Source organism: Castor canadensis, chromosome 6 (assembly GCF_047511655.1).
Source record: "Castor canadensis chromosome 6, mCasCan1.hap1v2, whole genome shotgun sequence".
Classification (NCBI taxonomy): domain Eukaryota; kingdom Metazoa; phylum Chordata; class Mammalia; order Rodentia; family Castoridae; genus Castor; species Castor canadensis.
The window spans coordinates 66,588,712-66,732,890 of record NC_133391.1 but is presented as its reverse complement, the minus strand read 5'-3'; the positions used below and the strand labels follow the sequence as shown (position 1 = coordinate 66,732,890).

Genomic DNA, 144,179 nt, shown 5'->3' with positions numbered 1-144,179 from the left:
CAAGAAAAGAAGAAAGAAGGTGAAAAATAAGGGCAAAGGACTGTGAGATGAAACAGAGAACCAGAAAAAAAGCAATAAATATCTCTGAAATCACTAATACAGAATTTTAGAGGAAATAGTGCTTAAAGATGTCAAAGTCTGTAATTCTAAATAGAAAGTACCATAGGGTTTAACAATATGTTGATCATTAAGATTTTCTAGTGAGCAATTTTAACATGATGGCATCAAAAATAAAATTTCAGTATATTAAGATGTAAACGCAGTAAAGAAATGGAAGCAGTATCATGTAGACATTCAAGAACCTTAGCTGCCATGAGATGGGGTGGTAGCTAAAAAGAGATGACACACAGAGGTAGAGTCTGTTGGTCTTTTTGCTTCTTTCCTTTTTCAGAAAATGCTCTAAGACTGAGAAAGACCAAGGGGGAGTAGCAGAATAAATACATGAGAAAAACTTCATAATTGCTTGAGAAGGAGAAACTTTTGATTAAAAGTGATAGAAGTCATTGGCCACAAAACTCCAGGACATTTTTAACAACAGAAAGTAGTCATAAGTTGCTTAATGGAGGTACACATGTGAACATGTTTGCAGAAGCTTAGCTGTATAGATAAGGCACTGTCAGACCCTAAACAATGCAAGACAGATTGCTTCAGCTGCACTCTGAAAACTCAAGGTTGATTTTGAATACAAACATAACTAAGAAGATAATTTTTTGTAGTGATTGACAATGTAGACTTTGAATTAAGGTAAATTATTTTGTTAACAAATCCAGCAAGATCTTAAAAAGAATCTTGCTCACAAGACTGAGTTTGAATTACTATGGATGGGGGAGTTGATTCTCCACACAGACTATCTTCTAATCAGTGTCACTGCCCTTACACTTAAAAGACATCAAGTCTTTCAACTAATATAAATGCCAGGGAGGACATTCACAAAAGTATGATACAAACTGACAGATGAGGGAAGGGGTTTTGTGGCATTCACCACAATTCACTGCACCTGGTAATCTCTATCCCTACTGTTCACCTGTGCCCATCTTCCTGAATCCATTTAGTTCTTAGGTGAGCTTTGATTTAGGCATATCTGGTTAGATTTTAAATCTAAGAAAGCTCATGCTGGAGTTGAGTATGTTGAGTTAGAATAGCTAATAAATAAGTCAGAGAACTATGTCTAGTGGTGTTTGACTTAAGTTCCCTTAAGGCAATGCATTTTGCTTTAATCTAATTTGACTTTGGCAATTATGCTTGGTCTGATAAAGCAGCTGTCAGACTACAATAAATTAGTGAAGGCTGAACCATTGACCCGATGGTAAAAAACTAATCACTGGGAAAATGCATAAGAGGTTCTTCATAACTTCCCAGAAGCTCTCTTACAGATTCCTAACTGGTCTCTATGTTAACAGCTTGTTTTCTAGAAAGAAACATTTGCAGCCACAAGGGAACAGGAAAGGACCATACAGCATCTTTTTTCCTGTTAATTTGTTTTGACTTCCTTCTTTTCTCCATCTCTTTCCCACTTTTGAAAAACTATTGATTTGTATATTTGAATATCAACAAAATGCTCTCCAGGAAGATAAGAGATCAGTGGTTGTACTCTCTGGCATCAGAAACACTTGAGGAACTTGTTAAAACACAGACTGCTGAAGCTGCGCCCCCCGCCCCGAGTTTCTGATTCCGTACATCTGGAATGAGGCCTGAGAAATGCACTTCTAACAAGTTCCCAGGTGATGCTGATGCTTCAGGTTCAAGACTACACCAGAGAACCAATGCCTAGCCATAAGTAGCTACTTAAAATACCTTCTCCCCTGTGTGTGACTTCAGAAACATGATTTCCCACAGTGCAAAAGCAGGCCTTCCTGCATTGAAATCCCAGTCACTGGGTGTTAGTCATGGACCCCAGGAGACTATGACTATGGGGTAATCTTGTGAAAATAAATGGCTACTAAATTGCCTGACAACAAATCTGAAAAGTTACCAACGCAATGCCCATTTGAGTCGGACATCTACAATTTGGAAGTCAATAGTCTCCACTGTTTATATGCCTGGACATGCCAGCTCACTCCTATTTACTTATAATTGTTAAATATCAATTTTTTCATTTTGTTATATCATTACAATTTTAATGATAATCTTCAACATTATAAATCACTTAATATAATTAAGTAGTAAACCATTGTTCTAATTTTGTAGTTTTTAACCTTCCTCTTTCCTTTTGGCCCTGAACTTATTTTGAGAAATTGAAAAAAGCTATGGACATGGATACTTTTCCCAGGTAAATGTGTACAATTTGTAGGGAAATATGGGTTCCCAGAGGGATCTGGTTTCCAGGGTAAGACCCTCTTGCTCTATGTACACTGATCAATCAGTGTCACACTGATTGCTCCCTGTTGAATGAGCCAATTCATAGTCCTATGATGCGAAAGGTTACCTTTGAGAGGATTTCAGAACAGAATGGACAAAATTTTCCTTACCTTTTACCTCAATCTTCTTTTGCCATAGAACTTGTCATCTATATTAATTTTAGCTGTTATGACAAATGGTCATAAACTTCATTGCTTAAGATAACAAAAGTATATTATCTGATAACTCTGGATGTCAGAAATCCTAAAATCAGGAAGTCCACAAATCTGCATTTCTCTGGAGGTTCTAGTCTGTTCTTGCCTTTTTCTTGCATTCCTGGATCTCTAACATGTGCCTCTGTTTTTAAATGTGATAGCCTAACATCTTCATAGTTTTCATCGTCATATCTCAAACTTTGAATCCTTCTTTCCCTTATACAGTCCCCAGTGAACAGTCCAGCATAATTGTACTATCTCAGCACAGTCCAGCATAATTGCCTGGTCTCAAGTTCTTTTAACATCACCACATACACCAAGTCTCCTTCATAAGTCCTAAGAATTAAGACACAGACATCTCAGAGGTATGGGGTACATTATTCTATCACACACCAGCTCTAGGGTGATTAGCATTACTTTTGACATCACTCCAGTGAAATTAATAACTATTAATGTCAGTCGCAGCATCTTTAACTTATTTCTGATATTTGATAGGATGTAGTCACTCCACGAGATGTGAAAAAAATTTTAAATTTACATGGCATAATCAATCAAAAGTTCTTGTACATACTGTAAAAAAAAATCCACTATGAATATAAGGAGAAATACATGATTCCAAAAAAATAGTGTCTAAAGGAAAGTTGTACCTTTTTATTCCATGCTCAACATGAGCTTTTACAGATTGCACAATCTTCAATTGCATGAATAGTAGCTTATTTAGAAAAAGAGATAACGCAGTCAGAAGATGCACACAGTCCTTGGTCACTGTGGTCATCTGTTGGCATCTGAATTGTACATCTTCCCATTTTCCATCTGGTCTGCAGGCCATGACACTTGCAGATGATTCTCCAATCTTAAGGTTTTTGTTTCTGATCTTTCGTTACTTCTGTGCACTTGTAGAGGACTTGGGAAATACTTGGCTGTATTCCCAAACCATGCTAGCACAAGAACTCTCTCTAGTGAGCTCAGAACCTTTCTGCCTAGACCTGCCAAAGGCAACTCCTCCCACACTCCATACACAGCACCATGCTGGATGCAGGGCCCTTGGACTCTTGTTACCTCCGTCGAATGTATTTGAACCTCTCTCTAATTAAACTTCCTATTATTATTCTCTTCCCTGGTATTAAACATCAGCCAGGGCACAGAGCCCTTTCTCAGGGAACCAAATAAAAATCCAACCCTGTTCTATCTACCCCCTTCCAGTCTAGCAAACTTAACTATTTTTTCCAGAGACAGAAAACATTGGCTGTGACCAAGTTTGCTAAGAAAGCTTCCGAAGCTCAGAAGCTAAGAATACTGACTTTTTTGTTCCATGATTTACTATAATAAACAAACCTCCTTGAAACAATGAATGCACTTGTCCTAGCTAGTGAAAGCGGTGATGAGGAGGAAAGAAAGCTGAGTAAATGGGTTGTTCCTGAGATAACTGAGAGAGAGAGAGACCCATGTGTGGAGCCTTAGACTAAAACTCATAGACAAGGAAAGGACAAATGTGAGAGTGAGTATCTGGGGGGACGGTCTTTAAACTATGTGGAATTCTTTAATTTAGGTGAGTTTTGAAGATGACTGCTTAGGAGAGAAGAGTACTAGAGAGCAAGGTCTTGGTTGAAGCAGAAATTTATCTACACAGAGAAAAGAGAGAAAATTGCCAGTCAATTAACTCCTGTTTTTGTGTATGTGTGGTTTTATGAATAAATAAATTTTTCTTATTGTAAGTTAAATTTTAGATTTTGTAATTGTTACTGAAGCACCAGCCATAAGATTCTGTTCTGGATCCAAACTCTTGTCTGCAATGAGAAAATGACATAATATATAAAGAAATGGAATGACAAATTTATTTACCATTTTGGTCAAAACTGGGAAGAAAGAAATTCTCAGTCTGTTTCAGTTTTCCTTATAGCTGTCACAACTTAGAGAAAGAGGAAAAAGACAGGAAATATGCATATGGAGATAGACGTTCCCCTGGGAGAGGAGTCTTTCTTCTGGGGCCAGGGCTTCTGCAGGTGGCCCATCTTCACTCCCAGCATGGAATTTCCTACAGGAACCCTAGTTTTTTACCCCTCCCCAAAATGCATTATGAGAAATACTTTTACTGTTTATTCTTCTCTAGTCACACAATAGTTGAAAATTTGTACATTTGGAAAAAGTGGAATAAAAATAACAGTGAACGCATCCTATCACCCTCTCTACTTATAGAATATTTTCAGTCCTAATCTGTAGATTCTGTGAGATACTATGAGAGTTCTCTTTCTGTGTCTTCTCCTGAGATTTATATTTTTGTACTATATTAAAGTAATGTCAGTTTTTTCCTAGATAGTTGTAGTTCTTAAAGCACAATGCAAATACTATTTTATATGACAACAGGAAAAAAATCTAGGCAGCAGCCCATAAAAATGTTATGTTCTTGTGGTGTAAGTAATGATCTGCTCAATCCTGTGCAGAACAGAACTCTCTAATTCTATAAGGCTATACTCGTGAGGCAGAACGCTTGTTGGGTTTAGGTGGCCACAGCTACCAGCAGAGGAGAATGCTCTGAAACTGGCCACCTAGTCACACTACCTTGGGCCTTGCAGGCTGGCCCCAGCAGATGCTGAGCACTTGAGAACTTGAACGCCACCTCCTGACAAGTGGAGAGCAACAAGGCAATCCAGAGATATCCTTACCGTATAATCTGTTCTCATATTTGAAAGTTCATTTTATTTATCTTAAAGTCCCATTTACACAATGTAGTGTTTGACATAATTTGTTCTTACAAATGATTTCTCTTTAGCAATAGCAGTTTATGTTATTCTATTTCACCTTCTGGTTATGTCTTAGTAGTGTTGCTTGCACTGTCAGGCTTTGTGCTTGATTTATAATATGAACCCAATTTAGCTGTCCTCCTGACAGACTCTCATGTGTTTCCTAGCAGACCATAAGCACATGGAAACCCTTTTAGTGACTGGTAGCAAGAACCCTAATCAAACTAAAGGGACTTTGTGACATCTCACCACTAGAAGTCCAGATGAAAACTTACTTGAAGGAAAGGTCCAATTAGGGATTTTATTCCATTTCTCTGCCATGGTTTCAATTTTGCAATTCACTATGAGTTGTTCTCTAATAAGTACAAGGAAAAACCTTCCCAGGAAACATATGCTTGTCACTCATTAACCAGACTATGAGGCTCATTTTCATTTTCAACAAGTCACTTGTAAAAGAATACAGTTATACCTTTGAGCTGAGGTCAATTACACAAACTATATCTTTCCCTATGAAAGGAGAGAGTAAAATCAACATCACCATCACTTAAGGAAGATCAGGGAATTAAGCATATTTGCCTTCGTTTATGGAGCTGCTTCTTTTGTTAGAGACTTCTACTACCCCTTCTTGCCAGTTACCTGTTCCCTCAGGTAACTGGATTTTTAAGTGGTCTTTTTCTGAACTTCTTATACCAGTTCTCCTTCTCATGCCCTTCCTCCAAACTTCCCAACCAAGCACATTCCCTCTCCTTAAAATCTGCAAAATAAATGTAAATAAATGCAATATATGCTATTCATTTCTGTACTAACTTGCTGATTGATATACACTTTAAATACTTTTGTGGCAAGTAATATGTATGAATATAATTTGCTTTGTTAATTATGATAGTTATGTTTTGATTAATAAAATGTGTCAATCCATTTCTTTAGGAATATTAGTCTCCACTAAATGTCGCATTTCTATGGGAAATAAATTTCATCATTTCCATTGCCATAAATTCAGTTATCATGTAAATTAGCAAATGCCTATATACCTAAATACCAAGTTTTCTTGTTAAAGTGTTGGTTCAATAGAAATGATATTACACAATATTATCCTGAGGTTAGAAAAGTGGGTATTGTGTTACACTTTCTTTGCTGTGACAAATACCCAAGACAAGCAATTTAAAGGAAGAAAGACTTATTTTGGCTCACATTTTCAAAGGTTACAGTCCATGGTTAGCTGGATGCATTGTTTCTGGGCAGAAAATCATGGTGGAAGGATATGGAACAGCAGAACTGTTCACCTCATGGTAGTGAGGAAACAGAAAAAGGTAACATAAAGGTTAGGGCAAAAATATACTCTTCAAAACCATTCTCCAAGAGCCCTTCCTCCAGTGTGGCCCCATCATCCACAGTTCTCAGTAGTCTATTCAAATTTTGAATCCATCACTGAATTAAGCCATCAATCAGATCAGAGTCCCCATGATCTAATTGTCTTTGGAAACACACTCACAGACATACCCAGAGGTGTGCTTTACTAACCTTCTAGGTGTCTCTGAAACCAGTTAAGTTGACAATCAAGACTAACAATCACAAACATCTCTGATTTTGCAAAATGAATGCTGCATAAGGGTTTTGTATATTCTGTAGACAGATGTAACAAAAATTTTATTGAGTATACACAAGACCTTCATATTTGCTGTTTATTTCATCCTTATAATACTTTTGCAAGGTATACTTATTATCTCTGTTTTACATATGAAATAAACAAGGCTTAGAGAGTTGATTTGCCAAAGGTCAGCCAGCTAATTAAATGGCAAAGCTGTGATGAAACAGAGCGCAGAAATTCTGACTCCAGTTTCACCTCACTTGTGAAATTTATGAGTTGAATAACTTATGAGTTGAAATAGGATGCCATAGTGCTAAATGCCAGATAGAGTGAATTCATAATTTCAGAAACCATTTATTAAAGAAAATGTTTTGTTCCATCTGCAGTGTGGGATAGTAGACAAATGTCACTGTATGACCAATAAACTTTTAAAGATATTACAGATTAATAGGCAGGAGTAATTACTATTCTCTATTCTATAGAATTTATAGAATGTTAAAATAAGATCTGTACTACAGAAAGACAATAATTTTCTTCAAATTGTACAATATTTAGGTGGTATAAAATTAAGCTTCCAGTTATAAATACAAGCTTATTCAATAAACACATGTTTTAAAAGCTGTTAGTAACTATAAAAAATTTTTTTGGCAGTACTGGGGTTTGAACTCAGGGCCTTATGTTTGATAATCATGTACTCTACCACTTGAGCCACACACCCATCCATTTTTTGTTTTAGTTATTTTTCATGTAGAGTCTCATGTTTTTGTTAAGGACTGACCTTAGACTTTGATTCTCCCACTTATACCTCCTGAATAGATGGGATTACATGCATAAGCCATGATGCCCAGACTTATAACCATAATAATTTTGATTACTACTTAAGCCTCAGCCTTCATTTGATGTTGATAACTTTAAATCAAAATCACACACTATGAATAAATACTTGAATATTAATATGCTAAGCATCTCTACAGAATTACTAAATCCTTATTATACCCTTGAAATAGTCAGTTATGAAGGAAGGATAGCCAAATAAAAAAACATCTTGAGGAGTGGAAGGTTGCAGGAAAAGGCTAGAATGAGCTACATGGTAGTGATTTAGAGATGGTGTTCGAACGTAAGGTGTCATATTCCAAGGCAAAAACAACAACATATGCTGGTGAGGATGTGGTGAAACAGGAGCCCTTATAAGCTGGTGGTGGGAATGCAAGTTAGTATAACTATTATGGAAAGCAGTATGGAGATTCCTCAAAAAGCAAAAGATAGAACTTCCATATGATCCAGTGATGCCACTGCTGGGCATATACCCACAGAAACATAAGTCAGAATATAGTAGAGATATCTGTACATCAATGTCCATCATAGCACTATCACAATAGCCAAGCTATGGAAACAACCCAGATGCCCTACAACTGATGAATGGATCAAGAAAATGTGGTATATATACACAATGGAATTTTACTCAGCCATAAGGAATAATGACAGACTGTAGTTTGAAGGTAAATGGATGCAACTGGAGGACATCATGTTAAGTGAAGTAAGCTAGGATCAGAAAGACAAAGGCCACATATTTTCTCTCATATGTAGAAGATAGATCCAAAAGATAAACATATGCACAAAAGCAAACATGATCATACACAAATTTATATGTAGAACATATTTGTAACAGTGGAACTACTCTATGGAACTCAGGGAAGGAGGGAAAGGAAAAGAGACTTGATAGAGCATCAACAATATCGTAAAACATAACATCTGTGAAGGTAGAAATGGGGCTATGTATGTATTGGAAGCTGTTGAAAAACAAGGGGTGGGAGTTAAAGGGATAAGGGAGAGTAATGGAAGGGATTGAATGGAGCAAAGTAAAGTATACTCACAGCAGGGATACATTGAGAAACCCCTTTGAACATCTACTTAGATATTAATAACAAAAGACAGGACTATAAAATAGGTACAGCATGCATGCGGGATGGGTACTTGTGGGAGATGGAGGGTGAACAAAGGAGATTTAGATGAGGGAATATGGTTGATGGACTTAAAATACACAAAACAGAACAAAGAAACCTCTTGCAATAGTTTTAAGTAGAGCAGCAAGGGGTAGAGACAGTGGAGGTGATCTAATCAATGTACAATATAAGCCTATTTAAAATTGTCACAATGAATACCCCATGTACAACAAATATATCTTAATAAAAAATTAATGGAAAAAAGTATGGATTCATATTTAGCTTAATATGGATATAGGTCATTATATCTAGAAATAGTCATGCATATGTATTTGTATATGGGTTAATCTATGCACTTGCAATTTCCTTGCTCTGTCTGTTGGCAAGTCCTATAAGCAACAATATGCAAGTTACAACCCATACCTTGGATACTTCCATTCTCCAACAGAAGGATATAAGAATGATTGATTGTGGCAATTAATACGGGATAGGACAAATAATAAGCAAGATGAGAATGGATAATCTTGTACTGCCAAAAAAGTGTACCAAGAGCCCCAAAGATAATGTTTGATTTGTTGAAATGTTATATGGACAACATTTATTAAATGTTCCCTCTAAAATAATGTTCATACTGCAGTAGGCTAAATAGATTCACAAGATTTTTTTAAATAATCTTTTTACTTTAAAACAGAGTTAGATTTATAGAAAAATTGGGTCATACAGAGCTTTCATATACCTTACATCCAGTTGCCTCTATTATTAACATCTTAATTTAGTGTGGTATAAGTTGTTACAATTAATGAGCCAATATTGATATAGCATCAATAATGAAAGTTCCTACTTTTATTCATATTTCTTTAGCTTTTATCTAATATCATTTTCTTTTCTGGGATCCTATCTAGGATATCATATTACATTTAATTGTCATGCCTTGTTTTTATGGCCTTAATAATTTACAGCAATGCTGGTATGTTGTAAGAATGTTCTCAGTTGGGGTTTCTCTGGTGTTTTTCTCATGGTAAGACTGGGGTTATCTATGAGTTTTGCCCTGAATTTTTTATCAGTCCAATGTCAAAAGAGTCTTAAAAAAGTATTTGAAACTTGTACTATATTGTTTTATTTTTCTTATAGAAAATTATGTAGAGGGTGGGGGGGAGAGGGAGGGGGCAGAGTGGGTGGTAAGGGAGGGGGTGGGGGCAGGGGGGAGAAATGACCCAAGCCTTGTATGCACATATGAATAATAAAAGAAAAAAAAGAAAATTATGTAGAATGTTTTCTCATTGGGTAAATGGGTAATGGGTAAAGAGTTAACCCATTTTATAACCAACTCCATTTTATCTAAATGTCTCTTAATGTTTTTGTATTGCCCACAGTTAGACCATAATAACTTCAAGCAATGTTTTCTTTTAGGATTTAAACAGGCTATTAAACTGACAGAGGCCACTATGGAAAGGGGACTAGGAAGTAGTGAAGAGGTCTGGTAGAGATGAACCAATCTGGATTATAATATGCATGTCCATGGAAACAATACAACTAATCTCCCTGTATAGATATTCTTATCTCAAGCTAGCAAAAATGCCATGGTTTTCTCATCTTTTATGTCTTTTCTTTAACAAAATCAGAGAACAAGAGAGCAGAACAAATTCTGCCCAGAGGCTGGTTGGTGGGGGGGGGGGAAGTGGCCCAAATAATATATACACGTGTAAGTAAATGTAAAAATGATAAAATGAAATTAAAATAAATAAGTAAATAGGCTATGAAAGTAAGGAAATGGCCAATCAGGTATTTTGACCACTGATAGACTTCCTTTATAAGGTTGATTGTTTGGCTTGCTTATTAATCACTTTTGACTAATGCTGAATTTATAGAAGGATGTATGATCATTATTTGTATTATAATTAATGAGTTCGTAGGTTTCCATGGTAATATCAAAAAGAATTGCCTTTTCATTTGTTAAATTCAGTGTGACAGGAAGTTTTTCATTACATTATTGCTTTTTTGGCATGAGCTTTGATATATCATCTTCAATATCTTTAGAATGTATGGAAATATAATATCTGGGCTGAATAGTCTAGCTCTTACTATATTGAGCATTTGCTTTAATTTTCCATTATGTCATTGATGATATATAAAAACTATATCTATAAAAAATGGTACTTTTTGTCTCAGACATCTACTTATAAGTCCAAGTTACTACTCATTCAAGCTGCTACTACTTGGGAGACAGAAGGATATTCGTGAGTTTGGGTCCAGCCCAGGCAAAATTATTGAGACCCTATGTCAACAAAACAGTATAAAGAAGAAAAGGCTGGGATACAACTCAAGTGATAGAGTACTTAACAATCAATCCTCAGTGTCACAATTTTTTAAAAAAGAATGGAAAGGAAAAGAAATAATATAAAGAAGAGCTGTAGTAATAAATAGCAAATGAGTTACCTCATGATTAGTTTCGTTTCCAGTTTGGCAACACTGTGTCAGGATAATTCTGTCATCTGACTGCCCTCCCCTAGCATTGTCTTTACCCACATGCACATTGAAGCTGATGCAATCTATGGTTCTTATTTCAGCTCTGATTCACAGACATAGGAAAGGACAAAGTATCTGTCAATCCTAAACGATCTGCTTGAGCATCATATTAAAAAACTCTTAAGATGCATAGTCAGTAAATAGTCCCTCAAGTTTCTGCCTATAAGGACTTAATTTTACAATTTTTCTTGTATGTTAAGAATTTAAGGTTTTCCTGCAAGGAATTTAAATTTCAGTTCTGATCACAATAAGTCTAATTTCAAGTCTAATTTCAGGATTGCAGAATTTAAGTTCGGATAATTTTGACTACTCTTTTTCCTACATTTCCCTGGGCATTTGTTCTAAAGGTCTTGAAAGTGTGCTAAATATATTTGGGATTGGATTACCAACCATGCAACTGTTCCAAAACAGTCATTAGTTTATTTTGTTCCCAGTCAAAGATCCACAGCCAATAAAATGCCCCCTTGTTCGCAGTCACTATGCCTCTTGAAGCTCAATCCCTTTCTCACCAATGTTTTGCCAAACTGCAGTCATAAAAACCATCATTTCTGAAATATTCTCATCCCTTCTCATATATCTCTTTCTCTAAAGCAAAAGATACTCATCTCTGGGTGTAAGGCTCATTCTTCTTGAAATTTCTTACATTGTTGTTAGGATTTTTTAAAAATTGAAATTGAGTAGTCTTTCTTCCCCCTGCTTTTTGTCCTGCCAGATTGGATACTGGTCGGAATCCCATTATTTATATTCTCCTCTTTACCCTCATTACTCTTTCCTCCCACATTGCCCAGAGAAGCATTTAGGAAATGCCAATCAGCATTTCTTCCTCATGATTCCCCCTTCCCAGAAGAATTCCACAACAACCCCTTTTTGCTCAGAAAAAGAGGTTGAGTCCTGTTGAAGAAGAATCCGGCAATACTTGGGCAATTATATACAGTAATAATTTTTCATTCTCCTAGTCATAGACTCAGATAATGATACACTAAGAAAAGGAAATACCTGACTATTTTAGGGCTATTGAATGGGAAATTATTTTAATGTACTAAGGATCTACAGTTAAAATATGACCTACCCTCTAGAATATAAATAAATAAGAATCAAGAACTAAAGCAATTATTGGCCCAAGTTCAACTCACTGTGGCTAAAAATGGCTTCAAAGACACAGCCTGTGGTCATTTCCTCAATTCTGGGCTATACAATAGAAATGGATATACTGAGTAAGTGGTAGAACATACATTAATTTCTCCATCTACAGAGTAAGATCAACAATAGTAAAAAAATACAAATAGAAGCCTTTAAATTCTGCTAACTCAGGCTAAGGTAGACATCGAAATAAAATTTATGTGAAATCCTATGCAAAATAGCAGAAATGTATGCCACCTTTACAGTCTTGTAGGGTATAGGGGTTGTGGTTTCCGTTGTATCTCCAATTTACCAGTTTGGTCCCTAGCTTAATCCACCATGAATATAAAAAATGGAAAATGTGTTTGGAGCCTTACTTCCATAATGTTACATGCCCTTCAGAAGGTAGCAGGTAAATACTATTAAACATTCAAGGCCTGACATATCAATGAAGTTTTTAGAGGCACAGTAATCCAGTTTCAGGAAATGCCCAGTTGGGGATGCTGTTTGTCTCTTAGAATACTCCATATTCCCCTTGCAGTCCTGGCCAGTCTTCCCATGCTCTTCTTCCCAGCCCTGAGGAGCAAAGGGTTTCTGCCATCAACACCTCTGTCAACCTGGACCAGAGCTTCCCTGTGTCCTGGGCCTGGCAGGGAGTTGGCTGGGATAGAACTGAAAAGGAATGGGGTCTTCCAGGGAGGCATCCAGTGGGTAAGTGCTGACCCGCTGGAGGAAAGCATTTGAAGTGATACTCTGGCACTGCCCTAAGAGTATTTAAATGCAGTCCATGGTGGGCACATTTTCTAAAAGGCAGATAGAAATGCATCCCTGCTGTGCTTAAGAGGCCAAATTTGGAAGGCTTTTGTCCAATTAATTATTACTGGGAAAAAAAAGTACTACTGAGTGCATATGCTCCTCAAGGTTATTTCTGAAGAAGCAGGATGATATTATTTATTTATTTTTCTACATTTAGGGCAGAGGTGTAGCAAAAAGCCCAGTGCCCAATGAGGACAAGAAGATGCCCGAGTCTGTGCTGATGTAGGTGCCTGAATTCTGTGTTTGTGTGTGTGTGTGTGTGTGTGTGTGTGTGTGTGTGTGTGTGTGTGTGTGTATGTGTATGTGTTCCCTTCTTTCTAGCTCTTTTTTCAGTAGCTATGAGGAGTTAGACTACCTAAGTCTGAATCCTGTGTTTGTATCCTTGAGCAAATGAGAATGATACAAGTACTTGCCTCATAGGGCTGTGAGTGAAGGCACTTAGCAGGGCAGCTAATGCAGCCAAAGCACTTAGGGTGCTAAGCAGGCACATAGTAGGTGCTGGACAAGTTGTTTTTTCCAAAAAAATGAAATGCCCACTTGGATCCAAACTAAAGGAGAAGTTATTGCCTGTTTATGCTCCTTACCAGTAAGAAGGCAGTATAGTGCTTACTAGGTCTCCTAGGTGATAGACCAATAATGCCGCCATTTTGTAAATCAGCGGCACCTCATGGAAAATGGAGCCATTTCCTCCCCCTTAACAAGGTTTCCCGTGCTCCCCAAAACAAGCTCCACTCAAGCTCCACCTCCATCAGGGACCCCCGGCGTATGTGCCAACCCTGTACCCTCCCTTTCCTATAAAAGGCCATGCCTGGCCTGAACCCCTTCCCTTTTGTCCTTTCTTCTTCCTGCACTACCTCGTACCTGCCATTAAACCCTACCCTTGGACGTGAGTTTTCTTTGTGTGACGTTTTTCCTAACACTAGGGATTTTTAAAAAATTATTGATGCATATTATTTACACATGTATATTAATGTGCTTCACTGTGACATTTCCATATACACATATATCATGCTTTGGTCATACCCACCCTCTGTGCTACCCTCTGGTACCTTCTTCACTTCTTTCTTCCCTCTCTCTGACCTCCTTACACTTCTCTCTACTACATTTAGGTTCCTTTTTTGCTCCCTGGATTCCACATATGAGAGAAAATAAGCAATACTTGTCTCTTGCATCTGACTAATTCTTCTTAACATGATTACCTCTAGTTCCATCCATTTTCCTGAAAGTGACATGATTTCCTTTTCCTAAGTTTAAAAAATCAATACATTCTACATTTGTGAATATTGCTTTGACTTGTTTATCATGTGATAGAAAAGGCTTCTAGTTTTGTATGGAATGTACAGCAAAAAAGGGATCAGAAGTATGAATAAGCACCCATGATCCAGCATGTCTTGTGATCCAAGTTATTGTTTTGGTACCTGATGTTTTCACTTTAAAATATACATGGGAAATCTTTCTGAGTTATTATACAGAGAGCTGCTTAAGTTTTTAGTATTAAAACTTAAAATTTAATGCATGTATCATAGTTTATTGAAGCAGCTCTCTACTACTGGATTCTTGGTTTGCTTCCAATATTGTGCTACTATAAACAATGCTTAAATTAGTGACCTATTAAATATTTCTTCCTGTATAAATCTACATGCCGCTGTTGAATAAACTCCCAGAAACATGATTGCCAGTTCAAAAATCAGTGTTCACTGTTCAAAAATCTGTCTGAGTGCCTCAGACTGCACTCATTTAGGAAATGACATCCTCAATTAGCCTAGTCAGAGGTTCTGAGTGTCTCTTAAATCTTTGCGTTCATCCAAACTGCTGTCTTCATTTTTAGAAGGCTCCAAGAAACTAGAGTTATAGAGCAGAGCCATGAGACTTGCAAGATAGAAGTCAGTCCCTCAAACCAAAGGAGAAAATGTTGGGATATTATATTGTATTCCAATTTCTTTTCTCCTGAAGAAGAAGGTGGAAACTGGAGTTTATTGCCTGCTTACTCTGCACCCAGCTGAGGAGGTGATCTCTAGAAAATTCCTGTATGCTTATTCCAGTTACACACATTTAAACCATTGTTATGATCTCTGTCATCCCCAGGGGCCTATAAAATTCTAGGTCTCATATGCTGTCAGAAACAGGTAGATTAGAAGTTAATGCCTCAGGTAGAAAGCTAAGTGTGTGGTCCAGCTCTTCTCATGGAGAAGCTGGAGGCTTGGTTTTACTCTGAGGAAAGCCAGAAGGAAGAACACATGAGACATATCCATGTCTATATTGTCTCCCAGAGGACTACTGAATTCCTGCTCCAGCAGCTCCTAGATATAGACATCTGTTTTAAATGTCCTGTGTTTTCTGTGGTCCTAGGACACTACTGATATCCATGGCCCTTCCAGAAATAAGGAAGGTAAAGCTAGTGTCTCAAGATCCTTCACTCTTCAAGGAGACAATGGTAGATGGGTTTTTTTCTTGATTATATGATGCTGTGGTGGTTTATGGCAAGAATGTGTCTCAGCTTTTCCTACTCATTTTTATGTGTGCAGTGTATGAGTCACTAAAATAGGAACCAATGGATTTAAGTCCATGGAGGGTAGAGGACATAGCGGATATTGAGGTATTATAACAAAGATTGTGGGGTCCTTAAGAGTTAATGAGAAGAGGTTTGTGGTGATGGGCTACTTGAGGGTGTTGGTTGTCCCAGACCCACAAGTCAATTTGAGGAAGTTCAGGAATAAGAGGAGAGGGGAAATCCAGAGGCTTTAGGAATGGAGGGGCTGCTTGGATTTGTTGAAGGAGAAAAATGGTGGTTGAGTTAAGTGGATATGAAGAAAGGCTTCTAGTTGTGGAGTATGTCTCATCCCAAGAGAGGAATCAGATATTGAGGCATTATGAGAAAAGAATGGATGAGAGTAACCTGGCAAAAAGAACAGAGAACTTTTGGTGTCTGCTGGGGAAAGCTATTGGTCCCCAAGATTCCCATTACTGGTGTGTGGCTTTGTTCTGAGGGTCCTAACCAAGAGGTGAGGAGGTTGAGAGTAACCCCAGTATCAGCCACAAAGGTTGTCTGTTGGCCTGCCACTGTACCCTGGGCTCCCTGGACTCCAAGATGTTTGTTGGAGGGGCTAAGGGGGCCAGGCCTCCTCATTCCAACAACTGATGATACAGGGTTTCTGGGGCAGTAGGAAGCACCAAGGGCTAGGTGTTCTGATGCTGGGAGAAATCCATTTTCCAGTGTCCCCATTGGCCACAGGAAGGGCACAGCTTGGAAGGAGGTCTGAGGTTTGGGCAGGCTTTGGCCCAGTGTCCAGGATTGCCACACTGGAAGCAGTTTCCAGGAGGAGTGCCAGTGGAGTGACAGGCAGGGGTAGGGCTTGAGGCCATTTTATGTGGGTGCACATGGGGCTGTAGCACTGAGGTCAGAAGTTGGTATTTAACTTTGAGGTGTTTTTCCTTTTCTTTTTTATGTTCTTCATCTCTATTATTGAACATTGGAAATGTCACATTTAGAAGTTCTTATTGAGGGGTCTCGGATCCCCATTCTAATTGCCTTAGCTTTTTTTGAATTTATGGGGATGACTGGCCTATAAATTGAACATGGAGAAAAAGATTACCAGCCAGGAATTAAGTCTAGATTGGTACATTCAGTTATGGCATCTGTGAGACACCCTAGAAAGAGAGTCAGATTCTCCTCTGGTCCCTGGTGATCTCTCATTTTGTCATAGCTAACCTGGGTATGAGCATTATTTTTCTTCCCCTCAAGGAGGCAAGAGATCATATGGTTAATACGAATTGTGCCAACATCCCCAGGTTGGTATGTCCAGTCTGGTTTGGTAGAGGGAAAACGTTGTGAGCTACTGAGTGGAGGCCAGGATTTTGTCCACCTAGCTGATTGGCATGTTCCTGGGCAGACTGACCAATACAGTTGTGCTCATCTGGGGGTAGGGTAGAAGTGAGAATATAATATAGGTCAGCCCAGGTTAGGTGATAAGCTTGAGTCTGCATAGAAACTCCTTGCAGAATCTGCTGGGATTTTCAGAGAAACATACCAGGCAATTTTCTATCTGAGATATGTCGCTTAAAGAAAAGGGAACATGAACCCTAATAGTCCCCTCAGCCCCTGCCACCTCCTGGAGAGGGAACATACGAGCTGCCTGTGTGCGAGACTGGGTAAGAGGAGGGGAAGGCATGGGTCTGGGGTGAGGACTAGTTTTGATGGGCTGGGAGGGTATGGTAGGAGGTGAGGATAGGGAGGGAGTTGGGGAGGGAGAAGGAGAGATACAGTTGGGGTGCCTGGTATGGGGGGTTCATCTACAGGGTTTGTGTGTCTGAATCAGGATGAGGATCATTAGAGAAGGTCTAGCGTGAGGGAGTCAATTTTGAGGGGGGGAAATAGGGTCAGAGAGAAGGAGTTGATAGGTAGGCCAGTTGGAACAGAGAGAAGGGTGGAAATGGAGAAGAAAGGTGGCCTGTAGGTCCAGGACCTCTGACCATTTGCCATTTTGTTGAAGAAATGAGTTCATGTCCTGGAGAATGGCGGGGTTGAAAGTGTCATATTTGGGCCAATGATTACTATTGTCCAGTTGATATTGAGGCCAAATTTGGACACAAAGGTGTGTGAGTTTTTTGGGTCTGGTGTTAAACTGAGGACCCCAAGGTTTTTTAAAAGGCAAAAAAGAAGTCTGTCCATAAGGATAGATTGATTTGATCCCTTGTTGAGAAGGAAAACAGGAAGAGGAGAGGGCCTGTGGACTCAGTAAGAGGGTGTCCTGGTTGCCTTATCCAGGCCAGATAAGGAGTTCTTGGAGAGGTCGCGTGAATGTCCTTGGCTTCAAGTTATCCAAGAGGGTCCCTGGGACCTGGAGGGAAAGAATTCCCCAAAAGAGGCATTGTTCTTGGTGCACTGCCAAGAGCAAAGCAAAATCCTTACCTTGTGTCTCCCAAAATTAGTGGCTGGTGTTGGGCACAGAGAAACAAATGGCAAAGGTCGCTGGCCTGGAGGTCTCAGCTGTCCAATTTGAGAGAGAGAGAGAGAGAGAGAGGCAGGCAGACAATAGCAGTGGGTTACTTGGTCAATCCAATATGGCCTCCATTGGGTGGTCTTCCCCACTCATGTGACAGTAAGGCAGTGAGAGATGTAAAACATCTGGGTTGCTTACCAGCTAGCTGCCATTTATTCTTAGTGAGCTTGGGGGATGACAGAGATCCACTGTGTAGTGTTGAGGGATAAGGGAATGGGAGCAAGGGAGAGAAAGGAAAGAAGATAAGAGAGAGAGAAAGAGAGACAGAGAGTGCTGGAGGAGAGAGGGAAGGAGAACCCAGGCTAATGAACTGGGAGCCTTCCTCCTGGGTTTCAGCACCAAATGTTAGAAAAGAGGACTCAGAGAAGAAAAAGAAGCTCAGACCTCTGCAGACCAGACCACGCTTTATTTCGCATTGATGAGGAACATCCAGCACTCTCAACAGGTGGAGATGCAAGTTGCACCGGGGGCTAGGGGTGATGAGCTTTTATGGGGTAGGCAGCCAGAGAACGATAAAGGGAAGTGTCCTTGTGATTTCAGACAGCTGCACCTTGCAAGCATTCAGGAAGCGATAAGGGGAAGTGCCTCATGGTCTCAGGCAGCTAGGCCTTTCATTATGTCAGAGGTTACTTAGGCAGTGTGAGGGTCTCCGCTTGGGACTTCTGGGACCCTGGAGAGTTAACTCTTTACCAGGAACAATTCTTAAGAAGGGGAGAAAAGATTAATTCCAGAACATATGTGAAGAAAATTGCTTTTGATAGCAAAAGGGACATGATGTTGTGGCAACAAGAACAAAGTAGCTGGTATATATACAGAAGTTGTTAGGATTCTAGAAAAATAATGGTTGTGTTCCAATTTGATGACTTGCATATTCTCAAAAGAATGACGGGGCTTATCGGGTGAATGTAGTTGGTGGGAAGGGAAAAAATATTTGAAAAATTTGATAACTCCATAGTGGAAGAAAACTCAGATGACTGGGTGGAGATTGGTGTTGATTGATGACATGAATTGTGGAGAGAACAAAACCCTGTGTCCTTTGATGAAATTCTAAAGAGAGCACCAAAGAGGCATCAGGAACTGAGGTTGTTGAATCAAGATGGCAGAGTCCTCACAGGAGCAAGAAGAATACTAGTCTAGAAGGGACCACAGGTACAAGGAGCACACCATCTCTTGAAAACAACATGTGGGATGTGTGACCATTAAAGTTTCCATGTTACTGAACCATAAAGAAAATGGTACCCACCAGAGTGAACCATGTTTCCCATAAAGCAAATAGTTGGAAGGATGGGATAAGACATTGAAGATTTACAGAGAATTTGGTGGACATATCTTTGAAGTACCAAGGGGTGCAGAGGAACATTTGGAAATCAGAGTGAAAATAGAGGATGAAAATAAAGAAATAGGATATAATAATAGCTAGAGTTCAGAATTCTGGAGCTGTTGTCAACAATTTGAGTTTCCAAGTTTACACTCAAGAGTTTTAATTCAATAGTCTGGGGAGCACCCAGAAATCCGCATTTTAAAAAATTGGATAAATGATTGTTATGCGCTCTAGCTTTGAGAACCATTTGTTTTGTTGGTGGTGTTGGAGGCAGGGGACTAAGGAAATAAAGATTTCATGTAGTGATTTGATGAAGGGGAAGAGCCATCACTGTTCACAAGGTCAGATGTGTTAACTAAGAAAGCCATTTTTATCTTCAACCCTTCATCACATTGCTTAAATGTGAAATAATAAAGGGATGTTATCACACAGCTGTGTTCTCTAAAAGACTTTGAATTAAAACCTTTACATAAATGAGATGTCAGTTACACTAACTCAAGAAACCAATAATCTGAATAAGGAAAGCACTGCAAGGAGTTCATAAAATAAACTGCATGGGCATCTTTCATACTGCATTTTAACTTGATTTTTAATTTACTGACATTACCCAGAGCTTCTTCATATGAAAGCTACAGTGCCAGCACTAAATCCCCTCACCAGTAAGATAGCCACACATGTAAGAGGCACATTGAAGAAAGATCATCTTCAATGTGGCTCAAAGTTGGACTTTGTTATACACATTAAAAATTTTGCTTACAAATTTACAGAAATTGGTGGAGAATTAACAGGCAGGGTGTTTTTCCTCAAGAAATTAATACTGATGTCTCACATTTATAGAAAGTATCAGGTTTTTTTATTCTTTAATCATCTTAAAATAATTTTTAAATATCTCAGAAATTGATGGAATCTACAGGGAAGTAAAATACATGGAGAGAAATAATGACAACGTAAAATTTGTTTCTACTATGAAATTGGTCACCAGTCCTGGTTTGTTGGTTGAGATGGGGGTCTTGGTAACTTTTCCCAGGGTTGGCCTCAAACTGCCATTCTCTCAGTTTCCACCTCCTGAGTAACTGGGATTATAGGTGTGAGCCACCATGCCTAGCATACTTACTCAATTTTGTGCTTTTGTTTTATGCATACCTTAAAGAAGAAAATGTACTTAATGTACTGTCTAGTTATCTTAAAAGCATAAATGAGCAGTATAAGCCATTTTAAGACACAAATAATACAAAAGGTTTAGAGTAAAAACCTACCCATCCCCTATCCAACTATTTTCTGGCATTAGTAATTAAAATTGGTTAAAATTGCCCTTCCAAATATTTCTATTCCTCAATGTATTTTTAATAAATAAACAATAATATCAGACCCCAAACTCTTAAGTTGATACAAGAAAGAGTAGGAAATACTCTGGAGTTAGTAGGTATAGGTAAGAACTTTCTCAATGAAACCCCAGCAGCACAGCAACTAAGAGATAGCATAGATAAATGGGACCTCATAAAACTAAAAAGCTTCTGTTTATCAAAAGAAATGGTCTCTAAACTGAAGAGAACACCCACAGAGTGGGAGAAAATATTTGCCAACTATACATCAGACAAAGGACTGATAACCAGAATAAACAGGGAACTTAAAAAACTAAATTCTCCCAAAACTAATGAACTAATAAAGAAATGGGCACATGAACTAAACAGAACTTTCTCAAAAGAAGAAATTCAAATGGCCAGAAAACACATGAAAAAATGCTCACCATCTCTAGCAATAAAGGAAATACAAATTAAAACCACACTAAGATTCCACCTCACCCCTGTTAGAATAGCCATCATCAGCAACACCACCAACAACAGGTGTTGGCGAGGATGTGGGGAAAAAGGAACCCTCTTACACTGTTGGTGGGAATGTAGACTAGTACAACCACTCTGGAAAAAAATTTGGAGGCTACTTAAAAATCTGGACATTGATCTACCATTTGATCCAGCAATACCACTCTTGGGGATACACCCAAAAGACTGTTACTCCAGAGGCACCTGCACATCCATGTTTATTGCGGCACTATTCACAATAGCCAAGTTATGGAAGCAGCCAAGATGCCCCAGCACTGACGAATGGATTAAGAAAATGTGGTATCTATACACAATGGAATTTTATGCAGCCATGAAGAAAAACGAAATGTTATCATTCGCTGGTAAATGGATGGAATTGGAGAACATCATTCTGAGTGAGGTTAGCCTGGCCCATAAGACCAAAAATCGTATGTTCTCCCTCATATGTGGACATTAGATCAAGGGCAAACACAACAAGGGGATTGGACTTTGAGCACATGATAAAAGCGAGAGCACACAAGGGAGGGGTGAGGATAGGTAAGACACCTAAAAAACTAGCTAGCATTTGTTTCCCTTAATGCAGAGAAACTAAAGCAGATACCTTAAAGCAACTGAGGCCAATAGGAAAAGGGGACCAGGAACTAGAGAAAAGGTTAGATCAAAAAGAATTAACCTAGAAGGTAACACCCACGCACAGGAAATCAATGTGAGTCAATGCCCTGTATAGCTATCCTTATCTCAACCAGCAAAAACCCTTGTTCCTTCCTATTATTGCTTATACTCTCTCTACAACAAAATTAGAAATAAGGGCAAAATAGTTTCTGCTGGGTATTGTGGGAGGGGAGAGGGAGGGGGCAGAGTGGGTGGTAAGGGAGGGGGCAGAGTGGGTGGTAAGGGAGGGGGTGGGGGCAGGGGGGAGAAATGACCCAAGCCTTGTATGCACATATGAATAATAAAAGAAAAAAAATTAAAAAAAAACAATAAATATCCTTTTTATTCTTTTTTTTTCTTAGTGGATATCAGATATTCATGCCAGTCAGTTTTCTATTTGAGAAAAATCAACTTATTAAAGGAGGAAAGTTTTGTTTTGTCTCATAGTTTCAATCCATAGTCTTAGGCCTGTGGCAAGGAAGAAACATCTTGATTGACAGGTATGGTGGTCAACCTCATGGCAGATAGGAAGCAGAGAGAGAGGCAGGAACAGGCCAGCAACAAGATATATTCTTCAGTGACCTCCAGGGACCTCCAACCAGGCTCACCTCCAAATAGCACATTCAGCGTGAACTCATGAATGGATTAATCCACTGATGAGATCAGTGCTCTCAGGTTCTAATCAAATGTCAATAAGGCCATCAACAGGGGACCAAGCTTTCAACATATAAGCCTTTTGGGGAGATTCTTCATATCAATCCACACAAGGAATTATAACTTATTTTATACATTTGTTTAATATTTCCTCTTTGAAGTCTATATTTATGAATCAGTATATATTGACCTACTTTACTATTTTTAATGATCACATATCCACTGTATGGTGATATCAATCTTTGCATGTTTTATTTATTTGATGATTAATATTTTTCAAACTATTTTTCTTTTAAAAAGAAGAAGAAACCACTGCATAAGACTATGCAAATGTATACAAGGTACGAGAGATATTATATATTGTCTAGAAATAGAAAGCTATATTGACTGATATATACATTTAATATTTTAATAAATACTGTCATGTTGCTTTTCCAAATAGTTGCCCTGATTTATACTGTAAATAAAGGTTTTATACAGTTAAGGTTTCCCCATATCCTGACTGGTCAAACCTGGCTATAAATGTATATAATTATTGCCTGATTAGAAAAAGCAGATTTCATTATTTAACTTCTATTTTCTTAACCAATAAAATTTAATATTTTCTATCATTTGTCAGATTTATGATCCAGATTTTATGTAGTTATTTAATATCTTCCTCATTTAGTCTGTAGACTTGACTTTGTTTACTAGTGTATCTGCAGAATCTGGCATTTTACACACACACACACACACACACACACATACACACATACCCACACACACATAAACACAATGTATACATAGGTGGGGTAAATTAAAAGACTGGATAAATTTGAGTTTTAATATTTGCATTATTAAGTTGCCTATTCTCATGTTATTCCTTCGCAATTATTTTGCCTATGTACTTTTTATTTGTAAATGGTCATGTATGTTAGAAATACGTCAATTACTTTTCACCAGGTTCTAGTTATTTTCTCCTAGTTGTAACTCTTTAATCCTTATTGTTTTTTTCTCTTAAACAAGTTTTATGTTCATGTATCATTTTCCAGTTTTTCTTTTAAGTCATGAATTACTTTATCTGCTATAAGAAGTTTTCTATATGCAAAGGAAAGACAGGGAACCTTATTGCCTCGATTCTCTGTAATTAAATACCCTGATAATTGCACAGAGGCTTCATCTTGGTCTTTCTTTATATGTGCTCACTGCGTTGTTGGCATTTCATTTGCCTTTGAAGTTTTCAGTTGTGTGTGTTTGATGCTTGTTTTCCCTGTTCCTCCACTCTTTCTTTGATAATCTGATCTCATCTGTTTTCTATTTTTCAGTAATTTACCCAATGTTTCATCCATTTATGACAGTTTCTGTCTCCATCTTCATTTTAAAATTGTTCCTTTCAAAATATTTTCCCTTTAATTGCAACGGATATGGCAGAAGTAGTGGTAATGGGGTGATATATGTACATATAGTTCACTGTCATGACCCAATTGCCAAAATTTTTAAAGAGCTAGAAATTAGTATATCCATGTTAACTCACTGTGATATTTAAAGGACACCTACATATTAAAAACCTAAAGGTAAAAACATTTTAATGGAAAAGGCAAGGAACAGTCAAATATTAATATGAAAATGAAGTATTAGCTTATACACTCACATAACACTTTTTAATAAAGGAAATTAATCCATTTTCATTTATATATTGGAATTCTTAAAACATTTCATAACTTTTAATATTTCTTTTAAAACTGCTGACTTTTTAAAGTTGATATTATTTTTTTCATCTGAAGTGTGAGCTATGTATATACTGTACATGGTTAAATTTTATTAAAAAAAAATTTTAACTTAATATATGTTTTCCTTACAATGACAAAAATGAGCCCTACAACTTTGATTCCAACCAACACCAGCTCTTTAGCATGTGGACAACAACATGCAGTAAGGTAAACTTTTCTTTTGGTTGTACAGAGAGCTAGGCTTATGGGTACAGGGGTTCTTTATAGGGCACTATTCCACTTTGCATTCCAGTTCTACAATGTTTTCTATCTTAATGAGTTTTCTGTTGCTATAATAAAATACCTGAAGCTGGATATTTATACAGAAAAGAGGCATATTTAGCTCACAGTTTTGGAAGTTGAAAGTCCAAGATTGGGTGACACCATCTGTTTGGTCTCTAGTGAGGGAACCCATGATTGCATCACAGTATGGCAGAACAGTGAAAATAAAACAAGCTGTGTTCAGAAGTAGTCAAAAACATGGGATGTTGTTGCTTTATAAAACCCGCACTCAAAAGAACTGCAGTTCTGCACAAATGATTTTGATCCCTTCTAAGGGTGGTTGCCATCAATGATTGAACCACTTTCCACAAGGCCTCACCTCTTCGAGGTTCCATGGACTTCAGTGTGGCCATATTGGGAACCATGCTTCCCATACATCTACCATTGTAAGATCCACTCAACCATACTGCCTTCCTCTGGAAAACACCTCGCCTTATTAAAAGAGTCATTTTTGTGGTTGTAGCTTAAAGGAAATTCTTAAGCCTGGTCCTTTCAGCTTGAGATAAGAAAAGCTGTGCTCATCACACTGTCTGGTAACAAATTTACCAGATGGCCACTGACAAAGCTGTTCTCATTTACAACCCTTCTGTCTTTGATCTTGATAACAATATTAGAGTGGCATACTAGAATATTCTCTGTATTATTAGTGGTTCCTGTAGCTCCAATGGGTTTTATTCTTAATTTCACTCTATTTACATATCTGACAAAAATTTCTAAATGCTTTGGGCTTACCAGTTTTCCTACTCTGCTCCCTCATTTTTTATATATCTTCTATCATCTTAGTGTGAGTTTAAGAGAAAGAATATAGGAGTGCTGCATTTAATCAGTCAGCTTCCTCTGACTGGAAGTTTATAATTAAAAATATCAAAATGAAGACTCAAATCACATAACAATATAGTTTTATTGAGTTATAGGAAGAACACATAAAAATAAAATATCTGAGTAAAATTTAACCATTTATTGAAAATCAGAAATTTATGTATTAGAAAGCACTTTTAAGTGACCATCCAAACTGTTAACTATCTAATGTAGTATTTAAAATCTTTATTATTAAGGCAAATATTTAGTTACACACTAAATCCCTGAAAGAGAAAAAAGAACAATTGACTAAAGTTTATATCAATTAAAGCAAATCTAAGTGTTACTAAATTAAAGAAATTCTTTTGCATGTTAAGGGTATGTAGCCCATGTTTAATGTTACCTCCCTCCCAAACTCATACTGAAGAATCACATACAACAGTTCTGAGTGTGTGATTTTTCTGATTTTACTTTTCTGTTGCATTCAGTAAAAGCTATGCTTTGAATTGTGATCTTTCCCCAGGCTAGTGATGCGCAGTATGATCCTCTCTTGGGATGCTGGGCATAAACAGCGAGCAGCAGCTTCCATTGAGGTTAAACAACTGATTCTTCACAGTGTACTGTGTCGCTAAGTGTGATGTTTGATAGGCGAGGCATATTAAGTGCATTTTTGATTTATGACATTTTCAACTTATAATGGGTTTATTGAGATGCAACCTTACTAACTTTACTGTAAGTCAAGGAGCATCTGTATTTAGCCCCCATTCATTGAAAGAAAGCACTTGAAAATCTCATATGTAAAATATTAAAATTTCAACTTCTCTGATATTATATGATCATAAAGCTCTTTGGTCAATGGAACATAAGCTTTTTTAAAGTTATCCAGAAAGTAAAGCGGATCAGAAATTTTCAGTGGATTAAATCCTTCTTCCACCAAGTGAAACTTCTGTAGTTTGAATGTCCCTGTTGTTTCCATTTTTTCCTATAAAACAATTACCAGGATGAGTGGAATAACTTATTACTATCCATACAGTCATTATACAGAAATAAAATATTTAACACCATAGACCACATTTCATTGTAATATTTTGTATCTAAAAATATTCTCTACATATACTATTAAAACTTTATCATTAGATATAAAAATGTTTTGGAAAATATTTAAAACTTTGATTTACCTCTAAAATTTATTAAAATAATTGTTCAATACATAAGAATTAAAATAATTAATAAACTGATTATTAATGGGTGGAATACATATCCTCTCTCTTCAAACCAATGCCAAACAATAGTATGTGTACAGAACAGTATTTCAAGTTAAGTTAAAAGTTATAAAAAACAAAAATTTGCTATAGAAATTTTCTGTAGTGGTTATGACAATTTGTGTTTCTACAAGCAGAATGAAGGAACCAAGTTAGCTTTATTCCAGCAATACAGGGTATAATCATATTTAAAATTATTGAAGTTATTGGTAAAAATAATCCCCTTTAGAAAATCTGTGCTAGATTTTTAATAAGATGCTTGTTTTAATCATTTTATCAGAATTAATTTTAGTTTTGGATTTTATCAGATCATTTATTAGTATAATTCATTTATTAAATAAATATTTTGATTGATGACTAAGGATCAAGTTTTGTGCTAACTCTAGAAAATGCTGTGATAAACATAACACTAATGGCCCATGAGCTTTATAAATATTTAAGGATAATGAAATATTTTTTAAACTTATGAAAAGCTGACTTAGTCTTCTAGAAAAGTCTGATGCCAAAATTTATCTTCTGCTTTAGGAAAGTAAACTTTAAGTTGCCTTAGAGAAATGACCCTTAAAATATTATTGGCTCTATCAACTTTCCAACCTATCAAAAATATTACTTAAGGGATAGTATGGAGAGGGACAAGAGGGAATAGAGCATGGTTATAAAAGGACTACATGAAGAACATCCTTTAGGTTCTGCATACTTCCTGCAGAAGCATTGACGTCTGCTTGGTGGAACCTAATTACAGACAAAGAGCACCATGTGTCTTCACAGATATGTGCAAGGTATGGTTTTAACTGTTACCTTCACTGGGACTACCACTTCCTCTCTGGTCCTAACTGCAGAGGAAGAGAGCAATTCTATAATAGGGACAAAGACATATATATGTATATATGTATATATTTGTCATTTCATCAAAATTCCTTCTTATTTAAGCTTCAAATATGGCATCAATTGGTATCAACTCTACCTCCCTATGTTTTTGTTACTCTTCAAATTTTCTAATATAAATAAAATACATTATCTAAGAGATGCAGTACTATTTTCCTATTAAACTGCCTCCTAGTTTCCTGACCTTAAGTTTAGTAGTACATTTAGACCATAAAATTACCTGAATTCTTAGAAATTGTGGACAGGCATAAGCTGGTAGAGATGTTATAACTTGTTCATACATTTTTTCTAAATCTAAAGACTTATTTGGTTTTAAAATAATAGAAGCCATTCCTGCTTTTCCTTCATAACCTGGAAAAAAGTTTGGAACAGAATCAATTTTATAAGTACTAGACGAGTTTTAAAAAAATATTCCAGCTTTGTATCCACTGTCACATGGATATTACATCTGTGACAACAATGCAACAGCAGCATAAATGAGTGTATCTTTTCCTAAGCATATGATTTACTCCTTACAAAGAATATAACAATAGGAAAGGCCATAGTCTATCCCTAATTGTCCACACTACAGAAAATAAATAGAATGCAAAATTCTATAAATTACCCAGAACTGGCATCCTAACCACTAACAAAAATATTAAGAAAGAAACTTTATAGTCCAATATATTCCAGTGGAAATGTACATTTTTAACAATGCAAAAAAAAAGGAAGGGTGTATTTTAAGTTAAAGAACAAGGAACTGGTATTTCCATAATAAGTACTGCCATCACACCATCTATAGATCTCAGCAGGAACCAGAATGTCCTGGAGACTTTCTCCAAAACCCAGTGGCCACTTAGTAACTAAATATCCCCTTTCTCTGCTCTCATATCCAAACACCCCCACCCTGGCATCTCCCAAACCTACAAGCATAGCTGGAAAATATTGACATTTGCTTTAAAAACACGTATCTATATCTATCTATCTGTACAACTTCAAATTGGTCACTTTTCTATGTCATTGCCATCATCATATATATCTTTTAAACATAATGATAACATAAAAATTTTCAAATAACCCACCTTAATTTAGTATTAAGCATTTAAACTCCAACATATTCCTGTTCAGTGGTCTGTACCAACATTGGTCATAACAAGAAAAACAACGGGCCATCCAAAGCTTCAGCTACTTTCTAATAGCGAGTCACTGACAAAAATTTTCAAGCTCTGCTTAAAAGTATACACAGACATTATATGTCCATGAGGCTTGTTACCTAAATCAAGGCATTACCTACCAAGAAAAGACTGAGATATTTATTTTAATAGGTAAAAATTAAGATGGTGAATTAGTAAAATAACTTAAAAACTAAACAATAGCTAACATTCTATTCAGAGAATCCTTCAAGGTTGGAAATGTATTGTTACCTGATACAGGCACACCATACACATTGGTCTCCTGTATGAAATCCAACATCCCAATAACATCAGCAACCTCAGTGGTTGCAACATTTTCTCCTTTCCATCTAAATAAAACACAAATTCCAAGTCAGTACAACCATACTTGAAAAGCTAGGTCCTCACTCTCAGTAGCAGTGCCTGCATTTGGCTCTCTGCAAGCACCTCATGACCAAAAATAACTAATAGTTTTCAAAACAAAAGCCATTTCTAAGAAAGCATTTTACTGGTAATTCAACAAAACCAGTCTCTTTTCTTTTTTTAGTTAAAATTATTTTATCTATGTCTTACTGGTATACATTTCTCACTATAAAATATTTTATAATGTATAATAAAAATAAAATAATGAGGGCTATCATTACAAAAGCATTTATTTTGTAATAACAAAAATCAAGTTTAAACCGTTCCCTATCTCTGGTGTTAGCAATATGAAGAGTTAAAAGAGAACCTATGGTTGTCTTTTAGTATACTGATACACTTTAATTGCTAGCCATTAACTCCTTTAATTCATATGAATGAATATTTTATTTTAGTGAAATGCTTTTATGTAAGATGAGCTTTTAACATGTTAGGAAAAATAACTTATTTATTCATTCAAGCATTTGCTGAATACTTAGCCACGCCCCTCCCCCTCAGTTCAGATGGCAATCTGCTGGCTTTGCCCTCCCCATGGTTTAGTATAAGCATTGAAAGCACCTGAAAAAGAAAAGCACACTCTCTCTCTGCTGGCAGACTCCACCTGCAATGCATCATGCTCCATTTTTATTTCCTTTCCTAACTTTTAATAAACCCATTTATACCCATGTGTTCTTCTTGGATTCTTCCACATGGAAACACAAGGACCAAGGTCTTCTGAAAACACCGTTTGTTGTCAACATTTGGCAAGGCCAGACAGGAGGCTCATGGTGAGCTCCCAAACCCTACACTTTAGAGGGTCACTGTCATTCTTTTCACTGTTTTCCCTTCTGCACTGCAAAGGGAATGGACTGAGCTCTGTCCTCAGGGAAAGTAGCTGGGAAATGCTAGATCAGGACCCAGCATTGTCCGCCCAACAGGTGCACCTCCCTGCAGGTCTTATTGCAGAGGGAGGTAGCAGCGTCTGTCTGCCCAATGCATGCTCCCCTCATGGCTTGGGGCTCAGGAGAATGGGTAGGCCAGGGCGCCTTAAGCTGCACCTTGCTTTCCCTTTTTCCTCCCTAACCCTTTACCCTCTTCCCCATCCTCTCCTTTGGGGATAATAGTTGTTGTAGGAGATCATACTCTAAGGTCTGTAACCACCACGTGGCTGGGGTCAATTAGGAATGCCTCTGGCTGAGTTTCTTGCCCTCCCCCTTTTCTTCCTCTTTCTCTCCCCTAATCAGCCGTTTTACAGCCCCAGCTATGAGAGCACTAGCTGCTGCTAGCTCCAGCCGCTGGGGAGGGGCGGGAACACATCACTGTGTTCCCACAGTGTTCCCACAGCTTCCAGAGCTGGCCACATGGACAACAGCTTAGACCGCATGGCGCATAGCAATGTGCAGTGAGGGGAGGGCGCAATGGCGGCGGGGCGCAGCGCATGGCAGGTAGCACGTGCAGCCTTAGCAGTGGTGTGCACAACTGCACGCCCCAGGAACCAGCGGCTACCAAGGGTCCATAGCCTTCTCCCTCTTCCTTCTCTAAACTGCTCCCTTCCCTGCCTCTGTTTCCCCTGGCCACTTGATCCCAGTTCTTGCCCACATTCCCCTTGCCCCATAGCCTACAGGGATTGAGGAAACACCTTGAGTCACACTGCCTTCTGCCACGGCTAAAGTTTTATTTTTAATACAAAGTGAAAAACCTCGATCAATTAAAAAAAACCAAATCTATTTGGCGGAACTACCACTGTCTTCATAAAAGCTTTATTTTTGTTACTGCTGCATACCTAGATCTGTGTAGCTGTGATGTTATTACTGCCTTTAAATATTAAATATATTTAAATTTTCTTAAGTATGATTTCTAAAATTAAAAACAGTGCCATTTAATTAAGGATCTGACATTGGTCACCCATAAAGTATATCTGTAACAAAAAAATTTTAACTTATTTAAAATTCATTTACTCTACAGGCAAAATTTAAAGGGAAAATTCATTCTTTTACTAAGATACCTTTTTTACACTAAAATATTAATTTTAAATATATACTTGAGATAAGAAAAGCTTAATAGTACTCATTAATGCTGTCATCATAATTATTATTCTAAAATGCAATATCCAATAACTATTTGAAAACATTCTAACTCTGTTATTTGATAAAATTTTATCTTCTGATAAAATTAGGCTTACGTACAGCCACGAGGTCAGAAAGAATGGGTGGTTATGTGTGGGTATTTTAAATAGGCAATTTAATTAGAGGTTTTATTCTTAACAATTATTTTTGTTAAAATTAATAAAAACTTTATTCTCTATGGCTCATTGTAGTGTGTCAGACTCTGAACTTGTTTAAGGTCCTTTCCAAACTGTAGCTCTGTAAATGGCTGGGTTCTACAGGACTTGAATTCTTGGCTTTTTTGGTAATAACAAAACCCTTTTATGAGAAAACCCAGGATCTAATCGTAAACACCTGGAGTAAAATGGACACTAACAAAGCTTAAAGATTTACTGCCATTTGCCCTAGCCCTAGTAATAATAAATTTAGATAAGCCTTTAAAGCTAAAAGACAGGACATTAAATTCAGAGAAAGAAAGTCCTATAACCTATGACCAATTCTCCAAAACTGTCAAGTGAGATCACACCCCAGGAAGCTAACACAACTTTTTCAATCCCACCTAAGCTTGCTTCAATTTGGTTTTTTCATTAGCATGCCTCACTCATGGACACCTGTCTCTCAGAGGGAGATGTCATGTAGTCCTATAATAGATTGTTATTTTGAGCCTGTATGTTTCATGTAACATGTCTTTGTGTTGCATTTGAGAGGCCCTTTGGAGAGACCATGTGGTCACAGGGAATGCTGCCACCATAAAGGAGCCACCATGTGTCCAGCGCCATCTTGCCACTCCCTAGGAAAAGGAAACTCATGGGTGATGCCGTCTTGCCATCCTCTAGGAAAGTTATAACTAAATTGTGGTTAAAATTCTCTAGATTAATATAGTTTTTATATATGTTGTTTTTCTACATTGGTCTGTTAAGGATTGGACAAAGGGTAGAGTGTTTGTATTGGAGATCTGTTGTAAACATACACTTAGATTAAATATATACTTATATTAGCTGACTTAATCTACTAAAGATAACAAATGGTTTATTTAATAAGAGTAAACTCTAAATTAATGTAATTGTTTTGTGTGTTATTATGTATGTCTTTTCTCCTACCAATTGTGGCCACTTAATTTTTACTTTTTGAGGTCATTATGCATGCTTATATTCTTTGGCATGCCTCGATCAAAACATCTCTGGGTGGTGTGTGTGTGTGTGTGTGTGTGTGTGTGTGTGTAGATGTCTTTAGGATATTTCTCAAGCTGCTTTTTTTTTTTTTTTTTTCCTGAATAGTCTTATATCTTTATTCTTCAAATTCACTTTATTTTTTTTTCTTTTTTTTTCTTTTATTATTCATATGTGCATACAAGGCTTGGTTCATTTCTCCCCCCTGCCCCCACCCCCTCCCTTACCACCCACTCCACCCCCTCCCGCTCCCCCCCCTCAATACCCAGCAGAAACTATTTTCCCCTTATCTCTAATTTTGTTGTAGAGACAGTATAAGCATTAATAGGAAGGAACAAGGGGTTTTGCTGGTTGAGATAAGGATAGCTATACAAGGCATTGACTCACATTGATTTCCTGTGCGTGGGTGTTACCTTCTAGGTTAATTCTTTTTGATCTAACCTTTTCTCTAGTACCTGTTCCCCTTTTCCTATTGGCCTCAGTTTCAAGCTGCTTTTATAAAGTTAAAGGTATAATTGTCTCAAAAGTTATCTAAAGTTCTAGTTTCACCCAGGCCTAAAAAGTCTCTGCCTTAAAACTAAAAAAAAAAAAAAAATTATAAGCAATAACCTCTGTTTCATTCTATCATGAGAGTAATTTACATTTAACTCTTTTATAGTTAGATTTTATAGGTAGGTTTATTGAAGCATGTGTTCTTGTAGATTGCTATTTCTGAAAAGATGGTTTAATATTATCTTCTTCCTAAGTCTTTTAAGGCATAAGGTTTCTAAGAGTTTTATTTAAAACAGTATTATCTAAATTCAGGTTTTTACAAAGGTTGTTTCAAGATACAAATTAATGTCTTTAAGCTTATAAGCTTATATGCGTGTAATTAGGTTGACTATAGTCTAAAGTTTGCCTAGAGAGTTTTCTAAGGTCAAAATTTAAGGTACTAATGTATACTAAAAAATGGGTTTCTATTTTATCAAAACAACTATCAAGATCTTTTGCTGCTGAGGCTGATACAAAATTTTACCAAAACCAAACAAAAGCTCACCCTCCAAATGGAATGATAAAACCTTAGATTTTTAGGAGTCTACAAAGAGGTAATTAATCCTAAAACACCAAATTATTGACATCGTTAACTCCCAATGGCTGAGCCTGTTATCTTGGGGCTCCAGGGGCTGCATGCAGGTTAACAGCAACCCTGGCATGTGTCCCAAGTCATAATGCTAGGTAATATCAACAGTATAGGATGTAATTTCTTAACAGCATTTAAGACCTGGCCCTCAGTCATTGGATCTCCTAACTTTATGCACATCCCCTTATCTCTGTTTCTGTATCTAATTATTTGAGACATTAATCTTAATTGGGTTATTATTACTTAATAATTTTGTATTGGTTGCACAAAAAGTTCATATTAAGATGTTTCCCTTGTAACAATCAACAGACTGTCTTCCTACATATTGTTTAAACATCAGAATTATTACGCACTGGGCAAAGAGACTGACACCAAAACAACATGTAAAATGAAAAGATAACAATATGGTAAGTGGTTAGGTAAACATTCAGAATCAGCCCACGATGTTTATCTGACATTGACTAAATAATATATGTGATATACAATTGACCATCAAAACAGGGGTTATTTAGAATTACAAACACTGTCTTTCCCTAACCATTGAAAAAGTTAGGGTTTTTAATTGTCACTACTATATTGACAGTACTGACAACCACTACCTTGTTAATTTACCTAACCAAAATTCAAGGTTTAAATTGTAATTAACCATGGTTACTTCCAGTTTTATCATTATAGTTCTGATCTGTCAAGAACATTTACAGGCAAGCCCATGAAAAATGACTCTGACAAGTGCTTATCTATCAACCAGGACAGATAGTCTTTAAATATTGGGGTCATTTTGTCTTTTCCTTGTAAAGCTTTATAACTGTTGTCTGCTGATACTTCACAGCAATTTAAAGGTGTCAGTACATTCCCTACGGGACAATTAGATTGATATAAGGCCAGCCTAAGAGCCATTTTTTAAAATAAATCTCTTTGTTGCTTAATTTGGCCAAAAAGGTCACATTGGCACTGACTTCTGATCTGTTAAATGTGTTGCTTCCCCTCCTCTGTGGACAAAATCTGACTTTCTGGACTTCCCAGGATAAGCACTCCTGTCCTGAGGGACAAAAGTGCCAAATTGACATAATCTTCAGAGACAACTGTTTGGAGAAACAGTTTAAGAGGATGTGACCCCGCAAACAGTCAGGATCCCCCCATTTCTCAGAGAAATAATTGGCATTGGACCATAGGAGACAGTTCAAAAGGGCTGCACAAATGAGGGGACATTTCCAGATGCAGATGGAAGTCAATTATGCCAGAACTCTAAAAGTAACCAAAGCTGAGACATTTTAAAAAGGGGGCTCTTACACATGTGCTCTAATATTTAAGACTTAGAGGCTTTCGGCAAAAGGCAGTCATGTCTTTGGGCAAGGCCTTCTGTTTAAACAAAGGCAATTTAACTTTCAATGGTATCTACCTTCTGCTTAAGGATGCTGTGTGTCTTCTTCCTATACAAAACTGACTTATTAATGTTTACTCTCTAATTGGACTGACACCTGCTCCCTGGTACACCTGGTCCTTAGTATAGTCAGCCCACTATAATGACAGTCCAAAATAGAGGGCCATCTAGGAGTTAAAAATAGCTACAGATACAAACACCCATAGGCAAAATAACCATAAGACTCTCTGTGACTTTTCAAAATTACTTTATCCTTCCTGCTACACCTGGCAGGGCCCTTTCTGATGCTCCTATCATTGTTAATGTTTGGGTCATGCATTCGAAACCAAATTTATCCCTTCCAGAATAAAAGCCTTTAGGACCCAAATCTTGAGGCAACAAGGCTATCGATCTCTACAAATAAATGAGGTCTTCATAAGCAACCCAGATCTCCATGAGGAACCTTGACTATGCTGGACAATAATTCAGACACCTTATGTCCAAATGAGCCCCAAGGAAAAAAGAGACAATTTCCCTTTATAGGTGGGGTCTGCTGCCCCTTGTCAGCTCGAAACAGATATTGAAGAGGGACCACCCCCTCTTCAGCAATCCCCCAAAAACAATTTTTTGTAATATTGTCTCTCAAGGGGAATTTCAGGTAGGCTAGAAGTAGGAAAAGTTTGGGGCTCATGTAAGTTGTCCAGGGATGGCCCAGACCACCCTTACCTGGCTGGGAACCACCCACGCCCCTCCCCACTCATTCATTATTGGGTGGGTGGAGTGAACTTTCTCTTACTCCTGTTATTACTGAACCTAACTGGGGCTGGCTGGGGATGACGTGAGATGCAGAAAGGACAAATAGACAAACATGCATAAAGCTGGGGCCAGGTATGCTGGGTGCTCGGATGGTGATGCATGACACCCTTGTTGCTTCTTTTCTCTAATAAATTTTCTTTTACTTCACTTCTTTTCTCTGTTATTCTTTTTTCTATTCTTTAAGGCTTTACTCCTTTACAGTTCTCTAAAACCTTGCTTCTAAAGCCTTCTTTTCTATTCTTTAAAGTCTCTTTCCCTAGACTCATTTTGTCCCATGTTTTCTCTTCAGTTTTCTTTAACATAATCTCTCGTAAAGTCTTTGCCCTCAGACTTGCACTGTCCCATCAGACTTGCACTGTCCCATGTTCTCTCTTTAGCTTTCTTAAAGTCTCGGCCCTCAGACTTGCAGACAAACAACAGCAGCTATGTCATTCAGTGGCAGTTCCCTCGCAAGCTGCCAACCAATTCTATGAACCCCTCTTTAGCAATTCCCCTTTAGCAATTCTCCTTCAGCAATTCTTTTCCCTTTAGCAATCCTCCCTTCAGCAGTTCTCTCTTCAGCAATTTATTTTCCCCCTTCAGCAATCTCCTTCCAGCAGTTTCCCTTCATCCAAAAACCCATTCAGCAATCCTCCCTCCAGAAATTTCCCTTCAGCCAAAAGACCCCCCATCAAAAAGCCTTGCATCCTCCTTCAGTGAGTCTTTTATATCCCGTGTTAAATGAGGAGGTGGAGCAACAGTTCTTGGAGAGAGGCATGACATTGTAACAGGAGAGACCTGCATTCCTGCTTCTCTGAAGGTAAACAACTTAGGCAAAGCAGCTGAGTTGCATCTCACCTTCTCACTGTCTTCTGTGACTGGGGCTGTGCCAAATCTCAGCCTACAGATTATTTGACATAAACATCTTAGGAAAAGCAGATGATCTGCATCTTACTCTTGCCCTATTTTGTGGCTGGGGCTGCGCCAAACTCAGCCTGCAGAATATTGAGTACAACTGTGCTTATGTGCTCATAGGCTTCTTCCCACAGATGGGAATCTCCTGGGTTTGCCCTCCCCATGGGTTAGTGTAGGTTTTAAAAACACCAGAAAAAGCATGCTCTCTCTGCTGGTGGACCCCACCTGCACCCCACCATGCTCCCTTTGTATTTCCTTCCCTAACTTTTAATAAACCCCCTTTATATACATGTGTTCTGCTTGGATTCTTCCACAGGGAAGCACAAAGACCAAGGTTTTCTGAAAACATCATTTTGCCATTAAAAAAGTTCATACCTGAAAGTGTCTCCAATACGGTCCCAAAAGTAAAGGAAATCCTCCTGATCTTGGACCATTAAGTCTCCTGTGTTAAAGTAAACATCTCCCTTTTTAAAAACATCAAAAAGCAATTTGCTTTTTGTGTGCCTGTAAGACCCAGCATAACCAAGGAAGGGATTCTTTGTGCTCACAGGAGAAATGAGAAGTCCAGGGTGCCCTGCAAGAGAAAAGAGCATTTTTGCAGCCATTAATTTTGACTATTGTTACATGCACCATGCATGTATCTAAATTGTATCTTGTCAACACAACTAATTGTACTCATCTTACTTCCCTTTGAATTTATTTGGATTCTATTTGGTGTCACTTACTTACTCTTAGTGCCTACATCTGGTACATCCTTTCATAATTAGCAGAAACACAAATTACTTTGGAAAAAACAATGAAAGGGGAATTGAATGTGAAGAAAATGTGCATTAAATTTCTTTTACATTCAGACTAATGGGTATTTTTTTTTACATTACACAGATTTTTAGCATAGGTAATGCTGACAGAAATATAAATAACATCTCTAATAATAATGTTAAAAAGTGATCATAGGAATAATTATTAAACAGCTATCATGATCACTTTGCAACTGTCATTTATTCTTTACAGAAATCCTCTGAAATGGATGTTCTAATTCTTATTTCACAAAAAATGAACTAATGCCAAGAGGGTAATGTAAGTTGTCTAAATCTATGAAAGAAATAGATCAAGAACCTACATTCAAGACTACATTTTTTGGCAACATTTCTGTAACATACTATCTCTGATCTGATTAATCCACTATTAAAAATTTAAGATGGCTTATTCCTCTGGTATGTTATTGTGGAAATTCCTGGAAGGGAAGAGATAAGAGGTTGAAAAAATCTCTATCTCATGTTGTTCATAATTTCCATTTACAGTTAGACACATTAATTGAAGTAATTTTTCCAATCAAACTTATTTAAACGAACCCAGATATTCTCAGCTGTCTGCAAGGTAAAAGTTACTTCCAAGAGAAGATAAGGAGATAAAGGAGAATAATATACTACACCAGAATCTTCAAGACCACTGTTTCTGGCTTGGCCTGCTGTGAAGAGGTGCTGTATCCATGCGAGTACTCAGAAGGGAATGCATTTCAGCAAGCTGCTAGCAATTTCTGTCATTTTAAGACTTTCCTTTCCTCCCATCCCTTCTGGACACATGGCTTCCAGGGGTACACATGCCTCTGGCCAAAAGACACATACTTTGCTCCAATAGAGCATTCTCATTTCCTTGGCCTTTTAGGAAACCATCTTAGCAGCAGCAGTACCATCATTACTCCTCCTGAGCACTTTCTAGGTATTGGGCATTAATCTGAGGACTTTCTATATGTATTCCATCTAATCCTCACCACAAACCTGTAACAGAGGCCCTAATAAACCTTCATTTTACAGATGAAGAAAATAAGGAAGAAAAAAAGTAATTTGCTCAATGTAATAAACTGTCAAATGCAAGAGATGGAACATTTTTTAATAACAGGTGATATTCCCTACATTTCAGAATTTTCAAAGATTCTTTTGACTCTCTCAAAATTTATGTTCCTTGGTTTTCTTCTTCAGAACACAAGTATTACTTTCTTCTCTGACAAACTAATTATAGCAAATGCTTTAATGGGTCACAGTGTAGTCATATCTTTCCTGTCTAGGTGTAATTTACTTTGTAAAGACACAATGCCTTAAAGAAAAAAATATACAGAATAACTCGTAATGAAAATTCTAAAATAGCAAAGTAGATACTGGGGCTCAATCAGCTTAAAAAACTCTGAGAGGACATAAATACAGTTCTAAAATTCAAGTTCTAATATGAGATATTACTGTAATTATAATAAAACACCCTAGAAGGGTGTTTAAGTTCTTTGGAAATTGTATTTTTCTTAGGCATTATCTACAGAATTGAGTTAGAGGAACACAGTTGGTAGATGCCCTTGGGGCTTAACATTCAAAGATTTGGGAAATTTGTTTTATTAATAAATAAAGCTTATTTTTTCAATCTGTCAGCTTTTGAAGATAAAAAAAAACAGGTTTGCAACTTTTATTGCCACATTTGAAATAAGATTTGAGAAATCATCTCTGACATAGTTTAAGGCAATAGAAAGCAGTAAAAAGTAATTGTGTCCTCTTTAATATAAGATACCTAAACAATTCTAGTTGCTCACTCTATTTTTTATTTTCTAGTTTGATTATATGCAGTTTAATTGATATGCTTGCTTTTATTAAAATTTCTAGAATTGTTGGAAGGGGAGAATAGTGGAAGCAAGAGAAAAGGAAGGTAACAAGCCATAGAGATTTATATATACCTCACTTAATTGTCAGTAAAAGCCTCATGAAATAGTATCACCTCTACTTTATATATAAAGGAAGTGAGAGTCAGATTGACTCATTTATACACAGTTGCACAGTTCCTAAGGGTTAGAGTCCAATTTAAATCCAAGTCAGTTTGACTTTTCATTGTATCTAGAATGACATAGTAGTTAGCTAACTTTATGTTGCTTGGTGATTTAGGATATTAGACATATGCCACTATTACAAACTAGAAGTGGTGGCTTAAGAAAACACGAACCAATGTGTAACTACTTTTATATTTTAATAATTTACCAGCTGAATAAGTTGAGGCATCTAATATCCAATAATTAAGCCATTCTTCCTGCATTAAAAGTCTAAGTAAGTCAAATTACACGAGAACTAGTAATTTTTTTTCTTTCCCAAATTCAGTAATAATTACAGGACAAACAAGTTTGGACACTTTGTTTAAAGAGACATTGTCAAATATTTGTCTTACCTTTTTTCACACGGATACACCAGTCCTGTTCATTTCTCATGGGTTCATCTTTCTGAAAATCATACTTTATCAATTCAAAAGGGAAAAAAAGCTGGAAAACCAAAATCAAGCAAATAAAAGCAAACATTTAGTTACTTGTGCAATGACATCTGTTAATAGATTTTATGTTCAATTGGAGTAAATAACTAGAATATGGTTTCATTAAAATAATTTTCACTGATAAAAAATTAAATATTTGAAAGTCAAAACTGAAGGCATTAGTAAATAGCCCTCCCTACTCTCTTTTACTTTCATTTATTCAAATTGCATTTCACCTTAGTAAAACACCACTAAATATTAATCTTTAATGACTGATATGAAATACAGAAGCAATTCATCATTCAATTATTTATTCTGCTAACTATAGACAGGAGGTATATTTTCAATAATTTAAAACATGTTTTGAAAAGGAAAGTTTTGGGGCGGGGATGGTATTGAAGTTTGAACTCAGGACCTTGCACTTGCTAGACACACTCTACTGCTTGAGCTATGCTTTCAGCCATGAAAAGGAAAGTTTTAGTAGAACTAAAATCTAAACTATGAATACCAGGAAGTTTTTGTGTATTTTTTCCTCACAGCCTTTAGAAAAGTGATCAGATTCCTAAGAAGTATGGTTTCTTTGTTTTTTATCTTTATTTATTATTGTTGTACTGGAGGCACACTGTGACACTTACCTAAGTTCTTACAATATATCATCGATGAGTTCACCCCCTCCATCTTCTCTTTTATTTTCTTTCCCCCATTCTTGGAACTGTTTCATGTTTTCATTTTCATACATAAGTACATAATATTTCTACCACATTTCATCCTTCTTTCTATACCTTTTCCCTGCATCCTCCTCCTCCCACTAGTGCCAACCCCCAGACAAGACCTGTTTTACCTTCCTGTCCTCCCTTTTTAAAAAAAGACATTTTTATTTGTGTAAGGTAGCTATGTGGAAAGTTTCCTTGTGATAGTTCCATGTATATATGTATTATAACCAGAATTAGTTCAGTTCCTCTATTTTCCTAACTGCTTTAGACTTTCCCCTGGGTCTTTTCTTTAGAAGTACTAAATTCAGTACTTCTTCATGCTATTGTGATGTGAGATGACAAATTTGTTCAAAAATCCTTATAACATTAAAAAACAAGCTAATTGGATATCTCCCCTCGACTCCAACTATAGATTGCTTCAGTCCAACCCATACACTGAGGTTGCACTGACCAACTAAATAATTAATCTTATTGAGCTGATTTAGAAAGTAACAAATTAGGTAATAAAATTCAATAAGAGAAAATAATAAGACAAACAGGAGAGAGAAAGGAGGGGAAACAGGAGGAGATGAATAGAGAACAAAAAAGTGTGAAGAGAATAAGAGTAGTGAGATAAATATAAAAGTGTTACTTAGTATCAAAGACTAAATGTGAACATCTCTTGTTTTTAATCTTAGTACAAATCAGCATGTAACTAGAATCACAATTAATTATTTGGGTTAAAATATAAATGAGAGCAACTAATATTAACTGAGCATTTTTTGTATGCCAAACATAATGCTAGGAATTTAAAGAGTTCTATTTTATTTAAGCATCAAAGCATTGTATGAAGTAGAAACTAGCATTACCCTATTTTAAGATTAAGGCCAATGGAAGAGGCAACAAATCACATGCATTGTTATTCTAGATATAAAGATTCTTTATTAAAATGCAAGCTTGCATTTTGTTGGCTTTATCTGTAACTGGACTAATAGGATATTGGCCACTTTCCTAAGAGCTGTTAGAAAGATTCCAGAAGTTCTGAATTGCCTTCATCATCTTGGTCAAGCAGCAACAGAGTGCTGCTCATTACTAATCATGTTCTTTTCTTTTAACAACATGCTTTATGTTTGAAACATCTGACCAGCAACGTGTGATGTGATACCAGCTTTACTGTTATTTAGATTAACTTGGCAATGATGTGCATGGGTGAGATTCACTCATAACAAATTGCTGTTCAGTGTGTCTCTTATCAGATACAGAGGGTGTTGATGGCCGGAAATTGAGTAATTGTATAACTCAAATGAAATTACATATATTACAGCTTCTTCTAAGAGTAACCTGGATTGGAGCATTAAATGTTCATCTAGATGTATTTCTAGTTCTTCCTACTTTCAAGAGGTACCTGTGAGCTTACAACAATGACTTTATTATGATGACACTGAAAAAATAGATATCAGACCTGAAATCTTCTAAAAGTACATATATATGTATATGTGCACCTGTCTAGAGCACAGTTGCAGGAGGTCCCATTCACAACAATCTCGACAGATGACTTCTCTAGAACTGTGCAGGCCACTCTTACTTACCCATTGCCCTGGGAGTTCCCTTACATACCTATGTGCCTTTGTATCCTTTGATTCATAAATTTATATATTAGAAAATGAACACAAAAATCATTTCTTCGATGACCACATGAGAAGATTTTGCTGGGGAATGTAACTCATCAAAGTCACAAAGTCAAGTAGTGGCAGTGCTGATATTAGAACTGGAATATGAGTCCCTATGTAGAAAAGAATTCAACCTTGCCAGAAAAAAAAAGATGCCTGACCTTCACCCTGAGTTTCTGGGAGGTAATCGCTATGTCCATGAGTGTCATTCTTGATAGGAATGTCTTTATTTGTTTGAGATGAGAAATCTTGAGTTAGTACTGTTAAGTTAGATTCTTCTAGACATTTGTCTAACTCATCTAATAATTTCAGATTTACTGATATGGACTCATTCACTATGTCCTCTTATCATATTAATATCTATCACAGCTGTAGTGAGTCCCCTTTCTATTCCTAATATTGGTTATTTGCACCTCCTCTTTATCCATCAATCAAAATCTGTTTCTTTATTTTTAAAAAATCATATTTGCATTTCTGTTTGACATCCCTCACTAAATATTTTTCTATTTCATTCATTTCTGCTCTTTTATTATTTCATTTTTAATTTTTTTTATTTTTAAAAATTAACATATAGATATTTAGCACCATCCAACTAATTTTTGGCTGTTCTTCACTAAGTGTATGACTTTTTAAGTATAACACTTTTACTGTGATTCAACATCTTCTAATTTCCATTATTATTTTCTTCTTTGATCCACACTAATTGGACATGTTTTATTTCCAAAAATATAAGTTATCTAGTTGTCTTTTTAAAATTTTATTTTTAATTTCATTAAATTGTAACCAGACAATAAATAAATAACCGAATCTTTGAGATTTAAGAATTTCCTAATTGGACCAATATTTTTGTTCATGTTTGTAAGTGCTTGGGAAGAATGGGGATTCTTTGTTAGACACATTTTCCTGTAGGTATCAGTTAGTTCCAGAAGCTTATTTACTGTATTGTTCAAATACTCCACAACACCAAGGAACTGTTTATTACCCCTTGAAGACTTTTTGGTGGATTTTGTTTAAAACTTTAGAAAGTTTATTTTCACCTTTTTCTTAAAAAATATTGTTGTTATGCATAGATTTGAGTTTGACAGTTATTTTCTCTAAGGCAGTTGAAGATGCCTGTTTATTGTCTTTTGTTTTTCACTTTTGCTGGAGCAATCAGCTGTCATTCTTTTATGCCTAAAAAGGTGATTTTTTTTTTTGGCTGCATGTAAGAATATAGTGGTATCTTGATTTAGTTTCTAAACAAACCATATATTACATATCTATACATATTTTTAAATTGTGTACATGATGAAAAATAAGTGGGAACAATGGAAGAAAAACACTCAAGGAAAATGGAAAGAGTAAAATTAGTATAAATCAGAATTTAAACCTACAATTTTTATGTTATATCATTAAATGTGAAAGCTGAACAACAATTAGGTATTATTATCCCCTTTTCATAGAAGGAAAACACTACAGCACTTGGAGTACCTACAGACACTACTCTACTTATAAAAGTCCTCAATTTAAAAAATAGTGACAATGTTTACCATAATTTATAGGCACAGAATCTAGAGTTAGCAAAGAGCAAATATCAACATGTTTCCTTTGAGAAAATAATGTACTTACTTTGTAAAAAAAATTTGTTCTCCCCACGGATCCAATTTTCCCAGTGTGGTTCATGAAACTGATGCTTCCTTCAGTAGCTCCATAAAGTTCACACATCTTAATATTTCCAAATCTGTCTAAAAATTGTCTCCATACATCACTCCGTATGCCATTTCCAATTGCCAAACGTACCTGATGATCCCTTTCTTCTTCTCTCTGTTAGAAGAAAAGATCTTGCTTGTAATCAATTCCAGTTGCTACTTCTTTCTTTCCTTATTATTATTTAAATATAAAATATCCTAGAGGTAAGCTGCATATGTGCAATAGTGGAAGAGAAGTAAAAACAAATCCAGTAAGCCTGTTGTAGAACTGTGTCCAATAGCTGATGAAAGTAACATTGGTTAAGGGGAATTGAGCTTGTATTTTCTCATATCTGGGAAAAACTTTCTAAATTTCAGACTACTGAAGTCCTTTTTGGTAGATATCAGATAAGGAAGAAAGTATCTTTCAGGATAAATAGTATTATTTTTATAGTATTATAAGACATATTTAACTTTACTCTCCATGTTATATCATTTATTGATAATATAATTTTGAACAAGATGTTGATTTTCACTCTAATTCTGTTTACTCATAGGTTAGAAAAAGGATAATACCCAGCTCGTGTATATACTGCAGTCTACTACTATTTCCTAACGCCTAGCTTAGAGTGAACAATAAATTTGAGGCCACAAAATCAATGTAATACTTGACTTACAACTATTATGACAATTATGTGGAAATATTATTTTAGAATATACAATACGCTCAGATTTTTTTGTAGTTCATACATTCACATTAAATTTGGTATTTCAAATTCAATGTATTGTATATTCAAGAAGCCCTTTGATTAACATGAATTATATACAAGTCTAATAGAATGAGAAAAATATATTACCAGTGTAGTCATAATAAATCCATGATTTGCTCAGAGCTATCTCTATCATCATTAAAAGTAAGACAAAGTAACCAGAAGTAATAATAAATAGACAACAATGAACTAGAGAAATCAGTATCCCTTTACTTAAAATTTAAAATGATTGATTGATTGATCATCTTATGTGTCTCAAGTTCTTTTCCAAGCACCAGTAAAATGGTTTTAAACAGAAAGATTTTCATCAATAGAGTCTCATAAACACAGAAAAGTGAGCAAGAGGTAACTCTGGAAACTAAAGAATAAGTACATGGTAGGCATGTGTCTGAGCAGAGCGGATAAAGCTGATAACTAAGCCTGCAGGCAGCACCCACCAAATTCTCCTAAAGGGTCAAAAAAGCATCAAAAAAAGCCAGGAAGGCAGAAAGCACAGTTAGAATTTTTTTCTTTTAAGAAACAGCTATATCACTAGATATTCCAATAAATTAAACCATCTGAGAGTGTGCACTTGATACACATTGGCCAAACACTAGAGAGTTACTCTCTGCAGAAGTGCAGACAGAAAGACACAAGTTTAGAGTATCTGGAGTGAGGGACCTACTGAAAACAAACACATTAAGTGAAAGCCTGCATATTAAATAAAGAGCTCACTGAACTCTTTCCCTGTTCTAACCTTAGAACTCTAATACCCAGAATTATAAACCAGAGCAGGACACTGTGGAGTTATTATCAGAGAAACTGATCAACCTAAGAGAAAATATACTGAGTTTTGGAAATACTATAATAAAACATCTTTTTTTTTTTTTTACAATTTCATCTATTTTATTAGATTCCAATTGCTTACCAGCATACATTGTATAGGTTTTTAATTGTAATGCACATACCACCTAACAATCTTCTTTTTCCTTTAATATATTATGAGATGATCTCTATCAATAAAACATCTGGGTCTCCCCTAAATCACCCTAGAATCTGACTCTTTGGTGACAGATTCCATACATGTGTAGCTAAGTACCTCGTTATGAATATAATTAAAGTGTGCATTTTTAAGGATGAAAAATATATAAAAATTAAAGATATATGGGCCAAAATAAGAATTTTTAAATATATATAAGAATAGTCCTTCAGAACAGTAAAAAGAAGGAAAAGTAGTATGTGAAGAAATTTTAATTAAAAACTCTCCAAAAGTGATGGGAAACATCAAACTATGTATTCAAGATCTAAAAAGTCAGAGAGGCTAGGAAAATATGCTTGGATATTTTCTGGCAAGATTGGTGGGAAGAAAAAATACAAAAATAACAGAAAGAGAGAAAGAGAGAGCTTTAAAACCTGCCAAAAAATAGACCTGCTGAGTCTATTACTGAGCTGTATTCCCAGCTCTTTAGTTATGGGATTTCAGTCTTATTAATTACCTGTGTGCCCTTTATAGCATTTTATAGTCCATGAGAGTGTTTTTCATAACTAAAGGCAAAAGGCATGTTGCCTGATAAATAAAAACTAAAAATGATGTTTTTAGTAGAGTGATGGTAGATGGAACACTAATGGATATTCTTAACACAAAAGAAAAATAATATCCTGTAGGAACATATAGAAAAACAAAAAGCAGGAAGCAATGAAGAGACCAGAATGCAAATATAAAAAATTAATGGAGGGTCGAGTGGGTTGATGCCTTTGTGCAATCCCAGCTATTCAGGAGGCCTAGGTAGGATGTTCATGGTCCAAGGCCAGTCCCAGGCAAAGATGCGAGACCTTACCTGAAAAATAACTAAAGAAAAAGGGTCTGGGGGTATGCTGTAGTGCCAGAGTGCCTGCTGAGCAAGCATGAAGCTGAGAGTTCAAAACCCAGTACTGACAATAGAAATTAATGTTAATAATGCTTTCAAGATCCTGAATGTGTGGAGTTAGGTTAGATGAAAACAAGAACAAGAAAGATTAAAAACAAATGGAATTTAAAATTCCTTATACTGTCAAATAAGTGGGAAAAGTACTATTTTGAGATAGAATTTAGAAAGAATGAGTTTTACTCTTTAATGCAATAAAAGTATTCAGTGAAAAAAGTTTATAAAGAAATAAACTAAAAATGAAAGAATATCTTTCTAAAAAGCTAGTCAATGAAAAAGAATTAATAATAATAATAAAAATATAATTTCAAAAGGAGAGAAGAAAAGTGGAAAATGAAACAAACAACAGCTGAACCATCGCAATGAAAATAGCATGACAGAAGACTTGGCCCAAATATATCAGCAAACACGTGAAACACAAATGGGCTAACTCCTGCCTTGGAAAGACTCTCAGCATAAGAAACACATCTTAAATGTCAGATGACTCAAAACTTGAGTGTAGCTGGATAGAAAAAGATACACATGTAATCAGCCGCCAAGAGGAAGGTGGCATAACTACACATCTACTAATATCAGACATGGCAAACTTTAAATAAAGAAACAGTTCCCTTAACTTTATTCAGATATGTCTTGACTACAATAAAATTAATTCAGATATCAAATACCAAAAGAAAACTAGAAAATCTCTAATTATTTGAATACCCAACACAATTTTAAACATCGTATGGATAAAAGAGAAAGATTACCAGGGAAATTAGAAACATCTTTTAACTAAATAGTAAAAGCTAAGACAGTAAAAATTAAGTCAGTACATATCAAAAGGAATACTTTTGGGAAAATTTATAGTGCTGAAATATTTAAATAGTTATGATTAATGTTCTCTTTCTTTCATTTCCTCAAAATTAACAAGAAAAAGGACACACAGAAAAACAGACAAAAACCTATTGGGAGACAATTCTTCATGACTTAAATTAGTATATGTGTGCATATGTATGTATGTGTATAAATAAATATATGATCTCATATACAGTCTGACTCAAGGAAATTATACAACAAATAATATTTATTAAACTTGTGTTATACGTAAATAGTTGTCTAATAGGTATATTTTTGTAATATAGGTGTGGATACTTATATATATATGTACATGGATATACGTGTAATTAGAATCACATGGAATGATTGATATAATTAATTAATAATTAGACTATGAGACTCTTTGCAAGCATGTTTGTATAACAAGAAGCCTTGCAAGCTACAGATAGATTTTGGGTGACAGAGAAAATTTATTTACATTTTATGACAGTAAACTCTCCCTCTTTTCTGAGAGAACATTTCAGGTGTAAAAGAAGTACAGCTCACCAGCAGCTGCTTATGTAACTGAGAACTTTGTAGGGGTGGTATTCCTTAGAGACAAGTCCTTCACCTAGGCTCACCTCTGCCTTGCCCCCATTGGGACATGGGATGGGAGACTGTTGTATACATGAGATGTAAACAGAAGCTTGTGATACCTTCTGTGCAGAGAGTAATAAACTATACATTCATCTGAGCTCACTGTTCCCTTACCAATCAATTTCATGGAAGTGTGTTTGAGCCAAATAAACACCATGCTGCTGTTACTGCTTGAGTGCTGGACAAAGTGTTGAGTGAGTATTCCTTCAAAAAAGTTCAATCATACATCCAATAACTATATGAAAACATCATTAATCATTAGAGAACTACAAATCAAAATGCCACGGGATGGCAATAAATTTATAAAAATAGCTACCTATTTCTTCTTTAACACTACAAATTTTCCACCAAGTGTTGGCAAGGAAGTGGGCATTTGGGACGTTAATAGACCATGGGTAAGGTGTATATTATTACTGACATCACTTTGATAAAATGTTTGGCCACAGCTGTTAATGCTGAGGTTTTGCATATAATATAATCTACTAACTTCACTTCTGATTATATACCATGGAAAATACATTTGCCAAAAGACATATGCGAGTGTGCACAGCATCAAACATGTTAAGTCTCAAATGGAAGCAACACAGATCCATCGAAAAGATTTTCTTAAAAAATAGATCTTATAATAGATTTTTAAAATGTGTTCTCTTATAGAAACAGAACACTTTTTACTGCTGCCACACAAATCATCCCAAATGTAGCAGTTTATAACTAAGCAAATTTATTATCCCAAAATTTCTGTAGGTCAGAAGTCCACATTAGCTCAACTGATTTGTGTGATCCAGGACTTACAAAGCTAAAATCAAGGTGTGAACTAGCTGGCCTGTTATCAGGAACTCTTGGAAGTATACACGTCCAGACTCTTCTTGGCAGAGTCTAGTTTTAGAGGTCATCTGCTTGGAGCTTCAGAGCCTACACTCCAGCCCTTGCATATGGGCCTCTATATGCTAGAACAAGAAATAACACATGACTTCAAAAATCTCCAACTTCCCTTCTGCCAAAATCAGAGGAAGTTCTCTGATTTAAAGACTCTTGAAATTAGATTGCATCTACCTGGATAATCTCTGTCTTTTACTGTCTGTAACTGTAAATATATCCTCAAGGTTCCTTTGCCAATATTCCTACTGAGCACATATTTGCATGTTCTAGGAATAAACACCTGGGCATCTTTAGGGGGCTATTTTCCTGCCTTCAAAACTCTAAAGTAATGAGAGACATGAACTACTTGAGTCTCCTAGACATAGTGTTGAGTGAAATACACATGGATAAGTCTATCTATATTCTACTTTTTAAAAAACCAGAAAAACTAATTTGTAGTGGTAGAAATGAGAATATTATTCAAATTTGGGAGGACAATGTCTGAAAAATAATTCCAGAGGCTATACCTTTAAGAAAAAATTATTAAAATTACTTAAAGGGTTGTGAAATTCTACTGAGAAATTTCAGCTATGACAAAGAGTTTGAGAGTAATCAGTGATAGGCATAAGAAAGTAAAACTGAAAAATAAAAACTTGGCAATCATTATTTACAGGAGATAAAACGTCAAGAAATTCAAATTGAAATACATCTCAACTATAAACAAAATTTATATATTTGTTTATTTATAAGAATCTAAAAATGGATACCAATATACTTTTAAACTATCCTAATTATCCTGGGACTTTAAAGAGAGAAGAAACATATATCGTGAGTGAGTAGGAAGGAAGTCAGGGAGATGATAGTTCAAATGGAAAAGTCAAGAACTATGAAGATAGCAATAATCAAAAATATTGCAAGAGAATGAAAGATACTTATCTCTAGAGATTAGGATTGACAGTGTAGAATGTATCCTATCTTGAGAGTACTATTTCCATTTTTTCACTGGAAAAAATAAGAGCCAAGATCGTGGAGTCATCTAAAATAACACTCTCACCATATCAAATGGGCTTAAGGTAAATTGAGCCTTCAGATCAGCTCCATCCAAGACAGAGGGCTCTTCTCTACCACTGAACACAAGCCAGAGCAGTTCTGTCCTGGTTCCCACCTCCTACCCACGTCAGGTATTGCTTACCTGGCATGGAGCCAGCTCTTCTGTTTTCTAGTATAAAGCACTAGAAATTGTATGATTATTTTGCTTGAAGAGAGGACAATCTTTGTTATGGCATAACTCCTGGGTGTTTTTCAGGTCAAAGATAAGCTTTGGCGAGTATCATTATTTGTGAAAAGTGTTGGCATGCTTCAGGACCCAGCAGTAAGGTAGTTAATAAACAAACTCCATAAGCTTTGGCTTGTGTAAGCTATGATTGTATAAGCTTACTAGATAAATAATTATCCTAATACTTCAATTGATAGCGACAATCAAATAATTAAAACTGGGATGGAGACTTTTTCCTGAAATATCAAATTTGCTTCTCTAATCTCTAGATATCTTTATTCCACTTTCCTCTCCTTTAAAAGAAAACCCAGAAAATAGTGCTATGAGGAATATGAGGAGCAATCACCTGATCCATTAAATAGTATTGTGGGAGGAAAGAAAATATCTTTTTTTTTAATGCCAAAATATACATACATCATAGAAAACATGTATGATACAGAAAAATAAAAAAGGAAAAAATCTGTAATCCTAACATACCATTATGATTAATATTTCACATGTCCAGCTATATACACAGAAAGTTATAATCACATTGTAAAACACCTATCTATTCTGCTTTATTAATATTCTGAATATTGTTCTAAACTATTAGCTATTATCCTTCAAACATGGTTACATGCTTGTCTTTTATCACAATTTATTTCTTCATCAACTAATTTTGTATTACCACACTGTTTTAAAATGTACACCATTATAAATAATACTGAGATAATATCTTGTCTACAAATCTTCACATTTCATTAGGATAAATTCCAGGTTGTAAATAATTTTATCACTTTGCTACTAAACTTGTATCTAACATGTGGACTCCAATTTATATTTAATTGAAGAAGGTGAGGAGACTAACTCCTCAGTAAATAAGAACTAAGGATTTTTGTTTAAAACATTAATAATAAAATACAAGGTATTATACAGATTTAATTGACTTTGTTTTTAAGCAAGTTGAATGCATGTCATTTGATAATACATTCAGAAGATTACACTATTTTTGCTTTTTTTTGTTTGTTTTTGGTGGTATTGGGGTTTGAACCCCCAGTTCTTTTTTGCTTTAATTATTATTTAGGTAGGGTCTCCTGTTTTTGCCCAGGTCCAGTCACAGACCACAGTACTCCTCATACAGTCTCTATAGAAGCTGGGATGACAGACACACACTACAATATCCAGCTTTTATTGGTTGAGATGGGGATCTCACTACATTTTTGCCTGAGCTGGCCTCAAACTGCTATGCTCCAGATCTCTGCTTCCTGAGTAGCAGGAATTACAGGCATGGCCACTGTGCCTGGCTCTCCACTATGTTTTAACAATTACAAGTATTCTTCTTTTAAATTTCAATTTATTTTTAATAGTACATTCAGTGTTCATTTCAACACTTAAACACATTTACTTCTCTTGCTAATATTTTTAATTAACATGATTAAAAGTAGATTTTCTTGTCTCAAAATAGTGATAATAATCCATACATCATTTTCTTTATCTCATCTTTACATTTAACCATTACAGTCATACAGAATTAACTTTATGGCAAAGATGCAACTTGTTTTGCTTCATATAATAATTTATCTCATTTATGGTCAATTCAGATTTCATGAAAGTTTAATTTCGAATCTTTTCAACTGCAGTTATCCAAATATTTGCAAATAGTATACTTTCAATTAATAAAAGTCTAATAGTTTACAAACATTTCAAGTTGACATAATAGACACAGGTACACAAAATACTTTTAAGCAATTTTTTAAAATCTTTCTTCAAAAAATAACTAAGAAGTCAGTAACATTATTCAGATTTTTGTTTCCTTGATTCAAATTAAGAACATAGAAATATATAGAAATGAAAATGCTTTGCTTGTAATAATAAAATAAATTCATATAAAGCCCTGTAGCAAGCCCAAAATATAACCTTGTTTGGGGCATACATTTACAGACACATACACTTTCTCACATATTCACATAGGGACGGAAGGAGAAAGAGAGAACAAAGCTTAAAGAACCATTTTGCACAAAAATGAAAATTTTATTTTACAGTGATATTACAATATTATCCTCAAGTCTAAATCAAGGCTTGGCGAACTACAGGCTGCATGGGCTAAACTTGATCCACGTCCTGTGTTTGTCAATAACATTTTATTAAAACACAGCCATGCCCATTTATTTGAAAATCATCAGTGACTGCTTTTGCGATGCATAGGCATTCTTAAGTAATGAGACACAATGACCCACAAAGTCCAAAATATTTATCATCCAGCTGCTCTACAGAAAAGCTTGCTGACCTCTACCCTGCATTATAAAAAAAAAGTCCACATAATGAAAACTTATATTAGCTCAAGTGAAGCACCATTTGGCTAACACGACAATGCTATGTATCAATTAAGCTTCCTTATCCAGACTCCCATGTGCTCCATTGTATGCATCTTTTGTTGAAAGGACTTTATCCAATTGGAAATAACTGGGAGCTTGTTTTATTCATAAAGTGGGGTGGATAGCCTGGTCAAATACATGGCTTCTAATGCACACTGGACATACTGGAAGGGGAAAACAATACTGGTTGGATGAGCCCTTTAAAAACAACTACCAAGTTACTTATATTGTGAAACTCTTGGTGGTTCTTGGAAGATGAATGGAAGCCAGAGGAGAGCATCAAATAGACATTGATATAATACCATTAATCTGACTCCAAGCAATGCAATGAACTGGGAAGTCAGAGGTCAAAGATAGTAACTGAAGTGGTTCAGATCAAAGATGTTGAGGGTAAGTACCCAGATTATGTCATAGAAATGAAAAATCACACTAAAAAGAATAACAAATGTTAGAAAGAAAAACAATAATCAGAATTGGCAAAGAGACCCTTGTAAAATAACCCTGGAATATCTTGACATTGAGAGGAGAGTCTGACAGTTGCTAACTATATTTGGTTTTATATTTGTCAGTTTTGAGATACTGTGAAAGTAGTGGTTCATTACCTAAAGCCCAACCAAATCTTGATAACATCCATCTATAATTTTAGAAATTCCCTCTGTCCATAAGTCCCCAACAAGACTTCTTTAAACTAAATTTCTACTTTTTATTATTCTTCCAAAGACATGAGGTTGCTACTAAACACCAATGAATGTCTAGAACAATCAGAGCATGCATAAATATGATGAGTTCAAACACATACACACAAACATGCAAAAAGGAAAGACATGGTATGACAAAAACAGAGAGACAGACAAGTAGAAAGCAAAAAAAGAGTAAAAGTAAATAAAATGAGAGATACTGACAAAGAACAAAAGCAAAGGCAGAAATACAGAGTAAAAGTGTGTGTGTATATGAGAGAGAGAGAGTAAACAAGATAGCTTGAGAGGAGCCTCTGAGAGAGAGAAGGAGGAAGAGGAGAGGATTAAGGGAGAGAGCAAGAAAGGAAAGGAGAGAAAGAAGATGAACAAAACAGAAAAAGAGACAGAGTGAAATAAACACACACAGAGACACAGATATACACAGAAACAGAGAAACCCACACTGTAAAAGAAATTCTGACAGACTTGCATATACTGATATAAGGATGCAAAATGAGATACCTTCAAACACAGAGACCGCCACACAGACATACAGAGACAGAGACTCATCACAGATTCCCCTATGTATATATCTCACACACAGATACACACATACAGAAAGAGATACCAAAAAAAGAGACAAAAAAAACCCCCTAGATTCATATATACACAAAGAAAGACACACAAATGAAGATACAGTTAGAGTTGCACAGAGATGAAGGCGCTGAGACACACAGAAAGAGACACTTGCAAAGAGTGACATACAAACAGAAACCAAAAAAGTGACTAAGAAATGAGCACACACAGAGAGTGCCAGGCAGGAACAAAAACCATGCTTGCTGCATGACAAGAGAAGCAAATGGAGTAGAAATGTTTGAGTGCCCACAACCAGGGTATTGTATTTGCTTGTTTTAATCACCACAATCACTACAAAATGAGGCTCAAGGTCACATACCAAATAGAGACAGAATTTGAATTAAATAAAATACAAGCTGTGTGAGGGGAAGGATGGATGACTGTCCAATGAACTATTTTAAATCATAGTAATTTGTAAAGAACTCCGAGATTTTACTGCTAGGACTGTGCCCAGAGTGGTGCTGCAGTAGGGCCTGGCACCTAAAAGGGGTTCACTGTGTACTTAAAAGGAAGAAAGGGAGGCAAGGAGGAAGTCAGCTCAAAACATCTGTGTTTTATTTTACAGAGACTATCTTCCTGGTTTCAGTAATAGGAAGTCATCAAAACTGAGTTTTAAAGGAATCTGAAAAGGCATACAGAATCCTTTACAATTTTACTCTTGAGTGCATACGTATTTCATATACACAGATTACGTCACTTTACAATACAAAGAAAATACTCCTTTCATCTTTGGTTATCTAAAATCCCTTTTAAAATTTAAAAGAGAACTTGCTGAAAGAGTCACAGCTTTTAAGTCAGAGATCCCAAGGCTTTGGATTTCAGTAAACATTCCCTCTGGCTCTCATTACAATGCACCAAATTGATGTGGTGATAACCTTGTGGAGTGGTATCAACTTGAACCAAGGCTCTGGTTTCCTCAAAGGGTTCTTTGCTAAGCTGCTATCTGGTGAGGAAGAGTTGAACATATGAGGGCATCCCTCATATGAACAAGTCTCTTTCTTCCAGAACACAGGCTCCATGCTATTTAGGGAAACCCTCACACACCCAGGCTGAATACCCTCTTTAAGAAAAGTGAAACTCCAGAGTTTCTGTCTACATAAGGATAATTTTTGTTTAACTTTAAGTTTTGAGAAAGAAGAATGTTTTCTGATAGATGGAAAGACTAGAAAAAAGCATAAATTTGTACTGAAAGCAGAGGGCAAATCATGTTTGCCTTCAGATGTGCATAATTAGTTATTTAATGCAAAAAATAGTCTTATTCCTAAAAGATCATCTAAAATATAAACAGCATATGTTAGGGATAATGACCTTCCATCTTGATTCTATTTAAGACCTCTTTTTCTTAAAGCCTACTGATAATTATGTATGCACCAGTCACACCAACGTACCTATGCATCATTAAGAACAGTGCATTCCCAGTCCTTCTTTTTCAGACATTCTGATATTATGCATTGTAACAATATAGGAAGGAAGTCAAGTATTACAAAATGGGTACAAAGTAACAGTAATGCAGAGATGGCAGAGAGTCCCAAGGCACAGAAGAGTAAGAATAAAGATTGTTCTGAAGAAGGAAAGGACTGGTGGAGGGAAAGGGTCCAGCCTCTTGAAAAATAGGAATAGCCTATAAGGTGCAGAAGCACAGGCTCCCACTGCCCTTAAAAGCCTTTGTCTTGTTTCCCAAAGCTGGGTTTGGGCAGGCCATGGTTTCAAGGACCACAGCCATCAATTCAACAAAAGGCATAAGTAATGTTTGAAGAGACTCTGAGATCTCAAGTGTTAAAGCCAAAAAAGACCACAGTGTGAGCTCCTCTCAAGCTCTTCATTTTCCTGACATAACAGTAAGAGGGCCTCCATTTATAGACCACTTGCTGCAAGTGGTACTTTCTCTACCACAGCACTTGGTGTATACTGGAAGGAAAGCCCTGGGACACTAGAAGATGACTTGCAGAGAAAGAGCAGCTCAGAGTGAGTCTACAATACTTGGCACTAACCCCAATAGTTTTTTCCAGTTCCTCCTTTAACTTTAATAAACACTCCAATGTCAATAAAATCCATTTTTTTTCTCCAAGGTATACAAAAATCCAAGCCCTACAAGTCCCAGTCCATGGATGGTCCAGCCACACTTTTCACACATCCAGGCTATGTACTCTCTGGGCCTCTTCCTTTCCAGCCTTTAATCCCCAACATTTCTGCCTGTATGCCAATTACTGTGGCACGTTCTTAGCTCACAAGTCACTGTTTCAGCAAATTGTTCCCAGACTCCTCAATTTAATAAGCGGCATCCTACTCCCCACCCACTCTTTTTCATCACCTCATCCTGCTTTGTTTCTTAATACTTGTCATTGTCTATAAACACTTTTTGTCATGTGTTTGCTGGCTTATTTTCTCTCCCCATCCCACCCCATTTATCTTCTTTCATGGTGTATAAATTCTATGGGACAAGACTTCTGATTTGTCTTATGTGCCCCTGTATCCCTAAACCTACATTACTTGAAGGAATGAACACATCAGTGAGTGGCATAAATGATCCTATGCCTAGATATATTGCTTGATGTGACTGTTGACTGCATAGGGCAGAATTAGGTACATAAAATAGATTCTGCAGCAAGACCCCACAGAGGGTTGCAGATATCTAGAGTTCCACCACTTTCTTGCTTGTCAGTAATAAAGACAGCATCAGTATTAAGAACATAGGACTAAGGTTAGGAAAGTGATAGAGCATCTGCCTAGAGAGTGCAAAACCCTGAATACACAAATAGATCCAATCTGGAATTATATGCTGGTGTTTCAGTAATGTAAAATTCAGAAAGTGTGGAAGATCTGCCTTCCTAGTTTCAGAGCAAGAGAATAATTTCCCCATCTCTCCATGACCAAGTCAGTCAGTCCCTCTTGCTTCTTTTAAGGCCATTGCTGCTACCAGCCATCCTTAAGAGGCATATGCAATGTTGGCACCAAAGGAACTTTAGAAACTAGAATTCAAATAAAAGAAGGAGAGGGCTGAGGGTGTGACTCAGTGGTAGAGTGCTTGCCTAGCCTGCTTAATGTGCTGGTTTCCAGAGAGAGAGAGAGAGAGAAAGAGAGAGAGAGGGAGAGAGAGAGAGAGAGAGAAAGAGAGAGAGAGAGAAGAGAGAAGAGGGGAAGAGAGGGAAGGGAGGAGAAGAAAAAGCAGGGGGAGGGATGATTGGGGGGGTAAGGGTAACGCCTGCAGGTATGTCTTTAGAATACACTCTTTCCTTGAAATTGATGACAAATCTGGATTTATTTAAGGAACATGTGCTTTTGCTGTCTTTTATTCAAGGATTTCTTTTAGATGAATGTGTGTGAGGTTTCCAAACATGGCTTATGAGGTACTCAATTTTAACTCTTTGAGGGGAGCCCAAGTCACTTGTTCACTCTCTGGGGCTTCCAGAATGTACTGCTAAGCTGACTGCATTGCAGGCATTGCCCCTTCCCACCAAGGGCAGGTCATGAGAAAGACATACTGCACAACAAAAAGCAAGATCACTTAGAATGGATGTCACAACAAAGGACACTCCTTTCTTAATCTTTAATGCCAAGCACTGCTTGTACTCACTTTGTGTAAAGTCAATAAAAGAGGATTAGGTAATGTAATGCTTCTCTGCTTTAAAAAAAAAATTGCCAAGTTCTCCTTTGGACAAAACTGTCTTTACTGCTTTTTCTCAGTTTAGATTCAGGTAAGCATTTAGAGATTATTTCACAAATGTCATCTTTCCTTCAAGGAGATTAAGTAAGAATTAAAATTAGAAACTAAATTAAAAAGTAATCAGGAATTCTGAATTTTTTTATTTTCTCAAATTCTCTGCAGCTATAATATTTTCCCAGAACTAGTGTAATATAAACTCAAACATGTAAAAGAATATTCCATTTCATAACAAAATCAAAGGAAACACTGAGAAAAAGACTTATAGCTCATATGATAAACTATTAATATCTTTATTATATGAAGTGAGAGTTCAAATAGATATAAGAAAGTATTATGTGTCAAACAGATAAAAGAGTTAAAAGACTCAGAAGAAACATTGTAAAAGGGGAGTACTGGCTCATGTCTACAATCCCAGCTGTCCAGGAGGCAAATATGGGAAGGATCACAATTTGAGACCAATCCAGACAAAAAGTTATGCCAACTAATAAGCTGTCCGTGGTGGATGCACCTGTCACCGCAGCTACATAAGAGGCATAAACAGGAGGATCTCAGTTCAGGCTGACCTAGGAAAAAATGGAAGACCCTAGATGAAAAAAACAGCCAAAAAAGGATTGGAGGCTTAGTTCAAGTCTCTTCAGTAAGTGCGAGGTCTTGAGTTCAAATAACCAGTGCCACCGAAAAAAAAAAAAAAAAAAAGAGGGGCGAGGAAGTAATACAGCTAGAAAGTCATCCTACTTGGCCAATTATCTAAACAGAGAAAATAAATGCATGTTTCTTCTATCTATGAAATTATAAATAAGATTAAAAATAATTTTCCCAATTAAAAAAAAAAAGAAACTTAAGTCAGACAGAGAAGTAGAAAGATTGCAGTTCAAGTTTGGCCCAGGCAAAAGTGCGAGACCTTACCTGAAAAACTAAAAGAAAAGCAAACAGGCAGGGGTGAGGCTCAAGTGGTAGAGCAGGTACAAGGCCCTGAGTTCAATTCACAGTGCAGCCAAAAGCAAAACAAAACAAAACCTTAAATTTCCTTTATTTAAACAAAGTGTTATTGAGAAGTCCAAGCAAATCGGGTTTTAGCCCCGATATCTGAAAGGGTGAGCCTTGGAGACTGGCCTTCTTGTTTCCCTGCTCTCTATTTTTCATGAACTTTTTAGGGGTCTTCAAGGACTTCCAACTCTCCATAAAGCACAAGTGAAAGGCCACCATTTTTAATAGCACCAGGACTGACAAAGACTATCAATAGGCATATTCCCATATGATGAATGGGGTTTAACTCACTTCCACCACTTTGATCTGGAAATGCACCATAAAAGTCACAAAACTGTCCATACCTATTGACTATTTACTCTCACTTCTGAGATCCTTCATGGTCACACTGCATGAAAACACTAAATGTAGCATTATTTAAGCTGGCAAAATTTTAGAAAAAAGAAGTATGGATTCAACCATTCATTAATATGTAACTGAGCAAATAACCTGGCAAGAGCTAATGATTCTATTAATGATTGAAATAGGAATGGCTGGATGATGATTCAGAAAGAAGATGAAGAATGTCATTAGGCAGCACATATTATGTCCTATACTGTTTATAGTCATGGAACTTCATTAAAAGTGACTTAAATCTTACTGAAGGGCATTGATTCCCTAAATTAACATAGTCCAGATGTCACTATCTAAAAAAACACTGAAAACTAGAAGATTTGAGTTTGGGTTATTATAACTGTTGGTTGTTCTACTGAAGCAATTCAGATAAGACTATAACCCTTACCTAAAGCAAAGTCTTCTTGAGAGAAAAAAAAAAAAAAACAAAACCCAGAAAATATTTCTCTGAAACTTCAGGACAGCTATGAGTCTATGGAATCTATAGTTGTTTGAAGCACTGCTGACCCCCTAAAAATGAGTAAGGTGGCTTCACCAAAAAGAGGTAGATAAGAAGTCTTTCCATAATAAACTCCAACCTTAAGATGAATAAAGGCATTCTGTAAATCAGTTTTCCAACTTTATATGCTTTTCTTGTGTTTCTTCTCTGTGTAATCTAATATATTTAGTAAGACATATTTGAAAGGGTGGGCTTTTCATTTAAATGCCCCTAACTTAGTCTCATTTGTGTTGTGGGTAATTAGTGGGAGAATCATAGGTACACATTTTATCCATAGGAAACAAGAAAAACTATCCAGTCCACATCCATGCCTTAAGCAAGTGTGATGATGGTGGAGGTGATGACTGAAAGATGCCCCCAGCCTAGAAAGTCCAGTCCTATACAGGGTGTCCTGCTAGACTGCTATTCTTGAAGGGGTCAATGTTGACTCAATTAAAGAGTCACTTCTTTGCAGCCTCAAACTATGTTCAGAAAATCAGAAAGTTAAAAAAAAAAAGTATTTCAAAGATAAGAGTCCAGAGGAAGAAAAATAGCTGCTGAGGGCAAAAAAGCAAACAAACCAATAAAGACAAACTTCAGGCTCTTAAAACTCATTCTGCTTGTCTATTTTTCAGGTGGTGGCAATCAATCAAAAGAATGACTTCTTCTGGTGGGGAAGTGAGTATAAATCAAAACAAAATTTCTTTTTAAAGTAAAACAAAACAAAAATATATCCTAATTCAATCATTTATATAAAAGAAACATAAGAAATCAGTGTTATTAGTATTTTAAAGAACAGCATCTAAGGGATTACCTGTTTTAAACTTGGAGTAATTAATTTCTTCCACCTAATTTCATAACAGAAATTCTAATTACCTAAACTTAAAGTAGTCTGCATTATAGGCCTGTCTTATCTGCTAGGACAGGACAAAGCACATTATTAGTTCTTTTCAGGATACCTTTCCTTTCATTTGCTCTGACTACTTTATATTTATTTTATCTTGGTGCACTGCAAGTATCTTGGTATCTCGGCTAAATCATGCTCTAAAAGAATGTGAAGTATAAACAAAGAAATAAAATTTGCCCTTTCTTTCTCAATACTTAGTCTTTGTAAAATGCTTTATTTCTCTAATAATGATCACTCACCTTAGGCTGTTTGCAAAGGTAGCGACAAAGTTCTCCAATATACTGAAACACGGTCACATTATACTTCTTGCAGTCATTCCAAAACTGGCTTGCTGAGAATTTCTTCTTTAACACACAAGTGGCACCTTTGAGAAGAGGCAGAAACATGGACCAGGAAAAAACCTTGAGGGCAGAATCAACTTAAAAGACAAATGATATTGCACTGTCTAAACATTTGTGTTCACCTCCTAGGCTTTTATAATTCACAAGTAGTTTATTATCAAGCTAATTTGAAAGCATGGATTTCTGTGGTCCAATAACTTTTTTAAATATTTAAGTTGTAACTACATATTTTGATGGCAAATATGCTTTTTGCAGTACATGGGGTGAAAGCCATAAGTCAAAATAACTAGTAGAGTAAAAAGTATTAGAGCATGATCACAGATAAGAGCCATCCTTCTTTATGGGGACAAAGAATATCACTTACTTTGAATATATACATACATTTCATTTTTAAAACATTAAAGCAACTTCAATATCAAGATTTAATAAGGCAAAGCTAAGTAAGATAGAACCAACAAAAATTTTATCAATGACTGTAGAACTTAATTGTCAAACCACTTGATTTTTTTTAACAAGGAAGTCTGTATTTTTTATTGGGATACAATTCACATGTAATATGATTCAGAATTTAAAGTGCATAATGCAGTGGTTTTTGACCAGTCAAGAGGTTGCAACCATCATCACTATCTAATTTCAGAACGTTTTTATCATCCTAGAAAGAACTCCACACCCACTAGCAACCTTCCCAGTTTCCCACTTTCTCTCACCCCTGGCAATCATTAATGCCCTTTCTGATTCTAATTTGCCTATCATGGACACTTAATGTATGCAGACTCATATATGATGTGACACCATGTGTCGTGCTCCTGTCATGATAATATTTCCAAGGTTCATCTATGTTATAGCACATATCATTCCATTTTATGACTGAATAATAACCATCTCATGGATATATTTTGTCAGCTCATTAGTGAGTATTTGGGTTGTGTCCCTTTTTTTTTTAAATCAAATGGATTGTTTCACTTTTTGATTAGCAAGAATAATGCTGATATGAACACTCATGTACAAATTTTTATGTGATTGCATGCTTTCAATTCTTTATATACATAGATCTATCTATCTATACATTTATACATATATAGATAAAGATATATATGAGTGGAGTAAGTGGAATATTGGGTCATACAGCTACTTTGTGTTTTATTGGGTTTCACTGCAGTGGACCTGGGACTGAGCAGCAACACATAGACCTGGACTTGCTTTCATGCCCTGATTCACAGTGGACAGAGTCTTGATCCCAGCTCAGCCTCTGGAGGTTGGAAGAGGGGTGTTAGAGGAAATCAGTGACCAAGCCTAAGGCAGTTCCAGTGGTTGTCAGGAACCGGTATGGGTCAGATGGTAGAGGCCATGGGGGCTCTACCTGACAGTGGGCTTCTTCCAATTTCCTGGTAGTGGATTTCAAATATAAAGCCTAGGTTTATAGTCGTCCTTCTCCCTCCCCTATCTCTCTTTATGCTGAGTTGGAGTTGGGAGAGCAGTGACATGGCAACTTTGATGTGACTTTTGTTTTTGTCATATTAAAAACAGGCACATGTGCTGTCCTATGGTTTCCTCAGCTCCTGAGAAGGTATTTTGGTGCATATATAGTTGTTCAAGTTGGTGTTTCTGTGGGGAGATGATTACCAGAAGATTTCACTCAACTGCCGTCTTTCTCTGCCTCCGACAAACTGGTTTGGACAGCAATGTCCAATGAGGACATATTCTTACAGAAAATTTGAATGTCTTTCATCATTATTTATTGTAGATACTGATCACATTTGGAATTGACCACATTCCAAATATACTATTCTAAAAATTACATTAGAGCACTGTAAACCTATAAGCACAAATGAATTGCTGTATATTAGTTTAGGACAAATGATTGCTATATATTAGTTTAGGACTGGTAAATGACATATAATCTTGCATGTTTATGAATGTAATTTACTGAGTTATAAGCTTTGCCAACTGACTTCTTGAAATTTGGGGGTAAACTATTTGTAAAAACAGCTTTAACAAGTCCTTCTCTGCATTTACCTTTGTAATATGAATTTGTTCCTCTTCCCTTGAAGTGGTGGGGCCTGTTTCTCCACCCCTCAAATCTTGACTCTAGGATGGCCTGGGACTTGCTTTAATCACAGGAAGCAGGTGAAATAATCCCTGTGATTTCCAAGACGTGGTCTATAGAGTTTTGCAGCTACATATTCTTCCCCTTGAAGCCCTCTTATGACAATTTAAGGAATCTGAGGGTAGACTCCTAGAGGCTGAGCAACCACGAGGAGATAAAAGCCCAGTCAACAGCCTGTCCCAAACAAGTGGCCAAATCCCCAGGACTTTGATCTTTCCATTTCAGGAATACATGATAGCATGAAATTCTTTCCTTTCCACAAATATTATAATTATGTAATATTTACTCAGAATTCTACTGATAGTTTTAAACTTTAATGACCACAAATTCTATTATTAGGTATTTTGAATAATTATCAAAAAGAAAACTTACCCAACTCAATGCATCCACCAACTCCCAGGAGAGACGCTGCGCTATGATACAGCGGAAGGGTTATATAAATGACGTCATCCTCTCTACAACCGAAAGCCCAAAATCCAGCAGAGCCCCTTAAAGCCTGAGAGTGACTAACCATAGCTGCTTTTGGAAGACCTTAAAGGCAAGAAAAGAAAAAGTTACACACACACACACACACACACACACACACACACACACTTTGTGAAGCTGAGGTTCTATAAAGACGTCAAATCTACCTTAAAGATCCTGCAGACTCTTTGATGTCAGTCTAGAAAAGGATTATGTAGAGAAGGAAAGTTGCAGGTAGTCATGCATAATTATCTTGGGCTATTTTAGGATATTTAGAAAAATAGTAATTTACTTTAACTTTTATATATAAGCTAACATCCCTGTGACTGTTAAGTAAACACTTTGGAATGTATTGTTAAGTTTAGCAGACGTCTAGCTTTTACCAGTCTAAGAATGCTGTAAGATAACATCTAGACCTACAGAAAAGATTTCCCTCCTTTGCTGTAGTCTGCCTCCGTAACACCCCCACCAATGTATTTGTTGAATGTATTAATTTATAGCCTTTTTGTTTTATAGTTACAAAAGTTCACCTAAGCTCTTCCTAGAGAACACACCACACAGGATAACTTCAATCTGTTCCAAGGTCATGGTCACTCTTATTAGGCTCACAATAACTTATTATTCCTTTAAGCCAGAGTTATTTTATATCATAAATATGTGTGTGTAACAGAAAGATTATTCCAGTAACAGCTACACAAGCAATTAAAAAACATATATCAAAATATTCTAGATGCTTTATAAAAAGAACCATGAAAATTTTAGTTACTACTACAATTAAGTTCTAGAGTCTTAGACTTTTCCAGAAAAACCAAACTACAAAAATTGCATAGAGTTTGAGGTATTATAATTTTCAAAGATCTATAGATGCTGTAAAAATGACAAAAATACTGGAATATGAAAATGTTCACCCCAAATGAAGCAAATCACAATATAAATTTAAATTATATTTGCAGTAGAAGTATCCTAGAGAACAATTCCAGCTCCAACTAGGACTCTCTCAATTATAAGCTGGATATTTCCTACTATCGTCTGCTTATGTAATACTAGAGTCCTACATTAAAATATACTCCTATGTCTAGTGTCCATTTTTATAGTCCAAATTCCCTACTGCTTACTACATGTTTCTGTGGGTATGATCTGTTCCCATGTAGTTTCTTATTGCTGGATCTACTTGCCACTCATCATTTGCTTGTCTTAGCTCAATCCTTCCCTTATATGCATCTGTTTTGCAATTGACATTTTGAACCACATAGTTGATGCTCTTTCTACCAATAGATATCTCATGCAGATAATCAGTTGTATCTATTCTATACAAACAAGATGAATTTTGCTTTTGTAGGCCTTCTCTGATTTTACAATATATTCTGTAGTCTTCTTTCTCTAGAACTACTTATAATTTACAGTCAACTGCTCTATAGTCTTACTTCATGCTCTGTCAAGGCTCAACGTATTTATGGATGAAAGCTGAAGTTTTCACAGGGTTTTCACTTGTAACAGCACTATAATTATGGACCACAGTCTATAGTGACTTCTAAACACTCTTAGTAAGAAACCTGAAGTCCATCTTGTTCTCTGCCTCCACTGATGTTTTCTGATGGGCTTTGTGCTTCATTAACTGGATCAGAATGGACCTCCTACATGAAGTTGGCATCTTACTGCCTATGATCCTAAGTAAAATTCATCTAGTGATATTCTGAAAAGAAATCTCAGTAGCTATTCCAACCAATAGGTTGGAATTTGACAACCTGAAAGAGTTTAGTGTCACTCACATGCACTGACAAGCTCTCTAAATTTCCTCTCAAACCCACATACAGAAATTTTGAATGAGATGTGACTGAACCTTGATGGCTAAGAATACAATGCAATTCTGTACTTCATCCAGAATAGCAATTATTTATACTTAAAAGAATCTTTTTCTATTATTATTGTACTGGGTGTACATTGTGACATTTACCAAAGTTCTTACAGTATATCATAGTTGAATTCATTCCCTCCATCATTCTCCTTTATCTCTCCTCCCCTTGTTCCTGGAATAGTTTCAAGAGGACTCATTTTTCCATTTTCATACATAAGTACATAATACTTCTGCCATATTCATCCTCCTACACCTTTTCCTTATATCCTCCATCCTCCCATGGGCACCATCCCCCAGACAGGACCTGCTTTACCTTCCTGTTCTCTGCTTTTGGAAAAATACATTTTTGTTTGTGTAAGATAGCTATACAGGATGTTTAATGCCTTCTCTAATTCAGAGAAGTTCCATCCCATGGTTCTCTGTCACCATTTTTCCTATTCCTTACAGTGTCCCTGGATCTCAGGGTAACCCAGCTTTTAAAATAATAATTTTCCATTTGAAGCCTCATCAAGGAAAGAAGAAGACTATATCTAGCTCTTTACCTATATGCTGTGATACTCCCTTGAGGTACATTGCTAAATTCGTTAAGCATGTTTCTCTTTCTGCCTTTAAGTGAATAATGATCTCATTAATTTAGTAGATTTTTTAAAGGGAGATGATAGATATTTTTAAAAAGGAAACAATAGATAATAAAGTTTATCTAGCAAATGAAAGTAGTAGAAAGCTGAAGGTTTAGGATTTGAAAGAAGAACAAAAAAATAAATTAAGTTTGATAAAATTACATTTTAGATCCTTCCCTTAAAATACTTAGAGAGCAGGTTAACACATTGAAGGTCATGAGAAGTCAAGTAGTACAGAAACTTTGATGTCTATATAGATCACCTTTTCAAATTTATATGGCCATAAAGCCCCCTTTCAACTTTTTTTTTATTTGAGAAACTTCCTTGAGAAATGCTACTGTTGGTGGTTAATAGAGTCCTTGGGTATTCTAAACATTTATGATTTCCTGGCATTGCAACTCTTCAAATATTCCTTGATTTTAGTAGATCCTTGGAATGTGGCCCAGAAATAGAAATGTGCCTGGTGAATTGGGTATTAGGAGGGAAATAAGGAAAGGTAGATGAAGCCAAGAGAAAACTAATTCTAAGGAAGGGATAGTTTGGGGAATAATTTTGAAAATTGGGCACAGTGTTGGGAAAAAAGGAAGGAATCCATAAGCAAAAGAATGTGACATGAAAGGAAATCTTTAGGTGGTGATTGTGAACGCAAAGACATGGTTTTCCTTCTGCTACTTTAGGAGTGGCTGCATGTGTGGCTACTCTGGCCAGGCAGAGACAGCATCTCTTAGAAACTCATGATGCCACTTCATTTAGTCCAGCTAGCAATGGCCAGCTAACAGCAACAAAATTTGATTAAAGAGATGAATGAGTATGGTACGTGAAAAACACACTCAAAAATCTAAACCCAAGGTAAAGCCAGGAAGAAGACTGATTTGCCACCACAGAACACCAGAAAGGCACAGAAACGGGAGAACAAGGTACCTCAAAGAGTAGAAGATACTGCGGAACTTCAAAGAAGTACCTTTATGGGAAGTTCTATTTAAGAAACAATTGTAATCCTGTATTGCTTAATTAACCCTGAAGTTTACTCTGTGCAAAAAAATAACTTCTGGAAACATCAGGAAAAACAGAGGTTAAGAAAATAGAGAGATAAGAAAAAGTCTACAAACATTTCCATACCTGCTAGATTTACTCTTCAGGATTCTTTTCTGAGGAATCTACCACATGCAAAAACTGAAAGACAGGGATAGACAGGGATCCCCTCCCCAACCCCCCACCAAAAAAAATCATTGCACTTCCTGTACAATGAAACCATTTAGTATGTAAGTCCTACCTAAGCACACAGACATTATAGATATGATTTTATTTGTTTTATGTTTTAAATATAAACTAACATTAAAAGTTTACCCAATATTTGAGGATATTCTCTAGCATGAAAGATAGAGACCAATATAAATCAAAACATTATAAAGGATGCTGGAGAAAGCAGACAAAACATTTTCAGAAAAGTATTATGAATATTTTGAAAAATATGAGACAATAAAGTACCAAGAATGTAAAAATAAACTTTCAAGGATTAATATTCAGAGAACACAAAGGTTGGAAAATAAATCTGTCCAAAGGTAAATTAAAAGCTAAGAAAAGGGAAAATAAAAAGATTCGATATTAATGATTCGGTCCAGGAGACCCAATCTTTAAAACTGTAAGTCTTCCAAAGATGAAATAATGAATAAACCAACAAATTTAATGGAAGGAAATAATCTAAAAAAAGAGCAATAAAGAAGAAATGAAAAAGGGATCTAGAGTTTTCTTAAAATTTGAAAAGTACCTAGAACTGCAGGATATGTTTCTACACTAAAAAGTATTATAAATTTCCCAGAAAAATAAGACAGTCCCAGTACAAGTCACCATGATGTAACTGACTACTGAAGACTGGTAAAAGAGTCTAAAAATTCAAAAACAGCAATAAAACTGTTTGCATAAAGGATACAAAATCAGAAAGTCAAAAGATTTCTCAATATGTACACTGAAAGTCCAAAGATAATAGAGCACGCCTTCAAATTCCCACATAAAAGTAATTTCTAACCTGGAATTCTATAAACTGCCACTCATGTGCAAGCATTTTTAAAAGAGACATCCTCAGACAGGTGAATACTTAAGAATTTTCCTGGCCAAATAGTTTTTCTTTATAAGACAACTTCGAAAACTAGTGCACTGACAAAATGAAAAATAAAACAATTTAGGATAAAAAAAAAGCTATTGAAGGAAATTCCCACAGTGACGGTGAAGAACAAATCCAGGACAGCAAGACAGCAATTGGTCAAGATGGAAGGAATGGAGAGAAAGTCTCTGGTAAAGAGATGGCCAAGAAGATGGACTTGACAAAACACACATTGCCCTTTCAGTATCCTAAAAGTAAGTTACTTCTTGAGAAAAAATGAGTGTCATGTCATAAATTCATTTAGCATAAACACCATCTTGGCATCCTTTTAAAAGGCCTGATATAAGTTATTTGAAATTCAACTGTTAACTTTGTTTTAGTGAAACTTTCCCTCCCCGTGTGATTGTGATATAGCCCTTTGTGCCTCATTTCACTGACCCAAAACCCAACATCTCACAATTATAGACCACGATAAACCTAATTATCAACATGTAAGTAAGTTCCCCTCTTCAGGAGTATTTTGTTTAATCTAGTCAATCCATGATTCCCATTGTGTCATAGGATTGCCTAAGGGATATTGTCTATGGACCTTAATGAAGGCTTAGTCCCACAGTCCTCTCTCTCACTTCCTACCTGCTGATGGAGGTACATGCTGCCTCTGCATCACCCATTAGCATCCCTAATCTCTTCACGTCCTGTAAAGAATAAATTCTTCTGTTTCATACAATCTGGTTTCACTACTTTGTTGTATTTCACCTGTCACACACACTCAAAACTTCCTACACACAAGGGTTCTATAAAGAATGAATATCTTGACATATGGCCAATCTCAAGAGAAAGGCCTCAAGATCAAATAATGAAGAAACTGTTGGCAATAATGGCGCCGATAGGTTTCGGTTCTTACTGCACCCTTAAGCTTCTGTTTTCCAGGGTCACAGTCCTGCCTCCCAGGGTCACAGTCCTGCCTCAAGTCTAGCTTGAATCCTCCTTCTGCCCCAACCTCCAATCAGCATGAACCATAAGATCCTAACCAATCAGATCATGCTGAGTCCCACTGAGGGGTATTTAAACCCTTGCCCCTTCTGCTTCTCTTTCTTGGCTCCCTGCTCTCTCCCTCTCCCACCCAGCAATAAAGAATCTCTTGGCCAGATCACTCCTCTCCATGTGGTCACTTTTGGGGCCTATATTTCTTTACATTTGGTGCCATGACTCGGATGGGGGCTCCGCACTAATCCTGGTGGGACCCCCATTCCAACTCACCCCACAACCACCCTGAGGACATGACTGGCCAGGATTCATCCTCCCGATTGCCCTGCTTGCATCCAACACCAGACATTCTTTGGTGAGTCCACATACTCTTATTGGGCTCCCTTTGCGGTCTCTCCCTTTGGTGTCTCTGGGGTTTAACCACTCCCCCTTTTCGAATATCTCTGGGCCTCAGATGGTAGAAGGGCATTCCCTTCCCTCTGTTCGGCTTGGGTCTATTTTTGTCGTCGGTCTCAGAGACCGCCCATCTGCAAAGCCTGGCACTGGGTGACCCACAGCCTCCGGGCCCCAGGGGCCCTACAAGCCACTTGAATGCAGTGACGACTGTTTCTCATGTGCCTTGTACCATTCTCAGGCTATTCGAGCCACGTGGGGATGCTCTGTGACTCCATATATCCTTCCAACCATCTCCCACTATGGGAGCCACCTCATCTTTGCTGTCTGACTCCCCACTAAAATGCCTCCTCAATAATTTAGACACCTTGGGTCTGACCCCAGAGATAAAACCAAAAAAATTGATCTGCTTTTGCACTCAAATCTGGCCCACTTATCCTTTAGACAATCAAAGTCACTGGCCCCTTTAGGGTCTTTAAATCCCAACCTTTTATGGGACATATAACTACTGTGAACAATTGGGATGATGGGGAGAGATTCCATTATGTCTAAGCCTTTTCATACCTCCGTCTAAATCCAGCTTTCGGACTTCTAATCCTCCCTCTGTACTTTCTGTTCCCCTGTGCAGATTCTACCAGCCTGTAAACCAGTTTCTAAATCAGCCAATTCCTCTCCAAACCTCCTCCTTCCCCATGTAAACAGACTCCTTGCACTGCTTACCATACCTATCTCCTCCTATCTTCCTGAAAAACTTTCCCTGTCATGGAGTTAAGCAAGCCACTCCTTGCCAATTCTGACCTCAAGGCGGTTCCAGCTCTGAGAGAGCTCATGCTTTATTCAGTGATTGGAGAGTGGAGGTTTCATTTTGCTGAATGCAGGCCAGTACCAGTCAAGGGAGCAACCTAGAGACACAGATGATGGCAAATCCCTTAAGCGTGTGTCATGCCTCCAGGCTCTGCCTTCCCCTCCCTTACCTAAGATGTCAGCTCGACTTTTCTGCCTCTTCCATGGTCTCACCACATGTCCTTTGTCTCTGTCTGCCTTCCCCTCTCTGGGCTTACTGGGACCCTGCCTCCCATGAAAAACCTGTAGCATGGTACCTTATGACTTAAGCTATTCCAACTAGTTTGCCAGGCCTCTCAGTCTAACATAACTTTAAATCAGCTGCTTTACAAAAGCGCTTGCAAAAACCTGCAGCTGCCACGCTTAGGCTCTAACTCTGCCCCCACAAAGGGAAGAGGGAAAGCAAACAGGTGCACCTGTGCACAGGATGCCAGCTTCTGGACACAGCAAAATGCCTGCCATAGCTAAGAAAATCCATAGAGAGAACTCAGTACATCCTGGGCCCCTAGCCACACGTGGCAATGGCTGTGGCCCACCGCCACTTCCCCTAGAATAAACACACGCAGAGTACACAGGAAGCGGGGAGAGGCGACAGGCCACAGGATCAGGCCTAGGCAGTCAGGGTCATTTGTCCCAGGTGTGTGTGGAGGGAGTGGCACCTTGCACAAGTCCTGCTCCTAGCCCCACCTCACACCTTGGGGCATCAGACCCAGCTCTTGTAATCCAATTATTAGCTCAAGGCTATTGTTCCAGAAATAACAAAATAGACATTACTGTGGTCTCTAAACTTATCGTTTAGAATTTTCTATACCTTTGGCCTCAGCATAAATTTTTCCCTCCATATATTAACACTAGCTGTCCCGTATGGCACTGTTATTGGCCTGAAATGCCCTCTGAATGCCCTTCCCTAACTTTACAAATGATTTCTTTGTTAAAAAGATAGCCTTTATTAAAGAGGTTGCCTGCTGTTAGCTAAAAGACAGGATCCTAACGTTTTGTTCTTTCTAGATGGTACCTGCATCTTCCAGTCTTCTGGCTGGTAGATGTTGGAAGCTTTGTACTGAGGCCTGGCCTCAGTATGCCTTGGGTGACCACGAGAAGTGGCCTTCACAGGGTTCCTTAAATTACAATACCATACTCCAATTAGACCTTTTCTATAAAAGTAAAGAAAAAAGTAAACTGAGGTCCCCTATACAAATTTCTCTCATTAGAAAAGCAATGGGTTCTGGCCCAGGCCACTCAGGTTGGAAATGATTTTATGGCTCAAGCAGTAGAATGCCGCTTTACAAGCACAAAGTCCTGAGTTCAAACCCAGTACAGCCAAAGTAAAAATAATAATAATAATATTTGGGGCTGAGGAAGTAGCTCAATGGGAGAATGTCTGCCTAGCATGTGCAAAGCCCTGGGTTCAATTCCCCAGCATTACTAAAAAAAAAAAAAAATGGTGAAGAAGATAAGTGGCATTAATGTCACTTCAGCCATCTTATAATAGAAAAACGTAGTTTAACCTAGACCAGATCCCTCATTCTTCAAGTGAGAAAACTGAGGCCCAGAACAGTTCAGAGACTTGCTCTCCAGAGTGTCAGGTGTCAATGTAAAATAACAACTTTACTTTACAGCAACAACCTATCAGAAAGCAGACCACAGTGTACTCAGAGTCACAGGTAAGAGAGGTTCTCCTCAAAGATAAATTTCTAACAGTCAGCCCCAGATATTTGTAAAAACTCAGACTGTGGCTGAAGGGAAAAGTCACTGAACCAAGTAATACAGCTAGCCATGTCTGTATTTATGGCTATGTCTGTATGTCTGGGACCTTACTAACAGGAGAGAAAAAGATAAGAGACACCATGGCCTCATTGCTGCTCTCAGAGAGGGCCCCTCCCAACTGGGGCTTGTATCCTGAACTTGCTACTGTGGTGGATAGGAGGGGCACTTCTGCAGAGAATGCTTAAGGGGGACAGCCTGGGAGACAGCCCGGGAGTCAGCCCCACCCCCAACCGGGACCCTGCCCTCTGCAAGGGTAACCACGGGAGGTCTAAGTGCCCCCCCCATCACCAGATGGAAGGCGAGGTGCCACCTCCTATAGACTGATGGGTCCAAGCCTCCTGGCCACACTCCACTTCTTGGCGTCAATGTTGAGGAGCCATAATGGCAGAAAAACAAAAGGTCATTTTCCTCCTAGACAGTGGAGCCTATTTCTCTGTTTTACCTTTTTCTCCTGGTCCCTGGTCCAATGACAAAAGTTATCATTCGGGGCAAATCTGGCTAGCCCCTAGAGCGCTAGTTTACCTGGCCTCTGGCCTGCTCTTGGGGAGACATCCTCTTCTGTCACTCTTTCCTCATAGTACCTGTAACTCCAGTGTCCCTGCTGGGACAGGATTTACTATCTCAATTAAAAGCTCAAATTCTCCTCCCCCCAGGCAGCTATCTCTGCTGCCACCTCCTTCAGGAACAAAGAGATTCCACAGTGTGGACTGATGAGAAGAGTATAGGGTGAGCCAGGATGGCCCTCCCTATTCAAATAAAACTCAAAAATCCCTCACAGTTTCCACACCTAAAACAATATCCCCTCAAGCTTAAGGGATGATGAGGTCTTATGCCTATTCCTTAAAACAACAAGGGCCTAAACCTATTCCTATAGGTCTTATGCCTATTCCTTAAAACAACAATTTTAAAATACAAGTTACAAAGTAAACAACTGGAAAGGATATAGATAGGTAATAAATGTATTTTTTTGGGAAGTTAAAGGAAAAAGGAATGGTTTTTTTGGATGAGAAGGGATTTTGTAAAGAAGGGTTTGTCCTAAAGATTGTTTCAAATAGGAAGGATAAGGACAAACCATTGAAAGGGTTTAGTATGTTGTATGAAGGTCTGAGCAAGTTTGAAAAGTGTATAATAAAAGCTTCGGTGAGTGATAAAGTTAAAGTTGGATTTAATCTAAGAGTTGCCTAAAAGATTTTTAGGGTCATGTCAAATGAAAATCAAATCCTCTATGTCTATGAAATAACAAGGTTATCTTAATATTGTTCTGCTTGAGTAACATCTACAAAAAACCATTACAGAGAAAGATTTTATCAAAGAAATTATTCCTGTTTTCTGCTGATCTTGTCAAGATTTAAGTAATTCTAAATCAGAATTTGTTTACATATTTGCTTATGTGTCTTAAATGACCACCTTGTAACAGAGTTATCTGAATATGGTATGAACATTTAAAAGGTTAAAAGTGTCAATTTATATAAAATAATGAGCTAAAGCTCTCTTTTATCCAAGAGTGTTACAACTAAATCCTGACAGCCCCTGCCTCCCACAGGTCACCTACCTAGGTGTGGCCTTAAAGGCACAGACTCAGTCCCTGAGTCATAAATGCATCGACCCAATTTTCCGTTTCCCAACCCCCATACCATAAGACAGCTTACAGCTTTCCTGGCAGTTATAGGATTTTGCAGAATTTAGATCCCTAGGTATGTAGTCCCTGCACAGACACCTTTTTATGCTCCTCCTAATATTCCTATTTGGGTCTTAGATAATGTATGGCCACCCATTTCTCTTAGAAAAACCTGCCTCCAACAGACTCTGCTCCTCTGGCTGACTACCTGCCTTCTCAGAGAACTTCTCAGACAGCAGGCAAACCAGATCTGCCCCCACCCTATAACAATTTCTGTTAAACCAGGACATCTTGTTCTCCAAAAGGATATTCTACCCTCTCCATTGGGACTTAAATGGACCAGCCCTCATCTGGTCATTCTCATGACACCCACTACTGTCAATCTCAATGGGTTCCCCCAATGGCGGCACCTCTCAAGAAACAATTAGAAAATGGAGAAGGGAATTGGAGAGCTCTTGAAATTGTCTAGGGGACAACATTTCACAGTGATTCTCCTTGCCAAGGGCCATCCTAATGCCTATGTTCTTGCTCTCCTATTCTTAAGCTTCCTTCCTTGTATCATACTACATGTCTGCTATTGCTAATCAAAAATTAGCAATATCTCCAGGGATACCAACCTCTTCAAAACACCAGGATAGTGGGCTGATACCCACCATGCGGAGGTCGGAGGATTGGCTCGAGACTCTTTATGACCTATGGCTACAAGGGACCTTCACCAACTTCAGGGAAGAGGAAATCTTCATTTTTGGAGCCTGGGTATATGCCATCATGAGGCTCAGCACCCCAACATTGTTTGCCAAGTAACCCTCCCTTCCCATACGCCACCCCTTGCCAGCTCGAAGAAGCCAGAGCGAACACAACGCCCCCCTTCCTTAACAAACAAAAAAGGGAGGAATGTTGGCAATAATGGCGCTGATAGGTTTCAGTTCTTACTGCACCCTTAAGCTTCTGTTTTCCAGGGTCACCATCCTGCCTCAAGTCTAGCTTGAATCCTCCTTCTGCCCCAACCTCCAATCAGCATGAACCATAAGATCCTAACCAATCAGATCATGCTGAGTCCCACTGAGGGGTATTTAAGCCCTTGCCCCTCCTGCTTCTCTCTCTTGGCCCCCTGCTCTGTCCCTCTCCCACCCACCAATAAAGAATCTCTTGGCCAGATCACTCCTCTCCACGTGGTCACTTTTGGGGCCTATATTTCCTTATAGAAACCATAATAATAGAAATCACAACAGTGAATATGAACCAGTGCAAGTACATAGTAAACTAAACAATCAGCCAAATAAACCCAAATAGTAATCACTTCCTGATTGATTTTTGATACTGACCCACCAAAACATATGATAAAACAATATTAGGAAGAAAGTTAATGTGTCTACATCAGAAGGAAGTAAGTGGAGAGATAGGGCAGTGATAAAAGAAGACAAAATCCTCACCTCCTACGGTGATAAGCCAGTAAATAATTCTTAGTAAGTATCTAAAGTCTAAAGTATCTAGTTAAGTTACTCATTTACTCTAGAAGTAAGAGAGCACTGTAAAAAGCAAGGGCTAAACATACTTAACACAGTCACTTTGGGGAATCAGAAATGGGATTAATATGATACTTTTCTCTAAAAGGTTTAAAACTGATTTTTTTCACTTTTGTGCTGTATAACTTTAATACCAACAAATATCAGACATAAAATTAGTAGTGCTTTTGCTTTAAGCCTGTTGTCTAAAAGCATAGAACACTTAGCCTTAATCTTGAAAAACAAAAGGCTGTAATGATCTGTGCCAGACTGTTTCTTTTGGGGTGGAGAAGTAAAGACTATTTCTTTTATTAAAGACCAGAGTCACTTTGCCTTCTCACAGTGAAATGACTTAAGATGAACTAGTTAAGTACCATCTGTTAGAAGTTTTCAAAGAATATCATTTCCAGAATTTTATTCTCTTTTTTGAAGTCCAAAGTCAAGCTAAATTTATGCTGACAACTTGAGACATATTTGCATTTTCCAGTTCGTGTATCAAAGCTAGTCTAATCATGCCTTTAAAATGTAGTGTACCCTCCAGTCTAAAAGAGGCCACAGTAGGGAACGGAACAGCTTTTCTTTTTAAAGTTCAGAAAGACTTCACTTGTGCAATAGTAATTTTGCTTACAATCATACCTATGCATAAGAATCTAGCAGAATATTGTAATACATCTAAATCAAATACCCAATCATCTTTAAACTAATTATAAAAGCCTAGATAGCCTACCATTAATTCCATTCAATTTTCCCTAAAAATCATTGAAGTTAAAACATTTCTCCTGAATTCGTCAGTAGTTTCATTATTTTTTTTTTGTCGTCATTATTGTTGTTTATCCCTCAAAAGAAAAGAAAGTTTAGTTACTTGATTCTATTTTGTATCTTCTCCCAAACCCACAATGTTTGTGAGACTTCCTGTTGGTCATTTGATCTAATTACTCTAGCAAAATTAGACGAGTCAGTCACTTGTGCTTAAATTGCAGCTATAATGGGATTATGTTAAGGATTGAACATTCTATGCAGGAATAAAGAAAACTGTTTTCATGTAGATTTGCAGATTTTTTAGTACAGAAGTATAATTAGGAACTATTTAAATTGACTTCTTTATTTTAGCTATGAGGAATCTGAAGATCAGAGAAGATAGCAAAGATCTTGCCAGAGATGCTAGCCAAATATTTGGTGTTGAGAAATGGGGTTGGATTGAGATCTTCAGACATTTTGTGCTCTTTGTTCTACCACAAGGCCATTGAATAAGGGGATGTGCAAAAATCAAAATGAATAAAATTTTAAATTCAAAGCAAGTAGTTTTTCATCCACATTTGAAAGCTCTAGAATCTGAGAAGCTTGGGTCTTCTCACGTGCATGCTCTCCTGTTTGTCTAGTCATTGCCATCAGACAATATGCTGCATTCCTTTTAAGCCTTAAAAAGAACTGGGACCTACCTGTTGTTCCAGAGGTAAAAATATAAAGAGAAGTAGACTTGAGGTTTGACACAACATGATGGCTACATGGCAGGGGCTCGTCAGAGGATGTACTCAGTTTTTGTTTGAGTGACACCACACCTTGTGGAACAGAATCATTCATGCCCCAAACACTAACATCTTTGGGGAGGCAAGGAAGGATTTCTTCTATACGTCCAAGCAAATCTAAAAAGCAAAGAATTAGAAATAGGTAAGCAAAACTTAAATTTCACAACAATTATATGGTTGTTTTTTTTTTAGACTGGAACTTGCTATGGAACACAACAACCTGGCCATGAGACTAAGATGCTCCTACCTCAGCCTCTTGAGTGCGAGAATTATAGGTGTGTGCAACCACACCTGACCTTATGGTTCTATTTCTTTCTTTTTTTTAAACATGTATTAATTGCACAAAGGAGTTTCATCATATTTCTGTATTGCACATAATATGCTTTGATCAAATTCACCCCCTTTTATTTTTCTTGTGCTGGCTCCCTTTATTAAAAATTTTAATAAGTTAAATTATTCTATTTTCATACATGCATACAAAGTACTTCATATTCACCCACCCACACACTCAGTCCTTTCTCCCTTCACCTTCCCACTAGTTCCCACCCCCAAACAGTCCCCATTAACACTCTGTGTGATTCATTTTTTTGAGTCTAGATTCCACACTGAAATAGAACATGTGATATTGGTCTTTCTCAGTCTGGTTTATCTCATTCAACATGATGATCTCCAGTTCCATCCACTTTCCATTCTTCCTTACGATTTAGTAATATTCCATTGTTTTTACATATCACATTTTCTTTATACATTCATCAGTTGTTGGGTGCCTAGGTTGATCCTTCAGTTTGGCTACTGTGAATAGTGCTGCTATAAGTGGATGTATAGCTGTGGTTCTATTTCAGCAGGAATAATTGAAAAGGCAATTTGGTTACCACCTGATTGAACAATACAGGTAGGCCAATTCAGGTTGAATTTTGGAGATTACATTATCCAAATTATGTTTCAAAATTTCCTCAAATCTCAACCCAGGATACTGCAGTAGACATGTTCTTTTAAATACAACTTGGTAGCTAGCTATTTCTAAAACACATCTGTGTATCTCTGTGTAGTTCTACTATGATGAAAGACATTGAGGAAATCCCCTTATGGTTCCAAATCACAGGATCATTGTAGTTTAGAGACCATTTTAGAGCTGAAAGTTGAAACAGGCCTATTTTGTTCCAAATCAGCCTGTTTTGCCGATTTGAAGAAACACATGTATCACTCCAAAGACAACCATTCGTGTTAGAAGCACGAGCATCTAGAACATAGCTGCCAAATGAGAGTACAGTTAGTTTTTCAAAGGAATACTTCCCAAAATTGAAAATTTTGAAGGTGAAGTTAGGCAAAGATTGCACGTAAGCTGATAAAACACATGATCGCTTGAAAGAAAGCCATCTGTGTACGAATCAAGAGCATGTAGCATATGGTTTCCCAGTGAGAACAGAGTAAGTTATGAATTGAATACTTTCTGCAATTCAGAAATTTTGTGGTGGAGATAAGCTAGATTTGCTCCAGATAGTTTTTGTCCAGTTAAATTGAAGGACCACATGTATCTCTCAAAAGAAACCATCTGTGTTAGAAGCAGGAGAATCTCACGCTTGCTGTGCACTGAGAACTGAGTTACTTTTTCAGAAACACGTCCTTGTCTGAAGTGTTTCATCATTGAGATAGGCTCTGTTTGACCCAACTAGGCTGATTCAGCTGAGATGAAGAAACACATATCTGTCCAAAGAAAATCATCTTTGTTAGAAGCAGGAGAATCTAGCCCATTGTTTCCTCTGAGAATTGAGTTAGTTTCTGAAAGGAATACTCCTTGCAAGTGACATATTTTGAAGTGCAGATAGGCTCAGATTTCTCCAAATAGGTATATTCAGGGGAGTTGAAGAAACACATGTATCTTTCCGAAGAAACCATCTACGTTAGAAGCCAGAGCTTCTAGCGCATTGTTTCCCAGTGTGTATTGAGATAGTTTTGAAAGAAGTACATTACAGAAGTCATAGTTTTCAAGAGGGAGATATTTTCCATTTGCTCCCCATAGGCCTATTCAGTTGAATTGAAGAAATGCTTGTATCTCTCAGAAGAAAACCATCTCTGTTTGAGTCTTCCTGCATCTAACCCCTTGTATCTGTATGAGAATTGAGTTAGTTTTTAAAAGCAATACTATCTCCAAATTATACTTTTCAAGGAGGAGATAGGCTCCGTTTGATCCAAAAAGGCCTATTTAGGTAAGTTAAGAAATACATGTATCTCTTGAAAGAAAACCACACTGTGAGAAGCAGGAAAATTTATGATATTGTTTTCCTAAGAGCATTGAGTACCTTTTTGGAAGACATGCTTCCTGCAAATCATAGTATTCAATGTGGAGTATAGCTCCACAGAAGTCTTTTTTCCTGCACCATGATGATTAAAGATAAAAAGTCTTTGAAATTAGAGGATTCCTTGTCTTTTCTTCTCCTGTGGTCTGGTACTACCTGTCCTATCATGGTTTTGTTTGCTTTCACTTTCTGTGTGCAGAATTTCTTGAAGAATCTTTTGTAGTAGTGGCTTGGTAGTCATATATTGTTTTAGCTTCTGCTTATCATGGAATACTTTTATTGCTCCATCTATTATAAATGATAGTTTTGCTGGGCAGAGTATCCTGGGGTTGAATACCTCACTCTCTGCTCTTCTTGCTTTTAAGGTTCCCTTTGAGAAATCTGCTGTGATTTTGATAGGTTTACCTTTGTATGTTATTTGTTTTTTTCTTTCTTACAGCCTTCAATATTCTTTCTCTATTCTCTGTGCTTGTTGTTTTAATGATTAATATGTCATAGGGTAGTTCTATTTTGGTCAAGTCTATTTGGTGTCCTGGAGGCTTCCTGTACCTGAATGGGCATATTTCTCTCAAGATTTGGGAAATTTTCTGTTATTATTTCATTGAATATATTATGAATTCCTTTTGTTTGCACCTCTTCTCTTTCTTTAATGGCCATGATTCTCAGGTTTGGTCTTTTGATGGAGTCAGTGAGTTCTTGCATATTCCTTTCACAGGTCTTGAGTTGTTTGACTAATAGCTCTTCAGTTTTTCCTTTAATTTCCATTTCATCTTCAAGTTCTGCGATTCTGTCTTCTGCTTGTTGTAGTCTGTTGGAGTGGACTTCCATTGTGTTTTGTATTTCTGTTGCATTCTTTTTTCTGAGGTTTTCCATATGATAGGTCACCTCCTCTTTACTATTGTCAATTTTCATCTTTAATTCATTTATCTCCATTTATACTGTTCTCTGTTTCACTTTGTTGTTTATTTAGGGTTCCTATGAGTTCATTTATTTGTCTCTGTGTCTTCTCATATTCTTCATTTTTGGTGTCTTGGAATTTCTTGAGTGTCTCTTGTACATTTCAGTTGACTATATCTAGTAACATCTCCATGAAATTGTCAGTGATTACTTGCAAGATTTCTACTTTCAGATTGTTCTTGTGGATTCTGTTGGGTTCCTTGATGTAGTTTCTTTGTTTTGTTAGAGTCTGGAACTGGGTATCCATTTTCTTCATTTCCATCTGAATGCTGTATTAAATTATTTTAGGGGGGAGAATTGTTTCCATCCCCTTTTCATCTTCCCATTGCTCCATTTGGTACTGTGTAACTATGTTCTTGATAAGGTATTGGTGGTTTCAGTCACCTGTTTTCTTTACTTTGGTTTAATTTTATTTTAGGGGTGTATTGGGTTTTAGGTTAGTGTATGTATGCTATTTCTGTTCCTGGTCTGTGTGTAATTTAGTATTAGCTAACCCACAATATAAAACTAACAAAACAAAATAAAACAAAAACAAGAAAAAAAAAACAGAAATCAATGGGAAGAGATAGAAAAACACAAACAAAAAACAAACAGAAAAACAAACAAACAAACACACAAAAAAATTCTAGGTTCAGGAACAATAGAATTTCAGTCTTAGTACTTCTGATGTTTCTCTTTCAGCATCCAGTACTGGTGTTTGCATTTAAGCAGAGGCTCTGTCTTAGTAGTGGGAGATTTTAATACCTGCCATCACTAATAGATATGTCATCTAAACAAAAAAATCAAAAGAATTTCTAGAACTAAATCACATCATAGGTCAAATGGACCTAGCTGATGTCTATAGAATAGTTCATCCAACTTCTGCACAATATACTTTCTTCCCAGCAGCCTATGGAACCTCCTCCAAAATTGATCGTATCTTAGGGCACAAAGTAAGCCTCAGCAAATATAAGAAAATAGAAATAATCCCATGCATTCTATCTAATCACAATGCATTAAAACTAGAACTCAACAACAAAAAAACAGTAGAAAATACAAACAATTGGAAGCTGAACAACACATTGCTCAATGGTCAGTGCAACATTGATAAAATAAAAGAGGAAATTAAAAGGTTCCTGGAAGTTAATGAAAATGAAAACACAACCTACAGGAAACTATAGGACACAGCAAAGGCAGTCTTATGGGGAAAGTTTATAGTCATGAGTGCATATATTAAAAGAATGGAAAGATCTCAAATCAATAACCTAATGCTACATCTCAAACTCCTAGAAAAATAAGAACAAGCAATCCCAAAACAAGCAGAAGGAGAGAAATAATAAAAATAAGGGCTAAAATTAATGAAATAGAACCAACAACAAAAAAAAAGAAAACCATACCAAGAAGCAATGAAACAAAAAGCTGGTGCTTTGAAAAAACAAACAAGATTGACAGACCCCTGGCAAACCTGACAAAAATGAGGAGAGAAAAAAACCCAAATCAGTAAAATCAGAAATGCAAAAGGAGTGATAACAACAAACACCATGGAAATTCAGGAAATCATCAGAGACTACTTTGAGAACCTATACTCTAATAAATTTGAAAATCTTGAAGAAATTGACAAATTTCTAGGTATTTATGACCATCCAAAAATGAACCAAGAGGATATCAATCACCTGAATAGATATATAGCACAAAATGAAATTGAAGTAGCAATAAAGTGTCCCAAAAAAGAAAAGTCCAGGACCTGATGGATTCTCTGCTGAATTCTATCAGATGTTTAAAGAAAAACTAACATCAACCCTCCTTAAATTGTTTCATGAAATATAAAGGGAAAGAAAACTGCCTAACACATTTTATGAAGTCAATATTACACTCATCCCAAAAACAGACAAAGTCACTCCAAGTAGGAGAATGATAGGCCAATCTCCTTAATGAGCATCCATGGAAAAATCCTCGAAAAAATAATGGCAAACCAAATCCAAGAACACATCAGAAAGATCTTTCATCACGACCAAGTTGGCTTCATCCCAGGGACACAAGTGTGGTTCAATATACACAAATGTATAAATGTAATACAGAATATTATTAGAAGAGAAGATAAAAACCCCTTGATCATCTCAATAGATGCAGAAAAAACCTTTGATAAGATGCAACACCACTTCATGATAAAAACTCTGAGAAAACTAGGAATAGAAGGAAAGTACCTCAACATTGTAAAGACTATATATGACAAACCTATAGCCAACATTATATTTAATGGAGAAAAACTGAAACCATTGCCCCTAAAATCAAGAATGAGAGAAGGGTTCCCACTATCCCCACTCCTATTCAACATAATCCTGGAATTACTAGCCAGAGCAAGTAAGAAAGAAGAAGAAATAAAAGGAATATGAATAGGTAAAGAAATGGTCAAAATATCCCTATTTGCAGATGACGTGATCCTATATTTTAAAGACCCAATAAACTCTACTCAAAAACTCCTAGGCACCATAAACAGTTACAGCAAGGTGGCAGGAAACAAAATCAAATTACCAAAATCATTAACTTTTCTATACACCAATAATGAATGAATTGAGAAAGAATGTATGGAAACAATTCCATTTACAATAGCCTCAAAAAAAACCACAAATACCTATGAGTAAAATTAACAAAGTATGTGAATGACCTCAACAAGAAGAAAGCCCTGAAGAAAGAGATTGAGGAAGACTACAGAAGGTGGAGAGATCTCCCGTGCTCATGAATTGGTAGAATCAACACAGTAAAAATGGCTATACTACCAAAAGTAATCTACATGTTTTGCAATTCCCATCAAAATCCCAATGACATTGATGGCAGTGATTGAAAAATCTACCCTAAAGTTCATTTGGAAACACAAGAGACTGCAAATAGCCAAGGCAATACTCAGCAAAAAGAACAATGCTGGAGGTATCACAATACCTGACTTCAAACTATATTACAAAGCAATAGCAATAAAAGCAGCATGGTACTGGCACAAAAACAGACATGAAGACCAGTGGAACAGAATAGAGGACCTGGATATGAATCCACACACCTATGCCTAACTTATTTCTGACAAAGTCACCAAAAACATATGATGGAGAAAAGACAGCCTCTTCAACAAATGTTTCTGGGAAAAGTGATTATCCATCCACAAAAAACTGAAACTAGATCCATGTTTATTACCCTCTACTAGTATCAACTCAAAATGGATCAAGGACCTTAATATCAGACCCAAAACTCTGAAATTAGTAAAGAAAAGAACAGAGAATTATCTGGAAGTAATAGGTATAGGCAAGGCCTTCTTCAAAAGAACCCCAGCAGCTCAGCAAGTAAGAGAAAGTATTGACAAATGGGATGTCATAAAATTAAAAAGCTTCTGCTAAACAAAAGAAATGGTCTCTTAAACTGAAAAGACCACCCACAGAGTGGGAGAAAATATTTGCCAGCTATACATCAGACAAAGGACTGATAACCAGAATATACAGGGAACTTACAAAATTAAACTCCCCCAATAAAGAAATGGGCAAGTGAACTAAACAGAACTTTCTCAAAAGAAGAAATTCAAATGGCCAAAAAACACATGAAAATATGTTCACCATCTCTAGCCATAAAGGAAATGCAAATCAAAACCACACTAAGATTCCACCTCACCCCTGTTAGAATAGCTATCATTAAAAACACCACTACCAACAGGTGTTGGTGAGGATGTGGGGAAAAAGGAACCCTTGTACACTGCTGGTGGGAATGCAAGCTAGTGCAACCACTCTGGAAAAAAATCTGGAGGGTTCTTAAAAATCTAAACATAGATCTGCCATATGATCCAGCAATCCCACTCCAGGGGATATACCCAAAGGAATGTGACACAGGTTACTCCAGAGGCATCTGCAACACCCAAGTTTATTGCAGCACTATTCACAGCAGCCAAGTTATGGAAACAGCCAAGATGCCCCATTACTGACAAATGGCTTAAAAAAATGTGGTACTTATACACAATGGAGTTTTACTCAGCCATGAAGAAGAATGAAATCTTATCATTCTCAAGTAAGTGGATGGAACTGGAGAACATCATCCTGAACGAGGTTAGCCAGGCTCAGAAGACCAAAAAATAGTATGTTCAACTTCATATGTGGACTTTAGATCTAGAGCAAATGCAGTAATATTATTGGACATGGGTCACATGCTCAAGGGATAGCACATACAGGAGGAATGGGGACAGGTAGGAAACCAAAAATTTGAAAGTGTTTGCTGTCCCCACTGCAGAGGAGCTAATACAGAAACCTTAAAGCAACAGAGGTCAATATGGGAAGGTGACCAGGAACTAGTGAAAAGGCCAAGCAGTGATGAATCAATTCTGGGTGTAATACACTTGTGCATGGAAGCAATATTAGGAATCTCTCTGTATAGCTATCCTTATCTGAACTAGCAAAAATGCCTTGTGTTTCTTATTATTGCTTATGTCTTCTCTTCAACAAAATTAGAGAAGAGGGCAGAACAGGTTCTGCCTGGAAATGAGGGGGCGTTGAGGGCAGAGGAAGGGGGCCAGGGGCAAGGGAGAGAAATGGCCCAATGTATGCTCATATGAATAAATGAAAAAAAAATAAAATTATGCTTACATAAATACGATAATCTAAGAAGAATACATTTTAGAAACAGAGTTAAATTTGAAGCTAAAATGAAAAACAATGCCCTTTACAGTAGTATAAAGATGTGAAGAAGTTGGAGTAAAATGTATACAAGATCATATGTTAAAAGCTACAAAACAGGGATGGAGAAGGTGAAGGAAACAGAACTAAGAAACCTCTTACAATTGCTTTAAGTGGGATGGGGAGGAGGTTGAGGTAGAGAGATGATGGAGGTGATGTAACGAATGTACAATGTAAGTCTAATCAGAATTGTCACTATAAATCCTCCTTGTATAATGAGTATACCTCAATAAAAATGTATTAAAAAACTAAAAAAATAAAAAAGAAAGTAAAAGAGATAATGAATGCCTTTCAGAAAAGGCTGTAAGCTCCTCTGTGCCTGGGAGGATCTGTGGCAGGTGAGAGGAGGCTAAGAAGAATGGAGCTTCCAGCATCAGCTGGGAGACCCAAGCCTTGGGCAGACCCAAAGCTAAGCAGAAAGGAAGGAGGCCTAGAAAATATAAGAGAACTGGGGTCTTCTGACCTGAAGGACTTTGGAGTCTGACAAAATTAAAGATGTGAGTAAAAATTCAGGGTTCAGAAAATATCTGTTGCCAGGATAACAACAACAACAAAAAACAGTAATTGAGTTATTCTGAGTGGCTGAACCAGATCTCCTTAATTTGGCCACTGCTGTAGGGTAAAATATGATCTCAGGAGGAGAGCACTGATGAGAAAAAAGGGAGGCAGGAGGTGGAAGCAGGTCCCTGATAAGAAAATAGTTCATATTAAGATCACTACACCCAATGTGATACAAAGAAACAAAAAGCCATCATTCCTGCAGAATCGTTTGTGGAACTGAGTAAGGCATCAATTTTTTTTTTCAGACCAGAGAGATATATAGTTACTTATACTCCTTCTATTCTTTCTACATTTAATCTGCCTTACTTTAACTCTGACAGTAGAGTTTAACTTTTATATTAAACCCGGCTGTTAACTTTCTTCCCATCTTCCTAATTTTCTAAAGCATCAGGGACTTCTGAGTATTACCTTACTCACTGTAAAATCTATATTAACGTCCTTGGGTATGCTAAATGATTGTACCCACTGACATTTTGGAACAAATGCAAGAAAAGTCAAGTATTACTGACAACCACCAGAAGCTAAGAAGAGCCAAAAAAAAAAAAAAAAAAAAAGATTCTTTCTTAGATCCTCCTGCAAGGACATGAACCTGCCAACACTTTTGCTTTACTGTGCTAGCCCCCAGAATTGTGAAAGAGTGCATCCTCTTGTTTGTGGCACATTATCATAGCAACTCTAGGAAATTAGTACACCAAGGTACAGGTTGGCCTAAGTAAAATTACTAATCTAACCCAAGTCTAATTAACTCTAAAACAATAGGTTACCTCATAAAAAAAGTTGATGATTAAAATAACACTATTCAATGTACAATAATCCCTGATCAGAATGCTCAAAAACATGCAATTATTGACTTTTATGTCTTATACAATTATTGTTTTAATTTTTAAAATAAAACTTCAAAAATAACCACGAGCTATATTTTGCTCTGAATCTGAACTCATAATACTACATTATACATTTTCCTGGACACACAAATCAGTATCTTGTTAACTCAAAAAGCTATCTATCAGTCACAGCTTAGTACAATTATGCTACCATACATTTGGGAAGCACTCATGATTTACTTTCTCAAAATCTATAACTCAGATTGATCATAGAAAAGCAGCAAAAAAATATGTCACATGGGACTAGATAGTTCACAAAATCTGTAAGAAATTCAAAGCAAACACAGAAATGTTAATGAATTATGTTGTTGTGAAGCTGACAGGAGATTTACTGAATTTTATTTCTACAACAAATGAAAACAAAACAAAATGTAAGAATCCAGCATGTCACACACAGTATATAGACTGCTTTTGCAAAGAAAAGTAAAACCCACAAGGAAGGCTGAAAGGAAAGACAAGTCATACCAATGAAAAAGCAAGATAATGCATCTAGGCTATTTAAGTATTTATTCTAGATTTTGTTTAATGACGTTTTCTGACATTTGAACTAATAAGTACAAGTTGCTGAACTGACTCATTTATCTTAATTTAAAAACTGTCATCTGAAATTATACATTAACAGCACAAATTTTTATATGTTCTTAATGATATGTATGTCTAAATTTAGGAACGAGGTACAGAAAAACATACAATCGGATTAACTGTGCTCCCAAATCTTTGTTGGAATTGTAGAGTCTAAGAGGCATTGATGATTTACAAAGAGTGATAATGTTTATAAGAATAAAAGAAATGGGAAAAAATCAGAGTAAATAGAACATTTTAAAAAAATAAGCTGGCTTAGCTGAGGAAGAATTCTCAACTAGAATTTTTTTAGCCAAATTATTTCTAAAATAGTGATGGAAAATGTGAGTGAGGACAATGAAAATTCAAGTAAAAGGTTGAAAAGTTATGCAAATTTGAAAAGTTGTGTACAGGATAAAGACTCACTAATACTTCTTAACAATATGATGAAGGTGTTGTTTGTTTTTTCTGGGGTTTTTTTTTCTTTTTTCTTTTTCTTTTTTTTTGAGACAGGGTCTTGCTATGTAACCCAGGCTGGCCTTGAACTTGTGATCCACCTGCCTAAGCTTCCTGAGTATTAGCATTACAGGGTTGTACCACCATGTATGGCTTGAAAAAGGTTTGTATCATTTGAAAGTAAATTCTGTTATTCTGATACTGTATCTGATTAAATACTTCAAGGAAAGTGACTTTATTTCATGAAGATTTACTCCTCAGTGAAATAGACTACCACTGGTGCCTATAGAACTACAAGGAGATCAATCTGTGTCCCACTCTGTCCTTCCGCTGACTGTACCTGGTGCACATGCCACAGATGTGGGCTTAGAGGAATGGAGCTATGCACCATGGGATCCACAGTAAATGCAGGCTTTGATAGTAAACTACTGTGAGAGAAGGAAACAGCTGGATTGCCTATGACATTTAATAAAGTCTGCATTGCAGGAGAAAGCTTAATGTCCTTTTTTAAAGTAGCATGCTCTTTTGAGAAATGTGTATTTTTTTTCTCCCATATACAAAGCCCTGCATTCAGAAGGGTTGCAAGTACAAAATAGGAAACTTATACTCAATTTACCTAGACATAAATTGCACAGCCATTTCCATAGGCTTAAATTATGACCATAAATTATGCCTATGATCCTTTAGCTCTTTTTATACACATTGGCTTCTTGTTCTTATATAATTTTATATCTCTAATTCACAATTCTGAAACTGTAAAATCAATGGATAAAATTTTCATATAATTCCCTAATATACCACTAGTTTGAATTTTGATATATTTGTTACAGTAAAATTTGTTCATATCATCTTATCCTAAGTAAAACAATCTAATATTTTCAAAGGTAGGTAAAAGCAACAATTGACTATAGCTTTTAATATAGTGATGCAGATTTCAATTTAAACTTTTATTCTGTACTGGGGGTATAGTTCATTGGTAGAGCAATGGTCTATCATGTGTGAGGCCCTGGGTTTGATCCCAAACACCAAAAAACATGGTGCATTAATAAACCTAATATAAAAATCAACTATAAATTGTTAACTTGAGCTTTCCACACTGTAAAACAATACTCACAAAGAATCCAAAGTAAAATTATAGATCTCATCACATGCTTATGACTATCATCTTCCTAGATAGAGCAGGTCAATAGGTTTATCAGAGAACATGGGTATGCCACAGTTTCTAAGAAAATTGATGCTTAAATCAGAAATGTCCTAAACCCATGTATATTGAGATGCAGACATTCGTACTTCATATGGGGCCCAGAAACCCATTTTTACATGAATAATATGCCAACTACTTTTACAAACATTATTTTATTAATAATCATTAAAATCTAGGAAATGTGTGTTACCTCCATTCTTAGGAAATCAAGCATAAGAAATTTGAAGGCAATTGGAGGTTAGAAAAGTTGTTAAGTCTATGACCTGCATATGAGGGAGAACGTGATTTTTGGCCTTCTGGGTCTGACTAACTTCACTTAAGATGATGTTCTCACCTCCACCCAGGGAAAAAAAAGAGAAACTGAGTAATAAACAATAAGAACAAATAAGACACGCAGGAAAGAGGGTGGGGCGCACTGAGTGCCGAAGATTGAGGGAAAGGAATCCTTCCCGGGACTGTAAATAAACAAGCCAGGTGGGCTGGAGAGCCTCTGGTGGGAGCAGGGGTGCGTGCCCAGCAACCAGGAGCAGGAAAGCTTGTGAGAGTGGCGGAGGGAGGAAAATTCTACAGGAGAGGAGGGAAGACCTACTTCCCCCATGAACTGTAAACAAACATGGCGGCTGCCAGGAGCAGCAGCACCACCCAGTAATCAGGAGCAGGAAAGCTTGTGAAAGCGGAGGTGGGAGGAGAACTGCACAGGAGAGGGGGGAAGACCCACCTCCCACATGAACTGTAAATAAACATGCAGGCCTGAGAATGCGGGTGCAGTGTCACCTTTCCCAGTGCTTGGAAAGGGGAAAGCTTGTAGCAGAGGCTCACGCACAGGAGAAATCTGAGAAAACAAAGCCTGCAGGGCTATGTGAGTGATAAGCTTACCCCAGAGATCTGCATAAATAACGCCTCCAGCAACAGCAGGCTGGAGACAGACTCTTTTTTTTTTTTCTTTGTCTCCCTACCTTTGATGAGAGAATAACCGAATTACAACTGCAAGATGAAAAACTTACTGAAACTGTATTGCATTTGAACTTGGGACACTTGGTGGGGTTTTTTTTGTGCGTGTGTGTGTAGTTTTGTTTTTCTTTCTGCATCCCCTTTGATGAGATAACTACATAACAACATCTGAGGCACCATCTCCAGGATTGGAGACTGAGACTTCACTGCATTTGAACTTGGAGGTTTTTTGGTTTTTTAATTTTCTATTTTTTCATTTTGTTTTAATACATTTTTATAAATACATCTTTCTTTCATTTACTTATTTTTTATTTTTATTCTTACCTTTTTTTTATTTTTGATTTTCAATTGTCTCTCTGTCTCTCTAATATCTGTTCAGCTTACTGTCAATTAGTACACTAAAGCTCCCTTTTTATACCTTTGAAATCTTCTTGTCTGACACCTTGTTCTGTTTTCTCCCTCCAGTCTGTGTATTTGTTTTTCCCATTTCTTTAACTTCTTGCTTTCCATCTCAGCTCACCCTTCCATTCTAAATATTACCATTGTTATTATTACAAGCTAGAAAATACTTAATTGCACACAGTACAGGGACAGTAACAACACCAAACACAATGATGGGAAGACAGAAAAAACAAGGAAACCAGTTTCCCCACAGCAGAAAATTAGTACAGGAACCAGAGGGGAATGAAGAAAACAGGTACTCAGATCAGACTCCAACAAAATGAAGATAAACTATGCCAAAGGACCCAATGAAGCCCACAAGAATCATTTAAAAGAAGACATACTACAGGTACTCAATGAGAATTTTATAGAGATGATACTGGATAGGGTCAACCAAAATGTACAGGAGACACTCAAGAAATTCCAAGACAACAAAAATAGAGAATTTGAAAAAACAAAAGAAAAAATAAATGAAACCACTGTATAAACACCAAAGTGAAAGAGAGAACATGATGAATAAAAAGATAAATGAACTCAGGACAAAAACAGACAACATTAAAGAGGAAAACAGCCAGGATATGGAAAACCTCAGAAAAAAGAACGAAACAGAACTGCAAAACAAAACGGAAGGCCAATCCAGCAGAACAGAACAAACAGAAGACAGAATCTCAGAACTTGAAGATGAAATGCTAATTAAAGGAAAAACTGAAGAACTATTAATTAAACAACTCAAGACCTGTGAAAAGAAAATGCAAGAACTCACTGACTCCATCAAAAGACCAAACTTGAGAATCATGGGCATCGAAGAAGGAGAAGAGATGCAAGCAAAGGGAATGCATAATATATTTAACAAAATAATAACAGAAAATTTCCCAAATCTAGAGAAAGATATACCCATACAGATGCAAGAGGCCTCCAGGACACCAAACAGACCAGATCAAAATAGAACTACCCCACGACATATCATCATTAAAACAACAAGTTCAGAAACTAGGGAAAGAATATTGAAGGCTGTAAGAGAGAAAAAACAAGTAACATACAAAGGTAAACCCATCAAAATCACAGCAGACTTCTCAACAGAAACATTAAAAGCAAGAAGAGTGTGGGGTGAGATCTTCCGGGCACTGAATGAAAATAACTTCAACCGCAGGATACTCTACCCAGCAAAGCTATCATTCAAAATAGATGGAGCAATAAAAGTCTTCCATGATAAGCAGAAACTAAAACAATATGTGACCACAAAGCCACCACTACAAATGATTCTTCAAGGGATTCTGCACACAGAAAGTGAAACCCAACATAACCATGAAAGGGCAGGCAGCACCAAACCACAGGAAAAGAAAAAGCAAGACAGTAGAGAGTAACCTCAACTTAGGTACACACAATCAAACCTTCAAACAACTAAGACAACTAAATGACAGGAATCACCACATACCTATCAGTACTAACGCTTAATGTTAACGGACTTAATTCACCCATCAAAAGGCACCGCTTGATGAAACGGATTAAAAAGGAAGATCCAACAATTTGTTGCTTACAGGAGACACATCTCACTGACAGAAATAAGCATAGGCTAAGGATGAAAGGCTGGAAGAAGATTTACCAATCCAATGGCCCCTGAAAACAGGCAGGAGTAGCAATACTTATCTCAGACAAAGTAGACTTCAAACCTACATTGATTAAATGAGATAAAGAAGGATGTTCCATACTAATAAAAGGAGAAATAGACCAAAGGAAATAATAATCATCAACCTGTATGCACCCAATGTCAACGCACCCAATTTCATCAAACATACCCTGAAAGACCTAAAAGCGTATATAAACACCAACACAGTGGTTGTGGGAAACTTTAACACCCCATTATCATCAATAGATAGGTCATCCAAACAAAAAATCAATAAAGAAATCCAAGATCTAAAATATGCAATAGATCAAATGGACCTAGTTGATGTCTACAGAACATTTCATCCAACTTCTACACAATATACATTTTTCTCAGCAACCCATGGAACCTTCTCCAAAATAGATCATATCCTAGGGCACAAAGCAAGTCTCAGCAAATACAAGAAAATAGAAATTATACCATGCATACTATCTGATCACAATGCAGTAAAAGTAGAACTCAACAACAAAACTAAAGACAAAAAATATGCAAACAGCTGGAAACTAAATAACTCATTACTTAATGAACAATGGATCATTGATGAAATAAAAGAGGAAATTAAAAAGTTCCTGGAAGTCAATGAAAATGAAAACACAACCTACCGGAACCTATGGGACACATCTAAGGCAGTCCTGAGAGGAAAGTTTATAGCCATGAGTGCATATATTAAAAAGACTGAAAAATCCCAAATCAATGACCTAATGATACATCTCAAACTCCTAGAAAAATAAGAACAAGCAAATCCCAAAACAAATAGGATAGAAATAATAAAAATAAGAGCTGAAATCAACGAAATAGAAAACAAAAAATCCATACAAAGAATTAATGCAACAAAAAGTTGGTTCTTTGAAAAAATAAACAAGATTGATAGACCCCTGGCAAACCTAACTAAAATGAGGAGAGAAAAAACCCAGATTAGTAGAATCAGGAATGCAAAAGGGGAGATAACAACAAACACCATGGAAGTCCAGGAAATCATCAGAGATTACTTTGAGAACCTATATTCAACTAAATTTGAAAATCTTAAAGAAATGGACAGATTTCTAGATACATATGGCCATCCAAAACTGAACCAAGAGGAAATTAATCACCTGAATAGATCTATAACACAAAATGAAATTGAAGCAGCAATCAAGAGTCTCCCCAAAAAGAAAAGTCCAGGACCTGATGGACTCTCTGCTGAATTCTATCAGACCTTTAAAGAAGAACTGATACCAACCCTCCTTAAACTGTTCCATGAAATAGAAAGGGAAGGAAAACTGCCAAACACATTTTATGAAGCCAGTATTACACATATCCCAAAACCAGGCAAAGACACCTCCAAAAAGGAGAATATAGGCCAATCTCCTTAATGAACATTGACGCAAAAATCTTCAACAAAATAATGGCAAACCAAATTCAAAAACACATCAAAAAGATTATTCACCACGACCAAGTAGGCTTCATCCCAGGGATGCAGGGGTGGTTCAACATACAAAAATCAATAAACGTAATAAACCACATTAACAGAAGCAAAGACAAAAACCACTTGATCATCTCAATAGATGCAGAAAAAGCCTTTGATAAGATCCAACACCATTTCATGATAAAAGCTCTAAGAAAACTAGGAATAGAAGGAAACTACCTCAACATTATAAAAGCCATATATGACAAACCTACAGCCAGCATTATACTTAACGGAGAAAAACTGAAACCATTCCCTCTAAAATCAGGAACCAGACAAGGATGCCCACTATCTCTACTCCTATTCAACATAATAATGGAATTCCTAGCCAGAGCAATTAGACAAGAAGAAGGAATAAAAGGAATACAAATAGGTAAAGAAACTGTCAAAATATCCCTATTTGTAGTCGACATGATCCTATACCTTAAAAACCCAAAACAACTCTATTCAGAACCTTCTAGACATCATCAATAGCTATAGCAAGGTAGCAGGATATAAAATCAACATAGAAAAATCATTAGCATTTCTATACACTAATAATGAGCAAACTGAAAAAGAATACATGAAAATAATTCCATTTACAATAGCCTCAAAAAAAATCAAATACCTAGGTGTAAACCTAACAAAAGATGTGAAAGACCTCTACAAGGAAAACTATACACTTCTGAGGAAAGAGATTGAGGAAGACTATAGAAAGTGGAGAGATCTCCCATGCCCATGGATTGGTAGAATCAACATAGTAAAAATGTCAATACTCCCTAAAGTAATCTACATATTTAATGCAATTCCCATCAAAATTCCAATGACATTCATTAAAGAGATCGAAAAATCTACCATGAAATTTATATGGAAACACAGGAAGCCACGAATAGCCAAGGCAATACTCAGTCAAAAGAACAATGCAGGAGGTATCACAATACACTATATTACAAAGCAGTAGCAATAAAAACAGCATGGTACTGGCACAAAAACAGACATGAAGACCAGTGGAACAGAATAGAGGACCCAGATATGAAGCCACACAACTATAACCAACTTGTCTTTGACAAAGGAGCTAAAAATATATGATGGAGAAATAGCAGCCTCTTCAACAAAAACTGCTGGGAAAACTGGTTAGCAGTCTGCAAAAAACTGAAACTAGATCCATGTATATCACCGTATACCAAGATTAAGTCAAAATGGATCAAGGATCTTAATATCAGACCACAAACTCTAAAGTTGATACAGGAAAGAGTAGGAAATACTCTGGAATTAGTAGGTATAGGTAAGAACTTTCTCAACGAAACCCCAGCAGAACAGCAACTAAGAGATAGCATAGATAAATGGGACCTCATAAAACTAAAAAGCTTCTGTTCATCAAAAGAAATGGTCTCTAAACTGAAGAGAACACCTACAGAGTGGGAGAAAATATTTGCCAGCTATACATCAGACAAAGGCCTGATAAGCAGAATATATAGGGAACTTAAAAAACTAAATTCTCCCAAAACTAATGAACCAATAAAGAAATGTGCAAGTGAACTAAACAGAACTTTCTCAAAAGAAGAAATTCAAATGGCCAAAAAACACACGAAAAAATGCTTACCATCTCTAGCAATAAAGGAAATGGAAATTAAAACCATGCTAAGATTCCACCTCACCCCTGTTAGAATAGCCATCATCAGCAACACCACCAACAACAGGTGTTGTTGAGGATGCAGGGAAAAAGGAACCCTCTTACACTGTTGCTGGGAATGTAAACTAGTACAACCACTCTGGAAAAAAATTTGGAGGCTACTTCAAAAGCTAGATATTGATCTGACATTTGATCCAGCAATACCACTCTTGGGGATATACCCAAAAGACTGTGACAGGTTATTCCAGAGGCACCTGTACACCCATGTTTATTGTGGCACTATTCACAATAGCCAAGTTATGGAAACAGCCAAGATGCCCCACCACTGATGAATGGATTAAGAAAATGTGGTATCTATACACAATGGAATTTTATGCAGCCATGAAGAAGAACGAAATGTTATCATTTGCTGGTAAATGGATGGAATTGGAGAACATCATTCTGAGTGAGGTTAGCCTGGCCCAAAAGACCAAAAATCATATGTTCTCCCTCATATGTGGACATTAGATCAAGGGCAAACACAACAATGGGATTGGACTTTGAGCACATGATAAAAGCGAGAGCACATAAGGGAGGTGTGACGATAGGTAAGACACCTAAAAAACTAGCTAGCATTTGTTGCCCTTAACGCAGAGAAACTAAAGCAGATACCTTAAAGCAACTGAGGCCAATAGGAAAAGGGGACCAGGAACTAGAGAAAAGGTTAGATCAAAAAGAATTAACCTAGAAGGTAACACCCACGCACAGGAAATCAATGTGAGTCAATGCCCTGTATAGCTATCCTTATCTCAACCAGCAAAAGCCCTTGTTCCTTCCTATTATAGCTTATACTCTCTCTACAACAAAATTAGAAATAAGGGCAAAATTGTTTCTGCTGGGTACTGAGGGGGTAGGGTGGAGAGGGAGGGGGCGGAGTGGGTGGTAAGGGAAGGGGTGGGGGCAGGGTGGAGAAATGACCCAAGCCTTGCATGCACATATGAATAATAAAAGGAAAAAAAAAAAAACTAGATTTGGCTTAGAAAAAAAAAAAAGATTACGTTCTCCAGTTCCACCCATTTACCTGCAAATGACAAAAATTTCATTCTTCTTTGTGGCTAAATGAAATTCCATTGTGTATAAATACCACATTTTCTTAATCCATTCATTGGTAGTGGGGCATCTTGGCTGTTTCCATAGGTTGGCTATTGTGAATAGTGCTGCAATAAACATGGGTGTGCAGGTGCCTTTGTAATAACCTGAGTCACATTCTTTTTGGGTATATCCCTAGGAGTGGTATTGCTGGTTCATATGGCAGATCTATGTTTAGTTTTTTAAGAAGCCTCCATATTGTTTTCCATAGTGGTTGTACTGTGCATGAGAGATATAGGGCAAGAGAAGGAAACCAAAAACTTGAATGTAGTTGATGTGCTCACTGTAGAAGAGCGAATACAGTAATCTTAATCTGGCCAAGACCACTACGGGAAGGGGACTAGGAAGTAGTGAAGAGGTGTGGCAGAGATTAACTAATTTGGGTTCTAATACACATATATGTGGAAACAACACAAGGAATCATCCTATATATGTATCTTTATCTCAAACTAGCAAAAGCACCATGTTTTTCTTATTATCTTTTATGTTCTTTCATCTACAAAATCGGAGAACAAGAGGGCAGAACAGGTTCTGTATGGGGCAAGGGGAGTTGGCCCAAACAATGTATATACATGTAAGTAAATGCAAAAACAATTACAAAAACTAAAAAAAGAAATAAAAAAACCTTGCCTAGTCACCTAGTTGAATAAATGATACAGTTTATGTTTTGAACTCCAAAATCTCTTTCCTAAAATTTAAGCCTTATTATATTATTGCCATTCACTATAATTATTAATTATTTTCAACATCAATTACATCCATATGATTTACTCAATAATTCTTCCCAATTTTCTCAATAATTTTATATAGATAATATAAGTCCATGGAACTGACCCACTTATTTTTAATCAATGACAATACATATTACTTTCTGTAAAACATAAAGGGTCTTTATTTTTCTTCTAACTTTTCCTTTTGGTCTTTGAAAAGCAATTGCCTTTATGGCTGAGAGTCATTAAGAGGATTACAATGGCTCAATTGTGAACCAGAGTGTTTGCCTTCCACAGTCAAAGTGCAGCAGCTCACAAAAACTCGGAGCACATTGCTGCATACATTACTGAGTTAGGATAGAGAAGACATAGGACTTTACTTCTCCTGAAACCTGAAATCCTTTAAAATAGTGGAGATATAAAATAAAATCAAATATAAAGTAAAAAAGTTCAGGGTGCTATGAAATTTTAAGTTATCTGTTTATAACTACAATGATTTAATGTGTAGTGCACTGAGAATCAGAGAAAGTAAAATAAGTACATGCAAGTAAAGTAAAGCATTCTTTATCTTTTGAGTACAGTGACTCAAATGTTTAGCAACACAGATATCAAATTAAATGACAGGGAAATCATAACTATATTTCTGCCCTCAAAGAGCAGTTACCACATAGAGAGGAGAGTGAGCAATTTGTTAGCAAAAGTGTACAAGTGAATTAAAAGTTACCAAGTGCTATGTATCTTGTATTTTTTCATTGCCGTATTCATTCACTTATTTATCCAAACAGTATATATTTATTTAACATCTTTTTTGTGCTAAGTTGTGAGAACTTAGTGATGCACCAAACTTTCTCATCTCAAAAACTTTCCAACCTAGTTCTTAAACTATTCCTAGAGGCTACACAAATATGTTTACCAACTGGCTACAGAACTTTGTGACTTAATTGAGTCACTGTAAGTAGCGATAGCACACCTGAGGCCAGAGGGTTCAGTGGAAAAGGTACTGAGAGAAGCAGATGTATAAATAGAATGTAGAAAGAAAATGAAGGCTGTGAGGAAAGAAGATGGAACTGAGACAATAAATGGAGCAGAAAGGAGGACAAAGACAAAGGCCAACCCAGTGGGATTTTCTGATCTGGTGTAGAGAAATCTGGTCTCCAGTCCGCACCCTGCCTTTCCTGGATCCATACGCTTGAGCTGATGACTTGCCCACTGTGATCATGCCTTCCTCATCCTTAAAGCAAGGCTAATGTCAACTCTTATGGCGATCGTAAGGATCTCAAAAAACAACATGTAAAAACACTTGCAATCTATAAATTACTTTAAAATATAATTACTAATTATATACTTACTGATGCAATTATTAGTAATATAATTACTACTAATATAATTATTGTAATAGCTAATGAGAAAAAGATATAATTATATATATATACATAATTTTTTAAATGATATAAAAACATCCCAACATGTTTCTTTTTGTTCTAAGTAAAGGCAAAAGCACAGATCATTAGATGATAATCTAGGCAGAAGACACCACCATATAGAGATGAAAAGTTAAGGGTAAAAACTTAGGCTTAATCAATAGAAATTTAATTTTCCATGAATGTGAAATTTCCTGGGGAAGTTTGGGATGACACTTGACTATAAGACTCCATTGCAAGTACTTTGAATCTTCAGACTATGTGGGAAGGGAATAATAGTTTTATAAACATTTTAATTTTTCTGTCTGTATATGAAAAACCTGCTATCTCAATATTGATGTTTATTTTAATATTTTCATGAATATATATATTTATAATTATATTGAAGTAAAATTGACAGGCCCCAGAATAATTGGACTATATGGTACAGCAGAGTCTTAAATAAGAAGCCACATTTTATATCCTGGTTCTGTAACCTACTAAGCTATGTTGCCTTAAACAAGTTACTTATTTTCCTCTCATTTTCCAAGATACAGCATTGCGTCTACCTCACAGAGCTATTGGGATTGTCTTGCTAATAGTCAGCCTGGAGTAAATGGTAAAGTTGACACTACTGTAAGTGACAATAACAAAAATAACCTTTATCTGGTGATTTACCTAACACCTTCCCTCTGGTTTAATCCTGAAGACAGTTACAGATACCAAGCCATGATGGAAACTTCATTTATCACCAAGTCCTCGCCTATAAAACCCACTTAAACCCAGTTCTATATAACTTATGAAAAGTATAAGTTTTATAAAACTAATGTGTTTAAGGTCCTATTCCAAGCAAACTATATACAAGTCGTTCTTATAAATAACACCAAATCAGGTTGTAGCAGCAAAATCCAAATGAGATCTCTTATTAAAAGCTCTATATATCTTTATAATTATAATAGCAATTATTTTCATTCACTAAGGATCTAGTTAGTGGAATTATGCTATGAAATCTATGCTATTTTCACCATTTTACAACTTCGTGAAGTTACACTCAAAAACAGATAAGACCAGGTAGGAAATGACAACCTATACATGCAATTCAGGTCTGTATGAATTATCTCTGTCTAAACTACTTGATTAATCTTTGTACCTCAGTATACTCTCTCTAGGAATACAATGTAGTAGATCTCCATCAGAATTATCCAGCAAGAATCTAAGAGCTCTGAAATTTGTATGCAAATATGTATAAAATCTGTATCTACTTATCATTCATTTCTGCAGCTCAAGAGGTCAAGAATACCATATTTCAATGCAGTACCAATAAATATTCCAATGACAACGAACTAGAAAAACAATTAAAAACTCACATGGAAAATGCAGAATACTCCAAATTGCCAAATCAACCCTGAGCAAAAAGAGCAATGCTGGGAGTATCACAATACCTGACTTCAAATTACACTGCAGAACCACAGTAACAAAAACAGCATGGTACTGGCAAAAATACAGACAAGTAGACTGCTGAAATAGAGTAGAAGGTCCATAAACAAGCCCATGCAACTAGAGCCATCTTACTCTTGACAAAGGCACCAAAAAGGATACATTGGGGAAAAGACAGCCTCTTTATAAGTGGTACTGGGAAAACTGTATATCCACATGTAGAAGACTAAAATAGACCCACATCTCTCACTCTGTACAAAAATCAACTCAAAATGGATTAAAGACCTTAATGTGAGACCTGAAACTTGGAAACTGCTATAGGAAAACATGGGGGAAACACTTGAAGGTATAGGTGTAGGTGATTCCTTTCTGAATAGGATGCCAATCACTCTGAAAATAAGAGCAAGAATTGGCAAATACCATCGCATTGTATTAAAAAGCTTCTGATCAACAAAAGCAATGATCAACAAAGTAAAGAGATAGGTTAGAGAATGGGAGAAAATCTTTGTCAGATATTTATCCAACAGGAGATTAATATCTAGAATATCTAAAGAGCTCAAAAAATTAAACATCAAAAAAGCAAATAATGCAATCAATAAATAGACAATTGAAGTGAAAAGAAACTTTTAAATGAAGAAGTACAAATGGATAATACACGAAACTGTCAACATCTTTAGTCATTAGGGAATGCAATCAAAACTATGTTGAGATTCCATTTCACCCCGGTCATAATGGTTATTATCAACAAAACAAAAAACAATAAATGTTGGAGAAGATGGGATGCTGGGATGGGTAGGGTAGAGGCAGGACCAGACACATCCTATTCACTTCTGGTGGAGAGGTTAATTAGTCCAGACACTAAAGAAATTAGTATGGAAGGTTCCTAAAACAATTAAAAATAGAACTTCCATATGATCCAGGTATATCACTTCTGGGTATATACCCAAAAGAATCAAAGTCAACTTATTACAGAGACACCTCACAACCCATGTTTATTGCAACAACATTCCCAATATCTAAGCTATGGAATCATGCTAGGTGCCCATCAGCTGATGAATGGATAAAGAAAATGTGGTATATATACACAATGGAATTTTATTCAACCATAAAGGATAAACTTATATCATTTGTACTTCTGTCATCTTGGCATCAAACATCATCAGGTTAGGTGAAATAAACCAGTCTCACAAAGACAAGTATTCCATGTTTTCTTTCAGATGTGGACTCTAGAGGATAAAAAGAGGACATGAAAGTAAAAGAGAGACTACTAAGGGTGAGGAAGAGGAAAAGGGTATTAGAAAGAATAGAAGGGGTGAATATGAATTAAGTGTGTGATATGCATATATGGAAATGCCATAATAAATCTCTTACTTTGTACAATCAATATGTGTTAATTAAAAAGAAAATAATAAGAATATACTTTTTCAGAGTAAGAACTTTAAATGCAGATAATTTGCTATGATCAAGGCTACAGCTGACAAAAATAATCCATTCATTAATCTATATTAGGACTGGGTGCATAGCTCAGGTGGTTCAGTGCATGCCTAGCAAGTTCAAGACCACAGTAACTTCAAAAATTTTTAAATTGTCTTATCTTTGAAAAACACATATAATTTGTGTTTCAGAAGTATGCTGAAAAGAATGGTAAGTACAATTTAAGCTTGATTTCTCCAGCTACCCATGTACTAAGCAAGTAGACTAAATATTCTTGGCTTAAAAATCCAGTATCCCAAAATAGCCTTATTATATTTAAAGAAAAACTAACTTCATGCTAAAAACAAAAATAAGGAAATAATGCAATTAGTTACCAGCAAGCAAAGCAAAAGCTGGCACAAATAAAACTTCTAGATTAATTGGACCTAATTAAAAGCAGCAAGTCAGTCAACAACAAAGCTTGAGTGCTCTACTTTAAGAGGTCACCAGCCAAGCACACTTTAAGAAGAATCTAACTGGATTTGTTTTGGGATGCTTCACAGAATGGCTTTAATACCTTGGCCACAGGAACCTTTTCAGGGATACTATAGCCCTCTTAGTTTGCTCTTCTAAAGGGTATTTGTGGATTTAGCATTTTTAGGGACTTAGGTAACTGTTACAGAAACTCAACAATCTAAATAGATTTAGCAAAGATATGAGAAGTAGTAAAAAAGGTCGGAGTGTATCCACAGATGAAGTTGGATAACTTTTCCTGATACGTTCATACCACATTATCAAAAATCTGTATAACTCATTTTTTTCTACTTATTGCTACAGATCCTTGAAACTTAAATACACTAAACTCTTTGCAAAATGAGAGAGAGATTCAATCTTGGAAGACAGGAGTGAAAAAATAAGCAAATAATATACAAGGGTCACTTTCTAGCTTCTCTGTTCCAGTAGCCCTAAACAATATGACATCACCACTCGAGAGTAATTTTACCACATTAGCAGGTCAGTAGTTGAGCTGGAAGGCCAAAGAGAAGTTGGAAGAGTGGTAGACCTGATGGGCCAGACTCTTTTTTTGTCTATTGCCTAATTCATTTCTTTGTTGTGTGCAATATTATAAGATTACCTGGAAAGTTCTATTCTTTTGAGATCACTGGGGTATAAATGTAGATTATTTCTCCATATTGCTCTCTGAATCTAAAAGTCTATATGAGGTAGCAATATGTATTTATTACTTTAAAATACCTAAATATTTTACCAAGGCCTTTACCACAGATCTTCCCCGCTCCCTTCTTTCCCTGATGCAGAAGGAATAAGCACAAACCAGTTAGATTGTACCAAATAAGCATCATTTTACATACTTCAATTCCATTTTGTTTTGGGTTTTACTTCAACCCATCTTTCTAGTTTCTTGGTTAATTAGTCATTACATCAAGGAATTTTGTTTGTAATTCAGTGTAGACATAGGAAACAAAAGCCTCCTTAAGTCCAAGGTTTTAGGAAGACGATAAAGTTTACTGAAAGAAAAAAAAAAAAAGGTAACAGATGGGGGAACAGCAGAAAAGAAAACAAGAGGTCCAGAGTCTGCCAAGGGCCCGCCCACTGACAGGCAGGTGAGAACCCAACCTTGCTCTGGCAAATCCTAGCTTGTAGGCAGTATAAAATAAGAACAGACATAAAGATAAGAAATTATGCACTTCTGATTAAAAATCTGCAAATGCAGTCAAACTTGACAAAGATTCTATTAGAAGCAGGAAGGTATCTGACAATGAAGTCAAGATAATTTTCTTATTCATCAAACACTTTGCTAGAGCTGATGAAACAGAACTCTTCAAGTTCTGAGTTTTCCTACTGACTGAAGGTACCAAAGTTAGTAAAACTGACTCTTCCAAAAATGGTAGGAAGCAGTAATTTCTTACAAGTTCTCTGAAATTGCCTTGATATTTACTAATCTACAAGAGCAAATGTTTGAAAGCGACGGGAAGTATTTATTAAACCACTGCCCATAAATTGTAAAACTATCTTTCTACTCTTAGCGTACACTTTATCATACACTCAAAAGAGTTAGATATGAGTTATGGTAAAGAAAAGGAAGGCAAGATAGGTTGGTTCTCGTTCTGCAAAAGCAGGACACCTATACTCTACCTCCTCCCACCACTAGGGCGGTGGGCTCGCAGGTGCGAATGCAATGCAGGAGGGAGTTGGAGCGAATGTTGGAGTTGAGGAAGGCCACCACGCAGCCGAGCTTGGCCAGGCCGAACCACACGTGAATGAAGTCAGGTTCATTGCTCATCAGTAAAGCCACAGTGTCTCCTTTTTTCAGCAAGGAATGGTTCAGGAAGACATGGGCCACTCTGTTACTCCTCTTGTCCACATCCTGATAAGTGTAGATGTCTCCCTCATAAATGATGAAAGGTTTCTGGGGTTGCCGCTTGGCCTGGCTCAAGAATTTATCCAGCACAGTGACCAGCTTCCCTCTCCGTTTGCACATCTCCATTTGAATTCCATTGCGTACCACCTTCAGCAGGAACCAGAAATCGTCCCAGAAGTAAGGGAACAGACGTTTCTGCACGAAGTGCAGGAAGACCATTCCTGCACCTAGTCCTGTAAGCCATGACAGGAGCATGGGGACCACAGGGACACTCTGCGGGAGACTCCTCTTTACTTCTCAGAACTGGCACCTGCAGCTCTCGCCAGCCTTTCCAGAATATCCTGCGAAACAGAACCAGAGATTTTCACTCGGGTTACCCCACAGAAGGCTGGAGATAAAGCTTAGGACACAGGTTGAATGGAGAGCAGAGCCCTGGGTTCCTATGAAAAATGCACAGCACAGGCACCCGCAGGCGCTGGGAATTTACCTTAAGCAGCCTTGCCCAGCGCCCTCGCCTCCCACTCTCCACCGCCCGCTGAAGCTGAAGCGGGTCAGGCAAGCTGGTTAAGTCCTTGGCGCCTCTGCGTCCCTAAGCAAACCCCACTACCCTTGGAAGAGTCCCGATGCTCTCTTCCTTTGGCTTAGTCCTGGTGGCTGAGATTTTGAGGCTGGATTGGAGCTGGCAGAAGCTTGGGAGAGGATTACTGAGAGTTGCAGCAGCTTCTAGTCTCCACCCGGCCAGCAACCGCGCAGGGCCCCAAGCTCCAGGAACCCCCAAGCCACCCCCGCGCCGCCCAGGGCTCCCCTCGGACGCACGTCAGGGCGAACTTTCCCAGGTGACCACCGCGTGTGCTGGCAGGAGGTGTCCACTGCCGCAACCAGGGCTCCTGCTCCAGGCGAGCGTTCTTGAAGCATTTGCGTCCACTGGGAAAGGTGGCGGGGGAGTCGCCCGCCCGCCTCCCGCCTCCCGCCTCCCGCCTCCCGCCTCCCGCCTCCCGGCTCCAGTCCAAGTCCCGCGCTGGAGAGCGGCCGGAGCTCCGCTGCTCCCTGCGCGCCTCGCGCAACTGGGGTCTGTGCGCCGCTGGCCAAGTTCACTTAGTACCCAGGGGATGAGACCCTAGAAAGGACTCTGGCGAGAAACAGGACAGTCCCATGCAGGGAAGGCCAGGGATCCAGAGGCATTGCTGGGATCGCAGGGGAACCGGGATGATGGAATTGGGTCCGGGCGTGGTAGAAGAGTGCTGCAGGAGAGGTCATTTATAGAATTGGCAAGAACTAAGCAGAGGCTAGAAGTAAATAAATAATAACAAAAGCTGTTGGGGGAGGGGAGGGTTGGGGAGACAGAGAGAGAGAGAGAGAGAGAGAGAGAGAGAGAGAGAGAGAATTTAGGAATGTACACAACCAAGAATATTATTTGTGAAAAATATTTGAACTCTGTTCATGAAACATCAAGAAATTGTTTTTCTTTTACAAACAGTATTATTGATAACATTGTGAAGGTGGTATTTATATTTATAGCAAACTCTCTATCCTTACAGTGCTTTTTACCAAAGGTTCAAAAGCATTGATTTGAGAGCTTAGGTTGCTATTCATATCCATGTTTAGAAAGAAACACAAAGTATAAACTGCTGCCTATTCTCTGTCTGAAAAATAACTTTTTTTTCCTGTGTGGTCATTTAAAAATGTGAAAAACTTCAAACTAAGGATTCTAAAGGGAGCTTAGAGTGGGGAGGAAGCAGGTAAATGGAAATAATTATAAAAATGTATTTAAAAATGGCATTTCACTAAAGATGAAATGCCGAGGAAGATTTAATTACACATTTTTCCCAACAGGCACCATCATTCCAGCTCTCTGCTTTTAAGTGAATATAAATGCTTAATTGATGTATTGAAATGATAAACACTGCCTCAAGTGTCTGTGTCTGGCATTTTTCTCTTCCATCAGTTGGCTTCTAGCTAACCTCGGATTCTCTGATAAAAGGAAAAATTATAATTCCAAAGACAGACTGTAGTTCATTACCCTGAATTCTCTGAAGTCACAGTGAAGAGCCTTAAAGTAACATAGACTCTTACAATTCATTCTTTCATATAAATGAAGAGAGTGCTTTCTAACTTTACCCAGAGGCTCTGTCTTTTCAACTCAGAAATATCTTGTTAGTTAAAGGGGAAATGTTTTAGTATTGCGTATTTTGCATCTTGAGAAATTAGTCTAGCACTTGAAAAATATATTTAAATGAGATTCTTTTCCCTTCTGACTCGGGTCTGATTCACCACCTTCTAGTGAGTCACAGAATAGAATATGGAGCAATTAGTCTCAGGGATTGGAACCTCCAATATGAGTAAAATCTGTCCTCTATTGGAAAAAACACAGGGAAAGACTATTGACTTGCCATCTTTTTACTTTATAAATTTCAAACATTAAACACACATTACAACAATTACTGTGTACTGTTGCTATTGTTCAATAAAGGGAAGGATTTATTTCAACATTACAAAGAAGACAGAGTAGTACCATTATAATAAGGACAGTCTTTTAAAATGAATGAAATTAACTTTATGAAAATGTGCTATACTATACTAACTTTTCTTATCTTGTCACACCATCGCAATGCTTGGAGCTAAAATTTTAGCAACTACTGATATAAATGAATGCAGCATATTTGCAACAATAAATCTGACACAGTTTAATGTATTAGGGAGAAGTGCAATCACATGTTGCTTAAATTTATAATGGTCCAAACAGGTGAAGGTCACCATGAAAGAGGGACTCAGTGAAAATCATGGGCCCAGTAAGAGGAGTGTGTACATTCCTATATTAGCCCATGACTCTATTCCTATTTTGCCCAGAAATTTTACATTCGTTTTCAATACTATTAAAGACAGCTAAGTAAAATGTAAATAATTTCAATCACAATAACCAATTATTGCACAATGAAAGAAAAACAATAGCTACAAGTGAACAAATCGATCATTTAACTAAAAAAGAAATAAGCGCATACAAATAGACTAGATATTTGTGTTAACATTTCTTTACATCAGGGAAAGCTCATATTTCTCAGCTTCCTCTTCAACCCCTTCCTCATTTCTGACTTGACATTCCTCTTTAACCCAATTCTGGTCCATCTTGCACCCCAGTTCTGTTGAGGATGAGCTGTTAAATCAGTAGATAAGAAATACTGAACAAATAGCATCACACAATGGACACCGACTCATGCTCCACAAGATTTTGCCACCATGGCTTAAGAATGCTGATGCTATCAAATAACTTGTCTCCAGAAGTCTTATGATGAAATCCTACAGAAATTACCATTTGGAAAACCGGAGGTTTGGGTGAGAAGCAAAAGATTCAGAAAGATGTCCAATGATGCTTTATTGGTGCAAAGTATTGCGATGGGTGCTTGCAATAGGCTAAGAAGCTGACCACTTGGACTGTAGCTGGGGCTTGGGAAAGGGGATAGAGGTGAGTGGAATGTGCTAAGGATTTGGGTGACTCTGAAATGGGAGTGCAACTTCTAAGTTTCCCCTGTAGAATAAAGGCCCAAGGAAATCATGGAAGAGTTGCCTCCTAAACCTGCATGGAGAAACAGACATTATGGATGATGGAGGTCATAAGAATTCTCTGCTCACCTCTCCTAATCTCAGATCCTTAATGACTGCTGACCTTCCGTTTCCACAGCTGTTTTTGAGTTATTGCTTGCACTTCCAAAAGACTGCCCATGACTGAGTATCACAAGGGCACTAAAATAGGCTCCTTACACAGAAAAGCAGTATTCCTCTTATGGAATATGGCCAGAGATGATAAGCAAACTCTGTCTGCTAGTTGATTTTACTCAAAGGAAAGGTAACATTTCTCCTCTCTTCAGGAAATGGTAGTTTTCTAACCTGGGACAAGGCACTCATGGTGAAGTTAGACATCTGTCCTTCACAGAGACAAGGGGACAGGGGTACTACCCTCCCACCATGATTACACTTCCCAGAGGGGGAAAAAACAGGGATAAAAATACTGAATTCAGTATTAATACACTTCATAATTCTACTCAGGACACCTACATGGGTTTTGATCTGAAACTCACTCTATAATCTAATTTTACTTGTATTAATGAATAATCATTGAGCAAAATATTATTCCACTCAAGGACTATGGAGCAAGTTCAACATTAAAGATGAGGAGTGCTCTTAAGGACTCGGGAAATATTAGCATTACTACATGTCTTAGACACATCAAAGACTTCTTAGAATATAAAACTTTTATGGCATCAAATGAGTGACCCTATAATAATAGTCTGGAGCAACTCTCAAACAAATTAAATGTTTAACTATCATTTTTAACACCACTTACAAACTATAGGTAGAAATTTATGTCAGTCAGGATCCTGTCAAGAAGGGATTTTATACATATATTTTATTCTTGGTATTTGAACACAGCTTTTTTTATATATCCATATACTTCTATTTATGACAGTTTTCACTTCTTCAGTATTGATGAAACTGAATGTCTAGAAGAGACATTTATGCAAAGTTTCATCACTGACTCAGTCCTCAGGGCAGCCTCATTTCTAGTTTATAAGCTGGTCACTTGGAGGCAGGTCATTTGGTCATTAGTGGAATAAACCAAAGAAACTTTTGACACTATCTATTAGGAACCCATAATGCTCCAAGTTGCATTCCTGAACCCCCAAATCTTGCATGTCCCAGAAGGTCTAAGATTTAGTTTCAAAGGTATAGGAAAGTATTGTGGGACTTCTGAGACTTAGAGTGTGTATCCTATCTCAATGCATTCTGCAAATTCACAACCTTTAACTTAAAAAATACTTTCCTAATGACTTATGTATAATCACTGTTTTCCATGAGTAGAATATGCCGGCAGCACGTGGTCTTGGGATGGCCTGACTCTGCCACTTAACTTAATGCTTGTTCTCTACTTATGGATTCAAGGCAGCCACTCCAGCTCTATGCTCTCCTGTTCATCAAAATGGAGAAAGGGAACCAATTGCTGTTTCTTTGCATCAATTTTGTTCTTTAACTTTTTATTAAATCAAAATGTTCAAGCATACATAATGGTAGAAATAATAAAATATTCCCCAATCCTCACCTGTATTTATCACCCGGATTTAGTGATAAATATTATGCCTAATTTGTTTTATTCATTTTTTGAAATATTTTAAATAAATTGCAAATATGACATTTCATCCCTAAGTACCTCAGGATGTATTTCTGAGAAGGGACATTTTCTTCCATATTCATAGTACTATAATCACACCTGACAAATTAACAATTCTTTAACACTTCCTCTAATAATTCCTCCATGTTTATTTACTTACTTTCCAAATGTCACCTGGAGTTTGTTTGTCTAAATGAGATTCAATGTAAGTAGTAAAGTGTAACTTCTCCTTCAATATATAGTTCCAGTCACAATCTCTTTTTCTCCCAAGATTCACTTGTTAAAGTGGACAGGTTCCAGGTCTTGCCCACCTTCTGGTCTGGTTGTTTCTCCATGTTCTCCTTTACCAGATGGTTTTGCTTCCTGAGTTTCATGTAAACTGGTAATTCAGACAAAAGACTTCATGACAGGTGAAATATTTTTGCAATACTTCATAGACCAAGTGGCCCTTGCTCTTCTGTGAATTCCTCAATTGTGCATCCTTCCTCAATCCATTATTTCATAGATATGAAAAAATGATAATTCCTTAACCCAAACATTCCTCAGCAATTCCTGAACTGCCATCTGACATTTTTTTCTAAAACAAGAACTTTCTTTTATTGACAAGAGTTGTATAATTATTCTGAAACAGAGTTTATAAAAGTAAGATAAATGTTTAATTCTTTGTTCTCAATAACTAACTTTTAAAGTAAGAAATTGTGCAACAACAACCTCCATTAATGACAAATAGATGGTAATTTGTTTTAAATTATATATTTTGATTATGAAAAAATGTTAAAGTTTATGTAAAAGTAAGGTTTAAAATTTAGAAAATATTTTAAAAATCAGAAAATTTGGTTTTTGGCTTAGTCTCTCTATCCCTGTTACAAGTACATTAATAGTAATAATTTTTATTTGCTTTTAGTTCAGCTTTCCAATGTTTCATTCTGCAAATATAAGAAATTTATATACTTATGTTTTCTCTCTTCCATTTTATAAAATGTACTTTGTGATTTTCTTTTTCACTTAATATATCCTGGTGATTACACCCTATTATTACATAGAGATCATTTTCATCTTCCTTGTGGTTGCATAGAGCAATGTATGGCAGTATCAATCAACTTGCTCTCTGCTGATAAGCATTTAGGTTTATTTCCAAACATTTGTCATTACAAACAATGTCACAATTAATGAATCTGCACACTTGTCTTACTTGTGCTGGTGTAACTTTCAGGATAGCTTCCTAGAAATGGAATTGCTGAATACGAGAGTAAAGATACCTGAAATTATTATGGACATAGTCAATTTCCCTTGAATGCTGGTTGTTTCCATTGGCATCCCAGCCACCATCAGTGTATGATAGCATTGGGGAAGTATAAAAGAAGTCTCAAACAAGACTATTTTTCGCTATACTTGAAATACTTAGAACCTTATAAAACGTCCCCCCAAATAAGGGTAGGCATACCTATGCTTACCTATGCACTCAGCTTTTCTGAAATGTGTGGGCTCTCACTGCTCCATTGACTATATCAGTGAGATTCCCCCATCTTTCTCTTTCTTTGGGTCTCCCTCTATACAACAATATTGAATTTAGATCAATTAATAACCTGAAAATGGCCTTTATATGTTCAAGTGAGAGGAAATGTTATATCTCTCATTCCAAATCAAAACTAGAAATGATTGAACTTAATGAGGAAGCTTTGTTAAAAGCTAAGCGAGTATGAAAGCCACACCTCTTGCAGTAATAGTTAGCCAAGTAGTAAAAGCGCAGGAAAAGTTATTAAAGGAAATTAATTGTGCTACTTCAATGAATACATGAATGGTAAGAAAGTGAAATGTGCTTATACCTGATATAAAGTTTTAGTAATCTGGACAGGAGATCAAACCAGCCACAAAATTTTCCTTAATCAAAGTCTAATTCAGAGCCAGGCCATAATGCTCTTCAACTCTATGAAGGCAGAGAGAGGAGAATAATCTACACGAGAAGAATTTGTAGCTTGAAGAGGTTGTTAGTGAAGTTTAAGGAATGAATCTCCCTCTATAGCCATAAAAGTTCAAGGTGAGATAGTAAGCAAGTATAAGCTGCATCAAGTTATCCAGATAGTACTCTATCTGTGCCCTGGCATACTACTGGTGAACCAAGCATTTAGAATGTGAACCTCACAGTAGTCTGTTGATGCTCAGATGACATAATGACCCACTGTACAGAACTTATTCATCTAGACCAAGTGGATCAAAGAGTTTTATCTACCTTCTTTATATGGCCTAGCACTATGGGATCTGGTCAGTAGACCTACATTGATATTCACCCTCAGATTAGCTAAGGTGGCCCACTGCTATGAATCATCTTCAAGTACATTCCTGTCCTCTGGCTTCTAATATATAAGACCAAAGAATCCTAATTTATATCTTTTCAAAAATTGCAGGTATAGTTTCGCTGTGGTACATACCTGTAATCCCAGTGCTCAGGAAGCTGAGACAGGAGGATCTTGAGTTCAGGACCAGCCTGGGCTTCATAAACATACCCTGTCTCAAAAACAAAACAAAACAAAGTTCAGGTACATATACAGTTTTAGATAGTACTCAGTTCCAAGCCAATAGCAAATGAGTAGAACACTGTAAGCTGTCTACTATTCACTTCATTGAGACAGGTATTTAATCAGTATAAATTCTTCATTACATCAACATTTATTCATCTCAGCATCACTGTGACTGCATCCACAGCAGGATGTGGACAGGAAGCTACATGACAACCAAAAGCACCCAGAACAGATAAATTAAAAATACAAACTTTGGCTAACAGCCATATATCCTTCAGGTCTATACACAGCATGGAGCCCTGGCAGGCTCTCATCTTTCTATAATCATTTGCCTGGAACTTCTTCTAAATACCTCAGAGATTTCTTGGCTGGTGCTCAGAGTCCCAGTTAATACACCAGAAAGGCATCTGTCTGAAACTTCTTTTAACGTCTTCCAAGATTCGAACCCTGGCTCATCATTCCCTCTATCACTATCCCATAAAACCCCATCTCATTGCACCTTGCTCCTCATCAGACTCAGCACTGACAATAGAGGACTAGGACATGTGGCATGATGATCCTGTTCTCATAGAACTGCAGGTTAGCTGCAGGATCATGTAGAACGGGAGGGATATGGATCTAGTTCAACTTTGTCCTAAAATTTTTTCACTTTGTAATCCCTCCTATATCTCCCCTACTCTCTCACCAAGGAAATCCTAACAGTGCTCTCTATCCTTATAGATTAGTTTATATTTTCTAAAATTTCATATAAATAAATTATATAATATGTACTCTTTGCCTAGCTTTTTGGATAGGCATTATTATGTCTACATTAATTTCTTATCACATATAGAAGTGGTTTATAAGTTTTGACAGAACATTTTGTTGATGAATACTATGCCATTAAATACATACACCACAATTTGTTTATCTACTCATTCTTAATGACATTTGAATTGTTTCCCTTGTTTTGTCTGTTATAAGAAAATCTTCTAGGGGCTGGAAGCATGGCTCAAGTGGTAGAATGCCTATCTAGCAAGTGCAAAGGCCCACGTTCAAACTCCAGTACTGCAAAAATAAATAAATAATAAATAATCTTCCATGAACACGATTTTTCCCTTTTTTATTGTTGTACTGGGGGTACATGGTAACATTTACCAAAGTTCTTACAATATATCATAGTTGAATTCACCCCTTCTATCATTTTTTTTATCTCCCTTCTCCAGTCCTGGAATAGCTTCAACAGGTCTAATTTTTCCATTTTCATACCTGAATACATAATATTTCTACCACATTCACCCTCCTAAACCCTTTTCTTTTATCCTCCCCCCTCCCACTGGTGCCAAACCCCAGGCAGAACCTGTTTTACCTTCCTGTTCTCTGCTTTCTAAAGAAGGCATTTCTGTTTGTTCAGGATAGCTATACAGGAGTTTCACTGTGACAAGAAGGTGAATATTGCTGATGTACTTTCTATATAAGAATGAATATAGAATATAAATATATAGAACTTTCAAACCTTTTGAACTCACTATAAGAAGGGGACTAAGGTAGAAAGGAAAAAAATAGAAGGCATGAACCATTTCTCTATTTTTATATTTTTCTTGTTTTTTTATTTAGTTAATGAGATATTTTTATATAATCTGGATAACAATATATAGCATGCAAACATTCTTCCCTTGTCTGTGGCTTTTAAAAGTTATTTTGTTAAGAATATCTTACAAAGAGCAGAAGTTATTTATTTTAATGAGGTACATATAATTTTCATGAGGTGAATTATGCTTTAACAATAAACCATAATTTATCGTCTTATGGTTTGTGGCTTTTGAATCCTACTTAAAAGATTTTGCCTAATGTAAAGTCACAAAGATTTTCTCCTATGCTGTTTTCTTAAAGACTACCAGTTTTAGGTCTCACATCTAGGATTAATTTTGAGTTAATTTTTATATGGCACAAGATAAAAGTTTTTTGCATATGCTATCAAATTTTCCAGCACCACTTGCTGAAAAGCACTACATTAAATACTGAATGTTTTGTGCAACTTTATTGATAATCAGTTGTTCACCAATGTGTGGTTCTGCTTTTGTGCTCTCTATTCTGTTCCACTGGTCTTTCTGTCTGTCTGAACACCAATCTTTCAATGTTCTTATTACTCCAGCTTTATAATAAGTCTATTACTACTCAATCAATGTTAAATTTCTTTTTCAAAGATTGTTTTTGTTTGCAGTTCCTTCATATAGTTCCACTTCAATTTTAGAACCTACTTTCATTTTTTACTTGCAGTATCTTTTCTATTTTCAGTATCAGGCTAACACTTCCCTAATAGAACGAGTTGGGAGCACTATTTCCTCTTAAAATTCATGGAATAGTTTATCTTCCCTTAAAAATTTATCGGGGAAGTGATGTTATCCTGAATTTTAATTATAAGTTATATAGCTATATATGCAATGCCTTTAATACAGATAGAGTTGTTTATATTATCTATTTATTCATCAGTGTATTTTAATAGTTCATAAAATAAATTTATCCTTCATCCAAATCTCTCACTTATTGAGATAAATTTTCTTACAACCAACTGTTGTAAGAAAAGTAACAGCCAGCAAAGATGCCCACTTCTCAATCCCCCAGAACTTATAAAATTAAAATCAATAAAAGAAAAATCTATAAATATTTATCCTTCTATGGCATAAAGGTCTTTGCAGATATAATAAAGCTAAATATCTTGAGATATGAATATTGGTCCATGTGGACCCAGTGTAATTAGTCACACTGGTCTTACAAGTAAAAGAAGATTGCATGAGAGTCAGAACAGAGAGAGATGTTAAGAAGTTGCCTTACTCATTTTGAAGATAGTGGAAAAGGCCATGAACCAAGAAACTGAACAACCTCTATAACTTTGAAAAGCTGAGGGAACAGTTTCTCCTCTGTAGCTTCCAGAAAGAGTACAGGCCTGTTAACACCTTAATTTTAGCACAAGGAAACACATTTCTCAGTTCTGTCATCCAGAAATGCACAGTAATAAATTCGTGCTGCTTTAAGTCCCTAAATCTTTTCATTTGTTACAGTGACAATAGGAAGCTAATATATCTACCAGCCTTTTGAACATCTACAAAATCTGTATGGAATCACCTCTCTTTGTTCTCATTACTAAGTGTACCTTCTATTTCCTTTTCCTGATGAGTCTATCTGACACTTATCCACATTATTGATCTCATCAAAATACTTACTTTTAGTTTCATTAATTGTTTATCTGTTTTCTATTTCATTAAATTTCTCTAGTGTTAATTTACTTTATTCTGCTTACTTTGGATTTAATTTGGTCTTTTTTTTCCCCCTGTTTTGTTTTAAAGAGGAACTTACATCCTTCATTTTCTGCCAAGTACTGTCTTAGTTGCATCTTGTAAGTTTTGAAATGTGATGTCTTTACATTTTTTTAGTCAAAATACTTTAAGATTCTCATTTGATTTCTTCTGTGAATCTCATTTTTTTAATATAAAGGAGGTATTAATTTCTAAATATATTCAGATTTTCCAAGTAGCCTTCTCTTATTGATTTCTAATTATTTTACTGTAGTCAGAAACACATATTTTATTATTTTAATAATTTGAAATTTACCAACACTCATTTTGATACCCAGAATATGGTCAATAATTGTTTCAAGGCCACTTGAAAATAATAGGTCTTTTTCAATTGGTGGAGTGTCCTATAAATGTAAAATAGTTCAATTTGATTAATCATGTCAATTAAGCCTCCTATGGTATTACTGGCTTTCTGACTATTCTTTAAAACATAATATTATAAAGAGTATTCCATATAGATATGGAATATATAGTACATATAATGATACTATTATAAAATTATAGCTACACTATCACAGAACATATATAGTGTATAGACTATATGTAATTATATTATTATAAAGTTGTATTCTATGTAATTTATTGAGCAGGTACTTAAATCTTTAAATTTTTGCATTTATTAACTTGCCCTTGTAACTGTACTTCTTTTTGCTACTTGTATTTTAAATCTTATTCATTATATACATAAACAAATGGAACTATTAATGTTTTCTTGATGAATACTTTTATCATTATTTAATGATCTTCATAGCATTATTTCTCTACTACTTTGTCTATTAACATAAATATTAGCAATATTTATGTCTTCTATTTTTACTAATGCTCAATGTTTTTTATTTTCTTGAAAATATGGAATACAATTATACTACTGCTCAGTTATCCCTTACTAATTCCATTATGCATAATTTCTGTGTTATTGCCAATGGATTGTTACCAATAGATTGATTTTCCATCTTTCATAACTGGTAGTTTTTGAGCAGATGCTAAATATTTCAATTTAACTTAGTGTTGCATATAGTTATATTTCTTAAGTATTGACTTACTTTCTGGGATATAGTTAAGAAACATGGTTGGTATACCCAAAAGACTGTGACACAGGTTACTCCAGAGGCACCTGTACACCCATGTTTATTGCGGCACTATTCACAATAGCCAAGTTATGGAAATAGCCAAGATGCCCCACCACTGACGAATGGATTAAGAAAATGTGGTATCTATACACAATGGAATTTTATGCAGCCATGAAGAAGAATGAAATGTTATCATTCGCTGGTAAATGGATGGAATTGGAGAACATCATTCTGAGTGAGATTAGCCTGGTCCAAAAGACCAAAAATCATATGTTCTCCCTCATATGTAGACATTAGATCAAGGGCAAACACAACAAGGGGATTGGACTTTGAGCACATGATAAAAGCGAGAGCACACAAGGGAGGGGTGAGGTAAGACACCTAAAAAATGAACTAGCATTTGTTGCCCTTAATGCAGAGAAACTAAAGCAGATACCTTAAAAGCAACTGAGGCCAATAGGAAAAGGGGACCAGGAACTAGAGAAAAGGTGAGATCAAAAAGAATTAACCTAGAAGGTAACACCCACGCACAGGAAATCAATGTGAGTCAATGCCCTGTATAGCTATCCTTATCTCAACCAGCAAAAACCCTTGTTCCTTCCTATTATTGCTTATACTCTCTCTACAACAAAATTAGAAATAAGGGCAAAATAGTTTCTGCTGGGTATTGGGGGGGGGGAGAGGGAGGGGGTGGAGTGGATGGTAAGGGAGGGGGTGGGGGCAGGGGGGAGAAATGACCCAAGCCTTGTATTCACATATGAATAATAAAATAAAAGTATATATATATATTCTTTAAAAAAAAAAAGAAACGTGGTTGATTTGTGCTTTTGAGAGTTGTTTTAAGCTTTATTGGGCAGAGCCAGAGTTCTGTCCAATAGATATAAATATTGTTAATATTTATGCTAATAGATAAAGTTGTAAATTTAAGAGAAAATAATACTATGAAGATAAATAACTGATAAAGGTATTATTCATCAAGAAAATATTGTGCTTTAATACTGAGGCAAACTTTCCTGACTACTGTACCTATGGTAAGTGATGAGGGATTTACTCTAAATGTTGGAAAATATTCCAGGCCCTGCGGAAGCTTTAAGTATTTTTCCCTCTCCTTCTGGTTGACTATCTCCTCAGCCTTGGGCACTTTACTCACATGCATCCACTGATCAGAACTCAGTGTAGTTACTAATCGTCTTCTCTGTAGCTTTTGAGTTTTCTCTGGGTAGTTCTGTCCTTACTGATACTGTGTCTTGTAATCCCCAGACATATTTGTCTCCCTGATTCTGGACTTCATCTTCTCAACTCAGTGAAATTGCCTGATTATACCTAGTCCTCTCACTGCACTGTTTCAAAATTCTCTCTAGTCAGTAAGTTGAAAAAGCCACAGGGCTCACCTCCTTTTTGACCCCATCTCTCAGGAGCACAATTCTTCAAAGCTGGATGTTCAATGTCTTAAAAAAAATTTTTTTGATATATTTTGTCCAGTATTGACATGGTTTGGGGCACAAGGTTTTATCCAACACAATTATCATATCTTAACCAGAAGCAGCAGTCTTCATATGATTGATTTTCTTATTGCTATAAAGTAGATATAATATTTTCTTCTCAAAAACCCTTCTATTACTTTAAAGATGTATCCACCATTCTGCTTGCCAGAAAAGTCTTAAAAGTGGTAGAGTGCATATTGCCTAGCAAGAGACCATGAGTTCAATCCCAGTTCCATAAAAAACAACACAAAACATAAACCTCTATTATGTTACCAGCCCCAATGGTAAATCTGTGGATAATAATTATCTGGAGCAGCAATCTTTTGTACTTCATTAAGATGCATTTCAGCATATATTGAGAAAAATTATTCTTCTTAAGGTATTTTTTATAAAAGAGGATAATGTCTAAGAAAATTAATAAAGGACATAACATGGGTCAACAAGTGAAGACATTTCCAAAGAAATCATCTCTCCTGTATGAGAAAGAAGTCCATACCAATCAGGATGTGGACACAGAAGCAATCAGGTTGATCACGTCTTGCTGTACATGGCAGTTCTTAAAAAGAGGGTCATAATTGTTTTGCTGCTAAGCGCTATAGAAATTTCATCTGTGTATTGTTGGGACTGGCTAAGTTGAACAAGTCCTACTATCAATGCTCAATCCAGTTCTTACTTGCACTATCCTCACTCAAGCAGAACCAAGTTGTCTGAATTGGATGCTGATAAGTCTCATTTTGTTTATATTGATGATCAATTGGCTGACTTTTACTTCCATAGGACCATGTTAAATATGCCACTCATTTACTTAATGGATACATTCAGTACCTATAGTGAACTACATAGTGATAAATTCTTGGGAGGCAGCAGAAATATCACAGGCCCTTTTCAAAGAATGGAAGGCATGCTTGGGGCAACCCGTACAATTGTTTATATAATAAATAGTGTATTTTACAGCACAAGGAAAGAATTATTGATTTGCCTGGCAGAGTCACTTTTAAGGGAAAGTGATACTTGAACTGTGTTCTTCTGAATTTTTCTTATATCAAAGAGCAGAGTAAGGGTCAAGAGTCTCACCTGGCTATTATCTGATATTGTATGGTACAGAAAAATGATTCAACTTCTCTGTGTTCCACTTTCTCAAGCACTATTGTGGGCACTAAATGAGATTATATAGATAAAGGACAACAATGTCTAGCACATAGTAAGCTTCTACTAAATAATATTTTTTCTTGCTCTCTTTTCTACCGAATGTTTAGTTATACTAGGTATGAGAATTCATAGATGAGGAAAAGCAGATCTGTAGAGGCCAGTCAGCCACAGCCACACAGGTAATTAATCACCTGAAATAATTTCCAAAATTAATTTATTACTCTTTTGGAAATAGAATTTATTTCTTTTCTTTTTTTAAATTCTAACCATGTGTAGATTATGAGGTTATTATTTCTAAAGGTAGCACTTCAAAATTTATGACATAATGAGCAAGATATTCAAATCTTAACACTGTTTTAACTGTGCTAACCCTTTAATCATTCTTTTCATCAATTGGATCAGAGGATAAAACTATTTCTTCTAAGTTTAAAAGTCATAAGTATTTTCCTCTTATTCTCAATTTTTGAAAGCAAACATTAGCATTCCACTCATGAGCAAGAATTTTTCTCTCCAACATATAATGCTTTATTGAATAAAGTAGATGAAACCCCCTAAAAATTCTGTCCCTTACAGTTCAAAACTTCATCAAGTGTAGGCAGTCATGCCTGAATCATATTACAGTCTAAATCCATAGGTGATACCTGTTAATTATTTATCCATATTGTTTAATATCTCCACTACACAAGAACCATATGAACAATATCTGTGGCCCACATCTATTTCTTGTAATCACAACACAATTTAAGAAAATAAAAATTCTAGGAGGAGCCAAAATGGTGGCTAGGGTAAGGAATCAGAAATCCTAAGCTCTGTGACACTAGAAGCCTCCTAGAGATATTGGAGCTACACTTGGGTAATTCTGATTGTTCCTAGCCAAAATAATAACCGCCAGAACATTAGGTGCAGATAAAATTCAAAGACTGACCCTCAGATTAGCCTTTAATTGCACCTAACAGCCATAAAAATCCTGTGTGGCACAGCCAGCAAGGTGTGTCTGGCCTGGAGAAAAAGTCTCCCACCTGTTAGCTGTTTCTTTTCTTTCTCTCTCTCTCTCTTTTCTTTCTTTTTTTCTCCCAACAAACAGAAGCCAGAACATCAATCAGAATCAAACTCTGATATCCTTGACCACTAGCCCACGGAAAGCTTTCCTATGTCACACCACACCGAAAAGACATGGAGCCAATTTTCCCCATCAGTCAGCTCCAAAGCTGCTTGCATGAAACTGCAGAATAAACAGGTGAGCATCACACACCACACATGACTCCCCTACCCACCCCCCAAGAAAATAATCCACTGCAGCCTTTAGGCAGACTGAACCCCCACCCCCCACAGCAAAACTGAAAAACATAAACAGCAAACTGTAATCTAATAATGACAGCAGAGGTGGGGGTGGAACACTGAACCTGCTGCAGTGAATGGGGGTGAGGCAAGGAGCCGAACTCTCAGCACTGAACTCTCAGTGATCTAATGGAGGTAAACCAGCAAACACTTAGAGTGGGGCAGGGCAATAAGTCAACCTCCCAGAGGAGCCACCAGCACTCAGCAGAGAGCAGGAAAAGCACAAAGGCTGAGAGCAGGGGTAGGGTGACAAACCAACCTCCCAAAGCAGGACAGATGGTGGATCCCAGAGCCTATCTCTGGGAGACAAAGGGCAGCATTCAAAAGTGAACTGCCCCACCTTGCTGGGGGAGGAGCTGACCAAAAGGAGCTGCAGCTGAAGGGCAAACAATTCTGAACACCCTAACAAGCTGGCAGTCTTACCTCACCTCACAATTCCAACTAATCTTGTGGATAGAAGGGCCAAATACTAGTCACAAGCCAGTCACCTGGTGAGACCACATCAGAGTTTCTGCTTGTACACCAACACCAAGATTGGACACCTAAGGAATAACTCCAGAACTTTTACCAAAAGACTGAACTGTTTGTGATCCCTAAACCTGATGGTTTTTATTGTGTTATTTTTTTTTCATCTTTTTCTTTTTTTATTTTTTATTCCTGTATAACTTCACCATCACTATTCTTTTATCTGTTATTACCCTCTTCACTTTCCCTCCTTTTCCTGTGCTACAATCCATTGTTCTCCCTCCCAGCTACTCTTTCTGCCCCTTCTCATCCATTCTTTCCCCTATCTTTACCTCTCCTCCTAACCTCCTCCAACCTGTCACCACACTACCTCTCCTTTCTGCACACTCACCACCCACTGACTAGCCTACTGTACCAATTGTACACAACCCCAGTCCCCTTCAACCCCTGACACAAGCACACAGTAATAGACTCAAACACACACAAGGGCCACAAAATCCAGCAGCTCCCATACCTCTTCCCCTATCCACCCACCACTTTTCCCATTCCCCCATTTTAGTGCCACTTTTACTAAATCCCCAAAATCCATAACTAGCCCAATAACCATTATTCCCTCATCTCCCATTGTTTACAGATATTATCATGAAGGAGTTTTCTTTATAATATGTAAACAATAAGTATGGCATTGAACTTATGAACTTGTTATTGCTAAATTACAACTCCAGGCCAGGAACAGAAAGAGCACACCAACCTAGCTAACCAAGTCAGTCACAACACAAAAATTAAATCAGGGAAAGAAATCAGACAATCAAAACCACCAACTAGCTTATCAGAACATAGTTGGACAACTTCCCAATGCAAGAGGAGCAATGGGAAAAAGAAGAAGGGATGGAAACCACTCTCCTTAAAAAAAAATTCAACACAGGGTTTAGTGGAAATTGAAGAAAATGGATACCCAGTTACTGACCTTAACAAAACAATGATAAATATCACTAAGGAGCCCAGTAACACCCATATAAAGAAGAAATCTTGAGAGATATCACTGAGAAATTCATGGAGAAGACACTAGACACAGTTAAACAGAATGTACAAGATGCACTCAAGAAATTTTAAGGCACCAAAAATAAAGAATGTGGGAGGAAATAGAAACAAAGGAACTCAGAGAGAACTTCAACAAACACCAAAGTGAAACAAGTGACACTATAAAAAGAGAGAAATAAAAATAAAAATAAAAAAAGAGAAATAAAAAGTCCATTTAGTCAAAAAAGAACACAGTGGAAGGTCACTCCAGCAGACTAGAACAAGTGAAAGACAGAATCTCAAAGATCAAAGATAAAATAGAACTTAAAAAGAAAAACAGATGAAATCTTAGTCAAACAACTCAAGAGCCATAAAAGGAAAATGCAAGAACACAGCAACTCCATCAAAAGACCAAACCTAACAATCATGGGCATTGAAGAAAAGTTGCAACCCAAAGGAATATGTAATATATTCAATAAAATAGTAACAGAAAATTCCCCAAATTTTGAGAAAGTTTTGTCCATTCAGGTAAAAAAAGCCTCCAGGTCACCAAACAGACTCGACCAAGATAGAACCTTCCCATGTCATATTATCATTAAAACAACAAGCATAGAGAACAGAGAAAGAATGTTGAAGGCTGTAAAAGAGAAAAAGCAAATAACATAAAAGTAAACCCATCAAAATAGCAGCAGATTTCTCAATGGAAAAATTAAAAGAAAGAAAGTCATTGAGTGAGCTATTTGGGGCATTGAATGAAAATAATCTCAGCCCTTGGATATTCTACCTAGCAAAATTATCATTCAAAATTGACAGAGCAATAAAAATTTTACACAATAAACAGAATCTAAAACAATATATGACCATCAAGCCACGACTACAGAATATTCTACAAGGAATTCTGCACACAGAAGATGAAAGCAAACAAAACCATGAGAGAACAGGAAGTATCAAAACACAAGAGAAGAAAAGACAAGTAATCAGAGAGTAGCATGGATTCAGCTACACACAATCAAAACCTTAAACAACAAAAACAACTAAATGGCAGGAATCACCATATACCTATCAATATTAACACTGAATGTCAATGGACTCATCTCCCTCATCAAAGGACATTGTTTGGCAAACTGGCAAGTGTTTGGCAAGAGGAAGGAATAAAATGAATACAAATAGGTAAAAAAAGGTCAAAGTATCTTTATTTGCAAATGACATGATTCTATACCTCAAAGACCCAAAAAACTCCACCCAAAAACTCCTAGACACAATAAACACCTTCAGTAATGTAGCAGGATACAAAATCAACTTACAAAAATCAGTAGCCTTTCTATGCACCAACAATGAGCAATTTCAGAAATAATGTAGGAAAACAACTCAATAGCCTCAAAAAAATCAAATACTTAGGAATAAACTTAACAAAGGATGTAAATGACCACTACAAGGACAACTACAAACCACTGAAGAAAGACATGGAGGAAGACTTCAGAAGGTGGAAAGATCTCCCATGCTCATGGATTGGCAGAATCAACATAGTAAAAATGGCTATACTACCAAAAGCAATCTACATGTCCAATGCAATTCCCATCAAAATCCCAATAACATTCATCACAGAAATTGAAAAATCTACCCTAAACTTCATTTGGAATGGCAAAAGAACAAGAATAGCCAAGGCAATACGAAGCAAAAAGAGCAATGTTGGAGGTATCACAATACCCAACTTTAAACTATATTACAGAGCCATACCAATAAAAACAGCATGGTACTGGCACAAAAACAGATATGAAGACCAGTGGAACAGAATAGAGGACCTGGATATGAATCTACACAGCTACGTCCACCTTGTTTTTGACAAAGACACCAAAAACATATCATGGAGAATAGACAGCCTCTGCAACAAATGTTGCTGGGAAAAGTGGTTATCTGCCTGCAAAAAGCTGAAACTAGATCCATGCCTATCACCCTGTACTAGTACCAACTCAAAATGGACTAAGGACCTTAATATCAGACCTGTAACTCTGAGGTTAGTACAGAAAAGAGCAGGGGATACTCTGGAAGCTATAGATATAGGCAAGGACTTCTTCAACAGAGCTCCAACATGCAGCATCTAAGAGAAAGGATGGACAAATGGGACTACATGAAATTAAAAAGCTTCTGCACAACAAAAGAAATGGTCTCTAAACTGAAGAGACCATCCACAGAGTGGGAGAAAAAATTTGCCAGCTATACATCAGACAAAGAACTGATAACCAGACTATACAGGAAGCTCAAAAAACTAAACTCCCCCAAAATCAATGAACCAATAAAGTAGTGGACAACTGAACTAAACAGAATTTTTTCAAAGGAAGAAATCCAAAATAGCCAAAAAACACATGAAAAAGTGTTCACCATCTGGCCATAAAGGAAAACCAAATCAAAATCACACTAAGATTCCATCTCATTCCTGTTAGAATACCTAATGTCAAGAACACCATCAACAACAAATGGTGGTGAATATGTGTGGAAAAGGAACTCTTGAGTTTGGGGGATTCCAAGATGGCAACTAGAGGGAGAAAGCAGAAAGCATGTTTCCTAAAGTGAAATCTTGGAGAGACGCTAGAGACACACCTTGCAGGAAAAACCATCAAAAAGAGGCAAAACTCCAACACCTCCACACCCCCAGCCTACACATAGCATCCCCCCTCCATGTTAAATGCAGAAACCAGGAGGGCTCTCGAGCTGCCAGACACACAAAAAAAGACATGTAGCAAAGAGGGCAGGGCGCCCTGAGCTCTGGAGAGTGGGGGAGGGGCACTCCCTCACGGAACTGTAAATAAACAAGCTGGCCGGAGAAGGCAGATGTGGCGCAGGCTCCCCCAGTGTGCTTGGAGAGGGGAAGGCTTCCAACCGCAACTAAAGTGTGGCATGTGCCACAGGAAAGTGGGGGAGGGGCACCTCCTCATGTGGACTCTAAATTAAAAAAAAAAAGAATGCAATTGTAAAAGGTGGGTAGGGCTGTATACTGGAGAAAACAAAAGGGGCATGCAGCAGCAGATGGCTGACAGTAGAAGGCAGGTGAGGCTCAGCCTCAAATAGACATTCACAAAGCTGTCTCCAGACTCCTTTTTTTTTTCTCTTCTTTGATGAGACAATGACAGAACTAGGACTGGATGCTGAAGGACTAACTGAAACTGTATTGCATTTGAACTTGGGATTTTTGTTTGTTTGTTTGTTTGTTTTTTCTTTTTTCCCCTTTGATGAGAAAATGACAGAACTACTTCTCAGACACTGAGGAGTCTTCAGGACTGGAGGCTGAAGGACTAACACCAAAATCATTAAGACTGAAACTTTACTGTATTTGAACTTGGGGATTTTTTTTATTATTATTATCCTCTCTCTGTCTCTCTAATACCTGTTTAACCTACTGTTTATTAGTACACTATGTCTCCCTGTTTATTTCTTTGGCTCTGTTTTTTTTTTTTGTTTGTTTGATTGGTTTTTTTGGTTGTTTTGTTTTGTTTTCCCTTTTTCTTTACTTTCTTTGCTTTCTGTCTCCTCTTGCCCTTCAGATCTAGATATCACCATTGTTATTATTACAAGCTAGACAATACTAAATTACACAGTACAGGGACAGTAACAATAGCAAGGTCAATGATTGGAAGATGGAAAAAAGAGGGAAACTACTTTCCCCCCAATAACAAATTAGTACCAGAACCAGAGGGAAATGAAGAAAACAGACACCCAGATCCACACTCCAACAAAATGAAGATAAACTATGCCAAAGAACACAGTGAAGCCCACATTCTGAAAGAAGAAATCCTGCAAGTAATCAATGAGAATTTTATAGAGATGATACTGGATATGGTCAACCAAAATGTACAGGAGACACTCAAGAAATTCCAAGACAACAAAAATAGAGAACTTGAGAAAACACAAGAACAAATAAAAGAAACTAAAGAAGTACTGTATAAACACCAAAGTGAAACAAAGAACACAATAAATAAAGAGATAAATGAACTCAGGATGAAAATAAACAATATAAAAGAGGAAGAAACTCAGGATATGGAAAACCTCAGAAAAAAGAATGAAACAGAAATGCAAAAAATAATGGAAGGCCAATCCAGCAGACTAGAACAAGTTGAAGACAGACTCTCAGAACTGGAAGATGAAATGGTAATTAAAGGAAAAACCGAACAACTATTAGTTAAACAACTCAAGACCTTGAAAACAAAATGCAAGGAACTTACTGACTCGATCAAAAGAACAAACCTGAGAATCATGGGCACTGAAGAAGGAGAAGAGGTGCAAGAAAAAGGAATGTGTACTATATTCAACAAAATAATTACAGAAAATTTCACAAATCTAGAGAAAACTGTGCCCATACAGGTACAGAAAGCCTCCAGAACTGCAAACAGATCTGACCAAAATAGAACTACCCCACAGCATATTATCATTAAAACAACAAATACATAGACCCAAGAAAGAATATTGAAGGCTGTAAGAGAGAAAAAACAAATAACATACAAAGGTAAACCCATCAAAATCACAGCAGACTTCTCCACAGAAATACTAAAAGCAAGAAGAGCTTGGGGTGAGATCTTCCAGGCACTGAATGAAAATAACTTCAACCCTAGGATACTCTACCCAGAAAAACTATCATTCAAAATAGATGGAGCAATAAAAGTCTTCCATGATAAGCAGAAGCTAAAACAATATATGACCACAAAGCCACCACTACAAAAGATTGTTCAAGGGATTCTGTGCACAGAAAGTGAAACTCAACGTAACCATGAAAAGGCAGGCAGTATCAAACTACAGGAAAGAAAAAGTAAGAAAGTATAGAGTACCATTGATTTAGCTACACACAATCAAACCCTCAAACACTAACACAACTAAATGACAGAAATCACCACATACCTATCAGTACTAACAGTTAATGTTAACGGATGTAATTCCCCCATCAAAAAGCACCATTTGACAAACAGGATTAAAAAGGAATATCCAACAATTTGTTGCTTACAGGAGACCCATCTCTCGATAGAAATAAGCATAGGCTTAGGATGAAAGGCTGGAAGAAGATTTACCAAGCCAATGGCCCCAGAAAACAGGCAAGAGTAGCAACACTTATCTCTGACAAAGTAGACTTCAAACCTACATTGATCAAACGAGATAAAGAAGGACATTCCATACTAATAAAAAGGGAAATAGACCAGAAGGAAATAACAATTATCAACCTATATGCACCCAATGTCAACATACCCAAGTTTATCAAACATACTCCGAAGGACCTAAAAGTATGTATTAACTCCAACACAGGGGTTGTGGGAGACTTTAACACCCCACTATCATTAATAGGTAGGTCATCCAAACAAAAAATCAACAAACAAATCCTAGATCTAAAACATACCATAGATCAAATGGACCTACTTGATGTCTACAGAACATTTCATGCAACTTCTACACAATATACATTCTTCTTAGTAGCCCACAGAACCTTCTCCAAAATAGATCATATGCTAGGGCACAAAGCAAGCCTCAGCAAATATAAGAAAATAGAAATTATACCATGCATACTATCTGATCACAATGCAATAAAACTAGAGCTCAACAACAAAAATAAAGACAAAAAACATGCAAACAATTGTAACCTGAATAACTCATTGCTTAATGAACAATAGGTCATTGGTGAAATAAAAGAGGAAATTAAAAGGTTCCTGGAGGTTAATGAAAACAAAAACATAACTTACCAGAACTTATGGGACATAGCAAAGGTAGTCCTGAGAGGAATGTTTATGGCCATGAGTGCATATATTAAAAAGACTGAAAGATCTCAAATCAATGACCTAATGCTACATCTCAAACTCCTAGAAAAACAAGAACAAGCAAATCCCAAAACAGACAGAAGGAGAAAAATAAAAAAAAAAAAAAAGAGCTGAGATCAATGAAATAGAGACCAAAAAAAAAAAAAAAACAAAGAATTAATGAAACAAAAAGTTGGTTCTTTGAAAAAGTAAACAAGATTGACAAACCCCTGGCAAATCTGACTAAAATGGGGAGAGAAAAAACCCAAATTGGTAAAATCAGGAATGCAAAAGGGGAGATAACAACAAACACCATGGAAGTCCAGGAAATCATCAGAGACTACTTTGAAAACCTATATTCTAATAAATTCAAAAATCTTGAAGAAATAATACTTATGATCATCCAAACCTGAACCAAGAGGACCTTAATCACCTGAATAGATCTATAACACAATTAAAGCAGCAATCAAGAGTCTCCCAAATAAGAAAAGTCCAGGACCTGATGGAATCTCTGCTAAACTCTATCAGACCTTTAAAGAAGAACTAATACCAACCCTCCTTAAACTGTTCCATGAAATAGAAAGGGAAGGAAAACTGCCAAACACATTTTATGAAGCCAGTATTACACTTATCCAAAAACCAAGCAAAGACACCTCCAAAAAGGAGAACTATAGGCCAATCTCCTTAATGAATTTTGATGCAAAAATCCTCAATAAAATAGTGGCAAGCCAAATTCAACAATACATCAAAAAGATCACTCACCACGACCAAGTAAGCTTCATCCCAGGAAGGCAGGGGTGGTTCAATATATGAAAATCAATAAATGTAACAAATCATATTAACAAAAGCAAAGACAAAAACCACTTGATCATCCCAATAGATGCAGAAAAAGCCTTTGATAAGATCCAACAGCATTTCATGATAAAAGTTCTAAGAAAACTAGGAATAAAAGGAAAGTACCTCAACATTATAAAAGCTATATATGACAAACCAACAGCCAGGATTATACTTAACAGTGAAAAACTGAAACCATTCCCTCTTAAATCAGGAACAATACAAGGATGCCCACTATCTCCACTCCTATACAACATAGTATTAGAATTCCTAGCCAGAGCAATTAGGCAAGAAAAAGGAATAAAAGGAATACAAACAGGTAAAGAAACTGTCAAAATATCCCTATTTGCAGATGATATGATCCTATGCCTTAAAGACCCAAAAAACTCTATTCAAAAGCTCCTAGACATCATCAATAACTATAGCAAGGTAGCAGGATATAAAATCATCATAGAAAAATCATTAGAATTTCTATACTCTAATGATTAACAAACTGAGAAAGAATAAATGAAAACAATCCCATTTACAATAGCCTTAAAAAAAAGATCAAATACCTAGGTGTAAACAACAAAGGATGCGAATGACCTCTACAAGGAAAATTATAAAGTTCTGAAGAAAGATGTTGAGGAAGACTATAGAAAGTAGAGAGATCTCCCATGCTCATGAATTGGTAGATTCAACATAGTAAAAATGTCTATACTCCCAAAAGTCATCTACATGTTTAATGCAATTCCCATCAAAATCCCAATGACATTCATCAAAGAAATTGAAAAATCTACTGTTAAATTTATAAACACAAGTGGCCACAAATAGCCAAGGCAATACTCAGTAAAAAGTACAACACTGGAGGTATCCCAATACCCAACTTCAAACTATATACAAAGCAATAGCAATAAAAACAGAATGGTACTGGCACAAAAACAGACATGAAGACAAGTGAAACAGAATAGAGGACCCAGATATGAGGCCACACAACTATAACCCACTTATTTTTGACAAATATGCTAAAAATATATGATGGAGAAAAGATAGCCTCTTCAACAAAAACTGCTGGGAAAACTGGTTAGCAGTACACAAAAAACTGAAACTAGACCCAAGTTTATCACCCTCCACCAACAATAACTCAAAGTGGATCAAGGATGCTAATATCAGACCCCAAACTCTAAAGTTGGTACAGGAAAGAATAGGAAATACTTTGGAACTAATAGGTATAGGCAAGGACAGGAAAGAATAGGAAATACTTTGGAACTAATAGGTATAGGCATGGAACTCCAGCAGCTCAGCAACTAAGGGATAACATAGATAAATGGGACTTCATAAAACTAAAAAGCTTCTACTTAACAAAAGAAATGGTCTCTAAACTGAAGAGCCCACCCACAGAATGGGTGAAAATATTTGCCAGCTATACATCAGACAAAGGACTGATAACCAGAACATATAGGGAACTCAAAAAACTAAACTCTCCCAAAATTCAAATGGCCAAAAAAAAAAACCACATGAAAAAATGCTCACCATCTCTAGCAATAAAGGAAATGCAAATTAAAACCACACTAAGATTCCACCTCATCCCGTTAGAATAGTGATCATTAACAACACCCCTAACAAGAGGTGTTGGTGAGGATGTGGGGGAAAAAGGAGCCCTCTTACACTGCTGGTGGGAATGTAAACTAGTACAACCACTCTGGAAAAAAATTTGGAGGCTTCTTAAAAATCTAAACATAGATCTTCCATATGATCCAGCAATACCACTCTTGGGGATATACCCAAAACAATGTGACACAGGTTAGTACAGAGGCGCTTGCACACCCATGTTTATTGCAGCACTATTCACAATAGCCAAGTTATGGAAACAGCCAAGATGCCCCACTACTGACAAATGGATTAAGAAAATGTGGTATTTATACACAATGGAATTTTATGCAGCCATGAAGAAGAACGAAATATATCATTCGCTGGTAGATGGATGGAATTGGAGAACATCATTCTGAGTGAGGTTAGCCTGGCCCAAAAAACCAAAAGTCATATGTTCTCCCTCATATGCGGACATTAGATCAAGGGCAAACACAACAAGGGGATTGGACTTATGATAAAGCGAGAGCACACAAGGGAGGGGTGAGGATAGGTAAGACACCCAAAAAACTAGATAGTATTTGTTGCCCTCAATGCAGAGAAACTAATGCAGATACTTTAAAGTCACAGAGGCCAATAGGAGAAGGGGACCAGGAACTTGAGAAAAGGTTAGTTCGAGAAGAATTAATTTAGAAGGTAACACACATGTACAGGAAAGCAATGCCAAGTCAACTCCCTGTATAGCTATCCCTATCTCAACTAGCAAAATCCCTTGGTCCTTCCTATTATTGCTTATACTGTCTCTTCAACAAAATTAGAGATAAGGGTAAAAGAGTTTCTGCCTGGTAGCAAGGGGGTGGGGGGGGAGAGGAAGGGGATGGGGGAGGTAAGGAAGGTGAGGGGGGAAGGGGGGAGAAATGACCCAAACATTGTATACACATATGAATAAAATAAAAAATAAAAAAATGGAACCCTCATACACTGCTGGTGGGAATGTAAGCTAGTTCAACCACTTTGGAAAACAATATGAAGGCTTCTTAAAAAACTAAACATAGATCTGCCATATGATCCAGCAATACTACACCTAGGGATATACCCGAAGGAATGTGACACAGGTACCACAAAGGCACCTTTACACCCATGTTTATTGCAGTGCTATTTACAATAGCCAAGTTATGGAAGCAGCCAAGATGCTGCACAACTGACTAATGGATTAAGAAAATGTGGTGTTTATACACAATGGAATTTATTCAGCCACAAAGAAGAATGAAATTTTGTCATTCTCAAGTCAGTGGATGGAACTGGAGAACATCTTAAGCAAAGTTAGTCAGGCTCAGAAAGCCAGAAATCTCATGTTCTCCAACCTTTAGGACTATGGACTTAAAACAAATGCAGTAATATTATTGGACATGGATCACACATGGGAGAAATAGGGAAAGGGAAGGAAACCTAAAACTTGAATGTGGTTTTTGTGCTCACATAGAGGAGCAAATATAGTAATCTTAAACTGGCAGAGGGCACTATAGGAAGGGAACTAAGAAGTAGTGAAGAGGTCTGGCAGAGATGACCCAATGTGGGTTGCAATACACATGTATATGGAAGCAATGCTAGGAATCTGTCTGTAGAGCTATCTTTATCTCAAACTAGCAAAAACGCTATGTCTTTCTTATTATCTCCTATGTTTTATCTTCAAGAAAATCAGAGAATAAGAGGGCAGAACAGGTTCTATCCCAAAGCAGGAAGTAGACAGGAGAGAAGGGAGAGGTGGCACAAACAATGTATACAGATGTAAATAAATTTAAAACAATAAAATAAAAGAAAGAAAATAAAAGAAAAATTCTAGAAAAAATTTCTGAGTTTAAGTGGAAAATCAAGACATCAATATTCATAAATAATACTTTTCCAAAAATTTAAAATCAAAAGTGATATTTTGATATTAAAATAACATTCAGATATGTAAGTTAACATATAGTTAAGATTCCAGCACAGTCATGTTTGTAGCAGCACTATTCATAATAGCCAAAGTATGGAATCCAACTAGGTGCCCATCAACCAATGAATGGGTAAAGTGTCATACAAACACAATGGAATGTGTCATTTACAGGACCATGAATGAAATTATGTCATTTACAGGACCATGGATGGAACTAATTAGCCTAATGTTCAGCAAAATAAATCAGGCTGAGAAAGACAAATATCACATGTTCTATCTCACATATGGAATCCAGTCCTAAAAAATGAATGACAGGAATGTAAAACAGGGTCTTTTTTGTGATGGGTACCAGCAGGAGTAAGGAAAGTGAAAGGAGAGGGTGAATGGGAGGTGGAGATGATTGTTAAAGTATTTTAAACTCATGTATGAAAATAGACTAATGAAACCTGTTTAAATTATTTTAAAAAGAGAAAAAAGGGATAAGAATAATAGAGGTGAATTTGATCAAAGTGTATTATGTGCATCAATTTAAATATCCCATGAAACTCCTTCCTACAACTAATATATGCAATAAGAAAAGTTGAAAAAAAGAAGAAAAGCTTTTATATTACTTGCATCTACATGCCCACTGCTTAAGACAAATCAATTGATATCTAAATAAAAATATTTGCTAAAACTCTTTTTTGGACTTTTTGTTACCTTACCATATCCCATGTTGCTTTGTTAAATATTTCATCAGTTCTTATTTGCTAGGACATTTCACTTGCCTTAGTAGCAGGCATAGAAGTCATGATATTTACATGTATGTGTTAATTCAGTACAGATTTGGGACACTGGTGACATTTGGGGTGAATTAGTTTTCAACATATCTCCACTTTATTTATTCACTAAAGTTTAGTCTGAAATCTCCTGTGCCATGAATATTGTTGAAATGAGAAAAGCAACTATATAGTTGAATGAGCTTGCTACATCTTTGTAATTGAGGACCTCTTTGTTCTAATCCTATTACCCATGAACTGTACAAGAAGTAAGGTACTGGTTGGATAAATCAACCTGGAGAATTTATCCCTTGACTAGGAAGAATTGAATTAGATCCTAGTCTATTGACAGATGATGGTGGTGACGGTAGTGGGGGTAGTGATGATGATGATGTTTATGTGGAAGAATACATGACCTTCCACTGCTTATCAGACATTAAACATCAATTTACTTTACGCATAATTTTATCTCACATATGTCCAGGACTGGTGTCTTGCATGAGCAAAGGAAGGGTCAAAATTAATTATTTTTATTCCTCAATGATACAAAGAATGCTTCCTTCCTTTTTCTCCCCATTGAATCATTCTTTTCCTGTTCCCCCGAAGAGAGTTTTTGACAGTAGAAGGGAAATAATAAGAAAGCTAGTTAAGAAAGGAAAGTTAAAAAAGAAAAGCAGGATGGATTATTCTTCCACTTAGTCTTTCAGCAGCAACTGAGCAACTGATAATATTAATACTTTAAACAAACTCATCTCTCTGGTCTTCCCATTCTTCCCTTCAAGGTCCTTCAATGTAGATTTTGCTAGGAATTACCACAACAATCTTCTTTAATATAAACAGAGATAAAATTCTTCATGTTTAGTTAAAACTTAGGGAAACTGCAGTTGATAAGAAACAAGAGAAACAAAAGTATATTTTGTCAGATTTAAACAGAAAAAGAAACACCAGGAAAGAGAATCAGACATGGGCAAGGCAAGAACAAAAGGGTTTGTGCACAATGTCTACAGTGAAATCCATACCACTAAAACCCATTTGAATACAAATACTACTGCCATTCCTGGTAGAAATTGGGTGTAGCATCTGGAACGGAACCCAGGCCCATTTGGCAATGACAGTGTATGCTGTGTACCATTCTCATTGTAGCCAATATTAATTTATGCTGCCAGAATGAATTCTTGTTTCAGATCGAGGGCCCCAACAGTCTTTGTTCATCCTTCACTTCTAGGATCCAAAGAAACAGGGTGTGGACTGTGGAAATTTTTAATAGTAAATATGCCTTCTTTCTCCAAGTTTCATGAAGCGGATAACTTCCCAAGAGAAGGACATTCAAAAACTAAATGCTGCCAGGCATGGTGACACATGATGGCTGAGGCCAGACACTGTCTCAAGAAACAAAACAAAAAAAACATTTCATTTCTAAATGTCCAGTAGAGTGACATTTTGGGGTGGATTTCAAAGTTTTGTGTTGCTTTAAACTATTTTTTAAAAACTTTATTTTTTAGAAAAACAAACTTTATATGTCCTTCTAAGTATATATTTTAATGGTGGGGTAAAACCTGTAAATCACTCAAGAAGTCATATTTACTGAGCTATGATTACTATTTTAACAGAATAGAACAAAGTAGAAAATATCAATGTACACATTGCACAGTACAAAGTGTTTTGTTCCATAAATTTTGTTCCAACGCACAAATGTGGAAGGGCATATTTATTTAATTATGATGGTAAATGTTTCTATTGCTGTGAGTCACAGTAAAACAAACAAATACTGAAAACTGTTGTTGCTAAGGACTTTGTACTTGATCCAAGGACCAGAGACTTGAGAAGAACTTTGTGCAGGGCAGAGGCCTAAAGAAGAGAGAATCTGGTGCCAGGCAACTAACTGAAAGAATGAAACTGTCAATATCTGAGCCACTCTCTGGGCCCCATAAGAAATGTAATTAAGAACAAAACCAAGAACCTCTAAGGACTGCTTTTGTTTTCTTATTGTCATTTACTCAAATGCCAGAGGCTGGAGCTGTTTTCTTTTTTTCTTGTTAATTTTTAATTAACCTGTATTAACTGTATATATTAGTAAGATTCAGTGTAATATTTCCATACCTCCATTGATCATATACAACCACCTTTCTTCTTTTACCCTAACCCAGCCAACCCCTGCACCTTTCCCAAGCCCTCGTAATAGCTGTTCTATTTTCAAGTCAACCTTTCCTTAAGTTTCCATCTATGAGAGAGAACATGTGGTACTTGTCTTTCTGTAACCGGCTTATTTCGCTTAACATGATGTCCTCCACTTCAATCCAGTTTGCTCCAAATAATAAGATTTCATTTGTATTTATGGTGGAATAATACTCTATTGTGTGTACATACCACATTTTCCCCATCCATTCATCTATTGATGGAAACCTAGGCTGATTTCAGATCTCGGCTATTGTCAATAGTGTCACAATAACCATGGGCATGCAGATATCTCTTCTGTATGCTGACTTCATTCCTTTTGGATCTACATTCAGGAATGAAATTGCTAGACCATATGGAAGTTCTGCTTTTAGGTTTTTGAGGAACCTTCATGTTTTCTCTTATAATGACTATAATAATTTATATTCCCATCAACAATATACAAGAGTTTCTTTTTCTCCACATTATCTTCAGGATTTGTCACTATTTGGGGTTTTTTGTTTTTTTGGTTTTTTTTTATAATAACTATTCTAAGTAGGTGGAGATAGTAGTTCATTGTAGTTTTGATTTGCGTTTCCTGATGGCTAATCCAGGTGCATATAATTATTTGGATTAAGTGATTAAGGTGAGTTTGTTGGAAAGGTTTACTATAGTGGAACATGATGCATTATTTCAAGTTAGAATCCATTAAGAACTTCTCTGGAGAGAGTTTAAAGCACAGTGATGATGTCTACAGTGTTATTATAATACTGTTCACTAGTATACATGTATAACACTTTTCCTATAAGAAGTACATCCAATTTCTTAACAACTGATTTATTATAAGTTGATAACTTTTTCTAATAGTTCCATGTAAAAGTAGGGGTGGGGAAATGTCTTATTGACAGTAGAGGAAGTAGCTCTAGATAACCACATGAACAGAAGTAGAAGCCATGTAGAGACTGCTTTGCCATTTATTTTCTAGTGCAAAATCCTTAAAAAATCTTCTCAGATTTAATTTGGGATTTTCACAAATTGCAGCAATATTAGATATGTGTATATTATAGTCTTTATTATTGATTTTCAGGTCTCTCTAAAACTGAGTGTCATTACCTTGAAAATACTGAGAGCCAGTCTGATTTTTCTTTTTGTGGATATTATCAGATTGATCTCCTTATGTATATGCCAAGGCATTGGGAGTTGAAGGTTGCAATTAGTCTTGTAATTTTTCTGCTGATTAAACATTGCTCTGTCACACAACTAGCTTGGTGTGATGTACTTCAAAGGACAAGGAGCTACAAGAGAATCATTACCCAAAATGCAGAGAAAATTTTTTCCTACAGAACACTAACTGTGGACTTTGTAAGGGTAAGAAATGTGATTTACTTAGCTTTGTGTTCCAGAATTGAACATCGAGCTCAACACACCATTCTTGAGGTGATAGCTACATTTCTTTCTAACATTTACTGAGCACTTACTATGAAACTCTTACTCTTCTATGAGTTAGACTTGGTAACTTAATCATCACAAAATCACTGTAAACTGGGTTTTGCTGATGCCTACATTTTGCAAATAAGTACATTAGAGAGGTTAAATAATTAATTGCTGATACAGCTTGGGAGAGGCCAAGGAGGGATCACAATTTATGTAATCTAATTCAAATGTCTGTACCCTTGGTCATTGAGCCTTGCTGCTGCTCTTGATATGGAAGAGTCGTTGGAAGAAAAGGGAATCACAGGAAAATTACCGGAGGCTTGACAGAAATTGCCAAAATGAGAACAAAGGTGAAATTACAAAATTCCTGTTAGTTAGCTTTCTGTTACTGCAACAAATGCCTGAGACAATAAACGTGTAAAGGTAGAGGCTTGTTTTTGCTCACAGCTTCAGCGGTTCCAGTCCAGGGCTGGCTGGCCTGGTTACTTTGGGCCTGTGGTGAGGAAGCACATCACGGCAGAAGCAGAGCAAAACTGGTCATCTCACAGCCAGGAGGGGAAAGAGAGGAAAAGGAAGGGGCTCAGGTCCTACTCTCTCCTTCAAGGGCGTGTCCCAATGACTTGAATACTTCCCACCAGGCCCCACTTCTTAAAGGGTCCGCCACCTCCCCTCTGAGGAACAAACCTTTTACACGTGGGACTTTGGGGAACATTTTATGATCAAACTATAGTGTTCCTAATAGAGTGTGCGATCCCCTTTGCTACAGTAACCCTCCTCTGAATCCTCCACCCACTTAGTGTGTCTACAAGGCATTTAGATTAGGATCTGTTTTAACTGTGTAGACCAGAATTTCACTGAATGAAAGGGGCTTACACATATTAGAAAGCTACTTTATTTTCCTGCAAAGCAAACCTTAAGGAGGAAGCCTGTCTCATGTTTTCATCAGAATCCAAATCCTGTCTCTCTGATCTGTCAGATTAGTGCAAGATTTCCATGTTCAAATCACTTCATGACCCAAGGTGATCTTTGTATCAAACTCCAAACATGATGTCCTAACCCATTTTCTGTTGCTATAACTGAATACTACAGATTGAATAATTGATAAGGAATAGAAGACAATTTCACTTGTGATTCTGGAGGCAGGGACGTTCAAGAGAGCGATGCCAGCCTCTGTTGAGGGTCTTCCTCCTGCATCATGGTAGGTGGACAGTACCACATGAGGAGATGGAGCAAGAAAGCCAGAGAGAGCTGCTTTTATAGCACAGCTTCTTCCATTAATCCCAACCCCCTCCCAAAGGTCCCGTCTGCAGACTAAGTTTCTAACACATGGCATTTGGGGGACAATTTCAAACCTTAAAAATATCTGAGTTGTGGACCAGAAGACAGATAACAGTCAAAAGTTCTTTCTGTGCAAGTCAGCTACTTTTAATTAACATTCACAGAAATCACACATGATTATTTTGTTGACATCTTATCAACCAGTGTTTACTCACATTGTTGAATCTGGCTTTAAGGTAGCTTGAAAAATTCAATCTTTCTTTAACTGTGTTCAGTTAAAAAACCAGAATTCTATTACTAAAAAGTCAAAAGAGCCATTGATAGTTAAGTAGACAACCAGTACTTTCTGCCACATATAAACTAATCCATGAAATCTTTCAAAAATTTTCTAATCTGGTGTGGTCATTCCTCACTTAGAATTCCACAGCACATTGTGTTTGTGTTTCAAATTACAATTTGTATTTTCTGTAATACATTATACTTGTGTCTTTTCCTTACAATTTGATGGTTGGATTCTTAAAGGAAAATGGTCTCAATCAGTCCTCCTTGCAGTTCATACAGTACCAAGAACACAGTCTTCCACTAACTAGATGTTCAATAAAAGTATACATTGCGCCAGGCACCAGTACCTCATATCTGTAATCCCAGCTACTTGGAAGGCTGGCATTGGGAAGATCACAGCTCAAAGCCAGCTTTTGCAAATAGTTAGCAAGAGCCCTCCTGAACCAATAACTGAATGTAGTGGCACCTGCCTGTCATCCCAAGGAACTCAGGAGGCTGACATTCTGATGCCAGGCAAAAAAATAGTTTGTGAGAACCCATCTCAATGGAAAAAAACTGGGTGTGATGGCATACGCCTGTCAACCCAGCAATGGTGGGAAGCAAAAAACAGGAGGATCACTGTCTAAGCTAGCCTGTGCAAAAAAGCAAGACCTTATCTCTAAAATAACCAGAGAAAAAAAGGGCTGAGGTGTAGCTCAAGTGGTAGAGTGACTGTCTCGTAAGTATAAAGCCCTGAGTTCAAATTCTCATACTGCAAAAAAACCAGATAAATTGAATCTTCTTTTTTAAGGTACAATTTTAGGAAGTGATCATAAATGAAGCTCATATTAATATATAATATCAGAATGGATTCCTACATATAAATGAGACTGCAGCATTCCCAGCAAATTAGAAATATGAGAGCTTCTACTCAGACCTAAGAGAATAAAAATGCTGAGCTTATAATCACTACCATTCCCCTTATTTCAGGAAGATTCTAAATAAAGAAGTTAACCAGTGTGTAAAATATGAGCAAATCCCCAGTACTATCTGAAATAGGAAAACAAACCATTAAAAAGAAAAAATGCCACAAGCATGATAGACTTTCCTCAGAAGCCAATTTTGCAAAGCTAGAAGAAAATATATTTGTTAATTAGGAGTGATGAAGAGCTCATATCTTGTATAGCAGCACATGGTTGTGAGACGTGTTCAGGAAGACATCCTTGTACAAATCATATTTCAGAAAAGCCTGGAAGTACAGAAGGTTGACAAAAGGCAAGATGGCTGAAGCTAGAAGCTGTAGGCAAAAGTGCCATTCATTGAGAGATGGGCTACATAAACAAGGAAGCATAGATGTGAGTGTGAAAAGCACATCTCCCGCCCTCAACATCAAAGCTTTTGCTGTGATCTAGATCTGAGGAAGAGTGGTCTCAGTAGGCAGACTGCAGGGGAGACGGAGCAGAGGTAAAGGATGTGTTAAGGGCTGAACATTGGGGTTCCTTCCAGGATTGTTTCTTGAGGCCTCATCCCTGATGTCATGGTTTGGGGCAGTGGAAACTTTGGCAGGTGACAAGATCACGAGAGCAGACACTTTATTTTCTGGCACCTTGACTTTGAATTTCACATCATCCAGAAGCATGACAATACAATTTTGTTGTTTCAGCTCTCTAGTATATGATATTTTTGATATAGCAGCCTGAAGTGGCTAAGATAATCTAGATGTAGTACTTGTCAATAACTTTGGTATAAAAGGAGGGGAGAGACTCAAATAGTTTAAGTTGAGCCTGGATGACTACAAACATCCTATAAATACATAAAATATATCAATACATGATTTTTGTCACACAGTTAACAAAATGATAAATCTGCAAAGCACCCTGCTTTAAGGCACAGTTTACTTTATCACAAAGAAATAGAGGTTGTCAAGAGTGTCTTTCATTTAACAAGGAAAAATAAAAAAAACTATGGCTTTTATGTGTAAATAAAATTTTTATATACAAGCCATATTGTTCACAGCAGCAACAAAATAATATGTCAGAAAAGGCTGTGTAAGCCCTAACCTCAGTAAGAGAATTTTTTCAGCTGTCAAATAAATATGTATGAGGTATAGAGTTTGGTTTTGTTTCTCTGTCTCGGAGAACTCTGAGGCAATCACTCCTAGTATCTTGGTCCTATCAACATGCTCACAGAATCAGCTCTTGAAATATAAAGTGGACACCATAGTAAATGTCCATTATTTTGCATCACTTTTTCCTTTTCTCTCATCAATCCATTTCTAACAGCTAGCAGCAAAATGTGCACTATTTATAAGTTATTTGTAAACTATGGGCCTTTTCAGAAAAATCTGCACTTAAAGTTTCCCTACTTCATATTAAGTAGATTTATGCTTCCTGATCTCAAGAGACAGAACGGAACCACAATGGAGTTCTTGATGTGTCCTGAAGAGCTATCTAAACTATTTTCTAGGAATTGAGAAAAGGCTGCAGTTAGCTAGAATGTAAGGAGAAAGTGAAATGAGTAGAAGTCTCTGAGAAGAACTGCAAAACAGAATAAATAAACCACAACATTCACCACGTCCTCTAACCCTCTCCTGGAAGACAGCTCACGCTGGACTCTCACCAAACTGTGCCACTCTCTGCCTTCTGCAAGCTCCGTGTTCTCCTTTCCCCGGGCTTGCTGTGTGGCATGCTCTTCCGCCCTCTGAACAAGATCCTTCCTTCCTCTTTCAAAATCAAATTGAAAATAGTCCTCTTCCCTGACGCATTTCCTGACACCCTTAAGCCCATTAACATTTATCTAAGCACCAGCTATGGTGCAGGGTGACCATTAAAGGCATTGCATTTGTGGGAAGAAAAGTGTCAGCTGGAGTCCTGTTGTGGTACTGACTTGTGAATTGGAGTGAGCCATTAGTGTTTCAAAATAGAATGGAAATAAACTCCCTGACCTCTGAGGCCTGATGTGAGAAGTACAAGATAGAGATGGTGTATTCAGAGTACCAGCACCTATTGTTCAACAGGGATGTAGTTAGTAAGAATGCCTTGCATGCTTCAAATAGCCAAGAGAGAAGATTGCAAGTGTTCTCGCCACAAAAAATAAGTATTGAAGCAATGTATATGCTAATTAGTTCATATGTTAATTAGTTCCACTAAACCATTCTACAAGCATTCAAAACATCATGTTGTATACCATAACTATACAAAATCTTGCCAATTAAAACAAAAAATAAATGTTTTTAAAAGAACAAAGTGTGCTGGTTATAGTGGTACATGCCTGTAATCCCAGATTTGGAGGTAAAGATCAGGAGGCATGAGGTTTGAAGCCAGCCCCTTCAAAAATTTAGGGAGATGCCATTCCAACTGACAAGATGGGCATGGTGGCACACAGCTGTAATCCCTGCTATGCAGAAGACATAGGTAGGAAGATTGTGATCCAGTCAGCCAAGACAAAAAGCATGAAACCCTAAACAAAAAGTTAGTGGTAGATTGCCTGCCTAACAAGCACAAGGATAAATAGAAGACCTGAGAGAGAAAGAGAGAGAGGAGGGAGGGAGAGAAACAGAAAGAAAGAATGGGAGAGAAAGAGAGAGGGGGAGGAAGGAAGGAGGGAAGGTAGGCAGGGAGGGAGGAAAGAAAGGAGGGAGGGAGGGAGGGAGGGAGGGAGGGAAGAAGGAATCATTTTCCATTCTTTTCATGCAGAATATTAAAGCTGGGCAACATTCAGTGAGGCATTAGGCAGCTACTTTTGGTGGGTGTTCGGGGAAGTCTCTGAAGAGCGTACTTTCCACCTCTGAGTACAACATTCTCCCTACCACCAAAGAACGCAGAACATGGTAACATAACATTTCATACAGTTGCAATGAACATCAGATTTGAGATTTTATGTCTGGCTTCTTTCACTAGGCATGTTTTCAAGGTTTGCCTTGCTGCAACATGTTTCAGGACTTCATTTCTTTTACTGGTGAATAATGCATGGCCACATGGACACACCCCATTTTATCAGTTGATAGACACTGGACTGTTTCCAGTTGGGGCTATGCTGCTGCATGAACAGTCATGTGTAAGTATTTTGTGCACACTTTTTTAATTTCTCCAGAGTATATACTTAGGAGAGGAATCACTAACACATTTGGTAACTCTATATTTAGCATTTTGAGGAAGTGTCAGACTTTTCCAAAGTGTTTCCAACTTTACATTCCATTGCTAGAGCACAAGGTTTCAATTTCCCCACAGCCTCATCAGAAGTTTCTCTCTCTGACTATAGTTATCTGAGTAGGTACAAAGTGTGCATTTGGAGATTTGATTTACATTTCCCTGATCATAATTATGTTGATTATAAGGGCATTTATATATCTTCTCTGAAAGAAATGTCTATTCAGTCCCTTTGCTAATGTTTCAATTGGGTTATGTCTTTTTTTTTAATCATTCAGTTTTGTTATGTACTTTAGATACAACTCCCTTATCAAGTAGATGCTTTGCAAAAATTTCCTCCCATTCTAAGGGCTTTATTTTCATTTTCTTAACTGTGTAATGTGAAGTAAGAAGCAGTTTAATTTTGATGATATCAAGATTATCAATTATTTCTTTGTTGTTTGTTTGCTTGGTTCACATTTAAAAAACTATAGCCACATCTAAGAGACCATCTTCAACTCAAGATCGTGGATTTGTACCTATATTTTGTGCTAAAAGTTTTGACAGTTTTCTTATAAATTCTTCTTGGGAGATTTATAGCTTTACCTTTTACATTTAGATCTCTGATCAACTCTGAGTAAGTATCCAACTTCATTGTCTGTATTTGGATATTCAGTTGTCTCAATACCTACTTGTTGAAAATATTATTCTTTATCAATTGAATGACCTTGAAAACTTTGCTGAAAATTAATTAGCTACAAATTTGAGGATTTACTTTTAGACTCTAATAGTATTCCACTTCTATAAGTAAATATGTGCACTCTTATGTCAACATCATACAGTCTTGATTACTATAGCTTTGCAGTAAGGTTTGAAATTAGGAAGTATGAGTCTTCCACTTTTGTTCTTTCCAAGATTGTTTTTGTTATTGAAGGCTCTTTGAATTTCAATATGAACTTCAGGATTATCGCACTGTGAATTTCTGCAGGGGTTATCCAAGAACTTGGTAGGATTTGTACTGTGTCTCCCCTTGGAGAGAATCACCATCTTAACAACACAATGTTGTGATCCAAGGGCATGAAATGTCCCTTCATTTTTGTTGGTTTCCTCTAATTTCGTTCAACAATATTTTGTAACAATATTTACATTTTTTGTTTACATTTATTTTGTAAGGATTTTATTCTTTCTGATGCAATTGTAAATGATATTTAAAATTTTACTTTTGTACTGTTCACTTCTTGTTAAATTTCTTATCCAACTATAGCAAGCATATAAAATTTTATCAGTGTATTTATTTTATTTTTATTTAAATTAAATTTATTTTTAAAACTGTTTTAAATTAGATTTATTTTTAAATGACACATAAAAACAAAAATTATACATATTCGTGGGGTTTCATGTGATGTTTTGATGCATATATACATTGTGTAATGTTTAAGTCAGGTTAAACATATCTGTCTCCCCATCTCCCCAAAGATTTATTATCTCTTCATGGGGACCTTCTAGCTTTGGGAGGTGTGCATTCTTGTTATCTGCAGTCTCCCTACCATGCGACAGAGAAGAACTTCTTAAGCCTATCAAACTTAACTCAGTGCCCACCAATCAACCTTTCCCATTGCTCTGCACTACACATGTGCATTTTTAACTAGGCTTTTACTGACTTAATTTCATGTTCCTACAGTGATGCTTTATTTTACTTCGGAATTTACCTTAAGCATGCGAATAATCTTTCTGCATTTGTATACTGCAAGCTACCGAGTACAAATAAAAAAACTAACATTCATGTACTGTACTGATTGTACAAGTTGCTTACACAGAACTGAGAAAAATTTGACCTTCCTCAGGAGCACATCATAATGATCTTTTCTCTCTCACTTTTATATTGGTCCATTTTTATGAAGACAAAAATAATTATAAATATTATCTTCTGCAAGGTATGCATCTAACACGTACATAAGTTACTAAATAGCATTATTTTGCAAACTTGTTTTCATTTTATAAATCACTGCATCAGGCTTAATATGTCTTATTTCTTAAAGTTGTTAACAGTTTATGTTATTTTTTAGTTTTATTCACTTAAAAAAATGATAGTTAGGGGCTGTGGTAAACCACTTGCCTAGCATGCATGAGGCCCTGGTTTAAAAAAAGAAAGAAAAAGAAAAATGATAATAAATAAAATAATAGCTTTTATGTAAAAGCAAGCATATGATATAACAACAAACATTTTAATCTTCCCACACAGCATGTATTAAAGATCACTTAAGAAAATAGAATTTATTAATTTTGAGTATTTTGCTACCCTAAATAAATATTTTCCATAAATGCTTATCCTTGCATTTTAGAAATTGAACAAATATTTTGAGACATTTTGCTTTATACAAAATGTTGTTAAATATGAATTATTTGCCTGAAATTGCTATTTTTTTTTACAAATTCACATAGAATTTACTGAGCCCTAATTAATTAAAAAATGTAACTCAATTTATTTCCATGTTCCTGATGTTCTCTTCTAACTTAGAAACAACTTCCATGATGGACTTTTCCAAAATTAAGTTCTGGGATAACTGTCAAAACTGCACAGCGACATATTCCTGTACAGAGGGGAGTTCTGACCACTCTGCAAGTAGCCATGTCTGAACTTGAAGGGCAGGGCCCCAGTGGTGACCGATTCTGCTCTTAGACAGTCCAGTGGTTCCCAATCAGATTGATTTTTGCCCCAGGACCTATCTGGCAATATCTACACACATTCTTAATCACCACAACTGAGGGGCCAGATGAGAAGTGATAGGGGTTTTAGGGAGAAGAAGAGAGGAAAGTTCACTGATAGCATTTTGTGGCTAGGGATCAGACTTGTTTCTAAATAACGCTAAAATGCATAGTATGGTGCCTCACAACAAGGAATAATCAAACCCAAGATGCTGACTGTGTCCCAGCAACTATGGATATGGTGTAGTGATAGAGTACTTTCCTAGCATGCACAAGGCCCTGGATTTAATCCCAACACTAGAAAAAATTAAAAACTAAAACTTAAAATAGTGTCCAAGTTTAGGCTTTCATGTAAACAGAAAAGAATTTTTTCTATCCAAATTCTCTGTCTTCTCTTGCTTCTAATGAAAATTATTATATATTGCATTCCAAGTAGCATGTTAGGACTTAACCCTGAGTCATTTTCTCTTTTAACCTATATAAGTTACTTCATCTCATCTGTACATTATTTATGCAAGTTAGATTTTCAGAGTAATTAAAATAATTTGCCCAAATTTATAAAACCATAAAGATATCAGACATGGATACATGGGCCCAAATCCAGACTGACTCAAAGAGACCATACTTCTTTTGTTATATTAGACTGCCTCTCTGAAAGTTTATAGCCACATTGCACGATGGATTAATTCACATGTTGTGCATAGCACAATCAGAACACCTGAAACAAATAAAAGGGTTCAATTATAATCTAATCAGGCCTTGGAAATGGCCCTTTGTCCCCAAATGATTGCCATTAAGCTTGTCAATTTAAGTGATATATAAATATGTACTAACATATGAAAGATCACCACTTCTTTCTTCAATTTTCTCTGCTAAAATGGACTAGAATAATTCATGAATTTTTCTTAGAATCAATCATTAAACCGTTATAAACTGATATATACTTTTAGAATTTTCAAACTCTTGAAGAAATTATTTGTAGTATAAGACAATCCAATACCTCGGACAAGTTTTCATGTCCACTACCAAGTTCTGCAACTGGGCAGGATAATGGTCTATAGGGCATGGATTTCACAAAATATTGTTCACATGAGCAGCTATGCTAGGCTTTGCCATGCTTTAGA

The 144,179-nt window shown here is 36.7% G+C and overlaps 1 protein-coding gene and 1 long non-coding RNA gene across 3 annotated transcripts; both read right to left on the bottom strand.

Moving 5' to 3' along the window:
* Positions 1-25,643: 25,643 nt before the first annotated feature.
* Positions 25,644-103,638, bottom strand: Slc27a6 (solute carrier family 27 member 6). 2 transcript variants are annotated; one of them, XM_074076623.1, is made up of 11 exons: positions 103,506-103,638; positions 102,464-103,030; positions 76,422-76,625; positions 63,201-63,359; positions 60,620-60,744; positions 43,967-44,161; positions 39,919-40,009; positions 37,096-37,294; positions 29,110-29,207; positions 27,927-28,057; positions 25,644-26,541 (listed from the first exon to the last, which is right to left on the bottom strand). In XM_074076623.1, the coding sequence occupies exons 2-11, from the start codon at positions 102,942-102,944 to the stop codon at positions 26,365-26,367; spliced, it is 1,860 nt and encodes a 619-aa protein (XP_073932724.1). In that variant the 5' UTR covers positions 102,945-103,030; positions 103,506-103,638; the 3' UTR covers positions 25,644-26,364. The 2 variants fall into 2 exon arrangements, with proteins under 2 accessions (XP_073932724.1, XP_073932725.1); XM_074076624.1 differs by lacking the exon at positions 103,506-103,638 and adding an exon at positions 103,297-103,424.
* Positions 103,639-107,917: 4,279 nt separating this feature from the next.
* LOC141423890 (uncharacterized) lies at positions 107,918-138,921 on the bottom strand. The gene is made up of 3 exons (XR_012448654.1): positions 138,842-138,921; positions 110,280-110,355; positions 107,918-108,229 (listed from the first exon to the last, which is right to left on the bottom strand). It is a non-coding gene; the product is annotated as an uncharacterized lncRNA (long non-coding RNA).
* Positions 138,922-144,179: the final 5,258 nt, after the last annotated feature.

Bases quoted from the DNA above. Each gene is read 5' to 3' on its own strand.
- Slc27a6 (XM_074076623.1), bottom strand. From the start codon at position 102,944: ATGCTCCTGTCATGGCTTACAGGACTAGGTGCAGGAATGGTCTTCCTG. The intron at 76,626-102,463 runs GTAGAGTATAGG...TTTGCTTTTTAG, and splicing joins CGCCCTAGTGGTGGGAGGAG to ATTTGCTTGGACGTATAGAA. The intron at 60,745-63,200 runs GTAAGTTTTCTT...CTCTTCTCAAAG, and splicing joins TGGTGGATGCATTGAGTTGG to GTGCCACTTGTGTGTTAAAG.